Here is a 131,217-nt window from a genome sequence, read left to right on the forward strand (position 1 = left end):
AAAGGTCTAGCTCAAAGTAAGTGCTCAGGGAGGGAATGAATGAGTAAGGAGTGTCATGCAGCTCTGTGCCAGGCCCGGGAGAAACAGTGATAGGTAAGAGGTCTGGTGATCATCTCCTTCGAAGCAAGGACGGAATTCCTTCTGAAGAGTAGCCTTTCCTGTCCTTGAATTTCTGCGAGGCTTCATCACATGGCTCCAGAGAAGGCACACTGAATACCATAACGAATGGGCTCTCAGACCGTTCCCCCAGAGATAGATACGGCCCAGCATTCCGTCTGTGCGCAGTGACGGCGGCTCTGGGAGGGCAGGAACAGAGCCCAAGAGAGCATGGTCCAAGCTCTTCCCTTGCTTTGCTACTGCCCAGATGAATGCCTTGAGGTGCTGCTGAGAATCTCACCGAGGGGATGGTTTCCTGACAGACAGATTTGTTCATTCAGATAGGTTCAGGGCGGCTTTGTGCCAGGTTCTGTGAACAAGGAGGTGAGGAGCACCTCATCGTTGCCTCCACAGAGCGTGCCATAGTCTGGGGGACCACACTCACTACACTGTGGGAAGGGGGCAGGATAGCGGTTTGACCTGGTGATGGACTCACACTGCCCAGGTGTGAATTCCGATTCCACATTCACCAGCTGTGTGACTTTGGGCAAGTGACTTGACCACTCTGAGCCACAGCTCCCACATTTCTGAAGCAAGGCAAAGAGTCGTGCCTACCTTTGAGGTCATTGCAGGGATTGAACTAAATGAACACGAAGCGCTTGGCACGGTGTCTGGTATGTAGGCACGCTCGGTATAGAGAAGTCCTATTGCTCCCACGGGTTCCGGCCACTCTTGTCCTGGGAGCTCAGAGGGGTGGAGCAGCAGTGGTACATGAATAGCTAGACCGGGTGAAATTCTCCGGGTCTCTTGTAGTCCAGCCGCTCCCTCATTTTGCGTCTAGAAGAGCATTTGGTTCTTTCCTCCTGAGAGCTTTTCTGTATTTCTGCTTCCCCGCAGGTTGGCCACCTAGTCCAGGTTGCTGCAGGGAGCAGTAACCTCAAGAGAGTGACCCTGGAGCTGGGGGGAAAGAGCCCCAACATCATCATGTCAGATGCAGACAGTAAGGTTTTTTCAGGGAGGAGGTGTGGGACAAAGGCAGCCACGAGCTGTCCATACTGTGGCTCCTCTCACTTTACTGAGCTTTGGCAACCACTGGACTCAGTGTCTGCCCCCTAGGCCTGAGAAGGAAGGTCAGAGTCCGCAGCATGGCCCTCCAGCCTGATGACCCAGTCCTTCCCCGGCTTCTCTCCTCTTTGCTCCCCACTGCTGCTGGGCTGCAGTGCTCAGTCGCCCAGCCATACCGCATGCTTTCCCTCGGAGCAGACTGCGCTGCCTCCTTCTTCGCCCATTTCCCAGTCCTGCCGGGGCGCCCCCTGATTTGCCCTCCCCTGACTGCTGTGGGCTGGCTGGGGGGTCCTGCCACCACCCTCATGCCTGTTACCACAGAGGGCTGTGACCTCCTCTCTCTTTGTGTCTGTTCACTGGGTGTCCATACCCCAGGAAAGGAGAAATCAGGTCTGTCCTGGTCGGTGCTCTTGGTGGCATGAACGGGTTAAGAGGGTAAGCAGACCCTGGGGCCAGGCTCATCCTCAGTTTTCTTCTCATGGTTGCTTTTTTGCCTCCCCAGTGAACTGGGCCGTAGAGCAGGCCCACTTCGCCCTGTTCTTCAACCAGGGCCAGTGCTGCTGTGCAGGCTCCCGGACCTTTGTGCAAGAAGATGTGTACGCCGAGTTTGTGGAGCGGAGCGTTGCCCGGGCCAAGTCTCGTGTAGTTGGGAACCCCTTTGACAGCCAGACTGAGCAAGGGCCTCAGGTAAGCCCAGCTGCTGCAGATGGGTCTGGGTGTCCAGAGCTAGCATGGAAGAGCAGAAGGGGTCTCAGACTCAAAGGCAGGGAGGCTTGGCTTCAAGTCTCAGCTATGCCATGTGCCAGCTGTGTGTCCTTGGGAAGCCACATGCCCTCTCTGAGCCACCGTTCTCTCATCTGTAATAATCACCTTTCTGGAACTCACAGGCTGGCTTTAAAGTGGAAATCAATAATAGAAATCAGCTTATAAATTTCATACACATAATAAATATCAGGAGTATCTGTGTAAAAAGGAATGCATGCTTCCTGGACCTTGGCCATCCATAAAAATGCATCTTCCATGGAGCGCCTGGTTGGCTCAGTTGTTAAGCGTCTGCCTTCGGCTCAGGTCATGATCCTAGTATCCTGGGATCGAGCCCCACATCAGGCTCCCTGCTCGGCGGGAAGCCTGCTTCTCCCTCTCCCACTCCCCCTGCTTGTGTTCCCTCTCTCGCTGTGTCTCTCCCTGTCAAATAAATAAATAATATCTTTAGAAAAAAAAATGCATCTTCCTGAAGGACACACGTGTATCTGTTAACTGTGGTTATCTTTGGGGAGTGGGCCAGAGAGCCATGGCCTAGGTAGCAGAGGGACTTGACATTATACTATTCTGAAATGTTTGAATTAAAAAAAAAATTATATATATGTATATTTATATTTTTACATATATCAAATATATATATATATATATATATATATATATATATATATATATATATTTACCATGAGGACATACTCATTTTAATCAAAACTACAGTCAATAGTAATTACAACAAGAAATACAGTGTCTCTGTCCATTTCCTCACGTCCTGAGCCTTACTCCAGCATTGCTCTTAGACCCCGCATGTCCTGGGCTCTCTGTGCTGGCCTTCCCCCGTTACCCCCTCAAGAAGCAAGGAATCCACAGGGTCAGGGGCACTCCCAGCTCCCACCGGTCCCTACACCCACTTCTGGGGCTCACGGGTGCCTCTGTACAGGCTCCATCCTCCTGTGGGTGTCTGTTGCTAGTGTCATCCTCTCCCCAGGCTTCAGGGCTGGTCAAGACCGGTTTTTTTTTTTTTGTTTTTTTTTTTTTTGTCAGCGCGGGGGAGAGAGGCAGGCAGAGGCAGACGCTGGCTCCCCACTGAGCAAGGAGCCTGATGCAGGACACGCTCCTAGGACCCCAGGATCATGATCCGAGCTGAAGGCAGACACTCAACTGAGGGAGCCACCCAGGCATCTCTAATTAATAGACTTACTTTTTAGAGCAGTTTAGGTTTATAAAAAAATGAGCAGAAAGTATGAAGTTCCCTTCACAGTTTCCCCGACTGCTGACATCTTGCATTAGTATGGTACATTTGTTACAACTGATGAGCCAATGTGTTGCATTATTATTAACTGGAGTCCATAGTTTACTTCAGGGTTCACTCTTGGTGTTGCTTTCTCTGGGTGTGGACAAACATACGAAGACACGAACCCACCACTGCAGTAGCATACAGAATCGTTTTTGAAATTCCCCTGTGCTCTACCCATTCAAACCTCCCCTACCCCAATGCTAGGCAACCACTGATCTGTTTACTGTCTGCATAGTTTTGCCTTTTCCCGAATATCCTTTAGCTGGGATCATACACTATGTAGCCTTCACAGATTGGCTTCTTTCAGTTAACAATGTGCATTTACATTTCCTTCATATTTTTTGGTGACTTGATAGCTGATTCCTTTTTATGGCTGAGGAGTCTGCCATTGCATGGACATACCACATTTTCCTTACCTACTTAACCTGCTGATGGATAGTTGGGTTCTTTCCACCTTCTGGCCATTGTGAATAGTGCTACTATGAATCCTAACACCTTTTTTTCCCTCTCCTGTTTTTCTTTGTAGTTTATGGCTATTTAATTAGTAAGGTAATACAAAGTTGTATAAAATTTTTGATAAAAAGTGTTTAAAGGAAAAAATAACCCCCCCCTTGGCTCCCTTCTATGTCTGTTCCCCATAGATAACCACACATGCGCGCAGGTGCACAAACACGCAAAATTCCATTTCTGTATATTTGTTTGAACAAAAACAGGATTATATAACATTCTACAAGCTTCCTTCATCTTTACAGAATACCTTAGGGTATCTTTGTGTGTCAGTCCACAGATCAGTGTTGTTGTTTTTTTTTTAACTGGGCTCCATGCCCAGTGGGAGGCTTGAACTCATGACCCTGAGATCAAGGGTCCCCCATGCTCTACCAATTGAGCCAGCCAGGTGCCTCACACAGATCTATTATTACCAAGGAAACAATATTTATTACATACACATACAGTAATTATTTTAGCCAGTCCCTCTACTGACAAATACTTAGAACTGTTTCTGTTTCTTACTTTTATAAAGTGCTCCTCAGTGAATATCCTTGTTTAGGTCCCTTTGTGACAATGTAGAATGAATTCCTAAGTTAAATAGCTGGGTCAAAGGGAATGAGTATTTCTTCTTTTTTTTCTTTTTAAAAAAATTTTATTTATTTATTTGACAAACAGAGATCACAAGTAGGCAGAGAGGCAGGCAGAGAGAGAGGAGGAAGCAGGCTCCCTGCTGAGCAGAGAGCCCAGTGTGGGGCTTGATCCCAGCACCCTGAGATCATGACCTGAGCCGAAGGCAGAGGCTTAATCCACTGAGCCACCCAGGCGCCCTGAGTATTTCATTTTTTTGACCAGTATTAATAAAGTACCTGCCAAAAGGGCTGTACCACTTTATAGGCCTTTTTTTAAGCTGAAATGCAACTGACATACGACATCGTATTAGTCCTTCTGAGAGCATATGAATATTAGAATTATGTAACATACCCTTGCCATCGATGTATTTTCTTCTTTTTCTTCTTATTGTTTTTGATCTGGAATGTTTCACGAATCTGCTTTCCTTGGGCAGGGGCCGTGCTAATCTCCGTATGCTTGCACTTCTAGTGCTGCCGAAGCAAGCACATTTATTTTTTCACTATTTTATTTATCTTTTATTTTTTTCACCGTTTTAAATTCTTAATTATTCATAGTTGGAAAATAAAAACAGTGGGTTTGATATGCATTTCTTTGAGGGCTAAGGAGAGTGGTTGACCCTTTTCTTAACGTTTATTGGCCCCTCGGAGTTCCTCTTCTGAGCCTTGCTTATTCCTAAGCCTCTGTGGTCGCTCAGTTGTGTCATTCATTGCCTGTGTAGTTCTAAGCCTAAAGCTAGGAGAGGTCTGGCTCTAGCCATCTCTGAAACTTCGGACTCTTTTTTCCCACAGGTGGACGAAACTCAGTTTAAGAAGGTCCTTGGTTATATCAAATCTGGGAAGGAGGAGGGGGCGAAGCTGCTGTGTGGTGGAGGGGCGGCTGCTGACCGTGGCTACTTCATTCAGCCCACCGTGTTCGGAGACGTGCAAGACAGCATGACCATCGCCAGGGAGGAGGTTAGCGTGGGGCCAGCACTCCGGGGAATGTTCTTAGGAGAAGTAGACAGTTACGTCTGGTATCTTTGTACCACGACCCATCCTCTGGCTTTGGGCCAAATCCTGGCTCTCTAAGACAGATTATTTACAATTCTATCTGATCTTGTCCCCCTCTTCCACCCTTTATGGCTACCCACTGTTGGGGGAAACTTCTAAATTCCCTTGTACAGTTTCCAGGCCCTTTGTGTTGTGGTCTCTGCAAGCCATGGGTCAAGGAGTGGTTTTGCTCAGCCCTTTTATGCTCTTTATATAAGCAGGACATTGGACTTGACCAAAGGGCTGTGATTTTTCCACGTGGCAAGGTTCCGGATGTTCTTCCCCTCAGCACTCATTATGAACATAGGAGAGCAGCTCTGGCTCACTCGTTCATTCATTTCACAAATACTCAGTGCCTGCTATGTGTCAGGCTCTCAACAGACACTGGAGACCCAGAGGTATCCAAGACGTGTTCCCTGCCCTTCTAGGGTCCACACGCGCTCCCCTTCATGTATACAGGGACAGCATTTCCTCTTCATGTATACTTCAAAATAAAATAACATGAAAATGCAAAATCAGGGGAAGGAAGTCCAACAGAGTTCTGCCTCTTTCCCCATCATGGCGATTTGAGGCTTTTTCTGAAATCTCAAATACCACTTCTCCAGAAGGATGGGGGGTGCTTCTGCTTGGCCAGTGCCTGAAGCACATGACGCCCCATCCCACAGTCCTGCTCCAACCATGATGAGCTCCTGGCACTCTTCTTCCACCTCTTGCCTCGACACTCCCCAGGCAGTCCTGTGATCAGCCATTTCTTCAAGAAGTCCTACCTCCTTTTAGTGAAAAGTGGAATTTCCTGAGGATGGGTGCTGGGTGTGTTTATGCTTGGAACTCTGTTTGCCTCCTCCCTGCTCCCCACCTGGACTCTGGTTTGGCCAGTGTCACTGGTTGGTTGTCAATTTGTCAAAGCCTCACCCTTGCTCTCCACTTGGCCCATCCAGGAGCTCTCAGCACTCATTACACTGCTTGTAACGGTTCCTTTTAAGGCCCTGACTACATTAGAACCACCCACACTGCATTCCCACACCCCCACAGCAGCCCACACATCTGGCCCCTGTGACTTCGCTTTTGAATCTCATTCTCCACTAAAAAGAACAGGATTCCTTGAAGAAATAGCTCATGCCAGGAATAGGGCAGAGAAAATACAAAATAAACTTGGATGTCTTGAGAGCAGAGACCCTGTTTCTTTCACAGTTACTTCTTTAGCTTTTAGTGTGTGCCTTGCTGAAAAACTGGTGTAAATTCTCTGAAACTAAATCTATGTGTAACAACACGCCAGAAGTCCTTACCTTGCAGGATTGTTCAGAAATAAGACCAGCTATGTAAATACCTAGCATATAGAATGTAACCGATCTCCATTAGCTTCCTTCCCTTTGTGTTTCATTGAGCTCAGGAGCTGTTGTCTTCCTGTGGAACTCTTAGGCTATGTCTGGAATGATCTGCTCAGCACTGTGAAAGCTAGATGGCAGGTGGTTTCCGTGGCTGCTACACCCTCCCAACTGTGTACTCTCTTACCGCAGATCTTTGGGCCAGTGATGCAGATCCTTAAATTCAAGACCATAGAGGAAGTCATTGGGAGAGCCAACAATTCCAAGTATGGATTGGCTGCAGCTGTCTTCACCAAGGACTTGGACAAGGCCAATTATCTGTCCCAAGCCCTCCAGGCAGGCACTGTGTGGTAAGAGCCTCCTGGCAACCCCTGACAATCTAGGCAGGGATCCCCAAGCCAGGGTCTTCTGGAATCTGGTGTTCACACCCCAAAATTTGGGGTGTGGTCTCAGTTCCTCCTGGGTCAGGGCGTGGTATAGCAGACAGAGATTTCCCATCCCCTCTCCTGTAGGAGATTAAACTTCAGTACATATGCCCATGCGGCTTTGTTCTCAGGCAAAAATATGGATGACTGGGATGGGGGCTCCTTACCAAGTGAACAAGGGCAGGAGACCGGAGCTAAGGGTCTACAGCTATGTGTAATACTGGTCTTATGAGCTTAGCACCTACTTCACACACCCTAGGTGGCTGTAATGTAATTTTAAAACAAGGGGCACCTGGGTGGCTCAGTGGGTTAAGCCTCTGCCTTCAGCTCAGGTCATGATATCAGGGTCCTGAGATGGAGCCCCACATCGGGCTTTCTGCTCAGCAGGGAGCCTGCTTCCCTTCCTCTCTTTCTGCCTGACTCTCTGCCTACTTGTGATCTCTCTCTCTCTCTCTCTGTGTCAAAAAAATAAATAAATAAATAAATAATTAAAAAAAATAAAAACAAAATGAAACAAAATACCAGGTATCGATGAGGGATGTGGAGAAATTTGAACCCTTACATGTTGCTGGTGGGAATGTAAAATGTTGGAGCCATCATGGGTAACAGTCTGGCAGCTCCTCATCAATTTAAATGTAGAATTACCATACGACCCAGCAATTCTACTGCTGGTATATATACCCAAGAGAAATAAAAATGTACATCTATCTACACAAAAAAGTATACCTGAATGTTCATACCAGGTTATTGATAATATCCAAAAGGTGGAGATGACCTAAATGTCCATCAGTTGATGAAAGGATAAACAAAATGTGGTCTGTCACTGGAATATCATTCAGCCATAAAAAGGAATAAAGTGCTAATACATTTTACAAACACAGATGAACCTTGAAAGCATGATACTAAGTGAAAGAAGCCAGACACAAAAGGCTACATGCTGTGTGATTCCATTTATATGAAATGTCCAGAATAGACAAATCCATAAAGACAGAAAGTAGATCAGAGGCTTCCATGGGCTAGGAGAGGAGGGGAGTGGGGAATAACTGCTTATTGGGTAGAGTTCTTTGTGGGGTGATAGAAATGTTCTGGAATTAGATGGAAGTGATGATTGCACCACACTGAGTCTGCTATATCCACTCAACTGTGCACCTGAAAGTGGTGAATTTCAAATTCAATTAAAGTTTAATAATTTTTAAGGGTGCCTAGGTGGCTCAGTGGGTTAAGTGTCTGCCTTCAGCTCAGGTCATGATCTCAGGGACCTATGATCAAGTCCCGCAACAGGCTCTCTGCTCAACAGGGAGTCTCCTTCACCCTCTCACTCTCCCTTTGTGCTCTAGTGCTCTTAAATAAAAAATTTTTTTAATTTAGTAATTTTTTAAAATGGCAAAAAAAAAAAAAAGTACCTGGTTAGCACAAACGATTCATGCAAACGGGAAGCTCTGATGTGGTGCACCATGTTACTAACATTCATCTGTGACCACATCATGAGGGGTGATGACTTAACAGCTTTTTTTCATGTGGTTTGCTTTTGGCTCCTACGCGGCTGGTTATAACTATAGGTCGACCCATCTATTTTTCCTCAGTAATATTTTAGAGCCATTCAGGAGGTCGGAGGGGTATGACACCCTATCTCCTATAAGTTACTTTTGAAATCTTGTTTTGAATTACAGGGTCAACTGCTATGATGTGTTTGGGGCCCAGTCCCCGTTCGGTGGCTACAAGATGTCTGGGAGCGGCCGGGAGCTGGGCGAGTACGGGCTGCAGGCGTACACCGAAGTGAAAACGGTGAGTATGGGCGCCTTCTCAGCTCTCTCTGGTGCTCGACTCCCATCCGCACTTATTACTTATTTCTTGTTTTAAGCCACAGAAAAGGGTGAGGACCCAGTCTCTGCTCTGTCTCATGAGAAACACCTGGCCATCACTACGCCTACACACTCCTTTGCTAGGCTGTTACACACCAAGTTCTATAAGACTTGAGAGGAAGGACAGATCCCAGTGGGCCAAAGCAGTAAGGGAAAAGCTTCTAATAAGAATCAAGCTGTGAGGGGCACCTGGGTGGCTCAGTGGGTTAAAGCCTCTGCCTTCGGCTCGGGTCATGATCCAGGGTCCTGGGATCAAGCCCCACATTGGGCTCTTTGCTCAGCAGGGAGCCTGCTTCCTCCTCTCTCTCTCTTTCTGCCTGCCTCTCTGTCTACTTGTGATCTCTGTCAAATAAATAAATAAGTAATCTTTAAAAAAAAAAAAAAAAAAGAATCAAGCTGTGAGGTGTTAGAGACCAAGGGCCATAAATATATCAATACCCTTTGATTTCATAATGTCAGTGATAGGAATATAGCCTGAAGGATGAATCAGAAGTACAAAGAAAGTGATATTCCATAACTGTTCATCACAGCATGGTCTCTCAAATATGGAAAAGTCAAATGTAACATAAATGCCCAATAAATTATGGAACACCCAAATCATGGTTTACTAGGTAGCCATTAAAAATCTTTTCTGTAGGGGGTAACTGGGGTGGCACTGTTGGCTGGGCATCTGACTCTTGGTTTTGGCTCAGGTCATGATCTCATGGCCATGAGATCGAGCCCCACGTTGGGCTGCGTGCTCAGTGCAGAGTCGGCTTGAGGGTTCTCTCTCTCTCTCTCCCTCTAGCCGCCCCGTCCCCCATGTGGGCCGGCTCGGCTCTCTCCTCCTCCCAAATAAATAAATAAATAAATAAATAAATAAATCCTTTAAAAATACTTTTGTAGGATATTTGACATGGAAAATCATCATCCTTTAAAGTGAAAAGATAGGATACAAAGCCATGCGTGCAGTGTAAGCCCAATGTAAAGGCTATATATACATACATATATACTTAGGTACCTTTATTTAAAATTATGGAGAAGATAGCAAAGAAAGGCACCAAAGCAAAAATGGTTTTTCCTACAAGGGACACTAATTACAGTTTAACCAGGCAACAAACACAAGCGATATTTAAAGCAAAGAGTAACGGCAGAGCTGGACTTTCCCAGGATTGGGAAAGAGAAGGCTCAGGGCATGCAACCCAGCCAGGAGGACCAGGGTGAGAAGGGCAGACGGGCACTTCACTCAGTCATCTGGTAAGCCACAACCTGTGTTCTCAAGAAGCTCGTTGGATTAACATAAACCTGTTTGCCTGTTTATTTAAAACTGTCCAGGGGTTGGGGTGCCTGGGTGGCTCAGTGGGTTAAGCCGCTGCCTTCGGCTCAGGTCATGATCTCGGGGTCCTGGGATCGAGTCCCGCATCGGGCTCTCTGCTCAGCAGGGAGCCTGCTTCCCTCTCTCTCTGCCTGCCTCTCTGTCTACTTGTGATCTCTCTCTGTCCAATAAATAAATAAAATATTAAAAAAAAAAAACTGTCCAGGGGCGCCTGGGTGGCTCAGTTGGTTAAGCCTCTGCCTTCAGCCTGGGTCATGGTCCCAGGATGGATCAAGCCCTACGTCTGGCTCCCTGCTCAGCAGGCGAGTCCGTTTCTCCCTCTCCCTCTGCCCCTGCTCATGTGCTCGCACTCTCTCTCTCTCGCTCTCAGATAAATAAAATCCTTTTTAAAAAATAAATAAAATTGTCCCATATAAGAGGCAAGACCCAGATTTGACCATGACACTCACTGGCCTGTAACTGTTCATCAAAACAGTGATAAGATTATTTAGGCCCGGTGTAGGGGGGGCAGTGCTAGGACTGAGCCCCAGGAGTCACAGCAGTAGGATGGCTTGGAGAGCAGTGGGAGGGAGAGCCCGAAAAGAGGCTTGAGTTGAGGTGGTTTGTCCAGGAATCCAGATGTAAGTTGCTGATGCTGGAGGGCTCGGGCACTGGGATGTTGGAGAATGGTAAGAAGGTTTTTGAAGAAAAGAAGTGGCAGGACTTGATGGCTGGAGGGTGGGGGCTGCAGGTGAAGGAGGCACAGCTGCTTTAGCTCCGTGCCAGGCACTGTGCTTTGTGCGCATGATGCTAAAGATTCCTGTATTTTGAGTTTGGGGAACTTGAGTGATAATCCTGACAAAAATATGATTAAAGGGGCGCCTGGGTGGCTCAGTTGTTAAGCGTCTGCCTTCGTCTCAGGTTATGATTCCAGGGTCCTGGGATTGAGCCCTGCCTCAGGCTCCATGCTTGGCGGGAAGCCTGCTTCTCCCTCTCCCTCTGCCCCTGCTTGTGTTCCCTCTCTCGCTGTGTTTCTGTCAAATAAATAAATAAAATCTTTTTAAAAATAGGATTAAAAACTGTTCAGAAGAGAAATCCAGTTTGCCAGGGGCACTAATGAGAAGATGTCTTCTTTGGAAGTCATCCTTACAGAGAGCTTACTTTGTCTAGAATCTGCTAGACTTCCTTATGCAGGTCATCTGGGTCAGTGCTCACAACAGGCTCAGGAAGGAGATTCTGTCATTACCCCATCATACAGATGAGGAAGCGAGGCACACAGAGGTGAAGCACTTGCCCCATGGGGGGTAAAATAGGGATTTAACCCCAATTGCACCTGAGTCTGGAATCTTCCCACCTTAACACACTGAGACATCCACGAACTATCAGCATGTTATTTTTTTTTCCTTTGATTGTTTTGGAGGAAAGATTTAATCCCAATTGCACCTGAGTCTGGAATCTTCCCACCTTAACACACTGAGATATCCATGAACTATCAGCATGTTATTTTTTTTTTCCTTTAATTGTTTTGGAGGAAAGTACAGAGGTAGGTCAGGGTCACTCAAGCTCAGCACTATTGCCATGTGGAGTTGTGTAATTCTTGTTGTGGGGTTTGTCCTGTGCACTGTGGGACATTTCCATGAGCAGCATTCCTGACTTCTACCTACTAGATGCCGTAGTGATCCTCCCCCTCTTCTGCCCGCTGACAATAAAAAAATGACTGGGTTAAGGGGAGGCAGAGAGTGTTCTCATGCAGAACAGGGTCCTGGCGATGTCCCTGGGATTGGCCAGTGGTCTGTCAAGCTATCAGAAGTAAAGGAAGCCGCTGTGCTCATCCTCAGGCAGCATGCCAGCTGAGAGTGCCCACAGATCGCAGGGAAGCATGAAGACTGAACAGCTGCTCTGTACTCTTCTTACAGGTCACGATCAAAGTGCCTCAGAAGAACTCCTGAAGAACTGTGCCAACTCCCTCATCCAGCAGCGGAGGTCAGGACGTCAGCAGCAAAATCAAGAAGAATGACCCTGGCACATTAAAAGTCTCGAAAGAGAAATTTTCTCACAAAATCTCTTGATCAAGAAAGTCTCAGAACTTGAATTGCTAGATGGGAGTGGGTGTGGGGCAAAGAGTATGGGAAAGCTTTTTACATGCCAGCAGTACTGCTAGTTCAGGCTGGTTTTTCAAAACTAGATTCAAGTGTCTTATCCTGTCCATCGGAGAGACTTCTGTAACTTGCGTCAATGGGGAACAAAAAGCCATTGTTTATATTTGTACTAACAAGTTGGGCAACAGCTAGTACCTTCCTCTCTATTCTGGACTAAAATTCATTAAAAACAATGCTGCTCTTCACTTTTTGGTTAAGTCTTTGTGCATCTCAGCAACCCATGGAAATACCACCACACAGGGATGTTGTACCCCCTGTGTGTGTGTCACACTGTATATATGCTACTGCCCTTTCCCTCCTGTGGGGAAATAGCTTTTGTTTCCTCTCTCCATCCTGTCTACCTGTGGCCAGCCCTGTGCTAGGCCCCTAGGGAAATCACCAAAACAGGACTCCCAGGCCCCGCCCTCAGAGAGGGGGCGGTCAACCAGGAAAGACACATTTCACATCCAATGTCTGTTGTCCTTTTTTTTTTTTTTAAAGATTTTATTTATTTATTTGACAGATCACAAGTAGGCAGAGAGGCAGGCAGAGAGAGAGGGAAGCAGGCTCCCCACTGAGCAGAGAGCCTGATGCGGGGCTCGATCCCAGGATGCTGAGATCATGACCTGAGCCGAAGGCAGAGGCTTAACCCACTGAGCCACCCAGGCACCCCTGTTGTCCTTGTTTTAAGTTGAAAAACTTGGGTCAAAGTAAAATGAGACAGGTTCGTGCTGATCAAGTTCACGAGATTAATTTGGAAGCCAGATGTCTGTTTATCCATCTTAAGTGAGGCCTGTATTCCTGTAACCAGACCTCACAAATCTCCTGTCCAGAACACTGCCCTGGTTTAGTTAAGGGACCTGTAATTAGGATTATTAGTAAACGAGGAATCTGAAGATTTCCTTGGTGAGTAATGGACTTGGCAAAAAGCCGTATAGCTGTAGTTTGTCACAGTTGTGATCATGTGTGGGTCACAGATTAACAATGTAAGGAAAAGTCTGATCTCTCCTAAAGAAAACCCGCCTTCTGTATCATTTTGCAGTGTCCAGGTGTGGCGCACGCTGCCTGACTCCCGACTTCACTCAGGCCAAGCCACATCTTGGTCAACAATCCCTATTCCACTAAAAACTAATCTGACTTATTTGAATAGTGCTTCATAAATGCATATACCTGTATCACTTTTTTTTTCTTTAAATCGACTCTTATTTAGATAAAAAATGAAGGACCTTATTGCCATACATAAAAAACTGCATTCAACTGCCATAAGTAGAAGGCATCATCAAAAAAGAGGAAAGCAAAACAATGTGACTACATTTAAAATAAGAAAATACAAATAACCTTAATCACTTAGATTATGTATATATTCATACACACACACACACACACACACACACACACACACACACACACAAATAGACTCCTTCCACAGTTGTTCATACCTGAAATCAGTGTGCCACAATGAGGAGCCTAGGATTTGATGACCAGTGGGCAGAAACATTCCCCTTCTTACTTCAGGATGAGATGGGGTTCACTGCCAAGAAAATGATTCTGTATTTTAGCATTGATGCTAACCAGCAACAACAGTGTCAGGACACATGAAGCTAGCAAAGCTTTGAACCTGCCCCTGTTCTCCCATCCTGCAGTAGCCTCCCAGGCTGAGGGTGGCCCACTGTAGCTGGGATGGGGTGGTCAGCTGAACCTGGAACAGCCGTCAGGGCACCACCCCCGCCCCCCGCCGGTGGGTGGCGGGAGGGGGGCCACAGGGAGCGGCAGTAAACATAGGAACATAAAAGGAAGAGGGCATTCTGAGAGTGTGAAAGGGAGATGCTTGGCCCAAGCTGGCCAGCTGGAGGGAAAGATTACAAACTCCCTTCACACTTAACCTTCATCCACTGTAAACATTTCTTGGGAGGTTACTGAGTGCTAGGTACTGGCGATGCAAGAATGAATCAGCCACACTTACACCTCCAGAAGCACAGAATCTGGTAAGCCCAGTCAGACTCTCCAAGGAGAGGATTATAGTTAACTATCTGCCTTCAGCTCAGGTCATGATCCTGGAGTTCTGGGATCGAGCCCCGAGTTGGGTTCCCTGCTCACTGGGGAGCCTGCTTCTCCCTTTCCCTCTGCTGCTTCCCCTGCCTGTGCTCGCTCACCTTCTCTCTCTGTCAAATAAATAAATAAAACCTTGAAAGAGAAAAAAGAGGTGATTAGAACAGAATACAGGTGCCGGGTGCAATGACAGTGATCAGGTATTGTGGTCATGTAAGGCCAAGAAGGGCCCCTGCTGACTGCAGGCTCAGAAGAAAGCTCCCTAGAGGGCACTCACGCTGTCTTTTATTTTCCAGGTTTCTTGCCAGAAGTTCAGTTCCTGAAGGCTTGAGCCTGGGTTATTTCCCTATAACTTGTGCCCCTTATGTAAGCAGGAGTACCACTCCTATCTGCTTAGTATTTACCCTAAGCTAGACTTAGGGTGAAAGGCATGTGAAAGCGATGTAGGACACAAAGGCGGAAGGAAATGTAGATAAAATTAAATACCTTCTAACATGCTGCCTGACAAATACTTGAGGAGGCGGGCGGAGTATAATGTTCCTCCAGCAAACTCCCAACTGTCTTAATGCGAATGCTTTACTTGAGGGAAGCTCTACCTTAGCTTGACAATGCAAGACTTTCTGGATGCTCTGAGTCTTCTTCAGCATATGAAATCCTTCTGGAACTTTCCTTAGCTTTACTTTTCCCAACCCCAAAGTATATAATCAGTTGCCCTTCACTATCCTGGTGGCAGTTCTTTCTGCCCAAGGGTCCTATCCCTGTGCTTTAATAAAATCACCTTTTTTGCACCAAAGACCTCTTAAGAATTCTTTCTTAGCCATCAGCTCTGGACCCCAACCACACACTCCAAAAACTACATCAAAAGTCTGATTTTCACAAGTTAAAAACATGACTCATGAACGAATATAAAATAAGATAGGTCAAACCTTTACTTATTAATTAGTGAGGGAACTGTAAGGGCCTATTCAGCCAGAGCGGCCCCACCCCGGTTGAACTGCCATTTTGCTGTAAAACTTAAACTGACTCTGTGCCCCCACCCCCCCGGGGAACTTACTTAAAAACAAGTCATGGAAACCAGTCCCAGGTAACAAAGCCCAAATACAAGGGTGGGTCAGGCCAGGTGGAGACATCCGATCAGTGGGGGGACGCTTACTATCTCCCTAGTTACCAAGGAGTATGGGCCCCGCCCTTTGGGCACCTTTTGGGTGCCAATTCTGACCAAGGTGGATAGGCTGGTTCAAATGTCTACTAGGGTAAATTGTAATTCAGTTGGTCACCTAGCATCACTGTGCAGCTTTCTCTGTGTGTTGCAATCTCATTGGCCGCCTGTGTGTGGCCAGGCCCAACAACATGGCCTTTGCTCTATAAAAGTTAGTCTGTGAAACAGAGAGAGGTTGCCCTCTCTGTAAGGGGCAGCCCCGACCAGTCTGTTTGACGGTCGGTTTGATTCTTGATGCTTGGCGCGAAATAAAGCTTTGCTTGACCTTTGTTTTGTATCAGTCTCGCTCCTTTAATCACAGACCCATTATGGGGGGACCCAACACTGGGGACCCAACAGGAACCAGTAGGATGAGGCACGTTCAAAAATCACTTTGAGGAACTGGCCGTGGCATTTTAGTACAGGAATGTGAGAGTAAGATTGCTAGGTAAGACACAAAGCTGGTTAAAGTCTTCTAGAGCAAGAGACAGGTAACCATGAGCATTTTGTTTTTACCAGCTAGAAATCATCCGCATAAACCTACATGCTATAGGTCACTTCACAGTGTGAGCTCTTAATTAGTAAAGACCAAGTTTGAAAAATGTGAACATCTAGGGCAGAGGTGGCAAGCTTTTTCAGTAAAAGGCCAAGATAAACATGTTAGACTTTGTAGGATATGTAACACCTTTCTCACATATTCTTTTGTTGTTTTTATATTTGTTTTTTATAAGCCTTTAAAAATGGAAAAACCGGGGCCCCTGGGTGGCTTGGTGGGTTAAGCCTCTGCCTTCAGCTCAGGTCATGATCTCGGGGTCCTGGGATCAAGCCCCGCATCGGGCTCTCTGCTCGGCGGGGAGCCTGCTTCCCCCTCTTTCTCTGCCTGCCTCTCTGCTTACTTGTGAGTTCTCCCTCCCTGTCAAATAAATAAATAAAATCTTTTAAAAATAATAATAATAATAATAAATAAAGATGGAAAAACCATTGTTAGTGTAAGGGTCAGCTTAGCCAGAGCGAGCCATTTTGTTGTTTATGAAGTAAACTCAGATTGACCCTGCCCCCCCAGAGGAACTTATTTAGAAACAAGTCTGGGAAAACAGAAAAATATGACTGACCAGCCCCTGATAACAGAGCCCATATACCAGGACGTGTCAGGTCAGGGGGAGGTAACAGAGCCCAGAATACAAGGATGAGCCAAGCCAGGTGGAGACATCCAATCAGGAAAGCACCTCCCTAACCACCCAAGAATGTGGGCCCTGCCTTTTGGGCGCCAATTCTGACCAGAGTGATAGGCTAGTTCAAATAGCTGCTATAGGGTGAATTGTAATTCAATTGGCCACCTGTGTGTGGCCAGGCTTGACCACATGGCCTTTACTCTATAAAAGTTAGTCTGTGAGGCTGGAGGGGTCGCCTCTTTGCAAGAGATGGCCCTGGCCGGTCAGTTTGATTCTCGATGCTTGGTGTGAAATAAAGCTTTGCTTGACCTTCGCTTTGTATCAGTCTCGCTCCTTTGACCATGGACCCAACAACATACATCTAAAGGGTCTCACGAGAAGGTTTTATTACTGGTAATGAATAAACTTTTCCCCAGACAATAGCTAGCCCCTCAAGGTCCTAGAAACCTTGCTTCCAAAATTCCTAAGGCAAAAGTTCTTAGACTTACATCATCCCTAATCCCCTCCCCAATTTACAAGTATATAATAGACCGCTCCACACATCCCCAGGGCAGCAGCTCTTCCTGCCCACCGGTCCTGTCCCCGTGCTTTAATAAACCACCATTTTGTACCAAAGATGTCTCAAGAATTCTTTCTTGGTCATCGGCTCCGGACCTCACCCCACCGAACCTCACCTATGTTCTAGAACTTCATCAAGGAGCCTTGAGTTGGGGATCTCCTTCCAGCAACACTTTCACAAAGAATGCTGGGTTTATTTTTTCCCATTCATTCATCTATTCCTTGTTCTAGTAAGTCTTCAGTAACACATCTCCTAGGCCAGGTTCTGTGCTAGGCTCTGCTTCTGCAGTGAGCGAGCTGGGCACATGACCTGCCCTCACCGTGTATTCAGCCATGGCGATAAGGAAACAAGTAAGTGCATCAAGTGAAGCATCACAATGGAATGACAGACAACCCCAGATTGTGGGATTATACTGTGTGGGGCTTACATCACCCTCCATGGACTAAATACTTAATGTTTGGTTTTAGTGCTTAGAAGGAATAATGTATGAGGAATGATGAAAGGAAAGCTAATGTTTATTTAGCTATTTTGGTGTCTCTCACTAAGTTCTGACTCATACTCCTTGATTTTGTTCCCAGTCTACATGTGTGGCAAAGACAGTTCAAACAAGGATGAAAATTAATTTTTATCTCAAGTGAAAGAAGTCTAAAGGTGGGCAGTGAAGGGCTGTTAAAGTGAGCCCACAAAGTCTTTAAGGGACCTGGGCTCCTACAAGTGCAATGTTCCAACATCCCTAGGGTATGGCCCTCATCCTCAAGGTTTAATGTGGCTGCTGACATTCCAGTCATCACATCAGTATTCCAGGATGGTAGAAAGGATACTGTTCCCTATAAGGAGACTTACCGGAGGATGCACACAATACTTCTGTTTATATGTCTTTGGACAAAATTTAGACACATGGCCACATCTAGATGCAAAGGAAGAGGCATTTTGCTGGGTATCTGTGTGCCTAGTTAAAATTGGAAGTTCTTCATTCTAAAGAAGAAAAGGAAGATGGGTTAGGGGAAATAGCAATCCCTACCATGTTATGAAACACCATCCTGTGACTTGACAGTCATCAATGCAATGCCTTCTTTTCAATATTCTCTAAGCTAAAGAAAATTCCTTTTTAGAGTGATACCTCCTGGTACCTAACCTTACCACCAACTTACTTCAAATCTCATGGTGTAGGGTAAGATTACTTCTGGGAAGGTTTTTCTTTTCTTTCTTTCTTTTTTTTTTTTTTTAAAGATTTTATTTATTTATTTGACAGAGATCACAAGTAGGCAGAGAGGCAGGCAGAGAGAGAGAGAGGAGGAAGCAGGCTCCCCACTGAGCAGAGAACCCGATGTGGGGCTCGATCCCAGAACCCTGAGATCATGACCCGAGCTGAAGGCAGAGGCTTTAACCCACTGAGCCACCCAGGCGCCCCGGGAAGGTTTTTCTATACAGTGTACCATTTAACAATATTTTAGCTGCCAGTGTCAGAAAACCAAATTCCAGCTAGTGTAAAAAATATTCCAAAATCCTGGAATTATGGTTTTGCCATGGCTTGATTTAGAAGTTTTAAAAGTTTCCACCTCTGCTACGTGGGCTTCATTTTCAGACCATTTACCCATTTTAGTTCTGGTGGGTCTGGACCCTTAGAAGAGCCAAGTGTCCTCAAGAACTCCAGCCTCACACCCTCCGGCTCAAATTCAATGGCTAGGAGAGAGCCCGGTTGTGCTAGCTCCTGCAGGGACCCGAGGTTCATGCTGATTGGTTCCCTTGATGTGATATCCCATGTCCCCCCTGACCAATCACTATGGCCAGGGGGATGCGATGTGGTGATTCACTTAGACCTGAGTCATAACAGTCCACCCTTGTAGCCAAGAGTGTCCAACTCCAGCGCAACCTGGCTAAGAATGAGAGGGGGAGATCCCCAAAAGAACACAGAGACTAGAACGTTCCCTTCTGAGTTATCATTAAACTTTTAGTACTCCAAACAATTTTGCCAAGAACCCCTTTAGGAATGTGTTGGAAAAAAAAAAAAAGAGAACTGTAAAGTTTCTTGCCCTGGGGTCCTGTGAATCAAATTTAACTATAAATTTAAGAACATGCACTCTTTAAACCAATGAAGAACAAGGAAATGCTAGCTAGGAAGATGTCTATAATGACGAGGAAGCAAAAGGCAAGCTGAGGAAAAAGCATGAGCTAAAATCCCATAACCCTCTCCCCCACTTTGGGTGGGACATGAGTTGACATTTCTTAGGCAATCCTGGCTGTCCTAAAGCTAAGAGAAGGAAAAACAAAGGGTTAATTTATAGAGATTATAGTCCTGTAAGACATGAGTCTCCTCGGTTTACAAGATCTTAGTGATTTACAAGAAAAAAGCCTTCTTGGGGCTCCTGGGTGGCTCAGTGGGTTGAGCCTCTGCCTTCGGCTCCGGTCATGGTCTTGGGGTTCTGGAATAGTGTAAGGGCCTATTTAGCCATAGCGGCCCCACCTCGGTTGAACAGCCATTTTGTTGATTATGCAGTAAAACTTACACTGACCCTGCCCCCCCAGGGGAACTTATTTAAAAGCAAGTCCCGGAAACCAGTCCCAGGTAAAAAAGCCCCAATACAAGGGTGGGTCAGGTCAGGTAGAGATAACAGCCCGAATGCAGGAAGAGTCCGATCAGGTGGAGACATCCAATCAGTAGAGCACGCATACTGTCTCCCTAGCTACCAAGGAGTATGGGCCCCACCCTTGGGGCGCCTTTTGGGCACCCATTCTAAGGTGATAGGCTAATTCAAATAGCTACTGATGAAGTTCTAGAACCTAGGTGAGGTTCGGTGGGCTGAGGTCCGGAGCCGATGACCAAGAAAGAATTCTTGAGACATCTTTGGTGCAAAATGATGGTTTATTAAAGCACGGTGCCAGGACCCATGGGCAGGAAGAGCAGCTGCCCCAGGTTGTGAGGGATGGCAGGTTCTGTACCTTGCGGTTGGGGGAAGGTGAGGGGAAGGGAGGTTTCAATGGAGCTTTTATATGCTAAAGAGGGCCTACAAGGTGCCGGGATACTGGAGGCCTTGCGGCTTGATCAATGTTGTCTTTTGGTAAGCCATTCACATTTCTGCTATCAAGCATCTTTGCTAGTGAGATTTGGGTTTAGAAGAAATTTAACTTTATTTAGGGCTTGAGGAACTGAGTTATTTGCCTCTGGAAATTGTGCTATTGATAAGGTAACTTCTTTGTTTGTAGATCTCTAGGACATTTGTAAACCAAAGGAGACTCCTGTCTTGTAGGACTGTGATCTCTGCAAGTTAACTATTTGTTTCTCGTTTATGGCAGTCAGGGGTGCCTGAGGAATGTCACACACATTACCGAGGGGAGCAGGTGGAGAAGGGGTGCAAGGTGCCGGCTTTTGCTTTGTCTTCAGCCAGACACCTGCTCCATCAGCTACTATGGGGTGAACTGTAGTACAATTGGCCACCCATGTGTAACCTAGCTTGATGTGCCGCTTTCTCTGTGTGTTGCAATCTCATTGGCCCCTGTGTGTGGTCAGGCTCAACCACATGGACTTTGCTCTATAAAAGTTAGTCTGTGAGGCAGGGAGGGGTCGCGCTCTCTGTAAGAGGTGTGGCCCCTGGCCAGCAGGTTTGATTCTCTATGCTTGGCCTGAAATAAAGCTTTGCTTGACCTTTGCTTTGTTATCAGTCTCGCTCCTTTAATCACAGACCCATTACTGGGGGACACAACATTGGGGACCCAACAACAGAGCAAGCATGGGGCTCTCTGCTCTGCGGGGAGCCTGCTCCCCCCTCCCCCTCTGCCTGCCTCAAAAAAAGTTAAAAAAAGAAAAAAAGCCTTCTTGTCAATAACTTAACTTCCAGAAGGAAATGTAGGTAAGATTAAATGCCTTTGGGACACCTGGTTAGCTCAGTTGGTTAAGGGTTTGCCTTGGGCTCAGGTCATGATCCCAGGGTCTTGGGATTGAGCTCTGTGCTTGGTGGGGAGCCTGCTTCTCCCTCTCCTGCCACTCTCCCTGCTTGTCCATGCTCTCTTGGTGACAATAAATAAAATCTTTTAAAAATTAAATGCCCTTATAATCTGCAGTCCGTTGACAAATCCTTGAGGGAGGCAGAGTATAATATTCCTCCAGGAAGCTCACAACTGTCTTAATGTTAATGCCTTGCTGGAGGGAAAAACAACCTTAACTTGACAATGGTGATGCCTCCAGTAAATCCTCTTAAGCATCTGCAAGTTCTTTTGAAAATCTCCCTTTTCCTTGTCCCAAGTACAGAATCAGTCACTCCTCACAATCCTGGGGCAGCAGCTCTTTTGGTCCAGGGGTCCTGTCCCGGTGCTTTAAGAAAACCCCATTTTGCTTCAAAGAATTCTTTCTTGATTGTCGTCTCTGGACCTCACCCCGCCAAATCTTACCTAGATTCCAAAACTAAATCATATAATGTTGAGACTTAGACATCCTAGCACTTACTAATCTCCTTGTGTTTTCAGGGACAGGAACCAATTAGATCCCCTAAGTAGCTGTCTGACGAAAAACAAAGTTCTCAGGTTATGAACAACCTAATCTCTCTGGGTATTTGTCTATGGGTCAGTCACAGGAGTATTGGGTGTAAAGCTGCAGTTTCTGCCTTTGGTCTTGCGGAGTATCCAAGAGGAAACGCTTGGCTTCTGGTTGAATAAAGGACACACGGAACTTTCCTGGTAACCTGGAGAACTGGCTTGGCCAGGCAGGTTTTTAAAAAAATTTGTTTTGTTTTAAGTGTCAGCGCCACCTCGTGGGCAATAGGTACAACTACAGTGCCATCTTCTCCAAGAGCTGACAGAACTACTTGGTGGGGTCTTTCAAAGACCGTGTTGGGACACAGTGTACGCTAGTTACGTCTGGCAGGCAATGCAATGAGGGGATCAAGACGCCAGGGTCACATACCCCAAATAACTGAACAGAGAGACTCCAGCAAAAACTTATACACGAATGTTCACAGCAGTACTACTGGCAGTAGCCAAAGGGTGGAAAACAATCCGAATGTCTATCACCAGATAAAGGGAAAAACAGAATGTGGCCTATTCACATAATGGAATATATTCAACCATGAAAAGAGGTGGAAGCACTGACACATGATGCAACATAGAGGAACCACAAAGATATGAGGCTGAGAGAAAGAAGCCAGACACAGAAGGCCACATAGTGTAGGATTCCGTGTATATGAAAAGTCCAGAATAGACAAGTCCATAGAGATGGAGAGTAGACTGGTGGTTACAGAGGCTGGAGGTTGGGGAGTGACTACTTAATGGATGTGGGGTTTCCTTTTGGGATGATGAAAATGTTCTGGAATGTTTAATGTAATGTTTAAAAACCTAGTTGCATATCACTGTGAATGTAACAAATGACAAAGAATTGTTTACCTTAAATGGCCAATGTTATGTTATGAATTTCCCCTCGAATAAAAAAAATAGAGCAGCAGCCAGAGTCACAGAGCTGTCTGGGGTAACTCCGGCAAGCTGCGTAACCCCTATGGTGTCACTTCCAGCTCTCATTCAGCAATTTTGTGAAGGATAAAAGGGGACTGATATTTATTAATATTTATTGATTCATACTGATTTTATTAACCTTTTTTCAAAAGGAAATACACATGGTAAGAAAAAAATCAGTGAAATATAAATCTGGCTCCCAATCTTGTGGCCCCAAGAAGAAATATTTAAGGGATACCTACTAAGTGCCAGATGATGCTGCTACCGCTGGTCTGGGGACCACACTTAAGAGGGACCAGAACTTCCTTCAGAAAGATTGGGGTTTGCTTCCTTTTTTTTCCCCTTACTTTCTTTTCTTTATCTTTTTTTTTTTTTTTTTTTAAGATTTTACTTATTTATTTTACAGAGAAAGAGGGAGAGAACAAGCAGGGGGAGCAGCAGAGGGAGAGGGAGAAGACTCCTCTCTTTAATCCCATTGCCAGGGTGGCAGAAAGGAAGTCACTTCTTACATTATCTGGTGATGGTAGATGATGACGATGATGATGATGGTGGTGATAAAAATGGAGAGTCTGATAGTTTATTTTTAAGCTACATCGAAGTGTCATATGCCTGTATATTTGAGTAACCTCTGTGCCTTGTTTCTCAGCTGGAAAGTGGAAATCACGACTGTCAAGTGAGGTATTACAATTCTTTAGTAAGTGTGACTTTTTCAAATCCACTTTTCCATTTGGGCTTCAAGAGGCTACCAAGTGAAGCTGTTGTTTAATAAGTACAGGGTTGCAGTTTTGTGGGATGAGAAAGCTGTGGAGACTGATTGTACACCAATGCGAATATACTTAGATCCCCTCAACTATACACTTAGAAAAGGTTATGATGGTAAATTTTACCTTATATGTTTTTGTTTTTGTTTTTTTATCACAGTAAGTAGCAAGGCTACTAAGTGAAACACATGAAAAGCTGTCCCAGGAAAGCGATGGTGTTTCTGTGGCTCCCAAGGAGAGACCTGGGCCATTGGCACACAGTGAGGGAAGCCAGCGGCAGAAAAGGCTGTGTGTGAGATGGTTCAGACCAGGTCAAGGGAAGTGTTCCAAAGCAGGGATGCTGAGGAAATGCAGGATGGGATTGCTAAGGTTCCTTCCAACTCTGAGAAGCTGAAGGACTGGAGCCAAGTCAAGTTCAGCAAATGCTTAAATTTTCCATTCACATACTGTAAGATCTTATTATGATATATTTGGAGAACAGAAGTTTAGGTGAAAAAACAAACACCACCACCACCAGCGTGTGCTCTCCCGCTATGGGAGAATATAACCTAGTACGACCTCTCCAGTAGGAATCCACTGATAAAAATGTATCCAAGAAAACAACTGGACAAGTGTGAAAAGCATGTCACTGCTATTTCTACTAGCAGAAAAATCAAACAACTTAAATGCCCATTAAAAAAAAAAACAACAGGGGCGCCTGGGTGGCTCAGTGGGTTAAAGCCTCTGCCTTCGGCTCGGGTCGTGGTCCCGGGGTCCTGGGATCGAGCCCCACGTCGGGCTCTCTGCTCTGCGGGGAGCCTGCTTCCACCTCTCTCTCTATCTGTCTGCCTCTCTGCCTACTTGTGATCTCTGTCTGTCAAATAAATAAATAAAATCTTTAAAAAACAAAAAAAAACAGTGGCCATTTGATGGCATTTGGAGGGACGAGGTGCCACTCTAAGCAAAAGGGAGATGTTTGGAGAAGGCTGTGGGACAAGAAGTGCAGTAAGCCGGGAATACTGTTCCTTTCTGCTTCTCTCCACAGCCTTCTCCTTTCTCCGCAGAAGGGCTTTCACCACTTCAATATTCATGGGACAGACAAGGACTGCCTCAGCCTGGACACCATGACCTCTGACTGGCTTAATGTTTAAGTCTCAATTGCCAGGAGCTTCCTTTTGGCCCGGCTTGGGTCAGATGCCCATTCCTGAGCCAGTTCGCTGTGGCTGGAGGATGGGTTCATACGGCACTCACTTGTAGTTAGGCCCATCACCTAGGCAGGGGCTGTTGAGTGACGGGCACCATGGAGGTGTCTACACTCACTCACCAGAGCCACCTAGGACCACGTGGAAGCAACTGCATCACCAGGCAGCTTCGAAGCAATGCAGAACCCCAGGTTCCACTCCCACACCTAGGAATCATTTTAACAAGGTCCTCAGTGGTTGGTATGTCTATTGAAGTTTGACAGACACTGGTTTATCACAAGAACGGAAGATTGGCTCCCCTTTGTTTCCTTCCTTCCTCCCATCTTTCCTTCCCTCCCTCCCTCCATCCCTTACTTGAACAATTTTATTGCTGTATATCATACATACCATACAATTCAACTATTTAAAGCACATCATTCAAATTTTTAGTACGCTCATATCATCACAGCCAACTGTAGAACATTTTCATCATCCAAAAAAGAAACCCATACTCCTTGGCTTTCATCTTCCAACTGCCCCCCCTTCCCATTCCCCCAATTCCCCTCCTCCCTGGCAATCACTAATTTACTTTGTGTCTAGAGATCTGCCTGTCGTGGACATTTCATATAAGTAGAGTCATACAGTATGTGACCTCTTCTGTCCGGCTTCCTTCACTTAGTGGAATGTTTTCAAGATTCATGCACAGTGTAGCGTGCATCAGCACTTCTTGCCTTTGTATGGTCCAATACTATTTCAGCATAGGGACAGGTCACATTTTGTCTGTCCATTTATCTTCTGTTTTCACTTTTTGGCTATTATGAATCATGCTGCTAGGAACATTCATGCACAAGTGTTTGGGTGGACATATTTTCATTTCTCTTGGGTTAGGCTTCCATTTTTGTAGGGGGAAAAAAATCACATAACAAATTCAGATGTGACTGGGCCCTGCTGGGCAGCTTCTGGTATCACCCAGTGTTAATCTTGAAACAGGACTCAGAACTGTGTAGATCTGCTCCAAATCAAATATATGCCTGAAAGCAAAACTTACGGAAGCTTTCTGGAGGAACAAGGGGAAGTGACACGTCACATGGGGTTCTAACTATCAGTCCAGTCCTTTCCTACCCCGATACACATCCTCTCCCTTTCCCCTAGCCCAGGGGTTTTCCTTTTCTCTTGTTCTTCACTCTCCATGGCCCCTCCTCTTCCTCTCTCCCAGCATTCCCCTGACTCATCCTTTTCCACCACACAGCGAACCAGCTGGGCACACTCTGCTCCCCCTCACTCACCTCCAAACTTGTTCAGCAAATCAAGGACCTCTCCTGGAGAATAGTGGTAACCGATAAATCAACCACCTGCCACAAATAATTGTACTTCCTGCTGGTCTGCACATCCCTGACTATCTCACGACAAACACACATTTACAAGTGCATATAAAAACATCAGAAGTGGGGCGCCTGGGTGGCTCAGTGGGTTAAGCCTCTGCCTTCGGCTCGGGTCGTGATCTCAGGATCCTGGGATCGAGCCCCGCATCGGGCTCCCTGCTCAGCGGTGAGCCTGCTTCCCTCTCTCTCTGCCTGCCTCTCTGCCTACTTGTGATCTCTCTCTCTCTCTCTCTCTCTGTCAAATGAATAAAAAAATTAAAAAAAAAAACCATCAGAAGTATAGAAAACTGTGTGTGTGTCAATAATAAACCTTTGTGTGTATGTCAATAATAAGCCTTTCATACAATCCTTCATTGTTACTTATGAGAAGCATTGCCTTTATCTCGAACGCTTACTGCTTTTCACTTTTTCTACTATGAGCATCTTTCATTTCAGTGCATATAATAGGCCTCTTGTCCAATGGCTACCCTGTTATTTAATGTGTAAGTGTTTATAAGCTATTGAACGAGCCCCTACTAATGGATATTCAGGTAATATTACTTTTATAACCAGCAAACACAATAGGGAGAATTTAATTTCGAAAAATCACAGTTAAAAAAAGGAAGACACCACCACAACGGAAAACCAGTGTTCCAGTCGGTTTCTCCTGCTGATTTCCAGTTTATTACTGGAACTTTCAAGTCACCTGGAGAAAGAGCCCCCCTGGGGTGTGATGATTAGTGTGCCTCTGGGCACGTTATTTCTGTAAAATTGAGCAAAGCATTTCTGTTCTGACTGATGATGAGCTTTCAGCAGGCTCTAACTGCTCGGAGGGACTGTACGACTTGGCCAAGCTGGAACAGAACTTGACTGCACTAGAGCACCAGCTATCCTTGGATCTGATAACCCCACAACTCTTGAGCACTGAGTCCTGGAGCTTCTCCTTCATTTGACTTGCCCTGGCAAACATGCTGCTGGTCCCTTCACTCTCACTACAATGTCTTAAATCATCAGTGCTAGTCCCCAACCCATGTCTTCTCTGGAATGGTACTCAACTCACTTCCTTCAGGACCTGGTATTTCCTCCAGCCCCAAGCGCACTTTGTACTTAGCCCAGACTTCCGCGTGTTGCCTATATTATCTTTTACTTGATCTGCTTCCTTCATTTTTTTTTTTTTTTGAAGAATTTATCTATTTATTTGACACAGAGAGAGAGAGCACAAGTAGGCAGAGAGGCAGGCAGAGGGAGAGGGAGAAGCCGGCTTCCCGCTAAGCAGGGAGCCTGATGTAGGGCTCAATCCCAGGACCCGGGGATCATGACCTGAGCCGAAGGCAGCTGCTTAACAGACTAAGCCACCCAGGCACCCCCTGTTTCCTTCTTTAAACCCTGGATTCTCTGATGGTAGAGACCAACTTGTATCCCTAGAGTAGGTGTTCAGTGAATGTGTGTTACAATGCCTGAAGTGATATATTACAAAACTGAACTGGGGTGCCACTCAAGGACTGCATTATTCTGAACTCAGGAACATGGGCCTGGGACATGGAGGCATGGAAAATGGCCTCTCAAGGTTGAAGACAGTGGCTAAGCGAGCACTGGAACCCCGCTAGGCAAAGAATGGGTCATAAATTAGCAGCATTGACATCACCTGGGTACTTGTGAGAAATACAGACTCTCAGGCCCCAGCTCAGGCAGAGTGAACCCAAGCGTGCATTTGAATAAGATCCCCGTGGGATCTGTCTGCACCTTAAGGTTTTGGAAGTACTGTGCTAGAAGGGGTGTTGCTAGGCCTTCAGACCAACTAATTTATTCTTGTCTTGAGTAGGTGGGAAGACTTCTGGGCAAGGTGCAGTAAGGAGCACATTGCAGTAACCCTTGCCTCAGCTACATTGATGGTGCTTGGGTTGGAAAATGGGGCTATGGCACCAGAATCAGGTCTGTTCTTGGTTCCAGGATGAGCTGCCACTTAACAGCTGGGTGATCCAGCCCATTGCTGGGCACACAGTAGGTTGTCAGTAAATATTTTTGGATCAATTACTGAAGATTGGTTAAACCTAGTTAACCTCGATTAGTCTTATTTCCTCATCTATAAAACAGGGATGACGACAGTCATCTGTCTGTCTGCACCCACCTCCCAGGGCTGCTAGGAGGTTAAATGAGATAAGGTAGGTGAAGATTATCTTAGAGGTGTTAGTTCCTACCACAGAATAAAGCTTGGGTTTCTGCAGAGTTTCTGGAAAGGAGGTAATCTGTGTTTCCACAAAAGCCAGCTGCTGTTACAGGTGCTATGCTAGGGGCAGGTAAATGCCAACCTGGTTTCAGAGAAGGGCAGCAGGAAAGAGTTAACAAAGGCTGCCTCTGGTAGTGAGTTCATCGATTTCCACTGTTTACATTAACTGCTATACTGTTCAACTTTTTTTTTTTTTTTTAGATTTTACTTATTTATTTGACAGAGAGAGCGAGAGAGTACAAGCAGAGGGAGCTGCAGAGAGAGAGAGAGGGAGAAGCAGGCTCCCTGCTTCCGAACATGGGGCTTGAGCCCAGGACCCTGGGATCGCGACCTGAGTTGAAGGTAGATGTTTAACCAACTGAGCCACGCAAGCACCACTATACTTGTTCAGCTCTTAAAAACTGACGCCATACACAATGCTTCTGAAACTGGAAAAGAAACTCCAACTAGAGGGAAAACATAGTGGGGGGAAGGGAGAAAGGCTATATGGTTTTCAACTGCTTCCTTATCTCAAAACTTCAAAGACCCCACTTGGAATGAGAGCTATACCAAGCCACCAAAGGAAAAGAAAGTGAACATACTTCCCTGGCAATTACTCAAGTAGATTATCTAATAAGTGACTGACTAAACACGTCAGACTCACAAGTTCACCACCCTTGTTCCAAGCACTTAGAAAATGCATCTAGTAGCCTGGGTCTGTTAATACTTTAACTGGCCTTTTAACTGTTATGAAATAATTCAGTTTAAAAAGGAAAGATCCTTTTGAGAATTATGGGGCTAATTGTCATATTGGTTTTTTTAATTAAGGTCAAATTCACAGAACATAAAATTGACCACTATTTTAAACTGTACAATTCAGTGGCACTCAGCACATTCTCAGTGCTGTACAACCACCACCTCTATCTAATTTCAAAACATTTTCATCACCCTAAAAGGGAATTCTGTATCAATGAAATGGTTATTCCCAATTCCCTTCTCCACCCAGGCCTTGGCAACCACTGGTCTGGTTTTTGTCTCTATGGGTTTGCCTGTTCTGGAAATGTCATATGAATGAAATCATACACTATGTGACCTTTTGTTCCGGCTTCTCTTGTTCTGCATCATGTCTTTGAGGTTTAGGAGCAGGAATCAGTGCTTCTTTCCTTTTTATGACTGAATAATATTCCATTATATGGATATACCACATTTTGTTAATCTGCTCACGTGTTGAAAGACATCTGGGATGTTTCCATCTCCAGCCGTTGTGAATGGTGCTGCTATGAACATTTGTTTACAAGTATTTGCTTGAATACCTATTTTTGGTTCTTTGGGGTATATATCTAGGATAGAATTGCTGGAACACATGGGAGTTCTATGTTAGCTTTCAGAGGAGCTGCCGAACTGTTTCCCACAGCTGTAAATCATCTTACACACTAAGCAGTATAAGACGTATGAAAGTTTATGAGGGTTCCAGGTTCCTCATATCCTCACCAACCCTTGCCTACCAGGGTCACTCTTCTGAAACTGATGAAGGGCACTCATGCATCAGAGAAAATGACATGTGGTGTCATTTGGCTGCAGGTTCTCATCCACCCACCCTTACATTTCACTCATTGAGCCCCTACAAATACTTCTTTACCCCCAGGGAGTTTGCTCTTAGGAAGTCACCCCTCCCCACTGGGAGCTCATGCCCTGGGATAACCTAGGCATGACCCTTGCCACTGCCTTCCCCTGTATCCTCCACATCCAGTCCATCACCAAGTCCTGCCAAATCCATGTGCAAAATACATCTCGGATCTGTTCACTTCTCCCTGAGGTCTGCTGCTATCGTCTCAGTCCAGGTCACTGTGACCTCTCACCTGCATGCCTCTTCTTCTTTTTAACCACCTGTATCAGTTATCTATTGCTACGGAACAAATGACTACAAATGTGGCAGCTTAAAACCCACAATGCTTTTTTCTTTAGTAATCTCTACACCCAGTACGGGGCTTGGACTCATAACCTCACAACGATCAAGGTGTTGCCGTCATCCTATGGCTCAAACGGTGGAGGATCCACTTCCCAGATCACTTACATGGCTCTTGGTGGGGCTCAGGGCCTTGTGGGCTGCTGGCTGGAGACAAGTTCTTTGCCATGTGCACTCCTCTCTCTATAAGGCAGCCCATAACATGGCAGCTGACTTCCTTCAGAGCTAATGAGCAAAAAAGTGAGAGGGAGCCCAAGACAGACATCACAGTGTGTTTGTAAACTAATCCTAGAAGGGATGTTCCACCACTTTGCTATATTCTGTTAATTAAAAGCAAATCACCGAGTCCAGGCCACCTTCAAGTGGTGGTGGGGGGGACTACACAAAGGTATCACCAGGCACCATCCTAAAGGCTACCCTCTCTACAACCTGTCCTCTGGGAGCCAGTGATTCATGTCTTTTGCATATGAAAAAATGAAAAATCTCCCCCTGAAGGGCCTCAAAAGCCTCATCCCACTATAGCATCAGCAGGAAGACCAGAATCTCAAAAATAAATCAAGTCTAGGTGTAAATTAATCCCTTAAGTACATTTCCTCAACGTATAGATTTTTTCAATCTGTAGACTTATGAAAATAAGAAGGCAGATTATTTGTCTCCCCAGCATACTACAGTGGGACCAGCCTAGGACAACAGTGATGCACATTCTTCTGAGAGGCACAAAGGAGTCACTGGCCCACAGTAAGTCTGAAATCCAGCTGGGCAAATGTTGGCAACTCCCTCAGGAGTTCTCAGAGCCTGAGAATGATTATCCACGGCTCTTGGCTCCACTCTGAGTCACCCTATTTCATAAAAAGTAGCACATATGTGCAGCTGAGCACCTCAGTTGGCTTCCTGCCAGAATCTGGGGGGTCTGAAGACCTCTTTTCAGCCTGTGCTGTCTCTTTCTCCTTCAGTCCAAGAGTCCAAATATGACTCTTTCAAGAACTCCTGGGCTTCCTGGAACCTTAATGGGTGTTCACACCATTAAACTAAAGCCACAACCACAAATCTCCCTGAACAAAGTCCTCCTCTACCTTCAGTTTCTGCTGTGACTGCTGCGGAACAATGACCTTAAGCATCGTAGAGGCCTTATGTTTTACAGGATCCGGGAGAAGCACCCTGAGTGTCTCTAGAGGACCCTTTCCATGACTGAACAGGCTTCTGAGGTACCACCTTTGATTGTCTGAAGTCTTCACAAACTATTATATAGTCACACCTTCTATTTTACCTTTAGGCCATGTTATGGTCCCCTCCAAATTCATATGTTGATGCCTCTAACCCCTACCGTGACGTTATTTGGAGGTAGGGCCTTTGGGTTGTCATTACGTCATTACGTTTGGAGGAGGTCATGAGGATGATGGGATTAGTGTCCTTACAAGAAAAGAAAGAGACTCCAGGTGGCTTTCTGTCCACCATGTGAGGGACACATCAAGAAGGTGGTCATCTGCAAGCCAGGAATAGGGTCTTGCCAGGAGTCAAATCTGCCCACATCTTGATCTTGGACTTCCCAGCCTCCAGAACTGTAAGGAATAAATGTCTATTTTTAAGATGCTCGGTCTATGGTATTTTGTTACAGAAGCCCAAGCTGAGGAAGACAGATTTTGGTACTGAGAAATGAGGGTGCTGCTGTGACAAATTTCTAAAAATGTGGAAGTGACTTTAGAACTGGGTAATGGGGAGAGGCTGGAAGAGTCAAGAGGTGCATGCTAGAAATGTGGATGGGAAAGTCCATTTTGGTGAGGCCTTAGAGGAAAATGGGGAGCATGTTGTTGGACAATGGAGAAAGGGTAATCCTTATTGCAAAATGGATAAGAACTTGGTTGAACTGTGTCCTAGTGCTTTTGAAGGCAGAACTTGAGAGCAATGAAAGGATACTCAACAGAGATTTCTAAGACGTGTTTGAAGAGCAGCTTGATTCCTCTTTCTACTAATGTGAAAGGAAAGAGATGAGCCTAAGAAAGAATTGTTAAACCAAAAAGAACTAGAACCTAAAGATTTAGAAAATCCTCAGCCTGTCCATATTCCAAAAAATTAGAAATTTGTGTTTGAAAGAGAACACTGAAGGATGTGGTTGGACCATCACATGATAGACACTATCATGAGTAGAGATAATACATTATCCATCTAAACTTGTTAGTAGAGACTAACATGATAGAGATTATAGGAGCAGAAACAATGCTTGTTTGAACTGAAGGGAACCAAGACAGGAAGATATGAAGGAAGGCTTCTGGACTTCTTAGATTCTACAAAACAGGGCAACAAAGTTAAGTGGCTGTGAATGTGCACTATTCTTCAAGAAAAGAGAAAGATGATCCCAAAGGCAATTCAGAATCATCAGGGCCAACGCCTTGGTTTTGACAGGCCAGAGAGGATTCATCTGAGGCCTGGGGGCAGGACTGGGCCACCTAGCAGAGCCATGTGTGTGGGACCTCGTCTAGCAAAGCTGAAGGGGTAGGACTGCAACCCCAATGGGTCCAGAGGGCAGAGTCTCAAACCAGAGAGGATTATTCTCCAGCCTTAAAATAAAAATCTAATGGTATTTGCCTTACTAGGTTTTGGACTTGCTTGGCACCCATCACCCCGTTCCTTCTTCTGATTTCTCTGTTTTGGAATGGGAATGGCTAGCCTGCACATGTCTGACCACTGTATTTTGGAAGCACGTAACTTATCTGATTTCACAGAGGAATTTTGTTTCAAGATGAATTATACCTACAGTGTCACCCACATGTGATTTAGATGATATTTAGGTTCTTTGGACATTGGAGCTGAGGCAGGAGAGTTAACTTTTGAGGCTGTTGAAATGGAATGAACGTATTTTGGATGCAAGGACATGAATTTTGGGGGCCAGTTATTTTCTAACAGCAGCCCTAAGACATATTTCCTTGCAGTAATCTGGGTTTGATCCTTGCTTGAAAGTCACTGCTAAATTTTAGCACTGGCTGCCATCTACAGAGACTAAAATCTCAAAATTGTCAAGTCCTGGTTCCTTCCTGTTTAATAAAAACCAGGCAGTACTTCTGCTTAGAAACTGCCTTATTAGATCACCCACTTCATTGGGAACATTCTCCCTTTCCACATAATGGCTGAAGACACTGTTTCTAAACCTTGTGTTACTTCATATCCAGGATCCCCTTTCCTCCAGTTTCCAGTAACACGTTCCTTATTTCCTTTTGAGCCCTCACAGTCTCTTCAATGTCCAGATTTTTAAAAATTATTTTATTTATTTGAGAGAGAGAGAGAGCACGCGGGGTGAGGGGTAGAGGGAGAAGAAAGTTCTCCACTGAGCAGGGAGCCGGATGCAGGGCTTAATTCCAGGACTCTGGGATCATGACCCAAGCCAAAGGCAGACACTTAACTGACTGAGGTACTCAGGTGCCCCCGAAGCCTATATTTCTAAAGTTTCTTCAAGATAGGCTTTCTTTAATGCACTCCTAAAAATCATTCCAGCCTCTGTTCACTGCCTGGTTCTTTCTTTTTTTTAAAAGAATTTATTTGAGAGCGAGAAAGAGAGATCACAAGTAGGCAGAGAGGCAGGCAGAGGTGGGGGGGGGAGCAGGCTCCCTGCTGAGCAGAGAGCCCGATGTGGGTCTTGATCCCAGGACCCTGAGACCATGACCTGAGCCGAAGGCAGAGGCTTAACCCACTGAGCGACCCAGGAGCCCCATCACTGGTTCTAAGCCACTCCCACATTTTAGGTAGTTGTTATGGCAGCATCCCACTTCCAGGCACCAAAATCTGTATTAGTTATCTATGCTGCATGACAATTACTCCCAAATTCGGTGTCCTAAAAACAACATTTGTTATCTCAGTTTCTGTGGGTCAGGAATTTGGGCACAATTTAGCTGGGTGCCTCCTCCTGGCACAGAAGGCTGTAATCACCTCAAGGCTCAACTGAGGGATGATCCATTCTAAGGTCATTTATGTGGTCTTTGGCAGGTCTCAGCTTCTCATTGTCAGTTGGCAAGAGACAGTAGTTCCTTGACATGTGGGCCCCTCTACTAGGCAACTATAGTGGGCTGATTAGTATCCTCCCCTCCAAATTTATGTCCACATGGAACCTCAGAATGTGACCTTATTTAGAAACAGCATCTTTGCAGATGTAATTAAGACAAAATCATACTGGATTAGGGCAGCCCCTAAATGCAATGATAGTGTTTTCATAAGAGGCGAGGCCACAGAGAATGAGGCCATGTGAAGACAGACAGAGACTGGAGTAATGCACTCCTTTTGCCCAAGGAATGCTGCTGAGGACTGCTGCAAGCCACCAGAAACTTAAAGAGGTAAGGAAGGATTCTCCCCTAGAGACTTCATAGGGAGCACAGCTCTGCTAACACATAGAATTCACACTTTTGGCTTCCAGAACAGTGAGAAAATAAAATTCCTATTATTTTAAATCACCCAGTTTATGGTAATTTATTATGGCAGCCCCCGGGAAACTAATAAAGAACCTCACATTTGAGTTGGCTTCTTTCAGAGCAAATGAGGAAGACAGTAAAAGAGGATGCCCAAGATGGAAGATAAAGTCCTTCTGTAATGTAATCTGAGACATGACATCTCATCATTAGAAGCAAGTCACCAGGGTGCCTGGGTGTCTCAGTTGGTTAAGTGACTGCCTTCGGCTTGGGTCATGATTCTGGAGTGCTGGGATTGAGTCCTACATCCAGCTCCTGGGTCCACGGGGAGTTTGCTTCTCCCTCTCACCTTCTCCCCTCTCATGCTCTCTCTCTTTAAACAAACAAACAAACAAACAAAAGAGCTTAAAAAAAAAAGAGTAGTATGATCTCTTAAAAAAAAAAAAAAAGAAGAAGAAGAAGAAGCAAGTCCCCAGATCAGCCCACAAGCAGGGTGAGGGGATTACACAAGATCATGAATACCTACAGGTGGGCATCACTGATGGCTACATTAGAAGTTGCCTACCACAGCCACCTCCCCAGCAAAAAATGGAGGAAACTTCTTCCTCTGGGCTCTGCCTTCTCCATTCACTGATTCCTTTAGCAAATATTTATTAAACACCGGCAGTGGGTTAAGTTTTGAACATGTGGTCAATAGTACAGGTAAGATTCTTTCTCTTGAGATCATTTACAGCCTAGTTGGGGAAAGAACACTAAAGAATAACAAACAAATAAACACATAAATAAAAACTGTGGTAAGTACAAGAAAGTACGTTATGAGACAATTAGAAAATCTGACTTAGATTGGGGATAAGAATTAGACATGTCTTTCTGATAAAAAATTTTGTTTTTTTAGATTTTATTTTTATTTATTTGAGGGACAGATAGCATGAACTAGAGGGAGAGAGAATCTCAATCAGACTCTGCGCTGAGCCCAAAGCCTAACACGTGGTTCCACTGCATGACCCTGAGATCATGACCTGAACTGAAACCGACTGAGCCACCCTGGTGCCCCTAAAATGGTATTTGGAATGTGGTTGAAGAACATGTAAAGTAATAGTCAATGAGTTGAGTTGCCACACTCAGTGTACGAGCTCTTCATCTCTTCATTTCTTTTTTTTTTTTTTTTTAAGATTTTATTTATTTATTTGACAGAGAGAAATCACAAGTAGGCAGAGAGGCAGGCAGAGAGAGAGGAGGAAGCAGGTTCCCCGCCAAGCAGAGAGCCCGATGTGGGGCTAGATCCCAGAACCCCGGGATCACGACCTGAGCCGAAGGCAGAGGCTTCAACCCACTGAGCCACCCAGGCACCCCTCATCTCTGCATTTCTATATGTAACACAGTGCCTGACACAGCGAGGCACCTGATAAATTATTATGGAAGCAACAAATGAATAAATCCAAGCACCTTTTATTTCCTATTATGGATAATGTCAATTCATCTAGAAATTTCCTCCCAAAGTTTGCTGCTGGACCACTGCTCTTATTTATATTAGACAGCACAGGCAAAGCTGCTATTATAAAAAGACTCAACTACATAAAAGATCCAAATAATAAAGGTTTATTTTTTTCCCATATAACAGTCCTGGGTAGATATATAAGTCAATGGAGCAGAGGTTCTCCTCTACTCAGGAATCTTCCATCTTGAAGCCTTGCCTTCTCCAGAACCTTCTCATCACCATCTAGCTGGCAGAGTAAGTAAGAGCACCTGTTGACAAATTTTCTGGACCCAGCCCGACAACGGTGCACATCTCTCCTGTTCACTTTTCATTGGGGAGAGCACAGCACTGGTTGCTACTTAAAGGGGGCTGAGAAACGCACTGCAGGCGTATGGCCAACAAAGAGGACAACGACATCCGCACCACAATATATATCCAATTACTTGAGTTATCCTCTGCTATATCACACAAAATCTTCAAATTATCCTCGACAGAAAAAGACTGTGGATTCCCCACCTTCACCAGCACCATCATCCTTCCAGTTGCTGAAGCCAGACTCAGGATAAGTTACTCTTGTTTCATTTCTTACTCTTACCTTCCATATCGAATCCTTCAGGAAATACTGTCAACTCTATCCCAAAACATACCATAAATCCGTCTACCCCATCTTTGCTGCCAGTGCCTGAGTTCAAGCATCAAAATAATCTCTCATCTGGATTATGCCATAGCCTCTTAACAGCTCTCCATGTTTCCACTCTTGCTTGCCCATATTTCTCTATCTAGCAGAATGCTCTTTCAAAACATAACTAACTTCGACCGCATCACTCTTTGGTTAAAGAACTTCCAGTCATAGAATAAAATCTAAAGTCATTACCATGACCCTAGGGTGTATGATACAGCCCCTGCCCACTTCTCCAACCTCATTCTTTGTCATTTTCTCCTTCCACTTGCTCTGCTCCAGCTACGGTGAACACTCTGCTGGTCCTTGAACATATTCAGCTTATTTGCACTTTAAGATTTTTTGCACCTGCTGGTCCACCCGCCCAGAAATCTCCTCCTCAGATTTCCAATGGTCAGCTCCTTCTCGTTTCTCAGGGGTCTCAGCTTAAATGTTACCTCCTAGGAACCCTTCCCTGATCATCAACTAGGAAAAGTCCCCACATCCAGTTATCCTCTTTTTTTTTTTTTTTAAAGATTTTATTTATTCATTTGACAGAGATATCACAAGTAGACGGAGAGTCAAGCAGAGAGAGAGAGGAGGAAACAGGCTCCCTGCTGAGCAGACAGCCCGATGTGGGGCTCGATCCCAGGACCCTGGGAACATGACCTGGGCCGAAGGCAGAGGCTTTAACCCACTGAGCCACCCAGGCGCCCCTCCAGTTATCCTCTTACCTCAGCATCCTGTTCACTTTCTTCTTAGTATCTACAAACTCTGTGTCTCCCTCTGTTTATTTGTTGCTTAGCTTTCCTGAAAGTAAGAACCACTGAGTAGGTACCGACTCTTGTTTCCCAAGTGCTGGGCAGGGCTGCTACACGGTGGTGCTCAGTACGTAACTGAACGAATGAAGACCCACCAAGAGGCGATCTGCCAACAGCTCGTACAAGGTCCTGGGACAGGTAGTTGGTGTAGTGGAAGGGGCACAAACGTGGGTTCCAATTCGGACTTGACCACTTCTCCGCTACGTAACCTGTAAACGCGGGGATAGAACCTGGTGGGGGAAGAGAGCCTCACGTAAAATTAGCCCTCCGAACATATAACTATGACTGCTATAATTATACACAGTTCTGTTCTCTTACCGCTGGACCCGTCCAGGACCTCCGTTTCCTCTTCTTCATCCGGAGTTGAAACACCCCGCCCGGGCTCCGTCGCGAAGGCTGTTTCTGGCGGAACGAACCTCTTTCTCCGCCGGGAGAGGAAACCAGGAGCGCGAACGCCACTCCAGTCAGGCTGCGTTCTCCAGTGGCTCCGCCCCCGTATTACGCCAATCAGCGCGACGCCAGCGCTGCGGAGGGCCCCGGGGCCTGTCTTGAGTATGGCGCAGCTTGAGGGGGCCCTGGCGGACGCCTGCAAATCAACCTCGTGATTTGGGGGCACTCGGAAACCCCCGCGGACGGCGGCGAGCAGCGCGTGCAGCCGTGGGGGAAAGGAGTCGGGCGGCAGGAGGGGCGGCCCGTAGCTCAGGCGGGACACAGAGCCGGCAGGCGGGCGGCCGGCCGGCAGGGCTGCCCGGCGCGGGTGTCCCGGCGATGTGTGGCGCTGAAGCGGCATCGGGAGCAGCAGCGGCGGTGGCGGCGGCCTCGGCTTCGGCTTCGGCTTCGCAGCGGTGCCGGCGGCGGAGACGGAGGCGCAGGTTCCTCATTAGGACCTGGCGAGCCCAGGCCTAATCGGCGGCCCCGCGAGGCCTCTGCATCGCGCCCCGGACGGGGACCCTCCCCGCCTCGCCCTGCCCCGGGAGCTTGCCTCCCCGGCCGGGGATGAAGCCGGGAGGCGGCCGCGCGGGGCCCAGCACAAAGGCTTGTCCCCGGGGGCCGCCGCCGCCAGCCTAGAGCCGCCCACCGAAGCGGAACCGGCGCCGGGGCCCTCATCCCCGCCGGTCCCTGGGGGCGGCTGCTGCCCGTCTCCCCGAGGCCCAGGGGCCCAAACGCCGAGCCCCGTGCTCCCTCGTCTACGGTGGGACCGGGCAGCTGCGCAGTCTCCGCCGCTCCCGGCCGTAGAGGCCCCACGGAGCATGTCCGAGGAGAGCGACATGGAGAAAGCCATCAAGGTAAGGGGGAGATGCCCCCTTCCTCCCCGCTTTGTCCCTGTGGCAGTCCTCTCGGCTCAGCCTCAGAAAGCGGAGAGAACTTGGAGTGAGAGATGCCAGCGACTCCGGGTTTCTGTCTTTCCAGATTCCGTGGACTGCGTTTTACAGCTCTGGGGCGAATGGTTTGTGTATATATAGGGAGGGATGTCCGACTCCCTCTGACTTCCCTGATTAAAGTAGGGATGTGATTTGTACTCATCTAAATCGCAAGGTGAGTGGAGTGGAGATACTTGTTAGGAGTGGGAAGGAGAGGGCCCTACTACTCCACTTTCGATCACTCTCCAAGTGCCGCCAGTATTTGTTTCCGGATGATCTACAACAGTATTTGGAGAGTTGGACTTTACCCATCGCTCTCCATTTGTTTGAAACCAGCCTCCTCAAAACCTGCGGTTTCAGACGGGGTGGCTCGCCTTCTTACAAAAATCTGTCTTTTGGCACATACTGTTTTTACTTTTGCGTATGTTCCTTCACCTTTTCCTTTTTCCTCTCCTCCTAGGGAGCATTTAATTTATTGAGGAAGAGCTCATGGTGTTCTGTGACTTACTGCTCTGTTAACAACCACAACAAAGCAAATATGTGTGTTCTAAAATGACCCAAATAAAGTGAAAAGTTTTAAAAAATGTGCTTTTTACTCTTTTTTTTAATAGGCAAACTTTGAGGTATTAATAGTCAGAAAGTCATCTAGCTGTTGCTAGGAAATTAGAATCTTGTGTAAATTGAGCCCGAAGTTCAATATGTATCATCTACTTATTTTGCAGTATTAAATAAGTGTATTTAAGAATTTCATTTTCCCTTGAAGGACAGGCATCCATTGGCAACTTGGGGTTATTTTCCCCCTTCAATACACAGTTAAAAAGTCACACTTGAATAATTTTTTGTATAGCAAAGCTTATAGAAGTCATCTGTCTTCCCAAAGAAACTTCACTTTTTAAAGAAGGCATGGAAATATACACATACACATTAAGGAAGAGCAAATCTTAAATAATAGAAATAAAGGTTCTAAAAGACTGCATTTTTTTCTTTTGGTTTGGATTTTATTGGTACAGGGTCATGAATTGTTACCTAAAGTTACATGATTGGGTTGTGACTCAAAACATATATGGCAGATTTTTAAATTCAGGTATTGTCTGTTTTTTGCCAAGTGCTGTCTTAGGCACTGGTGGTGCAAAGCCACACTCCCAGATGGCCCTGCTCTCATGGAGCTTATATTCTAGATGGTGGAGTTAGGTAATAAACATTGCGAGGTGCTTATAATTAAGAGAAGGGTTGGGGGTATTATTTTAGGAAGAGTAATCAGGGAAGGCCTCTCTGAGGAGGTCACATTTGTGTAGAGGTCTGAAGGGAACGAGGAAGCAATTCTCCACTGTCTCAGTGAAGAGTATGACAGGAAGTAGGAACAGCAGATACAAAGGCTCTGAGGTAGGTATAAGTCTTGCGTGATCCAGGAACAGCAAAGTGAACTCAGTGGGTCAGTGATTATGTTTTAGGGAGATGATGGAAAGCTAGAGAACATAGGGGCTTGTAGACCATTGTAGGGACTTTGGCTTCGACCTTGAGTACAGAGGAACACTAGGGAATTTTGAACAGAAGAGGGACACAGTTGTAATGGATAAATATATAAATGGGGAGGCAATGTTATATAGTGGTTACCACTGTTTTTCTAGGTAAACTCATGGGTTAAAATCTCAGCCTTGCCATTCATTAGCTGTGTCCTCGAGTAAGTCACTTCACTTCTCTGTCCCTTAGTTTCCCCACTCATAGAAAGGAGATAAAACACTCCACAGCTCATAGAGTTTTTGAGTATTTAATGAACAAATATATCTAAATGTGCTTACAATAATCCCTAACATTTAGTAGGAACTTAATGAATGTTAGCTCATAGCAACTAAAGAGTATTTTAAGAAAGTCTTAATTTCTTCACTTGGTCACTATTGCCCAGTCTGACTTTCTTAAATTTTTTAGCTTTTCTTCATGTACTTGACAGTCATTGGTGAGTCTGCCTACTAGTTTGAGTGTGTTCAACCAACACAAATAAGTGGAGTTGAAAATACCGGATCTGACAACCAGTACTGACTAGGATATACTCCCTTGCAAGCAAGCCAGCATCACATCAAATAAAACTTCTCTGTGCCATTGTATTGTATTCATTGTTTTGCTTTCTTGAGAATGTCCCTCAGTGGTGAAGTCTAAGACCAGTGTAGTTAGCTGGAAAAGCTGTTTTCCTGGGCTCTAATCAGACCATTTAAACTTCTGCATCCTGGAATACCTGGGTGGCTTGGTTGGTTAAGCATCTGCCTTTGGCTCCGGTCATGATCCCGTGGTCCTGGGATGGGCTCCTTGCTCAGCAGGGAGCCTGCTTCTCTCTCTACCTGCTGCTCCCCATGCTTGCTCAGTCTCTCTTTCTCTCTCTGACAAATAAATAAAATCTTAAAAAAACAACAAAAAAACAAGAAAAAAGTTTCTGCTGTCTATCTAAGAGCAGTCTGATTAACATCTCATCCTGTTACTCTTCAAAATAATTAGGATATGGCCAAGGCAACAACCTTAGGCTCTGTCTTCTCATTTCTGTCTCTTCTCTCCTAGCCCCATGACCTCACTATTCCTAAGGCACTTAGCTAAACCTGGAGAAAGCATTTTGGAATTAGGGATTGCTTACGTATTTGCCTTCTCTGGTATATGGCAGAGTTCTTTTTTTTTTTTTTTAAGATTTTATTTATTTATTCGACAGAGACACAGCAAGAGAGGGAACGCAAGCAAGTTGAGTGGGAAAGGGAGAAGCAGGCTTCCCGCTGACCAAGGAGTCTGATGCCGGGCTGGATCCTAGGACTCCGGGGTCATGACCTGAGCCGAAGGCAGACGCTTAACCAACTAAGCCATCCAGGCACCCCGTATATGGCAGAGTTATTAATATTTGATGAATTTAGTGAAAATTCATTCCCTTAGTTTTAAAAATATTTTAAAAATTGCAGTACAATTTATATACCATAAAATTCACTCAATGTAAGTGTGTAGTTGAAGACTTTTTAGTAAGTTTACAGAGTTGTGCAACTATCATCACAATCATCACAATCCAGTTTTAGAATATTTCCATCCCAGGGCAACTGGGTGGTTCAGTGTGTTGGGTGTCTGACTCGGTTTTGGCTCAGGTTATGATCTTGCTTATGAGATCAAGCCCGCCCTTGGTCTCCGTGCTGGGTGTAGAGCCTGCTTGGGATTCTCTCCCTCTCTCTCTCTGCCTCTCCCCTCCTCACCCCAAACCCCTCCCCGCTGCCAACCCTGCATTCTCCTCTTTCAAATAAATGGATAAAATCTTTAAAAGAAATAAACAATATTTCCATCCCCCTAGAAAGTTCCTTTTGCCTCTTTGTAGTCAGCCTCTACTCCCACTCCCCACTCCAGACAATCACTGATACACTTTCTGCCACTAGTTTTGTCTCTAGGAATTCCAAATTAATGGAATTGTAGAATACGTAGTCTTATGTATTTGGCTTCTTTAACTTACAATACTTTTTAGTGCATATATTAGGAGTTTATTTTTTTTATTGTAGCGTAATCTTTATTGTTTATTCATCCCCAGTTGATAGACATTTAGATTCTAGTTTCCAGTTTTAGCTAATATGAACAAAATGATAAATAAAACTTGCCCATACAAGTTTTTGTGTAAATATTTGTTTTGATTACTTTTTTAAAAGATTTTATTTATTTGATAGAGATCACAAGTAGGCAGAGAGACAAGCAGAGAGAGAGGGGGAAGCAGGCTGCCTGCTGAGCAGAGAGCCCGATGCGGGGCTCAATCCCAGGACCCTGAGATCATGACCTGAGCCAAAAGCAGAGGCTTAACCCACTGAGCCATCCAGGCACCCCTTGTTTTAATTTCTTCTGGGTAAATACCGAGGTATGGAATTACTGGGTGGTACAGTAAGTTTATGCTTAACTTTTTTTTTTTTAAGATTTTATTTATTTATTTGACAGAGAGAGATCACAAGCAGACAGAGAGGCAGGCAGAGAGAGAGAGAGAGAGAGAGAGAGAGGGAAGCAGGCTCCCCGCTGAGCAGAGAGCCCGATGCGGGATTCGATCCCCGGACCCTGAGATCACCACCCGAGCTGAAGGCAGCGGCTTAACCCACTGAGCCACCCAGGTGCCCCAATGCTTAACTTTTTAAGAAACTGCAAAACTTTTCCAGAGTAGCTTTACCATTATTCATTCCTACCAGTAGTGTTTGAGGGGCCTTTTTTGTTTTTTGTTTTTGTCTTTGTTTTTATTTTTGTTTCCCTCCTGACAAATATTTGGTATTGTTAGTCTTTCCATTTTAGCCATCCTAGTGGTTGTGTAGTTGTTCTGATTGTGGTTTTAATGTGCATTTCACAAATGATTGTTTCCATAGTGTAGTGGTTATCACGTTCGCCTGACACTAATGACTAATATTGCTGGTCAGCTTTTCATGTGCTTGTTTGCCATTTATGTATCTTTTCTTTTCTTTTTTTTTTTTTTTTTAAGATTTTATTTGTTTATTTGACAGAGATCAAAAGTAGGCAGAGTGGCAGGCAGAGATAGAGTGGGGGGGCGGGGAAGCAGGCTCCCTGCTGAGCAGAGAGCCCGATGTAGAACTCGATCACAGGACCCAGAGATCATGACCTGAGCCAAAGGCAGAGGCTTAACCCACTGAGCCATCCAGGCGCCCTGTGTGTATCTTTTCTGGTGAAATGTCTATTCAGATCATTTGCCCATATTTAAATTGGGTTATTTGTCATCTTACTGAGTTGTAAGAGTTCTTTACATGCTCTGAGTAAAAACTAATTCTAATGCTATTGAGCATCTTTTCATATGTTTGGCATTCACGTATTTTTTTCTTGGTATTTAATTGTATTAAAATCTTTTATTCATTTTTAAATTGAGCTGCTTTTCTTATTATTGAGTTAGAAGAGTTCTCTCTAAACTCTGAATAAAAGTGATTTATCAGAGACATGATCTGCAAATATTTTTCCCAGTCTGTGGCTTATCTTTTCACTTTTAATGGTTTTTAATTTTGATGAAGTCCAGTTTATCTTTTTTTCTTTTTCTTTTATGGATTGTGCTTATGGTGTCATAACTAAGAAATCTTTGCCTAGCCTAGGTTACAAGACTTTTCAATTACATTTTCTTCTAGAAATTTTGCCGTTTTTAGTTGTTTCTTTAGGTCTAATATCCACTTGGAATTAACTATTATGTGTGGTGTTACATGAAGGTCTGAAGTTTTGTTTGTTTGTCTTTAATATGGATATCCAGTTGTTCCAGGACAGTTTGTTCAAAACACTGTCATTTGCCTATAGAATTACTATGTATTACCTTTTTCAAGAATCAGTTTATCATCAGTGTGTGAGTTTATTTCTGGATTCTCTGTTCTGTTCTTGATCGATAGGACTATCCTTATGCTAGTAGCATACTTAATTTGATTACTGAAGCTTTATAGTAAAATTTCCAAAATTGGGTAGTATGAGAACAAACTTGGTTTCTCTTTTTCAAAATTAAGTTGCCTCTTCAGGTTCTTTGTATTTCCAGATAAAATTTAGAATCATCTTCTCTGTTTTTACAAAAAGAGTGCTGGGATTTTGACAGAGGTTCCATTGAATCTGTAGGTCAGTTTGGGACAGTTGCCATCTTAACGATATTGTCTTCTAATCCATGAACATGGTATAGCTCTCTATTTCATTAGGGCTTCTCCTGTTTCTCTTAGCAATGTATTTGTAGTTTTCAGTGTATGGATCTTACACTCTTTAATAAATTTATTCCTAATATTTTGTTATGATGCTATTTAGAATTGTTTAATTTCATTTGGATTGTATAAAATCAATAATGTATAAAAATATAGTTCATTCCTGTATTTTGATAATGTGTTTTGCATCCTTATCATATTTGCTAAGTTCTAGATTTTTGTTGTTGTTGTTTTGTAGGTTCTTTAGGATTTTCTACATATAAAAATCATGTTTTCAGCAAATAAATACCATTTTACTTCTTCCTTTACAGGATGTATGCTCTTAATTTTGTTTTCTTGCCTTATGCCATGGGTAGAACCTCAGGTACAATGTTGAATGAAAGTGGCAAAAGTGGACATCTTGCCTTATTCCTGATCTCAGGGGGAAAGCATTAAAGACTTATCACTGAGTAAGTGGTTTTGTAGATGTCCTTTGTCCAATTGAGGAGTTTCCTTCTGTTCTTGTTTGCTGAGAGTTTTTATCAGGAATAGGTATTGAATTTTTGTTAAATGCTTTTTCTTCACCTGTTGAGTTGATCATACAGTTTTTGTTCTTTACTCTTAATGTGGTATATAGTAACATTAACCGATTTTCAGATATTAATCCAATCTTTCATTCTTGGTATAAACCCTACTTAGGCTGATGTAAAATTATTCTTATATGTTTCTGTATTCAGTTTGCTCATAATTTTGCTGAGGATTTTTGTATCTGTATTCATGAGAGATATAGGTTTCTAGTTTTCTTCTGATGCCTTTGTCTAGCTTTGGTATGAGGGTAATACGTGACTCAGAATGACTTGGGAAGTATATCCTTCTTTATTTTCTGGAAGAATTTGTGTGGAGGTTTGGTATTATTTCATCAAATCAATAGTTCTCAATAGGGGGCAATTTTTGTCCTTCATAAGACATTTGGTAGTGTCTGGAGACATTATAATTATTCAATGCAGGTGGGGGATGCTTTTGGCATTTAGCAGGTAGAGGCCAGGAATGCTCCTGAACATCTTAATAATGCACAGGACAATCTAACAACAAAGAAGTACCTGCTTCAAAATGTCAGTGATGCTGAGATGAGAAACTGCACTTTAAATGATTTAGTAGAATTTACCACCAAAACTGTGGGTCAAGTCTTTGCTTTGTGGGAAGATTTTTATTGTTGTTATTAATTCAGTTTCTTGTTACAGATGTATTCAGGTTTTCTATTTCTTCCTGAGTGAGTTTTAGTAATTTATGTCTTTCTAGAATTTATCCATTTCATCTAGTGGTCTAGTTTCCTGGCATAAAATTGTTAATGGTGATCCTTTATAATGCTTTGATTCCTGTAAAGTCTATTGTGATGCCCCCTCTTTCATTTCTAATATTAACAACTTGTGTTTTTTTCTCTCTTCAGTCTAGCTGAAGGTTTGTTAATTTTGTCATCTTGAAGAATCAACTTTTGGCTTTGAATTTTCAGTCTTCTGTTTTAATTTCTACCCTAGTTTTTATTATTTCTGTTTGCTTTGAGTGTATTTCTTTTTCTCTAGTTTTTCAAGGTGGAAGCTTAGGTTATTGATTTGTAATCTTTTTTTTTTTTTTTTTAGATTTTTATCTATTTATCTGTCAGAGAGAGAGAGGGAGAGAGAGCGAGCACAGGCAGACAGAATGGCAGGCAGAGGCAGAGGGAGAAGCAGGCTCCCCAACAAGCAAGGAGCCCGATGTGGGACTCGATCCCAGGACACTGGGATCATGACCTGAGCCGAAGGCAGCTGCTTAACCAACTGAGCCACCCAGGAGTCCCCGATTTGTAATCTTTTTAACTTAGGGATTTAGAGCTGTAAATTTACACTAAACACCACTTTACCTGCACATCATAAATTTTAGCATATAGTCCCCTCAGAGCCATGGTTTTGCTTTCCATGGTTTTAGTTACCCATGGTCAGCCATGGTCTGGAAGCAGACAGTTCTTCTGAGCCATCAGAAGGTCATTAGTAGTCTAATGCCTTGTCACATACGTCATTTACCTCACTTCGTCTCATCACATAGGCACTTTATTATCTCACCATCACAAGAAGAGGAAGAGTGAGTGTGGTACAAAAAGATATTTGTGTGTGAGAGAGAGGTCACATTCACATAAATTTTATTACAGATTATTGTTACAGTTGTTCTATTTTATTACTAATTATTGTTAGCCTCTTACCATGCCTAATTTATAAATTATAATTTATAATGTTAAGTTATATAAGCTAAATTATTAAACTCTATCATAGATATGTATGATAGGAAAAACATAATATATATATATGGGATTTGGCACTAGCTTTGATTTCAGGCATTCCCTGGGATTCTTGGAATGAAACCCCACAGATAAGGGGGGTTTTATTCATTCAGATCAAAACTTCTTTTTTAAAGATTTTATTTTTTTATTTGACAGAGAGAGACAACTAGAGAGGAAGCACGAGCAGGAGGAGTGGGAAAGGGAGAAGCAGGTTCCTTGCGATGTGGGGCTCCATCTCAGGGTCATGGGATCATGACCTGGGCTGAAGCCAGACGCTCAATGACTGAGCCACCCAGGTGCCCCAAGAGCAAAATATTTCCCAATTTCTCTGTTTCTTTTTTGACCCATTGATTATTTAGTAGTATTATATAATTTTAAAATTTTTGTTGATTTCTAGCTTAATTGATTTATAGCTTAAGTCTGTTATGGTTGAAGAACTTTATATGTTTTAAGTTTGTAAAAATTTACTGAGACTATGGTTCAGCATATGCTTTATCCTGAAGAATATTCCATGTGTGCTTGGGAAGAACATATATTCTCCTGTTGTTGGATGCAGTGTTCTATAGATGTCAGGTCAAGTTGGTTGACAGTGTTATCCTCCACATCTTGATGGTTTTCTGTTTAGCTTTTCTATTATTGATTTTTGAATTGTCTATTTTCCTCCTATATTCTCTCAATTTTTGCTTCATATATTTTTGGACTCTGTTGTTAGGTGGTTGCATAAATGTTTATAATCATCATATCTTCCTGTTGAATTGACCTTTTCATCCTTATAAAAAGTGCCTCTTTATTAACCTCTATTTTGTTTATTGTCTGTATGGCTCCTTCAGTTCTCTTACGGTTATTCATGGTATATTTTTTTCCATCCTTTTACTTTTTTCTCCATTAAAAAGTTGTAAAAAGGGGTGCCTGGCAGTCGGTTAAGCATCTGCCTTCGGCTCAGGTCATGATTCCAGGGATCTGGGGTCGAGTCCTACATCGGACTCCTTGCTCAGCGGGGACTTGCTTCTCCCTCTGCCTGCTGTTCCCCCTGCTTGTGCGTGCTCTCTCTCTGTCAAATAAATAAATAAAATCTTTTTTAAAAATTGTAATAAAATTACTCATAACATAAAATTTATCATCTTAACTATTTTTAAATGTACGCTTCACTGGTATTAAATATATATATAATGTGTGACCATCACCACCATCCATCTGTATAATTCTTTTGATCTTGTAAAGCTGAAACTCTGTACCTATTAAATAGTAACTCCTCTGCCTCCTTCCCCCAGCGTCTACCAACCACCATTCTACTTTCCATCTCTATTGACTATATTGACTATATTGACTACTCTAAGCACCTCAGAAAAATGGAATTATACAGTATTTGTCTTTTTGTGACTGGCTTATTTCACTTAGCATAATATTCTCATGGTGCATCCATATTGTAGCATATTTGTGAATTTCCTTTCTTTTTAAGGCTGAGTGATATTCCATCATATGTATATAGACATTTAAGTCCTTTCCATGTTTTAGCTATTATGAATAGTTGTTATGAACATGGATATACAAATATCTCTTGAAGACTCTTTTTTTAGTTCTTTTGGGTATATACGCAGAAGTGGAATTGTTGGATCACATGGTAATTCTGTTTTTAATTTTTTTTGAGGAACTGCCATTTTGTTTTTCATGACATTGGAAATGTACCATTGTACATTCCCACCAGCAGTGCACAAGGGTTCCAGTTTCTCCATATCTTCACCAACACTTGTTACTTTGTTTGCTTTTTAAGTAGTCTCCACACTCACCATGGAGCTTGAACTCAAAACCCTGAGATTAAGACCTGTGCTGAGATCAAGAGTCTGACGCTTAGCCAACAGACCCACTCAGGCACCTCTATTTCTTTGTTTTTGGATAGTAGCTATCCTAACAGGTGTGAGGTTTTATCTCATTGAAGTTTTTATTTGTATTTCTTCATGACTGGTGATTCTGAGCACCTTTTCCTGTGTTTATTGGCCATCTGTGTATCTTTGGGAAAATGTCTACTCAAGTTTTCAGCCCATTTTTTGAATCAGGTTGTTTTTGAGTTTTAGGAATTCTTGTATATTCTGGATATTAATCCCTTATCAGGTACTTGATCTGTGATATTTTCTTCCACTATGTGGGTTGCCTTTCTTACTCTGTTAATAGTGTTTTATGATGCACAAAATTTTAAGTTTTCATGTTCATCTTGTCTAGTTTTCCTTTTGTTGCCTGTTCCTTTGGTGTCTTATCCAAGAAATCATTGCCAAATACAATGTTACAAAACTCATGTCGTATGTTTTTTCCTAAGAATTTTATTGTTTTAGGTCTTATATTAAGGTCTTTGATCCATTTTGAGCTTTTGTGTATGGGGTTAAGTTTCCAACTTTGTTCTTTTGCTTGTATATGGATACCCGGTCTATTCAGCATAATCATTTAAATCCTTTTATTTTTAACTTGTTTGCTTCTCTGATTCCAAAGTATATCTCTTATAGACAGCTATGGTTGGATTTTTTTTTTAATCCAGTAAATGTTAACTTTTTTACTATATCATTATTTTTATATCTGTCACAAATATATTTTGTTTCTTATTTACAAAAATAGACAATGGATAGATTTGCCTGTGGATTGTGGTTTCCTGACCCTTGGTCTAGAAGGATTCTGAAGGATTACTTTATTCTATGTATCTATATTCCTATTAACTTAAGGCAGTATATATATTTCTTTAGCAGAATTCAATCAGGGTGTTTGTCATTGATGCCTTTGAAGTAGTCCATAATTTACTTCAGTGAAGGGTTTTAATTGACCCATGCCCTCCTATATTCTCCTTGTCATTAAAATATGTGAGAAAATAGGCCATCTACACATAGAAGAGTTCACAGATGAGTGTCGCATCTCTTCCCCAGCCAGGCTTCTTGAGGGCTTAGACTGGTTAGTGTTTTTGGCACCGTCCACAGAGGTGCAGGAACGAAACCTCCCAAAGAGGACAAGAGGTGTCAGGAAAACAGAGTTCAGAAATCAGGGCTGTAGAGAGGCCTGGTAGTGCCTCTCTTACCTTCTATAATGTCAAGTGCTAAACCTCCTGTCAGAGCCTCATCAGAGCCTCTACAATCTGAACAGTTTTGGCTGTGTATCAGGCAGAGTACCATCTGAATAAGCACCAGCACAGTGAAGAATTTGGTCTAATGTTATTTCTTAGCAACTGGGCGAATGAACAGTCCTTTGAACAGTCCAATAATTCCATGGAACAAATCTCTTTTCCATGAAATTTCCTCTGAGTGTATGTTTTCATTAGAGTTGAGGAAAAGGAGGGGTATAGCAAATGGTTTTATTCCACCATGAAGCTTAGACTATGCTCTCAACTCCCTCGTTCCCCATCCTGTATTCCTCCTTGTCTTCTCAAACACTTCTAAAGGCCATGCGGTAGAAACACAAAGGAGATAGGCAAGTTAAATGGGTAGGTTTGAATTCTTTTAGGAGGTGGTGACTGGGAACAGAGCCTGGGACCTCCCTGATTGGGCAAGATCTGTCCCTAATCTTCAGTGTAAGGCACTTAACTTTGATAGCTGGAATGAAGCTAGGGAAGAGGCCAAAGCCATAGATTCTAGTCTTATTAGTCCCTGTAACTCACTGTGTCACCTTGACAAGCTCCTTAACCCCAAAGTTTTTTAGAACCGAGGTTGTGTAATGATGTAACTGATCTTTCCCAAATCAATATCCCTCTATCATCCAGCTTTAGTCTACCTTTCTAGTCTCATATTACACAGTTATTGAGCATTTATTATATGATGAGAACCTTTATCAAGAACTGGACAGCAGAAAAGTGGAGATGACTATTGCAAGCTTTTTTTTTTTTTTAAGATTTTATTTATTTATTTGACAGGGAGAGATCACAAGCAGGCAGAGAGGCAGGCAGAGTGGGGGGGGGAGAAGCAGGCTCCCCGCTGAGCAGAGAGCCCGATGTGGGGCTCCTTCCCAGGACCCTGAGATCATGACCCGAGCGGAAGGCAAAGGCTTAAGCCACTGAGCCACCCAGGCGCCCCGGTGAGCTTATTTTGTAGACTTGCATATTAATTGGGCAGAAGCTCTGTTTTTTTTTTTTTTTTAAAGATTTTATTTATTTATTTGACAGACAGAGATCACAAGTTGGCAGAGAGGCAGGCAGAGAGAGAGGAGGAAGCAGGCTCCCCGCTGAGCAGAGAGCCCGATGTGGGGCTTGATCCCAGGACCCTGAGATCATGACCCGAGCCGAAGGCAGAGGATTTAACCCACTGAGCCACCCAGGCACCCCAGAAGCTCTGTTTTTTATCTCTGAACTTAGCCTCGTGTGTGGCACACACACCAACTGCTCAACGAGTGTGTGTTATATGGACAGATATCCTGTTCCCGTATACTGGGAATCGGGATTCTATTAGATTCTCATTGCAACAAAACAGTTTGAAAATCTCATGAGTTACAGCCTGATTTCTCAAGGTCTCCGTTGGTTTCCTTTTCTTCCTGTGGAACCCTGAAAAATGAATTTTAGCCTACCATAACTTAAATATATGGCTTTCATGCCTGAAAGCCTATGGCAACAGAAGCTCAACATATAGTGATTAGACAAGAATTCCATAAAAACTTTCACTAAATCATAGAGGCTGTATCGGGAACTATTGAAAGCTATTAAAACTAAATAAAACAACTGAAAAAAGTAGTAGTAGTAGTAGTAGTAGTAGTAGGAAAAAAGTAGTTACACAGTGAATATGACAGTATTTTTGTACTGAAGATGATGCTGTTAAAAATTAGATGAATTTACTATTATAGTCACTACTACCTTATTTGAACTTTTAAAAGTCTCAATTTATTTAGTTATTTCAACAATTTGATCAACTTCTTCAAGGATATAGGCCTTCTATATCATAGAAGCCTGTGTCAGAGCAGTCTTTCTGGAACTTCAGAAAATTCACTGACCCTTTCATTTTAGCAATTGAATATTCAGCAGTGAAGCATTTTGAAAGATTATCTTCCTCTCACACTCCCCCAACCCCTGAAAAACATTGAGTATCTTGTGGGTGAGCTGAAGAATTTCTTCTTACCCAAAAGTGTTTGCTTTCTTTTTTGCTGGAAAATGGTGCCTGACTTAGTCATTTAGAAAAAATACCTAATTATAAAGCCAAAAGAACGCAAAGCACTGCTTATCAGTTTCTCTTAGAAAATGAGATACTGGGGTGCCTGGGTGGCTCAGTGGGTTAAGCCTCTGCCTTTGGCTCAGGTCACGATCTCAGGATCCTGGGATCGAGCCCCGCATCGGGCTCTCTGCTCAGCAGGGAGCCTGCTTCCTCCTCCCTCTCCATCTGCCTCTCTGCCTTCTTGTGATCTCTTTCTGTCAAATAAATAAATCTTTAGAAAAAGAAAGAAAGAAGGAAAATGAGATTCTGAGTGATAAGGTTACCTGTTCCACCCTACTCAATTATTCAGCTTTTTAATTGGAGAATCATTGTCTGCCCCTCCCTTTTCTATTTTAATAGGAAACCTCCATTTTAGAGGAATACAATATCAATTGGACTCAGAAGCTGGGAGCTGGAATTAGTGGTCCAGTTAGGTAAGAGACCCACGTGCAAACTATGGCAGAATTACTCTGCAAAGGGCCTTTTGACATACATCATACTTTAGAACATCAGGTGTGCCAGATTTGTGAAATAGCTTTAATTTAACAAGTGGAGGTATTTATGTAAGACTTTTCCTCATCCATTTAGAAATATATTTAAATGACTGATTCACATGATCTGTAACATAGAATCATTTATGGTATGAGACTGGGGCACCTGGGCAACTCAGTTGGTTAAGTGTTTGACTCTTGATTTTGGCTTAGGTCATGATCTCAGGGTTGTGAGATCGAGCCCTGTGTTGGGGTCACCCTAGATGTGGAGACTGCTTAAGATTCTCTCCTTCTCCCTCTGCCCCAACCCCTATTCTCCCTCTCTCTCTCTCTCATAAAGAAAGAAAAGGATATTCAGACTATGGAGCTACCATGAGAGTTTCCTTTAGCTGGCAGAGGCCATCCTTGGCCATTCCTTCCTTGGCTGTCCTCAGTTTGCTTCCACATGGCTCAGGAGCTGAGGCCTATGCCAGGAAGGTGAAATGGCTTTTCTGCCTCTCCACCTGCTAGCCCTCAGGGCAAGTTTGGATGCACCCAGATATATTCTTGATTAGAAGTACAATTCTAAAAGAACGAACTTATTAAATTAGTTTTCAGTGTAACATAGATGATTTCTGATTGAATTTTTTTCCTCCAAATCTAGAGTCTGTGTAAAGAAATCTACTCAAGAACGGTTTGCACTGAAAATTCTTTTTGATCGTCCAAAAGCTAGAAATGAGGTACGACCCTTTATTGCCTTGGTTTGCCTAAATATTTGAAGTGCCTATGAAGTATTCTTTTTACAAGTAAGGCAGCTTCCTGGAGGGAATACAGAGATGCACAAAGAATTTTATATCCACATTTACCCCTTTTTCCTATTCCTGTTATCATTACAAAGTGGTCCCAAAGGTTGTCAGTCTTTACTTCTTTGAACTACCTCTTGTTCTTTTTCAATTAATGTGGTTCTTATACCCTGAAGTATTCAGGTTTACCTCAACTTGTACTTATTGGACAAAATCCTTGAAGAGTAGAGAATGGCGACTAGTGTCTTGTAAGTGTGCTGCAGGAGGGCTGTGAGGATGTGTTTCTAGTTCTAAAAAATACACATTTGTTTTAAGTCATCTGGGTGTGGTGAAGACATACTAGTAACATGTGCAGTGGACGATGTATTCTTTTGCTTAGAGATATATGAATAATTTCTGAAACAAAATAAGTTATTTGCCAGATTTTCATTTGCTAATAAATGGGGCAGCAGAAAGTAAATCTGTTGGTGAGGTGGTATGTTTCCTCTGTTCTCTTTAAGGTACGTCTGCACATGATGTGTGCCACACACCCAAATATAGTTCAAATTATTGAAGTGTTTGCTAACAGTGTACAGTTTCCTCATGAGTCCAGCCCCAGGTAAGACCGCATGGTGGTGATCATCACATGTCCTCCTCTTTACATGTAGACCAAGGTATAGTGGGGTTTTCTTCTCTATTGTGCTGTTTTTTTCTGCCCTCCCCTTTCTCTCCCTCCCTCCTTCCTCCCTGCCTGCCTGCTTCCCTCCCTCTTTCTCTCTTCTCTTCTTTTATTTTGGAAATCTTCAAACATTTGTAAAAGCAGACAGAATTGTATAATGAATCCCCAGGTAGCCATCACCCAGCTTCAGCAGTTACCAACTCATTGCCAGTCTTGTTTCATCTCTGCCCCATCCACTCTCTGGTACCCCCTGATTATTGTGATTCCTTCCTCTTAAAAAAAAAAAAAAAAAAGGTATGTAGTGTGGAATTAAAACAGATTCTATTTCAAATTAGTGAAAGGGGACCAGATAATACTAGGCACTGGCTTAGAGTTGCTATGGCAACAAGCCCTTATTGCTTAGTCTGACATTCTTTTTAAAGGAAGAAATCAACATTATTCTTTTAGCCGCCAAATGTTTGGCAAGCCCACTGGGTGGCATTCTGAGTGTCTTCCAGGGAATTCAAAGTTAAATAAGGTATGATTTCTACTGGGGACCGAGATATAAACCTATCATCATAGCAATGTAATAGGCACCAAGAAGAGGCCTCCATAAGATATTTTGAGCTTATAAAGGAGAAGAGAGCTGCTGTGACTATAGGCTGGGGAGGTGAGGTATCTCACAGAGTGTATATGTCGTGGCTAGGACTTGAAGGGCGTGGGTAGGAGTCTTCCAGGTGGAGAAAGAAGATGGATTTGTAAAAACAAATGGGAAATTATAACTATGTCTCACAACTGTGCTCTGTTGGTGAAAGCATTTGGATAGAAGCTGGATGCATTTATATCAAAGAATGAATGGTAACCAGAGTTCCGATTTCTTTTTTTTTTTTTTTTTTTTTTACAACATGAGAATTTTTGCTTTTCTTTAGTACCTGTGTAACCCTGTCCAGCAGCTGTCTTGCTGGGTATGCTGTGGGTCACATGGAAAACTAGCATAGTGGGGAGAAGGAGTGTAGAGAGACACACATAGACAGAGACACAGACACAGAATGAGAGTGAATAACCAGGGTAGCCCAACACCAGCCAAGTTGAAATTCATGTCCTACACAAAGTCGTATTCTATTTTCAATACTCTTTCCATCTAGGTGCCCTAAATACAATATTAAAAACATGTCACTTAAAGGATCACTCCCCCCTCCCCTTAATATCTAGTAATAACAAGTTAAGTACAGTATCTTCAAAAGGATCATTGTCTTCAGAACTTAATGATTTTACTCTCATTTTAGCTTCCTAGAAAATTTTAGGTGAAGGATATTCCTTATCTGTAGTGTGCGGTTGATAGTGACAAGGGGTCCAACTCCAAGGGGCATGGTAGGGCTAGACTTAGAAAGTAGTTGCACACTTTGTAGATGAGGTATCTTTAGGTTAGCTATTTGATGTTTCAGTTTTTTTTTTTTTTTTTAAACTTAACAAAATCAAATGCTTTCAAACAGGGCTCGACTCTTAATTGTAATGGAGATGATGGAAGGGGGAGAGCTATTTCACAGAATCAGCCAGCACCGGCACTTTACAGAGAAGCAAGCCAGCCAAGTAACAAAGCAGGCAAGTTAACCCCGGGTACCAATCAAACTGCCAACAGCGTTGGTTAACAAGCACAATTTCATTGGGGGGAATAAAAGAAAGCTTGAAGAAAAGCTCTATTTGATCTCTCATTGCCTGCTTTGTTATGTAATCAGAAAAGATGCTTTGACAGGAGAAATGTGACCCCTTATATGCCTTGGTGGGGGGGGGCTGTATTTTTAAGTGGTTGTCAATTGCTTGCCTATTATAAAACTTAAATAAACTCTGAAAGGAAGGTAATCTTTTAATTCCTGTGTAGACTGTAGATATCTTTGAGTACATAGTGTCCAAGCACTGTTGGACTTTGAGATAAATTGCTACTGATAACACCTGAAAGATTGGGATAAAAATATCTTCTGGGACAACTGTATACAAGATTTTTTTTGCTTATGAGTCACCTCATCAGATTTTAATAGAATTCTAAGGTCTTTGTAATTCTGGGTTATTCCTGATTATAGTCTCTCTATTTTGACATCACATTTTATTGCTAGAAAAATGATTTATGTCACAAATGGTACTAGGAATCTAACTGGAAATAACCTCTTGAGGAGGTGAAAAGCTAACTGCACAAGCGTTATCTTCAAGCTAAGCAAGCAAGGCAAAAAGAAGAAATCAGAGCTCAGTTTGTTCTAAATACAAAATTCTTCCAAATTTTCCATGAGCCTCAAGCATTTTTCTCTCCCTTAAAGCAAGAATTCCTATTAAAGTCTGCTCACTGGGCAGGAGCCCCTTATGGTGTTAGTGGAGGACTTGCCCTTCAGGTAGCCCATTGGCTGTGAGCCCTGTCAGTGTGCAGGAGCCTCAGGCATTTTTTTGACAACTCCTTTCTGGGAGGAAGGAGCTGATATTTGGAATGCCAAGACAATTCCATACTGAGAGTTGAAGAACAGGTAGAATTTGTTCTATTTAATTTTAACAGTTCCATCTTGTATTTTTCAAAGTTTGGAGTATTAGGATGTACTCTGAGAATCTCGTATAAAACAAAAACCCTTCCAACCCACCTACACAGGTGACATTTCATTTCAGCAAATGAGATGAGCAAACTGGACCGTCAGGTGGGAAAATACGCAGTTAGCGGCTCTCCATTTTTCTTGAAGGCAGAGCCTGGAGTTGAGCCCCCGGACAGTGCGGTTCTCGCCGGAGCCAGCTGTCAGTGCCCGCTGCCTCACTGGGGGAGCCCAGGCCTGCTGAAGACTGCCTGGCACAGAGTTTACTCTGCCGTGCTGGTTGCATCTCAGAGGAGTGGAATTGGAAGCATTTCATCCTTCCCATTTCGTACAGGATTTAACCATCAGTTTACTTGGACAAAGAAGTGTTTTACTGTTTTATTTATTTACTTATTTTGTTTAATGAAATACAGGTTGCAGCTAAACTAAGCTGAATTCATTTCTGTTTCTTGGTACCCAAAGTCTTACTTAATTTCTGCTGTAAAATTGAAAACCAACCACAGTCTGAATGGACTTAATTAAGGATTTTTTTTTTTTTTTTTAATATCCTGAGTTCGCTAAGCCAGGGGTATTAAAGAGCTATCTTTTCTAAGATATGGTTGCTCCATTATGTCCTTTTCCAGATAGCTTTGGCTCTACGGCACTGTCACTTGTTAAACATTGCTCACAGAGACCTCAAGCCTGAAAATCTGCTCTTCAAGGATAACTCGTTGGTGAGATGACTTATTTTTCTGCATTTTAGCGCTGCCACTCTCAACACCGTTTGGGAATGGGTGGGTAGGTGTAGATTCAGAGTTCTCTGAATCCATGGTGAAGAGGCTTGAAGCCAAAGTGCTTCCAGCAGCTTACTTTCCCCACTTGTTTCCTTGCTGGAGGCTCAGAGACATTCTGCTATACCCCTGGCATTGATGTTGGATGGTACTGATATGCATTTGTAAGACTTTAGGTTTTAGATATGATTTGGAGGTGCTTTGGAGAGGGGCAGGAGTCTGTAAGATGTCAAATATTACCTTGAAATATAACAGTTGTATTTGCTGTTTGTTAATGCTGTTAAGGTGTTTTTTTCTCTCCAGTCTCACCCTCTGCCCCGTGTATCATGTTCCAACAAATAAGTTGCTCTGGGAGTCTTGAAGCTGATGCTAAAAGTGAAATCGCACCCTGGATGGGAGACGATGGACCAGTAGATAGAGTCAGGGGACAGTTGGCTAAGATCTTGATTTTAGTACTGCATATACCAGTCATGAAACAAAGCCAACTGTGGGCGGGGAGAAATTCTTTACCTCTGTGATAGTAAGAAAAATTCCTCAGTCTGAATCATTTCTTCAGATGTGAGGACATGCTATTCATAGGCTTGAGAGTCAGCCAGAAACTTGTGAAAGAGAGCTCAAGGTAACCTGTCTTCCACCTGGATTTTCCACTAGTGTTTATTGAGGATTCTGGAGAAATGACTCCCATTTATTTTATTACAGGATGCCCCAGTGAAGTTGTGTGACTTTGGATTTGCCAAAATTGACCAAGGTGACTTGATGACACCCCAGTTCACCCCTTATTATGTTGCACCTCAGGTAAGCATTTGCTCTTTCTGCCACAGGATATATCACTGGGCTGTCTGTAGGCATGTTCTCTTTGACAGCACAAGCGGGCATGTATTACCCAGTGGGAAGGGGAGGGCTCAGTTTCGGAAACCAACAGTCTGCTTAATTAGGTGCAGGCATTTATTTTAAAATCAGCTTCTTTTAAAAACAAGGTAAAATTTGTGTACAATGTAATACTCCTACTTTAAGTGTAGTTTGATGACTTTTGACAAACAGATACTCTTGCATGGTCACCACCATAATCAAGGTATGAAACATTTCCATCATGTCGGGAGCTCTTATGTATCTTTGCAGTCAGTCTGCCCCAGGTGACCACTGATCTACTTTCTGTCCTTATGGCTTAGTTTTGCCTGTTGTAGAAATTCATATGAATGGAACTCATGTACCTATTATATTTTGTTTTTTTGTTTTTAGAGATTTTATTTATTTATTCGACAGAGAGACAGAGATCACAAGCAGGCAGAGGCAGGCAGAGAGAGGGGGAAGCAGGCTCTGTGCTAAGCAGAGAGCCCGATGTGGGACTCAGTCCCAGGACCCTGAGATCATGACCTGAGCCGAAGGCAGAGGCTTAACCCATTGAGCCACGCAGGCGCCCTTACCTATTGTTTTACTTCTTTTGCTCAACATGTGTTTGAAATTCATCCACGTTGCTGCATATATCACCAGTTAGTTCTTTTTTGTTGTTAAGTAGTGTTCTATTATAGAGGACTAAACCATGTTTGTTTTTCCATTCATTGACTGATGGCCATTTTGGGTTTTCTGTTTTTGGCTGTTATGAATAAAGCTGCTAGGAACGTTCATTTACAAGTTTTGGGGGACATCTTTTCCAAAATGGTTGTACCATTTTACCTATTCCCCAGTAATATATAAGAGTTCCACTTTCTTCATGTTCTTATGGTCAGTTCATGTTCGTTAGTATATATAATCTTAGTCCTTCTGGCAAGTCCATAGTATTATTTCATTATGGATTTAATTTTAACGTTTTCTTAATGGTTACTGTTCTGTATTTTTTCATGTGTTTATTAGATATTCTACTGTGAAATATGGGTACAACATTTTCTACAATAACCCATGAAGTATAGATATAAATCTTACATGCCCATTTTTGGTTTTATAATTGTGAGGTATAAGAAGTTATTATTTTCTAGATACAAGTTCTTTGTTGTGTTTATGTATTACTTTTTATTGCTGTTGTGATGAATTGCCACAAACTTAGTGCCTTAAGGAACACATTTATTTCCTCACAGTTTCAGAGGTTAGAAGTCTGAAATGGTTCAAGGTCTTGTCAGGACTGTGTTCTTCTGAAATCTCTGGGGGGAATCCATTTTCTTGCCTTTTCCAGCTTCAAGAGGCAGTTGCATTCTTTGGCTGGTGGCCTCCTTCTCCATTTCCTTACTTTCTTGGAAGATTTTATTTATTTATTTGTCAGGGAGAGAGCACAAACGGGGGGAGTGGCAGGCAGAGCGGCAAATCAAAATTGGATTTTGATCAAATCCAATTCATCCTTTTTTTTTTTTTTTTTGAGAGAGAGAGGGAAAGAGCAAAGGATGAGAGGGAGAGGGAGAATCCCAAGTAGGCTCTGTGTCCGGTATGGAGCCTGACATAGGGCTTGATCTCACAACCCTGAAATCATGACCTGAGCTGAAAATAAGATTTGGATACTTAACCGACTGAGCCACCCAGGCACCCCTCACCCACTTTTTTTTTTTTAAATGGTTGGTGATTTTGTTCCTAAGAGGTCTTTCCATACCCATGTACATGAAGATTTTTCTCATGGCTTCTTCTTCTTTTTTTTTTTTTTAAGATTTTATTTATTTATTTGACAGAGAGATCACAAGTAGGCAGAGAGGCAGGCAGAGAGAGAGGAAGGGAAGCAGGCTCCCCACTGTGCAGAGAGCCCGATGTGGGGCTCGATCCCAGGACCCTGGGATCATGACCTGAGCCGAAGGCAGTGGCTTTAACCCACTGAGCCACCCAGGCGCCCCTTCTCATTGCTTCTTATTAAAGGTTATTGTTTTTGCTTTTTTTAAAAATTAGATTTATTTATTTTACTTATTTTTTTAAAGGTTTTATTTATTTATTGGACAGAGAGAGAGAGAGAGAGAGATCAGAAGTAGGCCAGAGAGGCAGGCAGAGAGAGAGGGGGAAGCAGGCTCCCTGCTGAAAGGAGCCTGATGTAGGGTTCGATCCTAGGACCCTGAGATCATGACCTGAGCTAAAGGCAGAGGCTTAACCCACTGAGCCACCCAAGTGCCCCTATTTATTTATTTTAGAGAGAGTGTGAGTAAGCAAGGGGTGAGGGAGAGAAGCAGACTCCCCACTGAACATGGAGCCTGAGTTAGGGCGTGATCCCATGACCCTGAGACTGTGACCTGAGCAAAATCAAGAGTTGGGTACTTAACCAACTGAGCCACCCAGGTGCCTCTCCCCTCTAACCCTTTTTTAAGTAGGGTCCATGCTGGGCACAGAGCCCAACGTAGGACTTGAACTCATGACCCTGAGCTGAGATCAGGATGCTTAACCTGCTTAACCAGTTGAGCCACCCAGGTACCCCTATAGTTTTAGCCTTTACCTTTTGGACTGTAATTCATTTGAGGGGTGGTGTGTGGGTGTGTGCATGTGTGTGTGTGTATGTAAAATAAGGGTCAAGGTTTCTTTTCCTTACAGATGTCAAGTTTCCACATCATTTGTTGAAAAGAATAACCTTGTATCATTGAATTACCTTACAGTTTTGTTGAACTGAATTATCCTGAAGTTTTGTCAGAAACCAGTTGACCAGGGGTCTGGGTGGCTCAGTCAGTTAAGCATCCCACTCTTGATTTTGGCTTAGGTCATGATCTCAGGGTTATGAGATTGAGCCTTAGATCAGACTCCATGTGGAGTCTGCTTGAGACTCTCTCTCCCTCTCCTTCTGCCCCTCCCCACCTCAAATAAATAAATAAATACATACATCTTTTTTTGTTTTAAGATTTTATTTATTTATTTGTCAGAGAGAGAGAGCATAAGCAGGGGGAGTGGCAGGCAGAGGGAGATGGAGAAGCAGGTTCCCTGCTGAGCAAGGAGCCTGATGTGTGACTCCATCCCAGGACCCCAGGATCATGACCTGAGCCGAAGGCAGACGGTTAACCAACTGAGCCACCCAGGCATCCCAATAAATAAAAATCTCTTTTTTTTTTTTAAAGATTTTACTTATATGACACAGAGAGAGAGATCACAAGTAGGCAGAGAGAGGGGGAAGCAGGCTCTGTGCTGAGCAGAGAGCCTGATGCGGGGCCCGATCCAAGGACCCTGATATCATGACCTGAGCTGAAGGCAGAGGCTTAACTTAACCCACTGAGCCACCCAGGCACCCCCAATAAATAAAAATCTTAAAAAAAAAAAATCAGGGGCACCTGGGTGGCTCAGTGGATTAAGCCGCTGCCTTCGGCTCAGGTCATGATCTCAGTGTCCTGGGATCGAGCCCCGCATCAGGCTCTCTGTTCAGCAGGGAGCCTGCTTCCCCTTCTCTCTCTGCCTGACTCTCTGCCTACTTGTGATCTCTCTCTCTGTCAAATAAATAAATAAAATCTTTAAAAAAAAAAAATCAATTGACCATATAGGCGTTAGTCTATTCTATTCTGCTTATTGGCCTGTCCTTACAGCTATATCATGTGGGATCACTGTGGCTTTCTATCAAGTCTTGACCTTAGATATCAGATAGTGTAAGAAGTCCTTCAATTTTTTTCTTTTTCAAAATTGTTTTGATTATTCTGAACCCTTTATACTTTTCTATAAATTTTAGAATTCACTTCTCTATAATAGAAAATTTCTCCTGGGATTGTGATTTGAATTGTATTTAATCTGCTGATGAATTTGGAGAGAGTTGATGTCTTAACATTATTAAGGCTTTCAATCAATGAACATGGTAGATCTCTCTATTGGGTCTTTAATTTTTTTCAGAAAATTTTATATTTCTTAGTGCATAGGTTTTATACATACTTTCTTAGGTTTATTCCTGTATTTCATATTATTGGATGCTGTTGGAAATTATATTTTTAACAATTTAATTTTCCAGTTGTTGATTGTTTGTAGAAGTACAAATGCCTTTTGATTCCTTTTATCTTGATAAATTCACTTATCAATTATAGATATTTTTGTAGATTTGTTAAAATTTTCTATGTATATAAAGTCATGTTATCTGTGAATAATGACAGTTTTACTTTGCTCCTTCCAGTATGTTTGCCTTTTATTTCTTTTCCTTGTCTTACATACTGGCTGGGACCACTAGATGAATATAAGGGATTAGAGCAGACATCCTTGCCTCATTCCTGATCTTAGAAAAAAATGCTCAATCTTTTACCATTAACCATATTAACTGTTACATTTTTGTAGATGCCCTTTTTCGGGCTGAGGAAGTTTCTGTCTATTTCTAGTTTACGGAAAGGGAATGTGCTAAATTCTGTCCAGTGCTTTTTCTGCATCTGTTGGGCTGATAATATATTTTTCTTCTTTATTTTGTTAATATGAATTAATTGATTTTTAAAAACATTTTTATTTTTAAAGATTTTATTTATTTGTCAGAGGGAAAGAGAGAGAGCAAGCGTGAGCAGGGGGAGCAGCAGGCAGAGGGAAAAGCAGGCTCCCCACTGAGCAAGGAGCCTGATGCGGGACTCGATCCCAGGAATCATGGCCTGAGCCGAAGGCAGACACTTAACCGACTAAGCCACCCCGGTGCCCCACAATTTATCAATTTTTAAAAATATTTTATGGACTCAGCTATTGGTTTCCTATGTAAAAAAATCTTTGTCTCACCCAAGATCACCAAGATTTCCTCCTACAAATTTTATAGTTTTAGGTTTTACATGTATATGCATGATCCATTTTTATTTAATTTTTTAAAAAGATTTTATTTATTTATTTGACACAGAGACAGAGAGATCACAAGTAGGCAGAAAGGCAGGCAGAGAGAGAGGAGGAAGCAGGCCCCCTGCTGAGCACAGAGCCCGATGCGGGGCTCTATCCCAGGACGCTGGGTTCGTGACCTGAGCCAAAGGCAGAGGCCTAACCCACTGAGCCACCCAGGCGCCTTGCTGATTTAATTTTTATATAATATATGAGTATGGATCTAAGTTCTTTTTTTTAGCATTCGGATATCCAGTTCCAGTACCGTTTGTTGAAAAGGCTGTCTTTTCTCCATTGCATTGCTTTTGAGTCTTGTCAAAGATCAATTGAATGTGTGTTAATTTTGGATTTTCTGTTCTGATCTAGTGATCTCTTTGTCTGTCTTTACACCTTTACACCTCTAGTGATCTCTTTACACTGTCTTTACAAGTACTGTACTGTCTTGATTACTGTAACTTTATAATAACTATTGAGATAAGGTAGAGTTAGCCCTTTAGCTTAGTTCTTTTTCATAGTTGTTTTGGCTATTTTAATTTCTTTGCATTTCCATATAGACTTTTATTTTTAAGATTTTAGTTATTAGAGAGAGTGACAGAGAACGCAGGTGGAGAGGAGAGGGAGAAGCAGGCTTCGTGCTGAGCAGGAAGCCCGATGTGGGGCTCAATCCCAGGACCCTGAGATCATGACCTTAGCTGAAGGCAGATGCTTAACCAACTGAGCCACTCAGGCACCCCCTTATAAACTTTATAATCAGCAGTTAATTTCTATAAAGGAGTCTGTTGGGATTTTGACTGGGGTCGTTTTAGAGGTATGGTTCAATATGGGGACACTGACATCGAGACAATACTGAGCCTTCTAGCCCATGAGCAAGCTGTATTTCTCCATTCATTTTTGCCTATAGTTTTTCTCAGCAATATTTGTGTGGTTTTCAGTGTACAGGTGTTTCCCATCTTTGTTAGATTTATTCTATGGTCCTATTATAAATGGTATTTTCTTTTTCAGGTTTAATTAATTCGCTTTACTCTTCTTGTATAAAAACACTATGTGGTGGCCATAGCTGGAGCCTGGGTCCTCCGCATGGAGACTCTGATGTGGGTCTTTACAAGATGGTCAGTGAATTCCTGACAGGGAGACTTGGTGAACACAGTCTCTTTCCAGAGTGTTGGGGTAAGGCAGCTGTAGGTCTTGGAGATGGCAAAGTTGCCCCAGGTGCAGCCCCTGGCTGAGGTGTGGCAGTTGTCAACATCTGCCATCAGCAGCTTTGTGGGCATGGGGCAAGACCTTAGCATGGGTCTGGGCGCGAGGAGGAAGCAGACCAGTGCAGAGTTGCAGCGTCCTTGCAGTTGCAAGGAATCTGTGGGGTACACCAGTGTTGTTCCCCCAGGGTTCCCAGTCAGAGGACAGTGGAGAACTTGGCCAGGATCATGGCCCCATGAATGGCAGTGGTCACCTCCTTGAACACTTAATACCCAGAACAACGTGACTGTTATAGTCCTTGATGGCAACAAGTACCTTGAACCTGATCCACTGGCCAGCACTGGTCTGCTTTTATACAGGCATAAGGGATGTCTGTATCTCTAGGAAAAAGTCCATGACCTTGGATGCCTTGATGGGCAGGAAGAAGAGTTAAATCTCTTCCAAGGACTTGATCTTCATGTCCTTGACCTGGGCAAAAACTGATAAATTGCTGGTTTTAAGAGGTTTTTGAAAGTTTGTATTTTCTGGAGGGTCTTTTTTTTTTTTTTTTTTTAATTGTCAAAATTGCCAGTGTCTTCTCTCTTTCAGCATTCTTTTTCAACATTATTTCTCAAGTTATAGGTCATTGGCGTGGTCTTCAGTAAATTGTCCCCTTTGGTCTGACTCTGACAGGTACTGGAGGCACAGAGAAGGCACCAGAAGGAGAAATCTGGCATCATACCTACCTCGCCAACGCCCTACACTTACAACAAGGTAAGGGAAGAGATACTTTCCTGTGCCCTTCAGGTATAGCCCCTCTTCTCCTGTGAAGTGTTTGTGGTTCTTTGAGAATGAATTCTTTTTTTTTTTTAATTTAAATATTTTATTTATTTATTTGACAGAGAGACAGAGATCACAAGTAGGCAGAGAGGTCCACAGAGAGAGAGAGAGGGAAACAGACTCCCCACCGAGCAGAGAGCCCGATGCGGGGCTCGATCCCAGGACCCCGAGATCATGACCCGAGCCGAAGGCAGAGGCCCAACCCACTGAGCCACCCAGGCACCCCAATTCCTTGGGATTCTAAGGGAATTCTTATCCCTTAATATTCTTGCCCAAAGGGCCGACAGCAGCCATCCATTCAGAAAATTCCTTGGAATTCAGGGTTTTTGTCTGATGAAGTAGGAAATAAGGTTCTTAACAGTTGAGGTTTTGCAGCAGGAACCAAGGGCAATGATCACCAGTAGGTTATCTGGATAGTTGTAGTCCACTGACCACATCTAAAAGACATGGTTATCTTTTTTTTTTTTTTTTTTTTTTGAGGTGGAGGCCATTTCTGAGAACATTCCATGGCCATTTATGGTACCATTCTTCCCATAAAATACCCAACTTAGAACAGTGTCTACAGCACCCAGCAAATGTTCCTGGTCCTATAGTTCTCAGTCTGTAGCCTATACATCAAGTATCTCTGTTCTAAAACACAAGAGGATTAGGGCCTCTTAAAAGCAGGTCCTGGAGTCGCTGAGTAGATGCTTCTTGGGGACTCATGGCTGATACAGGTGACAGAGAGGGACCTGAGGGTGGTAAAAAGCAGTAGGTCGGCTCTTCTTGGGTCCCACACTTAGAGGGCCCCACATATTCCTATAGTGTGTGCATACATATACACACAAGCATACATAAGAAAGAACGCACAGGCTCCTCTTCCACTCAGGGCGCTGTGCTCCACCTGTCACTGGGACAGTGTGACCAAAAACCCTAAACTTCTGCTTTCATCAGTAACTCTGGTCAGTTCCAAAGAATTCGCTGCTCCACACCTTCTTGCCCTACAAACCCAAAACCATAGTCAGCTCTACCCTTATGCAGTGAAGGTTTGAGGGCTGTGCTGATTACGGCATCAGAGTCAGAAACTGTTTCCTGCTTCTTGATCATGCAGGAAGTGAGTGGTAGGAGCACTTAGATGACATTTAATTTACTTGCTAAAATTTGCTCAGCATGCATGCAGTGGATTCCTGTGTTATATATTATTTTCCAGTAGTATTTTTGTCTTCTTTTCCTGTTCCATTTTGTGAGCCTAATGGTGCTCATGAATTAGCATGGCGTTCATAAAAATTACACACTGCAGATGAGTAGCATGTTGGAATAATAAACAGCTCATATTACTTTCGAATGTGTATATGTGTTAGTTAAGAGATAGTCCTCTTTATATTGGCAACTAAATGAAAACTGAATGCTACATTTGCAAATAATTTTTTAACAAATATGTAATCGGATGTAATCAAATTTTTAGAAATTAAATAACTCTAGCAATCTTAATTTAAAAAAAAAGTAGTATCAGTTTTTCATGTGGAAAGTGAGGGATTTGAACTATTTTTTTAAAGATTTTATTTATTAGAGAGCGAGCGAGCACAAGTAAGTAGAGCGACAGGCAGAGGGAGAGAGAGAAGCAGGCTCCCCACTGAGCAAGAAGCCTGATGTGGGGCTCAATCCCAGGACTCTGGGCTCATAACCAGAACCAAATACAGATTCTTAATTCACTGAGCCACCCAGATGCCCCAGTTTGAACTATTTTTAAGATTCCTTTCACCTCTATAATTTTTTAAGATTTCATTTATTTACTTGAGAGAAAGCATGAGCAGGGTGAGGGCTCAGAGGGATAAGCAGACTCCCTGCTGAGCAGGACCCTGGGATCATGACCTGAACCGAAGGCAGACACTTAACCAGCTGAGCCACCCAGGCACCTCACCTCTATGATTTTGTAATTATGTTCTGTGGCATGGGTTGCATCATCTACAAATATCCATTAGTATTAGGCAAAAACATGGGTTAGAGTATCTATGGTAGAGAGAAAGGTTGGTTCCCTTAAGACTTGAAACTTTTCTATTCTTTGTTAATTGATTTTTGGAGATAGCAGCCTGTGTAAGGGGCTGTTTCTGGGCTGGTCCTTTATTTTGGGGCCATGCCTCTGCTGTAAGTGACTATTTTAATTTTCTTTTCAGAGCTGTGACTTGTGGTCCCTAGGGGTGATTATCTACGTGATGTTGTGCGGATACCCTCCTTTTTACTCCAAACACCACAGCCGGACTATCCCAAAGGATATGCGGAGAAAGATCATGACAGGCAGTTTTGAGTTCCCAGAAGAAGAGTGGAGCCAGATTTCAGAGATGGCCAAAGATGTTGTGAGGAAGTGAGTACCCAAGCTGTGGGGCAGGGAGGCCAAGGAGGATCACAAGTGGTGGATCACAAGGGAAAAGTCATTGGTTTCCCAGGCATGCTCCTTCCCCTTGGTGCATCATAGAAATCTTATCCCTGGGGCCTGAGATGAGAGCTCTTCATGTCCACACCTTGGTGAAAATGGGAGCTTTGCTCCCTCTTGTTGCATTCTTAGAATTCGTCCCCAGGCTGTGAATCCAGATCCCTTGGAGCATTAATTTAGGATCTTAAATGGTAAGCCCCACGGTGTGCCCTTCCTGAATGTTGGCCAGTCATGTGGAACAGACATGGCGTCAGGAACTGAACTCAGGCTAAGACGACAATGACATTTTGTCTTTTCATTCCTTAGCTGCTGTGGGGAGGAGGTGGCTGATTGTGTGGGCCTCTAGCCTCCCCACTGCTAAGATAAATTTAGAAGATTCAGTGCTAGTGAGTGGTTAAGGGAGAATTGACAGAGTACTTTTGTAGCTGAAGGACTAGGTAAGAAATAAGACCTAAATTTGATGTATATTTTCTTTTCCTGCCCACCTGTGTGGGAGGCTCAGCTGCCTGGGATTTGGTATTCTTCTGGTATTCCTACTGCTTGGTGTTCACTGAGTAATTTTTCCTCTTTTTTGGTTTCAGTTTCTTCATTTGTAATACGATGAAGAAAAGCATTAAAGGGGGAGTGCCTGGGAGGTTTCTCCTGACAGTATAACCATTTCTCTATGGCGATTACTCCCTTTCAATAGAGAGCTTGTCCTATTGGTTGAAAATCTATGTATATAAAGACAGACTAGTTTCTAAAATATACAAGGAAAAGTTTTTAGGACGGTGGAGCAGTGTTTAAAGCATCACTTGTCTTCCCATGCAGTTTCCACACTGTATTCTCAGCTACTTAACCAAAACATCAATATCCTCTGAGTGGTTCTTTGTCAGTTCTATAGAATATATTTCCTGTCTGTAGAGCAGTATTATCTCCTTTCAGCTTTGGGATTCTTTTCTAAATAATCGTTTCTTCAGAATCTGAAGCTGTTTGTTCAGAATGATCTAGAAGGTTGGAGAGAACCTGAAAGAGCAAGTATGCATATTGTCCTGACTGACATTTACGATGTGAGGATGTGTAGTTGGAAGGAGGGGCTAAAAAGCCCAGGGAACATGCTCAGGTGGGCCAAGAATTGCATCAGCATGAATGGACAAGATGTGAAGAAGTAGGATCAAAAAGCAGATGGTACAGAGCAATACATTCAGCTTAGAAGGAAATGCCATCCTCTTATCAGAGACTTTAGATTTTTGGCTTTTGAATATTTCTGGAATAAAGTGTTCACGTCCTGCCATATGGTGACATCTAACAGTTTTATCACAAGTAGCAACCTGGACTTTCACAACCACATGACCCCTCAACTAATTCTGTAGCCACTGTTAGCCAAAAGAGCACTTTGAGTCCCTTTAGGAAACTGGAACCCACCGTCCTAAAAACATAGATGTGGGAGATTCAAGTCTCAGGAACTATAAGCTGTATGTAGGCTTATTGAACCTAGAACTCAGTCTGCAGTATCACTGGATTAAGCCTTATCTTAAAATTTTTATCTCACTCTGCCTAGTGTAGAAAGGACTTACCAAAGGACACAGTGCCTTCACCACTAGGGGTCAACAGATGGAAAGCCTAGGCTTGTAGGAGTTGGTAGAAAGGCAAAAGTTGGAGCTGGTTAGAACCAGACCCAGGAACTTCCTAGCCTTCTGAAAGCAACTCTGTTGGCCTTTTCTCCACAGGCTCTTGAAGGTCAAACCAGAGGAAAGACTCACCATTGAGGGAGTATTGGACCACCCGTGGCTCAACTCGACGGAGGCCTTGGATAATGTGCTACCGTCTGCTCAACTGATGATGGATAAGGTTTCGAATGTGCTTACTTTGTTCACCAAAAAGGCTGTGTTGAGAAGGAATGCTGGGACAAGGCTCAGGGAGGGGTCAAAGGCAGAGCATGCAGAGAACTCAGTCTTTCCCAGAGAGACATCCCTGCTTTCCTGAAAATCAGGATCTGAAATAAAAGCTTCTTTGCGTAAAAGACCAGATCAAGGCCCGGTAAATATACACTAAGTGAAAACTCAAATCCTCCATATTTGTGCTTTGGGGTTGGCGGGGCCACAGAGTACTATGAGACAACTTCCTTTCCCCCAAGGGGCTTAAACAAGACTGGAAAGACCAATTTATGTGAAATAAGGAGGGAACATTTCAGATATCAGAGGTTTGCATGCTACATTTTCTACAAATGCTCTGGGAATTCAGAAAAAGAGAACATCTTTGAAGGGCTGTAATTAGGGAAGGGTTCCTAAAGAGAAGGCAAAACCCCTCATATTTATTAATTACTGCATGGCAGTTTTTAACCTATTCACATTAGTTTAGTCATGAGCTGCCTTTAAAAATTTGAGTAGTCAACATACATGGCCAAATGAGCCACAGGAGCACGTGGAGCCACAGTGAGCTCTGACAGGAGCAAACAAGTACAGACCGAAGTGCATCTGTGGGGAAAACCACCTGGCTTCATTAATGGGAAGTCAGTGAAAGAGGGACTTAAGTCTTAGTAGCACATAACTGAGAGGCCACTGTCAGTTTTGGGGAAGAGATTTGCCACAGGGAAGGTATTTAGGGATGGTTAGCCAGACTTGCAGACTTGCCAACCCAAGACTTCTGCAGCAGTCGGCAAGCCTGGGACAGCTATGGGAGCAGAGAAGTAGAGACAAGGGAATAGGCTCAGTATTTTTGAAGACAAATTTCTATAATTTGGGGTGACTTACTAGATAATAGGGGGATAATGGGTATCATATCTAGTGATCTCATTGACAAATAGAGGGAAATCAGGATCGAGGCTCGTTTAGTATAAGGGAAGTCTCTTAGGTTTTATTTCTTTATTTAAAGATTTTATTTATTTATATGGCAGAGATCACAAGTAGGCATAGAGAGAGGAGGAAGCAGGCTCTCTGCTGAGCAGAGAGCCAGATGTGGAGCTTGATCCCAAGACCCTGGGATCATGACCTGAGCCAAAGGCAGAGGCTTTACCCACTGAGCCACCCAGGTGCCGCGTTTAGGTTTTAGATATTGCTTAGATGGACATGCAGATGAATGACATGTGTTGTGTGGGACCATAATGTGGTTGAAAGGTCAAGGCAGAGAAACAGCATACGTCTTACCCACTTAGAAGGGAGGGGGATTGAAGTGTGAGAAAGAGTAAGGGGATAGGAAAAAAAGAATTATTTTTTTTCCTAAAGATTTTATTTATTTATTTGAGAGAAAGAGCAGGAGGCAAGGGGCAGGGAGGGACAGAGGGAGAGGGAGAAGGACAAGTAGACTCCCCACTGAGTGGGGAGCCCGCCATGGGGCTCAATCCTAGGACCCTAAGATTGTGATCTAACCAAAGTCAGACGCTTAACCAACTAAGCCACCCAGACACCCAGGAAAAAAGAATCCTAAGACCTCCCTTAGTTTTGCTGTAGTATGGGAAAGAACTGGAAAGAGCAGAGTTCTGTGCCATCTCTGATTTGTGTATGGTTGTCTTTCTGGTTTAAATATGCCTAGTAGGGCGCCTGGGTGGCTTAATGGGTTAAGCCTCTGCCTTCAGCTCAGGTCATGATCTCAGGGTCCTGGGATCGAGCATCGGGCTGTCTGCTCAGCAGGGAGCCTGCTTCCCCCTCTCTCTCTGCATGCCTCTCTGCCTACTTGTGATCTCTGTCTATCAAATAAATAAATAAAATAAATAAAAAATAAGTAAGGTAAGTAAGTAAGTAAATAAATAAATAAATAAGCCTAGTAGCCCAGAATTGGTCTTAGCACGTGAGGGTTACCGTGTGGCTTTCCTCAAATTCTTGAAATTGAAGAAATAAGATTGCTTTCTGGAGTTACTGTAGAAATAGTATATAATGAAGCCAAATGTGGATGTGCAGAATCTTTTAAGAGTGGCCCCTAGGCCTATAAGGTGGAACTGCAAGGTGACAGTATATTCCCATTTGTAAAGGAATTAGGGGGTCATGATGTGAGTTGAAGTGTAGAAAACTAAATGTGAAGTGTAGAAAAATGGCCACATATGCAGATGTTAAATAGTGTCCATCCAAGCCTGCCTAGGAGGTGGAGCCTGAGCTCACAAACCTGAGCTATTCTCATCTCTCCGGTTGGGCCATCACTGATAAGGGGGATGTGAGGATCCAGTAGAGTATAGCCAGAGCCAGCTATTATAGTTCCTTTAAATGAGTTCAAACTCTGCCAGTTCTAATTGCATGCTTAAGAGGGAACTAACTACTTTTTAAAATTGTCAAATTTTATTGTTGAAATTAAAGTAATACAGAGGTGTATCTTTTTAAAAAGCATAAATTCCTTTTCATTCCTCTGCCTCAATCTCATCCCTCAGAGATGAGGTCATCTCTGGCTTAGTGTATCCTTCCTCATCTTTTTTTGGGGAGACACACATCTACTTAGTTTGTCCTTTTTTTAAGTATAAACATGGAATCATCTTGTTCTTAGAAAGCTTTCTGCTGATTATTTACCTTCCTTAATTGATATGCCCCTAGTAAGAGCCCGAACTGGTCATAAAGACACAGGCTTCAAAAGTTCTAGACTCCATGACAGTTATTTCTCATTGTAAAGTAATTGACTGACTTATAGATAAGGTCCTGAGGATCTTCTTGCTTATCATATGAAGCGGTTGGGGTTCTGAGCCAGCGGGGCTGAAGTGACTGTCCACACTGTGGGGGCAGTGAGTAAATGCCACTGTGGGAGGCTTCTTGGGCACAGCTTACCACCCTTTCCCTGATGTGCATGAACGCCTCTCTTTACACTTGCTCTTGCCAATGACTGTGAACACGAGTCTGTTACTATTTCTTAACTTGCATTAATATCCCTATGGCGGGAGGAAGGGCTAGCTGTTGTATGGCCCTTGGTTTGCCTGGTATTCCCTGGGCTTGCTAGTCCATGGGGAAGAATGCTCTGGCTTATCAAAATGTGTATACTGCCAGCATAACAGTGAAATTGCCTTTTTAGTTCTCGGAGCTTCTCCTTCACAGTTTCTTAGATGAGCTTTTTAGGTGTCCTGAAGTGAGCGTGAAAACTGATGACAGTGTTTGCATTCAGGCGGTGGTTGCAGGCATCCAGCAGGCTCATGCAGAACAGTTGGCCAACATGAGAATCCAGGATCTGAAAGTCAGCCTCAAACCCCTTCACTCTGTGAACAACCCCATTCTGAGGAAGAGGAAATTACTCGGGTAACTGATTATTCCGTGAATTCTCCTTCATGGCTGGTGTGACTGAGTGCAGGGTTCTGGAAGGTCAGCCAGGGGTTTGCCCTTTTGCTACCTCTTATGAGGGTGGAAAGGATAAGCCCTTTAAATAGCATCAGAAGTTGGAGACACTCTATAGTTAATTATTTATCCAAAAAATGTGCTGCCTTATGTTTAGAGTTAACTTTGTGTTTAGAGTTAACCAAACCTAGAGAGTTGGTTTTTGATGTTTCACCTTGTTATTCCCTCTCTTCCAAACTTTTAAAGCACCAAGCCAAAGGATGGTGTTTATATCCACGACCGTGAGAATGGAGCCGAGGATTCAAACGTTGCCTTGGAAAAGCTCCGAGACGTGATTGCTCAGTGTATTCTCCCCCAGGCTGGTAAAGGTCACGCCATTTATGAATGTTCTGCGTACGTGGGTGCACATGCTAGAAGGAGCAGTTTAATTTGAGGTTGTCTTCCTCATCTTTGTGTTCTAAGAGAATAAGTACATTATATAAATTATTCCGTGTCCACTAAAAAGAGACGGCAGTGGGAACTCAGAAAGGTGGTAAGTTCTGCCCCTCCTTTGGGTTTTCTGTGAAACTGCTAGTTGAAGTTTATTTATCGAGTCTGGTGCAGCATGCAGTTTTGTGTTTTCTTGGTTTGTTAATGAGGGCACAGGACAGAAGACGAAGAACAGAAAATGTGGACAGGGTCTGGATCAGCTTGTGAAGGTCAGGAAACATTTCTAGAGCCTTTAGAGTGCTAGGCTGTCATTAACTCGTGAATATAAAGAGAGTACCTCCCAGAAGTTCAGAAGTGCCCCTTGCTGCTATGTGTATCATGGCCAGACTATGACTTGTACATGTCTCCTTTTGAGCGAGAGCTTTCTTTTAGTGTAGTTTCTCCATTCAGTGGGGTATAATGGGCTCTTCTTGGCAGATGAATGAGATGCTTCAAGTAGGCAACCAGAAAACTATCTAAATTCCTTGGGTTTTCAGAGAATTCACATAGTGTACTTAGATAGCTTCCAAAGTAAGAAAAGAGCTTAGGAGAAAGAAGGTGGTCCACTCAGCCTTGTTCTCCCTTCTTCTCCTGGTTTCTTAGATTAACCATGTGTTTTTGCTCAGCAGCAGAGTCTGATTCTGCCTACTCCCCATACCCTAGTGCTAAGACCCTGGGGACATCAGAAGATTTGTGTGAGACTGTCAGAGTAGAAGAATGCAAAGCCCAGAAGTGGCCTACGTGTAATGTAGGGACAGGTAGTAACAACAGTGTCAAAAGTTTGCGCCTTTACTCATCACTTCTCAAGTTGGAGATTGTGTCCTTCCATCTCTGACACTTAAAAATCCCATGATGCCACTGGAAAACACAACTACTTCTTCATCTTTATCAATAGGAGAGAATGAAGACGAAAAGTTGAATGAAGTAATGCAGGAGGCTTGGAAGTATAACCGGGAATGCAAACTTCTAAGAGATACTCTGCAAAGCTTCAGCTGGAATGGTAGGAAAATCCTTCTTCCTTTCTTCATTGATGCAGAGAAGTGACTATGTGTAGAACATCAAGGATCTTTGGGGGCTGAGCTGGGGCTGTTTTGAGGTGAAGTGAGGCTAGAGAGTGATAGGGGTATTGTGGGATGGGGGTTAGTCCTACATTAACTGCATAGGCATATCTAGATGTCTGGCCCTTTCACTTGTTTTACAGAATTCAGATAAACAGTGTGCTGCAGATTCAACACTGCAGAGCCCCTGTCGTACACCACATTGGTACCTTATTGGGTCCCTGTCAAGAATCTCAGCTCCACACATGTGGAGACTGACTTTTTTCTTTTTTACATTTCAGGTCGTGGATTCACAGATAAAGTAGATCGACTAAAACTGGCAGAAATTGTGAAGCAAGTGATAGAAGAGCAAACCATGTCCCACGAATCCCAATAATGACAGCTTCAGACTTTGTTTTTTTAACAATTTGAAAAATTCTTCTTTAATGTATAAAGTAATTTTTATGTAAATTAATAAATCGTAATTTCATTTCCACATTATCTAAAGACGCTGTATAAATTTAGATACAGGACTTATTCATAGTATAGTTCATTTGTTTGTTTTTAAGAAAAGTTCAGTTCCTAGAGATATACTCTTACTCTAGGACTGCTTCTCATATGTTTGTAAGATGACAGGCGATATCGTCAAACAAGATTATTTTATTTGTAATAAAGTGTACAAAAACCATTTGCTGGTGGTAGACAAAGGACTGACTATACTGACCTGTCTCTTTAGTAAACAGCTGAATCAAGTACCGCGGAATCTGGTTTCACTTGCCCTGTGTATTTGCTTTCTGCACTATTGGTAGATTACCTCTGGTGCCAAAAAATTTTTGTGGATTCATACTGTAGACGGCCTGCTGGAACCCACAGGATACCAACTCCCATGACGGAAGAGGCAGGAAGCAGAGTCCTCATTTTTCTTGTCCCTAATTATTTCAAGAAAAGTGGTAACATTTCTTTTTTATTATATCTTTCAAAAGGTATCAGTGTACTTCTTAAATCTTAACGGGATTTTGAGTTTATTCTTTTCAAGCAGAACCAGAGCTTCCTTCTGTTCATCTGAGATCCCGCTCAGTCGTCTCCCCTTCCTCACGGGCCTCACCGAGCTCTGTTGCTTTTTCTTCCTTTTCTCTGTTCTCTTGGCTCTTTTTATTGGAGGAATTTTCTGAGAAAGTTACATACCGTGTAAGCTGAACTATTGGGTTAGCACCTAAGAAGAGAAAAAAACCTGATTCTGCCTACTCCCCATACCCCAGTGCTAAGACCAGGTTTTTTCTCTCAAATGTGCCATTTTACTGTCGAATTCTTTGGCCTGTGCTTCACGTGGGCATGCCCGGGCTGTATTTATTTGTTCCGTACTGTCAGTTTCAGGAAGGGGAATTCTGGCTCAGAGATCAGCTGTTTGAACAGAAAGCAAGGCCGGATGCTTTTATTGTTTTCTGTTGTGCTCATGGGCTTCCATAAACCCTTTTTCTTTGTTTGTTTGTTTATTGTAGCAGTTTTTGGTGGGTGCCTGTGTTGGTAAATAGAAGGTCTAGCAGGCAAATTGCATTTTAGGGCAGAGGAAGACGATCTGTAGGCAAGTTCTTCGCTTTCATCCCATCACATTCTCTTCGACCAAAATTGATCTCACAGAGCTCACTTACTTTTGCAACTCTTCCACTTGGCTGAGTATGTCTTCAGGATGAGATTTGGTTCGTTTGCCCCATATGTATGTGGCTGACCGGAAATGTAGGATAAAAACACAAAGTATTTTGTAAGAATTACCTTATTACATTGGGTAATGTAATAAGGTAAGTCTCCCTAATCTTAGGTGATGAATAACTGTTGTGAATGGATACCATGTAAGGAGAATTCAGTATTTTTTTTTACGATTTTATTTATTTATTTGAGGGTGGTGGGAAGCATGAGCAGGGGGAGGGGCAGAGGGAGAAGCAGACTCCCCGCTGAGTAGGGAGCCTGGAATCATGACCTGAGTGAAGGCAGATGCTTAACCAACTGAGCTACCCAGGTGCCCTGAGAATTCAATACTTTTAAACATGGCAAAATCTAACAGGCAGCAGAGGAAAACAATAGGTTTTATTTACTGACTTGAAGACTTAGCTGAGAGTTGAATTAAGTACTGAATCAAATTATTGTTTTTTAATGAAATGCAGTCTTACAAATCGCTGCAGTCAGGAAAACTCTGTACTTATTTCTAGAACAACTGAATGTTCACTTGTTTTTCTCAGGGTAGAGGTATTGGCTGGAGAGAGGAAGGCCATAGTTAGCTTTGTTACTCTTTAGAGGAAACTTCTGGTATGCCCTATCTACCATTCCCTTCTCAATTTTTTACTTGGGTGGCTTCCAAAGGCTCAGGATAACTTTTTTCCATTAGTGTGTGGTGAATTTTAAGCATGAGCTAGGACATCCAAAATAGTGCTTCTTTTTACTCAGAGAGCAGCAGTTGCCCATGTCTTAGTCTTAACAGGCTGAATTAATCTGGCCCCCAAAATAAATGCTACGTCCAGACATGTCCACACGAGAGTACCATGCTGGAAGTTTATGAATGCCCTGGAGGATGATCCAGTTGTTGTAATATAAAAGTGGGTCCTACTTGGGACTCTTGACAAAACAGTAGTCCCCAAAGGACTCTGCACTGTTTGATCTTCCAAGTGGAGTTTTATTTGTGGAGTTTGTAGGCTAGTGGCAAATCCTGCTTTATGTCAGGTTGACTAATAAGGCAAATTTCACATGTAACTGGTAGTGAAACAGAATTGTCCTCATCTCTTCCAGCCTCTAAATGCTTATACCTGCAGGGCGCCTGGGAGGCTCAGTCGGTTAAGCGTCTGCCTCCGGGTCATGATCCTAGGGTCCTAGGATCGATCCCTGCATTGGCTCCCTGCTCAGTAGGAAGCCTGCTTCTCCCTCTTCCACTCCCCCTGCTTGTGTTCCCTCTCTCGCTGTCTCTCTCTCTGTGTCAAATAAATAATAAAATCTTTAAATGCTCATACCTGTAGGAAGTCATATTGTAAGAACAACTTTTGTAGGCAGGAGGTTAGCATATTCAAGTTTTCCCACATGATTTGCTAACCCTCTGTTTAACTAAAACCATTATTTATCACTCAGATGCCTATGGACTTCACCATAGTTATAGATCTGCTTGACGTAAAACAGTTTGTATATCTTTCTGGTTAATATATTGTACGAGCATAGGAGAATACCTTTCAGAAATTTATTTTTTGAAACATAAGAGGATAGCTTTTTAGCTTTTTAACTTTTTTTTTTCTTTTAAGATTTATTTATTTGAGGGGCGCCTGGGTGGCTCAGTGGGTTGGGGCCTCTGCCTTTGGCTCGGGTCGTGGTCTCGAGGTCCTGGGATCGAGCCCCACGTTGGGCTCTCGCTTGGCAGGGAGCCTGCTTCCTCCTCTCTCTGCCTGCCTCTCTGCCTGTTTGTGATCTGTCTGTCAAATAAATAAATAAAAAGTCTTTAAAAAAAAGATTTATTTATTTGAGAGGGAAAGAGAGTGCAGGCAGGGGGAGGAACAGAGGGAGAAGGACAGCTAGACTCCATGCTCAGCCCAAGAGCTAGATCTCATGACCCTGAGATCACGACCTGAGCAGAAATCAAGAGTTAGATGCTTAACCAACTGAGTCAGCCAGGCGCCCTGCTTTTTAGTTCTTCAAAGCTAAAAATGGATATAGTTTTTAGGGGCACCTGGCTGGCTCATTTGGTGGAGCCTGCGACTCTGATCTCAGGGTTATGAGTTTGAACCCCACAATAGGCATAGAGCTTACATAAGAAATAAAAAGAAAATTAAAAAGATAGCTTTTTAAAAAGAGCTTGTTGTATTAATGTGAGAAAGAACAAATTGAAGGAATTAGTGGTTAAAGAATGCAAGTGATGATGGGACGCCTGGGTGGCTCAGTTGGTTAAGCGGCTGCCTTCGGCTCAGGTCATGATCCCAGGGTCCTGGGATCGAGTCCCACATCAGGCTCCTTGCTTGGCAGGGAACCTGCTTCTCCCTCTGCCTCTGCCTGCCTCTCGGCCTACTTGTGATCTCTCTCTCTCTTTCTCTCTCTCTCTGACAAATAAATAAAATCTTAAAAAAAAAAAAAAAGAATGCAAGTGATCTAAGTCAGATCTTGTGTGTGAATGCTTATGTGCAGTATATTTTTTTGAAGAAAATGTGTTTCAATTTGAGAATTGGAAAATTGGATATGCTTAGTTACAATTTTTATTTTAACAATAGAAGTGTTCTTTCATTATTGATTTGATTATTTTATCCTACAAAATGACTTTACCTAATTTGCCCTGCCTGTTTGTGGTTCAAATAAGGGAAATACCTTAAGTCTGATCATTTCCAAATTATATAATTTTGAGAGGCTTTCTCTTCTTACATAAAATAAAAGAAGTCCAGCTAGAAATCATTTTACCTTTTTGCTATAAATTTTTTAGTGGATTCGTGATATAACAGTGCAAGTTCTATTGCCAGATCCTAATGATAAATTTCAAAATCTGTATTAGGAATTAAATATTATTGAGTTGATCTGTTCTCCTGCTCATATCTGATATCTTATGGTATTGAACTATTCCTTTTTCTTAAATTTGATAGAGCAAGCATGAGTGGGGGGAGGGCCAGAAGCAGAAGGAGAGAGAGAATCTCAAGCAGTCTCCTCGCTGAGCAGAGCCTGATGCAGGGCTCCATCTCATGACCCTGAGAGGAGTCAGGATGCTCAACGGACTGAGCCATGCAGGTGACCCTGTACCATTCCTTTTTGAATTGGGGCATATCCCCATTTTTTAGTGCTACTTGTAGTCACAACCTTTATTTTAAAGGTTTTATGTTGTAAATATTTGACTTGATATAAAATTATTTTTATGCAGGGTAACAGATATTACAGCCTTAGTTTATCAGAGAATGTACCGGAAAATAACTGCAAGAAAAGTAAATAGATAGGGTTCCCCCCCCTTTTAAAATTACTGCTAAATACACCAGAAAATTGACACAAAACCAAATCCAAGGACTTATATAGACATTACCGTTCAATTTTAGTTATAAGAGTGAAAAAATATTTAAAAACTTGTTATACAGTCCATTTTTTATTTTCTTGATGAAATGGTAACTGGATATCTAATCAGAGTTTGTTTTTATGTTGGGGCAGTTAGGAGGAATTGAATGTTGATCCTAGTCACTTGTATACTTCCATGGTAAAACTAGCTTTAGTTCATTTATCGCTTATGTGTATTAGGAAAACTTACTATAGGGAAGAATTATGTTTACATACAGATACAAAAAGTTTAAACTCATGTCTTACGAACATAGGCTGATGAAGGAGGGTTGGGATGAGAAACGATATCTTGATAACTACAGAAATGAGGAAAGGAAGCAGTGGGTACAGAGAACTTTGTCCTGCTCAGAGATCCCCAAAGAATCCCCGTCCCCTCCCCCTACCTCCTGCCAGAATGTTGGGTTTCAAAGAAGGAGCAGATTAACGGATATCAGGAGTAGTGTGGCCTGGGCTGAGAATAAGGATAACTTAGGCAAATTACGAGTTAATAGTACTGTCTGAATCATTACAGTCTGCCTACATGGCATATCTGTGAAGGTAAAGGGAACAAACTCAAGGAACATTAGAGCTTCAGCTGTTGGAAGGAAGTCATATGGTAAGGGAACTACCAAAGGCCAAGACCAAATAGAAATTCAGCCCCAAAGTCTCAGCAGCCACCCCTTAGTGAGCCAGCCTAGACGTGGAGCTGATGTCTGACTCTCCGGTTCTCAGCATGCCTGGGAGAGCTATTGCTGTGGGACATAGGCCACACAGCATCAACTGACTCACAATGGCATTGTCAATGCTAGCCTCTTCGAGAAACTCTTCCTCTATATTGCCTTCACTATGGAAGAACCAAAGGGCCTTGAAAGAGGGTAAGATAAAGTTTCAGACTTGGGCTCAGCAAAAGAGGGACTTCAGGCTGGGACCAGAGCCAAAAACTACATGTGTTACATTGGGGATTGTGTTGCTGTTGGTGATTTTCCTGCCAGGCTTGTACTGTGACCCTGGATCTGTGTATTACTCTTCTTACGAAACAGTCATCCCCAAGAGTCTGACAGTCAAGGGAAGGGAAGACCCAGGGGAAAAGGCATCCTATACACTATTAATGCAGGGCCAGAAGCAGGTGATTCAACTGAAGGTGAAGAGAGACTATTTTGTGAATAACTTTCCAGTCTTCAGCTACCACAATGGGGTCCTGGGGCAAGAAGTGCCTTTCATCTCTCATGACTGTCACTACGAAGGCTACATAGAAGGAGTCCCGGGTTCTTTTGTTTCCCTCAACACCTGTTCAGGCCTCAGGGGCATCCTGATTAAGGAGGGGAAACCCTATGGCATTGAGCCCACGGACACCTCAGAACGGTTTGAACATGTGTTGTACACCATGGCACCCCAAGCTCGAGTGTCCTGCAGCGTCACTTCCAGAGGCAGCCAAGTGGTGTCCACCAGCCGGCAACAAGGGAGCAGGAAGCCTCGCAGTCTACAGGCACTGCCGTCCTTTTGGTCACACACCAAGTACGTGGAGATGTTTGTCGTGGTCAGCAACCTGCGCTTCCAGATGTGGGGCAGTAACGTCGATGAGACGGTCCAGAGAGTAATGGACATCACCGCTCTGGCCAACATCTTCACGCGGGGCATAAACACCCAGGTGGTGCTGGCTGGAATGGAGATCTGGACCGAGGGGGACCTCATAGAAGTCCCAGCGGACTTGCGAGTTACACTGAGGAATTTCAATAGCTGGAGACAGGAGAAGCTCTTCCCCCGGGTGAAGCACGATGTTGCCCACATGATCGTGGGACATCATCCTGAAGACGATGTGGGACAGGCATTTCTCAATGGTGCCTGTTCAAGAGGCTTTGCAGCCGCTGTTGAATCCTTCCACCATGAAGACGTCCTCCTGTTTGCGGCGCTCATGGCCCATGAGCTTGGGCACAACTTGGGTATTCAGCACGACCACTCGGCCTGCACTTGTAAAGATAAACGCTTTTGCCTCATGCGTGAAAACATCACTAAAGAAAGTGGCTTCAGCAACTGCAGCTCTGACCACTTCTACCAGTTCCTCCGGGAACACAAAGGGGCCTGCCTGTTTAACAAGCCCCGGCCCCAAGGTCGCCTGCGTAGGCAAGCCACGTGTGGAAACGGTGTGTTGGAGGTGAATGAGGAGTGTGACTGTGGACCTGACTGTGGTAATAACCCGTGCTGTGACGAAACATGTAGGCTGAATGAGCGTGCACAGTGTAGTGACGGACTGTGCTGTTTTAATTGCCAGTGGAGACGTAAGGGTTTCATGTGTCGTTCTGCTCTTGGAGAGTGTGACCTCCCAGAGTATTGTGATGGTACCTCTGGAGAATGTCCCAGGGATCACTATAAGCAAGATGGTACATCGTGTGATATAATTCACTATTGTTTTATGGGCCGGTGCAAGAACCCTGATACTCAGTGCATGGATATATATGGGTCACCTGCAAGGTCAGCCCCAGAAGACTGTTATATTTCCATGAACACGAAAGGGAACCGGTTTGGAAACTGTGGCTATCCTACTGCTGCTGTCCCTAGATATGTTAAGTGCACTGATGAGAATATATTTTGTGGGAAACTTATATGTACAAATATTACACGGGTACCACCAATCAAACCTCACCATACTCTGATTCAGGTAGCTCACAATGATGACTGGTGCTGGAGCATGGATGTCTATAACATTACTGATATCCCTGATGATGGAGATGTGGACACGGGTACCCTTTGTGCCCCAAACAAAATCTGTGTGAATTACTCCTGCATTGATCATGCTGTGCTTAAGTATGATTGTGAACCTCAAGAAATGTGTAATGGGAGAGGAGTCTGCAACAATTTAAGGCACTGCCATTGTGAGGAGGGCTATGCACCCCCTGACTGCAAAGTTTCAGGAAATGGGGGTAGTGTGGACAGTGGTCCCCCCGGCAAGCCAGATGATGGAAATGTAAGTGAAGATGAAACTAGAGGTCTTAGTTTTCATCGTGGTAATTTTGGCAGGGTCAGTGAGAATAAATTTGAAAGCAAAAGTCTTGGCAATCTATTGTACATATTTCCCTTACTTCTTGTGGCAATATTTTTAAGTCTGATTATTGGTGCCAGTGTTGGGGCTGGAAAGGAGATATCACAGTGCTCACAAGGGACTCTAGAAGATACTGAAGAAGAAGCTGTACAAGAAAAGGAAGGAGGCCAAGTAGAAGAAGAAGTAGAGGTAAGAAATAAGTAGTGATAGGAAGAAGTCTAATATAGCCAATACCCAAACACTAGCTGGAATGGAGGTTCAGTGGAGCAAATATGAAGTGCACACCAATGGCAGCAGTGGCCCTAATAGGGACTCTACAGTCTTATGAAATGTACAACTGTGCAAGGAAGGGCTTTTCTTCTTCAATGTACTCATTGATTATGTATACATAGATGAAATCATTTATAAAAATATTTTAATATTTCATTATCATATTTTATGAAACATTTATTTAAATTAAAATTCTCTCATGAAACTTTCAGCTCAATATTTTGTCTTCAGTAGGTCCAGTTTTGACATAACTGTTTTTTAGGGAATGTCATCTTGCATCGACTGTGTTGGATATACAGTATTAAATGTTTATATCTATTAGGGTCCAGGTTTTTCACCCCACTTAAAACTACACATTACATTAGGAAAGTAGTTTCTATGTTTGTTGTTCTAATTGCTCTGTGAAGTGTATCCATGAAATGAAAAGATTTAAATTAAAAAGTAAATAAATACCTGTTTTCAAACAATATCACTTTGGGCTTCATGTGGCCTATTACCTGGGTCTCCTTCCATTTTGTGGTTCTCCATTCAATTCATGGCAGTATGATCACCCTGGTTCTGGGTGACAAGGGTGGGCAACCTGGCCAAGAGGTGATCTTGACTAGTGCTCATTTTACTTTCTTCTATTTTCTACTTTTTTAAAAAAAGATTTTATTTATTTATTTGACAGATAGAGATTACAAGTAGGCAGAGAGGCAGGCAGAGAGAGAGAGCAGGAAGCATGCTCCCTGCCGAGCAGAGAACCCAATGCGGGGCTTGATCTCAGGACGCTGGGATCATGACCTGAGCTGAAGGCAAAGGCTTTAACCCACTAAGCCACCCAGGTGCCCCCATTTTCAACTTTTTTGATTCTGTTTAATTTTCAATTCTTTTAAGTTAATATACTGTTGAGTGACTGTCTAAAGGACCAGAGCTTTGGAGGGTAGTTAATTATAAAGAGCAGAAGTACCTATATAAAAACATGACCCATTCAGAACGAGACACTGTGCTAAACACTTTACATTTTTTGTCTTAATTTTATCCTACCTCCCGTCCTATAAGACCTCCCAAATTCTGCACGAGGAAACAGACCCTGAAGAGTTCTATTCTAGACCTAGCAACCTTTGTTCCGCCCAACATCCAACTGAATCTACATTCCCCACTGTCTCATGAGCCCTTCCTTGAGTACAAAGAAGTGACCAGAAAGACGGTCAATATGTCCTTTAAGTGCCCAGATAATGGTTTCTTCCTCAGTTACTCTAACGAAACAAAAGCCTTACAGAGGGATGCCTTACTGCTATCATGAACCTACCACACTGTGTAATCATTACCGGTGAAAGTGCCTTTCCCCGATTATACCTTGACATCATGGAGCGGCAGGCTTATTTTATTCAGCTCTGAGGTCCCAGCTCATTGTGGGTGCTCAGTAAATGTTGACCAAATGAAGGACTTAACCAGAGGGAACCTTAAAATAGGAGGGTAACTTCTATGGATGCCACTTGCCAAAACCTTGCTTGGGTGCAGTGTTGCTACAGGTTGAGCGTTTTGAGTCTCAGAGATGTTCCTGAGCATCAGTCCCTGACAATACATTTGATACATGAATTCCTCTCCTAACTGCCTGACCTACATGAGCAGAAAAGAACAGAAAAAAGAATGGCAAGACTTGGGTGCCTGGGTGGCTCAGTGGGTTAAGCCTCTGCCTTCAGCTCAGGTCATGATCTCAGGGTCCTGGGATCGAGCCCCGCATCGGGCTCTCTGCTCAGCAGGGAGACTGCTTCCTCCTCTCTCTCTCTGCCTGCCTCTCTGCCTACTTGTCAAATAAATTAAAATTAAATAAATTTAATTTAGTAAATTAAATTTATTTAATTTATTTAATTTAATTAAAATAAATTAAAAAAAAAAGAGAGAGAGAGAATGGGAAGACCTGACTTCTGCCTTAAAGAAGCTTATATTAATTACTTTTGCTGGAACAAAACTAAACTTTTTTAAGGGCAAAAATCCAAACTCAGGACTTCAGTTATGTAAGATTCCAGGTCATGAGAGTTATTGGTAGCCAAATCTCAAAGTGTTTTATGCCAGAAGGTCAGGATGCATGGTGAAAACACCCCTAGACCACCATCTAATTAGAACACTAAACGGTGGTCAGCCAAGAGCTGTGATGATAAGGGTAAAACTGGGTAAGTTTACCCACATGTAAACCTGTGCTTAGAGACTTTGAAAAAGATGTGGAGGATTTCTAGTAAGAAGCACTTCAGTGGAGAACAGAAGGGGTGACCTTCCTAACTGCACATGTGATGGGGACTATGCCAAAAGCTAAAAGCATCACATAGTTTTACTTCTCAAGTATAAGGGAATCATGATTTAGGTAGGGGGTAATTATGCTTAGCTATTTAATAGCATTCTTTAAAGACCAAAAGTCAGATAGATAATTGGAATCAATCATTAAAACTTATCTAAAACTTCACAACAAGGGGCGCCTGGGTGGCTCAGTCAGTTAAGCATCTGCCTTTGGCACAGGTCATGATCTTGGGGTCCTGAGATACCACCAGCCTTAGGGAGCACAGAGAGGACAGTAGCTTCCCTGGGTGGCTACTGTCCTCTCTGTGCTCCCTAAGGCTGGTGGAGACTGAAGCCCTTTCCTTGCTTCCCCAAAGCATAGCCAAGTCCAGGCTCTAGACTTTTATCCAGACTTAGAGGGAACAAAGAGAAACTACAATGTGAAAAAGAATGCATTTGGATGTGGCCAATATTAATGTTCCTGGAGTCCAGAGGTCATGCCCCTACCTGGGAGACTTGGATACATCCTCTCTTTCCTTGAAAGTCCCCAACCTGACATCTTTCCTTGTCCATGTAGGAGTACTATTTTGAGGAATGTCCTCAAAACTTGGAGCCAGACACCAACCTCTCCTCTGGGGCTCAGTTGAAGGAAAAATAAAAGATTTACATTAAACACAGGTGACATTATCAATTTCACAGAGAAACAACTCTGCACTAACTAAAGTTCTGCACTTGTCTGCAAAATTCCTTTTTTTTTCCTTTTTTTAAAAAAGATTTTTATTTATTTGACAGATAGAGATCACAAGTAGGCAGAGAGGCAGGCAGAGAGAGAGGAGGAAGCAGGCTCCCTGCTGAGCAGAGAGCCTGATGTGGGGCTCCATCCCAGGACCCTGAGATCATGACCTGAGCTGAAGGCAGAGGCTTTAACACACTGAGCCACCCAGGTGCCCATTGTCTGCAAAATTTCTTGACATGGTATTAAAAATTAAAATAAAAACTTTCAGTGCTGAGAAACTTAATGTCAGAACAGAATTTTGGTGTTTCCTTTGGGCAAACATGCTCACTGAAATGTTTTCTCAAAACCAAGAGCAGACTTCCTCCAAGAATGTTTGCAAAATGTTGACTCTTTAAAATTAATATTCTCCCTGCTTCTGAACATTAAGCTGTAAAACTTTTTGGACCAGGGAAGAAGTGGGTGGGGGGAGGTCCAATATGGCTTTTGTTATTTAATAAAATCATAGCAGTCTTACCTAAGGAGGTCACGCTACAATGAAACATATGAGGATAACAAAGGCATTGGATTAGTTTGTGAAGGACAAACCCACACAACTCTTCTCACAGTTAGAAAACAATTTTCTAAATATTTACAAAGGAAACCGGAGGTGGAATCATGACTGATGAAGTGTTTGCAAACCAATGCCCATTTTACTGCTGAAAACTACCTAACCAGGCTCTCTAATGACCTTCCCAATGTTGTTTGGACACTAATCTTGTCACCACAGTCTGGAGTTCAGGAATGTCCACTGCTCTCTCATTATCTAGAGCAGACGACATAAACTTGGTGTGGCTTTAAAGGACTCTGACAACTGGGTCCTCCTGTCCACTTCTAGCCATTGTCTCCTGTGACTTGAAAACAAGCATGTCCTCATTCCTCCTATCAGTTTGTCTGACAGGAAGGACCTGTGTCCTCACTACATGACATGGCCACTTTCCGCTCTGGGCTTTTGATTCCATCAAATGACCTTACTCTTCCCTACCCTCACTTGGTTCAACCTTTGCCCCTCCAGGGAGGCTCTTTGAAACTGCTCCAGCATACCTCTCTCTACTTTTCTCAAGGAAACATGGATTCTCTTTGAGGATACTCATGGAAAGTCCTATAGGGCAGTCAGTCTGAAACAGACCATCAAGTGATTGCTTTCTATCGAACAGGGGAGGATCCATCCATCCTTGTCCTTGAGTGAAATCTCCAGTTAGGACTTTGTGAGAAATGTGTTTACTCACGCAACATATTCTCAGAATCTCAAATTCTAGAGCTACTCATGTGTTAGTGGAGAAATGGAAAGGAAGCCTTGCAAGACACAAAAGGAAAGAGCTCCAAAACCACAACCTTTCTCTTAATAATGCATTTGCAGTCACCTAATAATCACGAGCTGGATGTGAGTGCAGACCATTTCCCACCGTGAAAAACAGAAATAAAAAAGGCACAGTGTAGGTACCAGAGGACAGGAAAGAAGGCTCTCCCTCACACCATCCACTGACCCCTTATCCAACCAGGGCCTTCCTTTATGGTTTCACAGGTAAGTTAGGTCATCAGAAAAATACAGAAATGTAAACAAGATGCCAAATAAAGCAAAGGCTACCAATTAGTTCTATGCTTTGTAAAAATCAGACTGGACCCCAACTTTGAAATAACTGATGTGTCATGGTTTAAGGAGAGCCTACAACCAGGAATCTCTTTATAAAACTGTTGCAACAAAGTACCAGTACATCAGATCCCCCAACTATTCAGAGTCTCTACTGTAGTACTTATATTTTATGTAACAATGCACCTAAAAAAAGAAACTATTCCTTTTATGCATTATTTCTTTCCAAAACACATACAATTTTTAATCATCTTTATTGTCACATTAGCTGTTTTTATGACCCATGTCAACATTAGTGGTGTTTTACAAAACAATTCAAGCATAAGAGACAATAATAGACTACCTTTCCTAAGCACCATGAGAGCTCTTTTTTTCTTTTTCTTTTTTTTTATTAATATATAATGTATTACTGGCCCCAGTGATACAGGTCTGTGAATTGCCAGATTTACACTTCACAGCACTCACCATAGCACACACCCTCCCCAATGTCCACAACCCAATCACCCTCTCCCTACCTCCCTCCCCCCAGCAACCCTCAGTTTGTTTTGTGAGATTAAGAGTCTTTTATGGTTTCTCTTCCTCCTGATCCCATCTTGTTTCATTTTTTCCTTCCTTATCCCCCAAACTCCCCATGTTGCCTCTCAAATTCTTCATATCAGGGAGAGCGTATGATAATTCTCTTTCTCTGATTGACTTATTTCGCTCAGCATAATACCCTCTAGTTCCATCCATGTCGTGGCAAATGGCAAGATTTCATTTCTTTTGATGGCTGCATAGTATTCCACTGGATATATATACCACATCTTTTTTTTTTAAGATTTTATTTATTTATTTGACAGAGAGAGAAATCACAAGTAGGCAGAGAGGCAGGCAGAGAGAGAGGAGGAAGCAGGCTCCCTGCTGAGCAGAGAGTCCGATGTGGGGCTCGATCCCAGGACCCTGGAATCGTGACCTGAGCCGAGGGCAGAGGCTTAACCCACTGAGCCACCCAGGCGCCCCTATACCACATCTTCTTAATCCATTTATCTGTTGATGGACATCTAGGTTCTTTACATAGTTTGGCTATTGTGGACATTGCTGCTATAATCATTCGGGTGCACGTGCCCCTTTGGATCACTACATTTGTATCTTTGGGGAAAATACCCAGTAGTGGGATTGCTGGGTCATAGGGTAGGAGAGCTCTTTTCTTCTTCTCCGTGGATGCTAAGAGCATGAGAGCTGTGTAAGCTTGGAGTCTTGCGTTCTCCTAGCCTAACAAATCCAACCAGAAAGGATATTGAGAGTAAAGAATAACCTTTCTAAAAAGAAGACAGTCAGGGTACCTGGGTGGATCAGTTATTAGGCTACTGCCTTCAGCTCAGGTCATGATCAAAAGGTTCTGGGATCAAGCCCTACATCAGGCTCCTTGCTCAGTGGGGAGCCTGTGTCTCCCTCTCCCACTCCCCTTGCTGTGTTCCCTCTCTTGCTAAGTCTTTCTCTGTCAAATAAATAAATAAAATCTTAAAAAAAAAAAAAGAATCACCTTTCTTCTGATTCATCTTCCCTCTCTCTAAACCCAGGTATTACTCTCTGGCTGGTTGGAATTAGACACCAAACTTCACTTCCTCAGGCTTAGGTTTCTGCCGCAGTAAGATGGCCACACAAAGGACGCCTCTCACAGACTGGCTGAGAGATTAAGTTGGGTGACGTGTGTGATGGTATCGAGTGCACTGCTTGGCATACAGCGGGTACGCAGATCAACACTGATTTTAGGTGATCTAAAATCAACTGTGTCGATGGATGTAAGATTGTATGAATTGTACGTTGTTCAGCTATGGTAATAAGATCTACCACTACCGAGTCACAGTACTGAACTTCCTTTATACCTCTGGCATTCTGACCTATCACATACATGATCATTTGCAAACACATTCTACTTCCCCTCCTAAATTGAACATCTCTGGGGGTGAGGAGGAGTAAGATTTGGCTGATGTGGCAATCGCTGCCTTGGGCCCAGGTACAGGTAAGCCTGGTAAGGACTTTCTGCCTTTCCTTAGAGCCCTCCTTTCAAGACCATGGTGGCATTAAAAGCAACCTGCTGCTTGGACCCTAAGTCAAAGATTCCAGCTTTCTCCCTCTTCTGACCGCATCCTTAGTCCTTAACGTGCAAATGGCTCAGGACAGGCCAACTTGCACATTCGCGGCTTGCTGTCCAACCTGGGTGCTTTTTTACACAAGTCCAATTGGACTGTGAAGCTGACGCGTCACCTCTCCTCATTCATTCATTCAACCACTGCTGAGTCCTTACCTATGAACTGTTGTACTAGTACTAGGGACATGGTCGAAAATAAGACAAAGCCTCTGGTCCCATGACAATGAAGAAAAAAAAAAAAAAGACTGCCAACCTGGCACCAACAAAAAGATAACTCCATGATGCGTCAGGCTGTAATATGTGTAACGGAGCAGAATGAAGCTGTGCAAGGGGAACAAGAGTGATGTGAAGGTGGAATTCTATTTGAAGCCAATGGTCAGAGAGGGGAAGAGCCTATCAAGGAGAGGGGAGTCGAAGTGGAAGGGTCCTGAGATGGGAGCATGCTTGGCATGTCTGAAGAGCAGCAAGGAAGTCAGCATTATCTGGACAGAGTGGGCATGGTGGAGTAGCAGTTGAGGGCTGTGGATGGAGACAGGTCACGTGAAGACTTGGTAAGGGCCGGTAAGGACTTACGTTTCTATTTCAGTGGAGATGGGAAGCACAGAAGGCCTCTGGCAAAGGAATGACTAGAGCTGAGAAGTACTGAAGGATCACTCCATCTGCTACATGATCAAAGAACAGGCAGGGGTGGGGTGATGGGCCATTGCATAAGCAGAGAATCCTTAGAGACCCTGTGATATGCCAAGCAGGAGACGCTGGAAGCTTTTAGGAGGGTGGCTGAAGTGGTAGTGGTGAGAAGAGGCTAGAATCTGCGTATACTGTGAGGTAGAGCTCAAAGGATTTGGTGACACAGCAGATGTCGAGTGTTAGAGAAAGGTGACAAAGGAGGACTCTACTGGCTCTGACCTGAGCAACGGCAAGAACAGAGTTGCCATTCACTGAGGTGCAGATGAGCGTGGAAAAGCAGGCGTTGGATGTGTTGAGCATGAGATGCCTCTTAAACACCCAGGCGGGCATGGCAGCTAGGCAGCAAGACGACTGGGTCTGGAACTCAGGAGGAAAGTCAGCCACAGATGTCTATGTGAGAGTCTCCAGTCCAGAGATGATATTCAAGCCACAGGACTGTGGCCACTGCCCAGGGAGCAGAGCCAGCAGATAGAGAAAGGAACAGATCCGAGGACTGGGTGAGGGCTTAGCTCCAGGGTGCTGCATGTGTAGGTGTTGATAAAATGAGGACTCGGGAAAGAAGTGGAGGGCGAAGGAGTGGCTGGTATGGTAGGGGAACCACCAGGAGAGAGCATGTCCTGAAAACCCAAGAAAGAAAGTGTTTCTAGAAGAGCCTTACACTACAACACCAGTCCATCTGCAAATTCTCGTGGCTCTACCTTCAACAGATATCCAGAATGAGACCTCTTACCACCACCACCACCGACCCCCACTCTCCAGCACACTGCAAGCCATCATCAACTCCCTCTTCCCTTCTCCAACCGCAGAAGTCTCTAACTGGTCTCTCTGCTTCCACCCTGGCTCTCCCAGCAGCCTGTTTTCCACCCAGTGGGCAGAGTGATTCTTTTCAAAGGTAAGTCAGAACATTCTAATCATCTTTTAAGTCTTACCAGTAGGTCCAAGGAGAGGACCGAGTGTTGATCATTTGATTTGACAATGGAGAGTTATTCATTGGTATCCTGGAGCAGAGCAGTTTGGATGGATGGGTGGGAATGAAAGCTTATTCTACTGGAGTCAAAGTGCCAAGGGTGAGCCAAACAAACATCTGTGAGGGTGTTCCACTGTCATCGATATTCAGAGAAACACAGATATTATAGCCACAAAGAGATGTTGCTACACACCCACAAGATTGGCTATTAAAACTAAAAATTCCAGGGCACCTGGAAGCCTCTGCCTTCGACTCAGGTCAAGATCCCAGGGTCCTGGGATCGAGCCCCGCATCGGGCTCTCTGCTTGGTGGGGAGCCTGCTTCCCCCTCTCTCTCTGCCTATTTGTGATCCCTGTTTGTCAAATAAATAAATAAAATCTTAAAAAATAAAAACCAAAAAAAACCCTAAAAATACCAAGTGTTGCTGTGGAAGAGCAGAAACTCTCATAAACTGCCTCAGAAACATAAAGTGGCATGACACTTTGAAATAGCACTTTCAATTTTCTAGTTAAATTTATTTTCTCTACTTCCCTATAACTTAGCTCCTTTACTCTTTGGCAAATGCCTTAGAAATTTCTGCTTATTTGCATCACGTTACTGGACAATAATGGTCATAAGAAGGACTCTGCAAAATATTCCAAAAGAAAAGAGCCCTGTGTTCACAGATAATACAATGAACGTCGTGATGGATCCACACACAGAAATACAAGGGTGGAACAATGTGGCAGTGAATGAACTATGGTGGCACCATATTTAAGTGTAAACTTAAATACCGCGTGGAACAGAAGAGGCCACACACACTGCATTCCTACGGATTCGTAGGAAGTTAAGAGGTAAAATGGGAAGCACTCCCAAAATGTTAAAATAAGGTCCTCCAGAAATCCCCTCCTCCATAAAAACAGTTCCCTCACAGGCAAAAAGAGTCAAAACCCACCTTTTGGAGGTGTGGGAATTAATCCAAGACACTGAACCAGCGAAGCTTGTTTGTTCAAAAATGGGTATAAAACGGCTGAATCTTGGTAAGAGCACTGAGCTATGTCAAGTTTTAATTGCCTTAGTCCCATATCCCTCTCCCTCAGGTCCCCACTAGCTTTGAAAAACTGCATCATAGCAACCAGGGTAGCTGTGAAAACAGGCAGCCTACACCCAGTGGGATGGGCAGGACAGTTCAGAGCCCCCTCAAAAGCACCATGGCCATAGAGCTGTTACTACCTTTACGCCTGGCAGTTCCCCAGAAAATCCCCCTTCACAGGACTTGCCTTGCTATAAACTCTTAGAAGAAAACATAAGGAAACCTTTCACGGCACTGGATTTGGCCAAGGTCCCTCTGAGGCATGGGACACCAAAGGCACAGGCAACAACAACAAGAAGAAACAGACGAAATGGACTGAACGAAACTTTACAACTTTTGTGCATCAAAAACCACTCCTGACACAGGAAAAAGGCTACCCACAGAATGGGAGAAAATATGTGCAAATCAAGTGTCTGTCTGATAAGGGATTAATATCCAGAATATACAGGGACAGTCCTACAACTCAACACCACGAACAACAAAAGGAACGACCGGATTCAAAAAATGGGCAGAGAGGGGTGCCTGGGTGGCTCCATGGGCTAAGCCTCTGCCTTGCGCTCAGGTCATGATCTCAGGGTCCTGGGATCGAGCCCCATATCGGGCTCTCTGCTCAACGGGGAGCCTGCTTACCCTCCCTCTCTCTCTCTCTGCCTGCTGCTCTTCCTACTTGTGATCTCTCTCTTTCTCTGTCAAATAAATAAAATATTTTTTAAAAAATGGGCAGAGGACTTGAAGAGACATTTCTGCAAAGAAGATACACAAATGGCCTACGGGCACGTAAAAAGACGCTCGACATCACTCATCATGAGGGAAACGCAAACCAGAACTGCAGTGAGGTACCACCTCCCACCCATGAGGACGGCTACCGTCCAAAAAACAGAAAATAAGACGTCCTGTGTTGGTGAGGACATAGAGGAAATTGGAACCCAGGTGTGCTGCCAGTGAAAATGTAAAATGGTACAGAGGCTGTGGAATACAGCGTCGCGGTTCCTCAAAAGATCACAAATAGACTTGCCATACGAACCAGCAATTCCACTCCTGGGTATACGCCCCAAAGAACTGAAAGCAGGGTCTTGAAGAGCTGTTGGTATGTCCGTGTTCACAACAGCACTATTCACAATACCTAAAACACGGAAGCAACCTAAATGTCCATCGATGGATGACCAATGGATAAGCAAAATGTGGTGTATTGTGATTGGCAACGGCACATGGGTGATTTCTACAGAGCTAAAACTGTTGATTACGTCATTCGGGTGGTACCTACTCAGCAGTCTCCCTCCCTTGGTAAAATATACATCACATAAAATTAACCGTCTTTGCCGTTTTTTAAGTGTACAGTTTCGTAGCATTAAGTACATTCACACTGCTGGACAGCCTTCACCACCATCCATTTCCAGAACCTGTCATCGTCCCAAACTGAAACTCTGTACCCATCAGACAATAATCACTCCCAGTCACTCTTTTCCCCAGCTCCTGGTCAACTCTATTCTACTTTCTCTATGAACTAGACCTTTTGAGGAACCTCATCTAAAGGAAATCACAGAGGAGAAGTTAAGATGGCAGAGGAGCAGGGGACCCTAATTTCGTCTGGTTCCTGGAATTCAGCTACATAGTTACCAAATCATTCTGAACACCTGCAAAATTAATCGGAGCTCTGAGAAAAGAATTGCTGCAATTCTACAAATAGGAAAGTGACCACCTTTTGGAGGGTAGGAGGTATGAAGACGTGAATCCGGGGCAATAGATGAGTAGATAGGGCGGAGGGAGGAAGCCTGCTTAAGGAAGCTCCCTCGAAGTATTATAAGCAGGGGAGCACAAAATCGGAACTTTTAGAAATCTGCTACGGTGGGGGATGTCCCTGGCTTAAAGATGCTCAGGTGGCGAGACGGGGTGGAATCCCACGTCGGATAGCGTGGCCCCGGGATCCCCAAGGTCACAAGAAGAAAGTGGGGTGCCAGAGTGTGGCAGGATTTTCAGGGATCGGAGCCGGGAAGCCAGGTGAAAACAGCAAGCCTAGCAGCCAGCTTTCTGCTCTGTATTGCCATAAACTGTGAATTGCTTCATGGTGGTATGACTGCTCTCTGGGCAGGGGACTGCAACAGGCAGAAGTACAGCAAGGTCCGCACCCGCTTTCCTGGGAAAAATGGCATGTGTTCGCACTGCAGGAGTCTGTCAAGTTTGGAGACTCAGAGCTGGGTGGGTGCCTGAGATAAAAATGCTCGGTCACAGGCCGGGTGAACAAAGAGTTCCGTCGGAAACCAAGAAGACAAGAGGTGATTCACTGCACCCGTGAGGGCTCCCTGAAGAGTGCGGGGGGGGGAGGGGTGGTGGTGGCTAGAGATCGGGGCACGGCCATATCCATACCCCCAACCCCATCGGTGCTGAAGGCCTTCAGAGAACAAAACGGTGCGCAACACAGTGCGATCTGGAGCTGCTTGCACTGAGCCCCGCCCCCTGGTAATAGCAGTGCAATTCCACCAAGCAAGGACACCTGAGAATGCCTGCAACAGACCCCTCTGCCAGAAGACCAGCCGGAACAACTCGCTAGCCCCAAGGTTTCCCATTATAGGGAACTGGAAAACTTCAGCTTTTGGGAAAGACAGTATAGAGCATTCACAGCTTTTTAAAAATAATTAGTATTCATTAGTCTTTCAGTTTTACTCTTTTCAGGTATTTTCTTATTTTTTAAAATTCTTTTTTGGTTCTTATTAAAGTTTGTGATATATACTTTATTTATGTTCCCTTCTGTTGTATTTTATTGTAATTTTATTATATATAATGTTACATATGTTATTATATTATATTATATATTACATTTACATATGCATTTTGTATTTCTGTATAAATATATACGTTTATATATAATAATATATATTTATATATAAATTAATATTGTACTTATTATATATATTTATATATAAAAGTTTTTCATTATTTCCTATTTGAGGCCTACACTTACACATTGAGATACATATACACACAAAGATACACAAAAATATATATGTAAGTTTTTCTTTCTTTCCTGTTTTTGAGATCTAGTTTCTTTTAAGAAACAAACCAAAATACACTCAGGATTTAGTTTACTGTTTTGTTGTTTTACTTGTTGTTTGACTTCTTATGTTTGTTTCTTATTTCTTATTGTTTAAGATGGAAAAGGGAGAAGGGACAACTGGAAAAGCAAACAAAGTCCACGAGAAATTAAAAAGGGTGAGACTCCGCATGCAAGCAGAGGGACTGGACTTCGACTGGAGCATGGACAATTTATCCACCATAGTAGGAGGAAGATCTAGACACAGGGGGGCTCACCCGGCACCAACACGTGGAAGCACTCTTTGGACTGCTTCTATTTTTCTCAGCCAAAGGTGAGGCCGGAAGAAGTCAGGAGAGTGACCTGCTGGCCGAATGTAGGAAGAGGTACATATTGAGATCACAAATGTGCCATTAGTCAGCATGGTTGTGGGTTTTCCTGAAGACATTTTTAGCCATTCAGGACAGGCAAGTACAAACAAGTACTTGTACAAGCAAGTACAAACAAATAACACATAACAGATGAGACATCACAGCACTCATAACCTGGGAGTCATTTATTCACTTGGTAAATAATTCTTGTTTGTCTACTTTCGGACAAGCACTCTCCTAGACCTGAGGGTATAATAAAAATGAACAGACAGGGGACGCCTGGGTGGCTCAGTTGGTTAAGCGGCTGCCTTCGGCTCAGGTCATGATCCCAGCGTCCTGGGATCGAGTCCCACATCGGGCTCCTTGCTTGGCACGGAGCCTGCTTCTCCCTCTGCCTCTACCTGCCACTCTGTCTGCCTGTGCTCGCTCTTGCTTCTCTCTCTATGTCAAATAAATAAATAAAATCTTAAAAAAAAAAAAGAACAGACAGAACTGGTCACTGAACACACGGAGGCCGTATTCTAACACAGGAGAGACTTTCAGGATACCTAGTTTACAACAGGCACAGTATTAGCATACCAGAATGTCAGGGCCATCCTGTGAAGAGTGTGGGCCTGGACTCACCCACCAATGGGCCCATGGTACTCACCCAGAAGGGGAGGCCGCTCTACTGGCATCCCCATACACACGTTTAGACAGTGTTATAAACAGAACGTGAGAAATCAAACTTTGACGGTGTTAAAACACAGGGGTATTGACCCTTGCCCCGGGAGTCACCGGCGCACTCGGGTCTATCTTGTGGCACAGGGCTGCCACTCCACTTGCCTTTTCTAACAGACTGGCCTGTGAGGTGACGCATATCTCTACAATGCCATCCAGGGACAAAGAACAATCTGAGTTATGATGTCCGTGTGTTACGGAGCAAGAGTTTTAAAGGAGGGGAAGTGAGCAACAGAGTGTGCCTCCCAAGATGTCTAAGCCCCCTGGTCTGGAACACTTGGAGTGAGCCAAGCAACGGACGACAGCAGGGGCGGGGGTGGGGCATTCCGTGCGGCACAGTTGAGAAGGCATGGAGGTTTTGTTTCCACTCTCCAGGCAGGGTCTTGCATTTTAGCACCTGCAGTCCTTCATGAGTACATCAGTCCACGATGTCAAAAGGACCTTAGCCAGGGAGCACTGAAGTTGATGCTGGGGAAGAAGTCACATAGAAAGGACACTACCTGAAGGATAACAGATCGGAAAGACTAAAAAGGACATAGCCAGAGGCTGTGCTTCTCTCAGGTAGGCAGCAGCCACCCTTTATGCGGCCAGCATAGATCTGGAGCTAACGCCTGAGGGTCTCTGTGTCAGGGACAGCTGCTACTGATGGACACAGGCCACACACCATCAACCGATTCCCAACGGCCATGTCAGCGGCAGCTTCTTTGAGACAGTCTGCCTCCTCCTCGTCTTCTCTACAGAAATACCAAGTGGCTGCCTGTGGGGCTGGCAGAGTGCTTCCGGCCTGGGCTCCACAAATGAAGGGCTGGAGGCGAGCACCAGAAGTGCCGGGACCTTCGTGTGTCAGGTTGGGGATCATGCTAGTGTTGGTACTGATTTTCCTGCCAGGCTTGTACTGTGACCCTGGATCTGTGTATTACTCTTCTTACGAAACAGTCATCCCCAAGAGTCTGACAGTCAAGGGAAGGGAAGACCCAGGGGAAAAGGCATCCTATACACTATTAATGCAGGGCCAGAAGCAGGTGATTCAACTGAAGGTGAAGAGAGACTATTTTGTGAATAACTTTCCAGTCTTCAGCTACCACAATGGGGTCCTGGGGCAAGAAGTGCCTTTCATCTCTCATGACTGTCACTACGAAGGCTACATAGAAGGAGTCCCGGGTTCTTTTGTTTCCCTCAACACCTGTTCAGGCCTCAGGGGCATCCTGATTAAGGAGGGGAAACCCTATGGCATTGAGCCCACGGACACCTCAGAACGGTTTGAACATGTGTTGTACACCATGGCACCCCAAGCTCGAGTGTCCTGCAGCGTCACTTCCAGAGGCAGCCAAGTGGTGTCCACCAGCCGGCAACAAGGGAGCAGGAAGCCTCGCAGTCTACAGGCACTGCCGTCCTTTTGGTCACACACCAAGTACGTGGAGATGTTTGTCGTGGTCAGCAACCTGCGCTTCCAGATGTGGGGCAGTAACGTCGATGAGACGGTCCAGAGAGTAATGGACATCACCGCTCTGGCCAACATCTTCACGCGGGGCATAAACACCCAGGTGGTGCTGGCTGGAATGGAGATCTGGACCGAGGGGGACCTCATAGAAGTCCCAGCGGACTTGCGAGTTACACTGAGGAATTTCAATAGCTGGAGACAGGAGAAGCTCTTCCCCCGGGTGAAGCACGATGTTGCCCACATGATCGTGGGACATCATCCTGAAGACGATGTGGGACAGGCATTTCTCAATGGTGCCTGTTCAAGAGGCTTTGCAGCCGCTGTTGAATCCTTCCACCATGAAGACGTCCTCCTGTTTGCGGCGCTCATGGCCCATGAGCTTGGGCACAACTTGGGTATTCAGCACGACCACTCGGCCTGCACTTGTAAAGATAAACGCTTTTGCCTCATGCGTGAAAACATCACTAAAGAAAGTGGCTTCAGCAACTGCAGCTCTGACCACTTCTACCAGTTCCTCCGGGAACACAAAGGGGCCTGCCTGTTTAACAAGCCCCAGCCCCAAGGTCGCCTGCGTAGGCAAGCCACGTGTGGAAACGGTGTGTTGGAGATGTACGAGGAGTGTGACTGTGGACCTGATTGTGGTAATAACCTGTGCTGTGACGAAACATGTAGGCTGAAGGCAACAGCACTGTGTAGTTCTGGACCCTGCTGTAATGAAACGTGTGGATTTGTAGAAAAAGGAATCATGTGTCGTTCTGCTTTTGGAGAGTGTGACCTCCCAGAGTATTGTGATGGTAACTCTGACAGATGCCCCACCAACACATACAAGCAAGATGGTACACCTTGTGAACGAGTTCACTATTGCATTGAAGGTCTGTGCAAGACTGCTGATTTTCAATGTGTAAATGTTTTTGGATACCCTGCAAGGTCAGCCCCAGAAGACTGTTACATTTCCATGAACACTAAAGGGGACCGGTTTGGAAACTGTGGCCTTCCCACTTCAGATAACCAGGAATATGTAAAGTGTACAGCTGAAAATATATATTGTGGGAAAATTATATGTACAAATGTTAAACATGTACCAGTGGTCAAACCCATGCACACAATGATCCAGGTGCCTCATAGGGATGACTGGTGCTGGAGCATGGATGCCTTTAATAATACTGATATCCCTGATGATGGAGATGTGGATGCTGGCACACGTTGTGCTCCAGAAAAAATCTGTCTGAATTACTCCTGCATTGATCATGCTGTGCTGAACTACGACTGTGAACCACGAAGAATGTGTAATGGGAGAGGAGTTTGCAACAATTTAAAGCACTGCCATTGTGAGGCTGGCTATGCCCCTCCTGACTGCACAACTATAGGAACTGGGGGTAGTGTGGACAGTGGCTCTCCTGTTGTACAACGGGAATCTGAAAGTGCTTTCAATGTTGCCAAACATGAACATCTCACAGACAATATGATCATAATATTTCTCATAGTTTTTTTCCTACTATTAATATTAGTAACTGCTTTTATCAGCCTTTTGTGTAAACATTCAAGAAAAGCTCCTCCAGAGCCCAAAGAAAAGGGTTCAGAAGAGGCAGCAGAAGAGGTTCAGCCAGAAGAAGAGGAAGAGGAAGAAGAAGAGGAAGAGGAGGAAGAAGAGGAAGAAGAGGAAGAAGAGGAAGAATCAGAGCCATAAAAGTAGTGAGAGGAAGAAGCTAAATATATCAAACATCTCAAGCACTGAGTGAGAATGAGGCTCAGGAAAGTACAAGTGAAGTGGGAATTGATGGCTCGGGGATGGGATCTGAATAAAAATATACCATCTATAAAAATACAATAATGTAGGAGGAGGGATTCATCCACTTTTGGAACTCATTTTAGTAATTAAGCTTTTATTTATTTAATATATTAAATATTTTATTTTTTCTTTTCCACATTTCATTTGAACTCTTCACATGCATCTATAGACATCAATGTATTTGTCTTGGGCCAATTTTTCCATTCACCAGAAACGTTTTTAGTACATGCCATCTCTCATCTAAGTTGTTTGACAGGTACTACTGCATTTGCCTGCATTTATTACTTTCACTTTGTAAGTAACCACTACCTATTATGAGGGTAGTTGTTTGTGTGGTCATTTTAATTTGCCTTATAAATGTACATTCATTAAATGAAGAGTGTTTAAACATAAAAATAAATAAAACCCTATTCAGATTATACATCTCTTCAGATTCCACTTGGCATAGTTATTGAGTCCATTTTACTCTGGGACTCTGTGGGAGGTACAATACCTGGGAAGCCAGAAGACCCTGATTGTCCCAAGGTCAAGGGGCAAGTGTTAAAATCATCCGCCTTTTCAAATCTGGCAGGTGTTTAACATGATGTATGTATATCCAGTTTATTTCCCAGCATTTCCAAGAATTTCATAGAGCTATATTCCCTTTCACCTAAAAGGTTTCATTTATTTTTGTTCTAGAGCAGATTTCATAACCTTTACTCATTACTAATCTTCATGGGGTGAATTTCAGACCTCTAAATGTCTGTCTGATGAGCATCACCTAGACTCAAAAAACTAAGCTTATTTTCTAACAGTATACACACCCCAACATACCATAGTGCTAAGTATATGTATAAAACTAAAATTTTGTCTTTTCTGTTTTTTTAATTTATTGAACTAATAACTTGCTGACTTATATCAGAAGGAATCTCTCCAATTATAGGCAAAGGAGCTTAGAGGTGGTAGATACTTCTCTATGAAGAAGCACAAAGCAAATATAATATTGTTATTCATTCTGTGGTAGAAACTTTGTTAAATACTTCACATTCATTTTCTCAATTTAATCCTCCCAACTTCCCTATGAAATCTCCATCTTGTTCATGAGGAAGCAAAGAAAATTTGCTCCAGAACTGGTCAGTGGTGGAACCTGTATCACTCCTCAGGTATGACTCCATCTCCATTCTCCACTCCCTCATGGGCTTTTTCCTGTGGTAAAAATGATGGAGAAAGCACTCAATATGTCCCTAATTGACCTCTATTATGAGTTCTCAAATTGTGTCATTATTATTGATGAAAATGTCTTTTCTCCTATTATATCCTGACATCATGGAAGAGCATGTTGTCTTCCTATTCAGTGCTTGGACTCAGCATATTGTAAATGCTTAATAAATGTCTATTACATGAGTAGTTAACTGGAGCTAACCTTAAAATACAGGGCCAGATTCATTCCCTTTGCAGAATGCCTCTTGCTACTCCTTAACACAACCAAAATCTTAGTAAGAGGCAATATTGATACTAAACTTTAAAAATTTACTCAGAGAGGGAGGAGGGGAAGAGGGGGAGAGAGAATCCTAAGCAGACTCTTCGCTGAGCTTGGAGCCTGACAGGGCGCTTGATCCCAGGACCCTGAGATCCCAACCTGAGCTGAAACCAAGAGTCAAATGCTTAGCCAACTGTGCCACCCTGGCACCCTGATTGCTAAACATTTATAAATTGTCAAGTAAATAATAAAAAGTTTATCAGGTCTTGAATTCCAGGAAATGAAGTTTTACCCACATTAGGGTAGACTATGGTAGGGGAGGAGGCCAGTTTTAATGTGGGCAGGAAAAAAGTTAGATGTAACTTGGGTTGTGAAATCTCCACATTTAAGGGTCAGTTTCTTATAAAGCTCAGGTGACAACAGTTCTGCATTATGTCTGACTGCCTCTAGGAAGTATACCTCTTCATCTGATTCCTCTCCCCATTACATCTGGGGGATTCTGATGAATGCTTGCGTGTTCCAATCATCTGTGTCAGCAATCACCAGCCACCTGCTCCCCTAATGGTGACTTACTGCTACCTTTTACCTGTCTTTTCTGTGCAGCTATTGTCCCTTCTGTGCTGCCTCAGGCCATCAGAGAACCAGGCCCTTAATTCCTCAAAGCACGGCCGCATCCAGGCTCTACAATTTTATCCAGATTTTGGAGCAAAGGGAAATTGCAAAGTGGAAAAGAAAAATGTGGGTGCTGAAGATACGTATTAGTGCTCCTGGAGTCCAGGAGTTATGCCTTAATGGTAGACTTAGGCCATTTCTCCCCTCGGACCTGACCCAACATCCTCTCTTATTCCTGCAGGACTGCTTGTGAGAATATCCTTGTTGCCTGGAATAAGACTCCACCACATTCTCTGGGGCCCAGTGAAAGGCGAAAGAAACTTTTTTAATTTTTTAAAGATTTTATTTATTTACTTGACAGAGAGAGACACAAATACAGTGAGAGGGAGCACAAGCAGGGGGAGTGGGAGAGGGAGAAGCAGGCTTCCCACTGAGCAGGGAGCCCGATGTGGGGCTCGATCCCAGGACCCTGGGATTGTGACCTGAGCTGAAGACAGACACCTAACAACTGAGCCACCCAGGGGCCCCAAGAAACTTAAAAAAATAATAATTTATTGAAAACCCAGATCATATCTTCATAACCTCACATGAATGTATTATGCCCACAACAAAGACATATGTTAGTTTGATAAAAATTCAGCTTTTTGTATGTTCAAACTTCATTTTTTTTAAGATTTTTTTTTAAAGATTTTATTTATTTATTTGTCAGGGACAGAGGGAGAGAGAGCGAGCGAGCACAGGCAGAGAGGCAGGCAGAGGCAGAAGAAGAAGCAGGCTCCCCGCCGAGCAAGGAGCCCAATGCGGGACTCGATCCCAGGACACCAGGATCATGACCCGAGCCGAAGGCAGCCGCCCAACCAACTGAGCCACCCAGGCGTCCCTCAAACTTCATTTTTAAGCTTATTTTTATTGAAATATAATTGACATATAACATATTAGTTTCAGGTGTACAACATGATTCATATTTGCAAATACTGTGAAATGGTTACCACAGTAAATCTAGTTAACACCCGTCACCACACAGTTAAAATTATTTTTCTTTTTTTTTTTTAAGATTTTATTTATTTATTTGACAGACAGAGATCACAAGTAGGCAGAGAGGCAGGCAGAGAGAGAGAAAGAAGCACGCTCCCCGCTGAGCAAAGAGCCCGATGTGGGGCTCGATCCCAGGATCCTGCGATCATGACCCGAGCCGAAGGCAGAGGCTTTAACCCACTGAGCCACCCAGGCGCCCCCTAAAATTATTTTTCTTATGATAAGAACTTTTAAATTCTACTCTCTTAGCAATTTTCAAATACACAATACAGTATTAATTAGTCATCATGCTGTATATTATATCCGCAGGACTTATTTATTCTAACTGAAAGTCTGTACTTTTTAGTCACCTTCACCCATTTCACCAACCCTCTCATGCCCTGCCTCTGGCAACTTATTCCCTGTATCTATGAGATATTTTTGCTTTTTGCTTGTTTTTAGATTCCACATACAGTTGAGATCATATGGTATTGGTCTTTCTCTAGTGACTTATTTTACTTACCAGAATTCTCTCAAGATCCATTCATATTGTTATAAATGGCAAGATTTCTTTCTTTTTTATTGCTCAATAATATTGTATATATATTACATATATATATGTATGTACAGTCCCTTATATATAGGTATATATTAGATATTTTATATGTATATATAAATATATATATTTCTTTATCCATACATCCAATGATAAACACATAGCTTGCTTCCATGTCTTGATTATTGTAAACAATGCTCCACGAATATGGAGGTACAGAGATCTTTTCAATTTAGTGTTTTCATTTCCTTTGGATAGCCAGTAGTGGAATTACTAAATCATATCATAGTTCTCTTTATAATTTTTTGAGGAACCTCCATAGTGTTTTTCATAGTGGCTGCACCAATTTATACTTCCCCCAATAGTGCACAAGGGTTCCCTTTTATCTACATCCTAGCCAACTCTTGTTATTCCATGTCTTTGATAATAACCATTCTAACATGTGTAGTGTGATATCTCATTGTAGCTTTGATTTGCATTTCCCTGATGATTAGTGGTCCTGAGTTCCTTTTTATGGACCTGTTTGCCATCTGGTATGTCTTCTCTGCAAAATGTCTATTCTGCCCATTTTTTATTTGGATTGTTTTATTGCTATTTAGTTGTTGGAGTTCTTTACATATTTTGGATATTAACCCCTTATTAAGTACATGATTTGCAAATACTTTCTTCTATTCAGTAGCTGCATTTTCACTTTATTGATGGTTTCCTTTACTGTGGAAGCCTTTATTTTTTATTTTAGATTTTATTTAAATTCAAGTTAGTTAACATTTGTGTAGTATTAGTTTCAGGGATAGAATTTAGTGATTCATAACTTGCATATAACATCCAGTGCTCATTTCATCAAGTGCCCTCCTTAATGTCCATCACCCATTTTACTCAATGCCCCCACTCACCTCCCCTCCAACAACTCAGTTTATTCCCTATTTTTTAAAAAAGATTTTATCGGGGTGCCTGGGTGGCTCAGTGGGTTAAGCCTCTGCCTTCCGCTCAGGTCATGATCTCAGGGTCCTGGGATCGAGCCCCACATAGGGCTCTCTGCTCAGCGGGGAGCCTGCTTCCCCACTCTCTCTCTGTGTGGGGCTCTGCCTACTTGAGATCTCTCTCTCCCTCTGTCAAATAAATAAATAAAATCTTAAAAATAAATAAATAAATAAGATTTTATCTATTTATTTGAGAGATAGAGAGCAAGAGAAAACACGAGCCAAACAGGGGGTGGGGAGGGTCAGAGGGAAAGGGAAAAGCAAACTCCCTGCAGAGCAGGGAGTCCAGTGTGGGGCTCCATCCCAGGACTCTGAGCTCATAACCTGAGCTGAAGGCACTTAAGTGACTGAGTCCACACAGGTGTCCAGTTTGTTCCCTATTGTTAAGAGTCACTTATGCTTTGCTTCTGTAAGGGCCTATTCAGCCAGAGCAGCCCCACACCGGTTGAACTGCCATTTTGTTGTAAAACTTAAATTGACCTTGCCCCCCCCAGGGGAACTTACTTAAAAGCAAGTCCGGGAAACCAGTCCCAGGTAACAAAGTCCAAATACAAGGGTGGGTCAGACCAGGTGGAGGTATTTAATCAGTGGGGGCGCCTACAGTCTCCTAGCTACCAAGGAGTATGGGCCCCGCCCTTTGGGCACCTTTTGGGCACCAATTCTGAACTAGGTGATAGGCTGGTTCAAATGTCTACTAGGGTAAATTGTAATTCAATTGGTCGCCTAGCATCACTGTGGAGCTTCCTGTGTGTGTGTTATAATCTCATTGGCCACCTGTGTGTGCCAGGCCCAACCACATGGCCTTTGCTCTATAAAAGTTAGTCTGGAAAGCAGGGAGGGGTCGTCCTCTGGGTAGGGGCGGCCCTGACCCGTCTGTTTGACGGAGGGTTTGATTCCTGATGCTTGGCGCGAAATAAAGCTTTGCTTGACCTTCACTTTGTATCAGTCTCGCTCCTTTAATCATGGACCCATTATTGGGGTACCCAATTTTTGGGGGACCCAACACTTCCTTCTCTGTTTTTAGCTTACCTTATTTTTCCTTCCCTTCCCCTATGTTCATCAGTTTTGTTTCTTAAATTCCACATATGAAATCGTATGATATCTGTCTTTCTCTGACTGACTTATTTTGATTAGCATAATACCCTCTAGTTCCATCCATGTTGTTGCAAATGGCAAGACTGCATTCTTTTTGGTGGCTGAGTTATATTCCATTGTGTATATATACCACATCTTCTTTGTCCATTCATCAGTTGATGGACATGTGGGCTCTTTCCATATTTTGACTACTGTGGATAGTACTGCTTATAAACAATGGGGGGCATGTGCCGCTTGAGATCACTGCATTTGTATCCTTTGGATAAATACCTAGTAGTGCAATTGCTGGTCATAGGGTAGCTCTATGTTTAACTTTTTGAGGAGCCTCCATACAGTTTTCCAGAGTGCCTGTACCAGTTTGTATTCCCACCAACAGTGTAGGAGGGTTCCCTTTTCGCGACATCCTCACCAACATCTGTTGTTTCCTGAGTTGTTAATTTTAGCCATTCTGACTGGTGTGAGGTGGTATCTCATTGTGGTTCTGATTTCTATTTCCCTGATGCTAAGTGATGTTGAGTACTTTTTCACGTGTCTGTTAGCCATTTCTATGTCTTCTTTGGAGAAATGTCTATTCATGTTTTCTGCCCGTTTCTTGACTGGATTTTTTTGTTTTTTGGGTGTTGTGTGTGAGAAGTTCTTTATAGACTTTGGATACTAGCCCTTTATCTGATAAGCCATTTGCAAATATTTTCTCCCATTCTGTAGGTTGCCTTTTAGTTCTGTTGACTGTTTTCTTTGTTGTGCAAAAGCCTTTTATCTTGGGGCGCCTGGGTGGCTCAGTGGGTTAAAGCCTCTGCCTTCAGCTCGGGTCATGATCCCAGGGTCCTGGGATCGAGCCCCACATCGGGCTTTCTGCTCTGCAGGGAGCCTGCTTCCTCCTCTCTCTCTCTCTCTCTGCCTCTCTGCCTACTTGTGATCTCTGTCTGTCAAATAAATAAAAAAATCTTTAAAAAAAAAAAAGCCTTTTATCTTGATGAAGTCCTAGTAGTTTATTTTTGCTTTTCTCTTGCCTCTGGAGACATGTCCAGTAAGAAGTTGCTGCAGTCAAGGTCAAAGAGGTTGCCGCCTGTGTTCTCCTCTAGGATTTTGATGGATTCCTGCCTCACATTTAGGTTTGTCATCTATTTTGAGTTTATTTTTGTGTGTGGTTTAAGAAAGGGATCTGATTTCATTCTTCGGCACGTGGCTGTCCAGTTTTCCCAACATCATTTGTGGAAGAGACTGTCTTTTTTCCATTGGTTATTCTTTCCTGCTTTGTTTAAGATAGAGCTGAGGGTCCATTTCTAAGTTCTCTGTTCTGCTCCACTGATCTGTGTCTACCTTTTGTTATGCCTGAGTTTTTGCCTCTGAGAGACCACCAAGGAGCCAAGCACCAATGCAATCACACGAGGGTTTATTTGACAAGCTTAAGCTTGGGCCCAAATATATCCGACACAGCGGAATAGGGACTTGGACCCCGAGCTTAGTTAAAGCAGGGGTATTTATGGGTTCCCGTTACTAAAGCAGGGTGGGGATTCCTGGAACCAAAGCAAGGTGGGGTTCTCTGGAACCAAAGCAGGGTGGGCCTTCCTGGAACTAAAGCAGGGTGGGGCTTACTAAAGCAGGGTGGGGGAAAGTTCAGCCCTTGGCATAGGGGTCTGAGATGTCTGTACTTACACTAAGGCTAAACCTGAGGTGGGATGGCCTTAATTTTTCTCGGCCTCCACACCTTTGTGCAGGTACCATACTGTCTTGATGATTATAGCTTTGTGATACAACTTAAAATCCAGAATTGTGATGCCTCCAGCTTTGGTTTTCTTTTTCAACATTCCTTTGGCTATTTAGGTTCCATATACATTTTAGAATTGGCATCAATTGATAAAATGGAGTAAGAAGATGTGATATATACATATACATATATATGCATATACATGTATTACTTAGCCACCAAAAAGGAAAACATTATGCTAAGTAAAAAAAGCCAGTCACAAAAGTTCACATATTGTATGATTTCATCTATATTAATGTCTGAAATAGGTAAATCAAAGAAAGTATACGTAGAAGAAGCTTAGGGGAGAGAATGGGGAGTAATAAAAAAGTTCTAAAATTAGATTATGATGGTGGCTGCACAATCTGTAAATATTCTAAGACCACTGAATTATAAGCTTTACTTTTTTTAAAGATTTTTATTTATTTGACAGACAGAGATCACAAGTAGGCAGAGAAGCTGGCAGAGAGAGAGGAAGGAAAGCAGGCTCCCTGCTGCGCAGAAAGCCTGATGTGGGGCTTGATCCTAGGACCCTTGGATCATGACCTGAGCCGAAGGCAGAAGCTTTAACCCTCTGAGCCACCCAGGCGCCCTGAATTAAAAGCTTTAAATGGGTGAATTTTTTTAGTATGTTAATTATACATCAATAAAGCTATTTTTATTTTTTTAAAAAGATTTTATTTATTTATTTGACAGCAAGTACAAGCAGGAAGAGTGGCAGGCAGGAGAGGGAGAAGCAGGCTCTCCACTGAGCAGGGTGCCCGATGCTGGGCTTGATCCCAGGACTCTGGGATCATGACCTGAGCCAAAGGCAGCTGCTAACTGACTGAGCCACTGAGATGCCCCAGTAAAGCTATCTTTTAAAGTGAAGAACATTAAATATATGGCTAAATCTCTCTTAATCACTTCTCCCCAGTCCTCCCTATTGGGAACCATTATTATCAGTTTTGTCCATTTTTAGGTAGAAAATATAGGGTATTGTTTTATGTACATAAGTATATGTATAACATAAATAGTATAATGCTTCAAAAAACTCATTATATTTTGGAGATGGGTCCATTTTACACAAAAGTCTTCAAAAGAAGTGCTCTGGTGGGATCCTGGGCATTATAAATGCTTAGTATATTTGATGTAATTCAAATAAAGCAGAATCACGATATCTGGGGATGGCACTGTCATTTCTGCAAAGGATTTCATTCCTGGCTGATTCACTGAGCCTCTATAATGGGTCAAATATTCCCGATGATATAGTATGAACTTTGTTGTATTCTCCTTAAATTAAAAAAAAAAAACTTTTTGGGAAAAAACATGCATGGTAAAGGGGAAATCCTGGGAAAGTTCTTAGTCAAAAGGGGAACTTTGAAGGAAGTAACAATATTTTGTATTTGCCTCACACTTTTTACTTTGCAAAGCATTTCTAGAAATGCTGTTGAACAATCAACAAATCTCATATATTGTTATTTCCACTTTACAAACAAGAAGCTGATGCTCAAAAAGATTAAATAACAAAAATAACAATTTGCAAATAACCAAACTGGGACTTGAATTCAGGTTTTCTAGGTTTAAAAACAAAACAAAAATAAAAACAAAAACTTTTTGAGTAAGGCTTCATATCGCAGTCCATGGAAAAATTATTTATCATACAATGCAACATTCTACTTTATAATGGTTAGGAAACATATTTAATTATGAGAAAGGAAGGGAGATTTGTAGAAAGTGGCACAGCACTCCTTTTCAGAACCTCCTCAAATCACTCCATAAAGACAAAGCACTAGGATGGTAAAATCAAAACTTATGAATAACAACAAAAGCTGATAAGGCATCTCACAAACCCCAAAGTATGCGTAGATGAAGACAAACTACTGATGGCTCCCAAGACCGAAGTGGTATTAGTATGTGTCAAGCAGAAATCAGAGTAATGAGATGCCAACTGGACCCCAGAATAAGAAAAACCCTAACTATCAGACAGATTCTCTGGGATGCCTAGTGAGCCAATTTGACAAAACCAAACAAGAAAAGCAGGCTTAACTCACTGAGCCACCCAGGCACCCCTCAATAATTAAAATGTTATTTGCCATTAGATTTTGGTAAACGGTCTTCACTATGTTTATGTAGTATTTTTGTGTTCCCATGAAATTTTCAAAAATAGGAATAGGTGGTGAATTGTAACAATTTTTTGGCATGTATTCTTATGTTCATTTTTTTCTCCTTTACGTTTTTTTTTTTTAATATTTTTATTTATTTATTTGACAGATCACAAGTAGGCAGAGGCAGGCAGAGAGAGAGGACGGGAAGCATGCTCCCTGCTGAGCAGAGAGCCCCATGTGGGGCTTGATGCCAGGCCCCCGGGATCATGACCCGAGCTGAAGGCAGAGGCCCCAACCCACTGAGCCACTCAGGCACCCCCTCCTTTACGTTTTTGTGATGAATTATGATGAACCATTTTTTTTAATTTAACTTATTTTATTTAAATTCAGTTAGTTAACATATAGTGTATCATTAGTTTTAGATGTGGAGTATGATTATTTCTTTAGATGTAGAGTTATGATTATTTCTTAATGCCAAATTCATGGTTATGTTTCTGGCACTAATTATTTTTGAGCATGGTATTTTCCTCCAATTCACAAGATTTGTAATATATCTTTTTGTTTGCATCTGCATTCAGAATAAGTGAGATTTGTCTCTGACTTAAAAAATGTCTTTTTTTTAACCAAAGCTTTATTTTTATTTTTTTTTTGTTTTATGTTAGTCACCATACAATACTTTATTAGTTTTTGACGTAGTGTTCCAAGATTCACTGTTTGCACATAACACACAGTGCTCCATGCAATGTGTGCCCTCCTTCATACCCACCACCAGGCTCACCCATCCCCACACCCTCCTCCCCGCTAAAATCCTCAGTTTGTTTCTTGGAGTCCACAATCTATCATGGTTCATCTCCCCCTCCAATTCCCCATATACTTTTCCTTTCCTTCTCCTAATGTCGTCCATATTATTCCTTATGCTCCACAAATAAGTGAAACCATATGATAATTGACTTTCTCTGCTTAACTGATTTCACTCAGCATAATCTCCTCCAGTCCCATCCATGTTGATACAAAAGTTGGGTATTCGTCCTTTCTGATGCCTGAGTAATATTCCATTGGGTATAAGGACCGCATCTTCTTTATCCATTTGTCTGTTGAAGGGTGTCTCAGCTCTTTCCACAGTTTGGCTATTGTGGACATTGCTGCTATGAACACTGGGGTACATATGGCCCTTCTTTTCACTATATCTGTATCTCTGGGGCAAATATGCAGTAATGCAATTGCTGGGTCATAGTGTAGCTCTATTTTTAAATTTTTGAGGAATCTCCACACTGTTTTCCAAAGTGGCTGCACCAACCTGCATTCCCACCAACAGTGTAAAAGGGTTCCCCTCTCTCCACATCCTCTCCAACATTTGCTGTTTCTTGCCATGTTAGCTATTCTAACTGGTATACGGTGGTATTTCAATGTGGTTTTGATTTGAATTTCCCTGATGGCAAATGATAATGAACATTTTTTCATGTGTCTGTTAGCCATATTTATGTCTTCACTGGAGAAGTGTCTGTTCATTACAACAGCATCAAAACCCCTAAGATACCTTGGAATAAACCTAACCAAAGAGGTGAAGGATCTATACTTGAGGAACTACAGAACACTCATGAAAGAAATTGAAAAAGAGGGCACCTGGGTGGCTCAGTGGGTTAAGCCGCTGCCTTTGGCTCAGGTCATGATCTCAGGGATCGAGTCCCGTATCGGGCTCTCTGCTCAGCGGGGAGCCTGCTTCCCTCTCTCTCTCTCTGCCTGCCTCTCTGTCTACTTGTGATCTCTCTCTGTCAAATAAATAAATAAAATCTTAAAAAAAAAAAAGAAATTGAAAAAGACAAAGAAAGATGGAAAAACATTCCATGCTCATGGATCGGAAGAATAAACATTGTTAAAATGTCTATGCTGCCCAAAGCAATCTATACTTTCAACACCATCCTGATCAAAATACCATTGGCATTTTTCAAAGTGCTGGAACAAGCAGTCCTAAAATTTGTATGGGACCATAAGAGACCCCAAATCACCAAGGAATTGTTGAAAAAGAAAAACAAAACTGGGGGCATCACGTTGCCTGATTTCAAGCTATATTACAAAGCTGTGATCACCAAGACAGCATGGTACTGGCACAAAACAGACACATAGACCAGTGGAACAGAGTAGAGAGCCCAGATATGCACCCTCAACTCTACAGTCAAATAATCTTCGACAAAGCAGGAAAAAATATCCAGTGGAAAAAAGATAGTCTCTTCAATAAATGGTGCTGGGAAAACTGGACAGCTGTGTACAGAAGAATGAAACTCGACCATTCTGTTCCATATACAAAGATAAACTCAAAATGGATGAAAGAACTCAATGTGAGACAGGAATCCATTAATATCCTAGAGGAGAACACAGGCAGTAAGTAACCTCTTTACCCTCAGCCACAGCAACTTCTTTCAAGACACATCTCCAAAGGCAAGGGAAACAAAAGTGAAAATGAACTTTTGGGACTTCATCAAGACAAAAAGCTTCTGCACAGCAAACAAAATAATGTCAATAAAAACAGTCAACAAAACAATGAAAATAGGAGAAGATATTCTCAAATGATGCTACAGACAAAGGGTTGATAACTAAGATCTATAAAGAACTTCTCAAACTGAATACCCAAAAACAGATAATCAAGTTAAAAAATGCTATCTTAAAAAAAATGCTATCTTTATCAAGTTAGGGTATTATGATTATCTTAACTCTATATAAAACCTTCCATTCCTTTAGCTTTTCAAATTTAGTGACAACAGATTTGCACAAATATTTTTGTATAATTTCAAATCTCTTCCATACCCATATCATACATTCCTAAATTATTCATTTTTTTATTGCAGTAACAACATAAGAAATCTACTTTTTTTTTAAGATTTTATTTATTTATTTGACAGAGAGAGATCACAAGTAGGCAGAGAGGCAGGCAGAGAGAGAGGAAGGGAAGCAGGCTCCCTGCTGAGCAGAGAGCCCGATGCGGGACTCGATCCCAGGACCCTGAGATCATGACCTGAGCCGAAGGCAGTGGCTCAACCCACTGAGCCACCCAGGTGCCCCAGAAATCTACTTTTTTGACAAAATTTTAAACATTTTTTTAAGGATTTTATTTATTTATTTGAGCACAAGCAGAGGGAGCAGCAGGCAGAGGGAGAGGGGGAAGCAGGCTCCCCACTGAGCAAAGAACCTGATGTGGGGCTTGATCCCAGGACTCTGGGATTATGACGTGAGCCAAAGATGGATGCTTAACCATTTGAGCCACCCAAGCACGCCATTTTTATCAAAATGTTAAGTGTAGTATACATTATTGTTGACTATGGGTACAATATTGTACCTAGAACTAACTTAACTTGCTTAACTGAAACTTGATACCATTGATTAATAAATCCCCATATCCCTTTCCCCCAGCCCATGACAACCATCATTCTACTTTTTGATTCTATGAATGCAGCTTAGATACCTCATATAAGTGGAATTATGCAGTATTTACCTTTCTGTAACTTTCCTATCTTACTTAGCATAATGTCATCAAGGTTTATCCATGTTGTCACATATTGAAGGAGTTCCTTATTTTTTAAGACTGAATAATATTCTACGGTATACACATACACATTTTCTTTATCTGTTGGACATTTGTTTCTCTATCTTGTTATTGTAAATCTTGGCTACATTGAACAAAGGAAATTTAGTATCTCTTTGCATTCTTTACTTCAATCTTTTAAATAACTGCCATAAATGAGATTGCTGAATTATATGATAGTTCTATTTTTAATTGTTTTGAGGAACTTCCATATTGTTTTCCATAGTGGCCACACTGTTTTGCATAGCCAGAAGAGTGTGCAAGGGATCTAATTTCAACAGATCCTAATCAACACTGCTTTGTTGATAACAGCCATCTCAACAGATGTGAGGGGATATCTCATTGTAGTTTTGATTTGCATTTCCCTGATTATTAATGATACTGAACAGTTTTTAATACTTTTTTTTTTGGCCATTTGTATCTCTTCTTTGGAGAAATAAATCTCTATTCAGTCCGTAGCCGATTTTATAATTGGGATATTAACTCTGCTATTGAGTTGTAGGATTCCTTACATATTTTGGAGATGAACCCCTTATCAGATACCAAGTTTGCAAATACTCTCCCACTCTGACTTTTCAATCTCTTGATTGTTTGCTGTACAGAAGATTTTTAGCTTGTGATAGTCCCATTCATTTTTGTTTTTGTTGCTTGTGCTTTTGGTAGCATATCTATGAAATTATTCCACAGCCAATGTCAAACCTTCTAGGAGGTTTATGGTTTCAGTTCTTACATGTGAGTGTTTAATTCACATTGAATTGATTTTGTGTATAGTGTAAAATAAGGGTCCAATTTCATTTTTTTGCATATAGATGTCTAGTTTCCCAACATCATTTGTTGAACAGACTATTCTTTCCCAGTTGTGTATTCTTGGCACCCTTGTCGAAGATCAGTTGGCCACATCAGTGTGAATTTGTTTCACTGGTCTATGTATCTGCCTTAATGCCAGTACTGAATTGTTATGAGTACTGTAGCTTTATAAAAGATTTTGGGATCAGGAAATGTGATGCCTCCAGCTTTGTTGTTTTTCTCAATACTGATTTGGCAAAATCTTAGTATTGCTTTTGCTACATCCCGTATGTTTTGGTATGTTGTGTTTTCATTTTCATTTGTCTCTAGGTATTTTCTAATTTCATTTTTAGGTGGGGGAGGGGCAGAGGGAGAGAGAGAATCTTAAGTAGGCTCCACGTCCAGAGCAGAGTCTGACATGGGGCTCAATCTCAGGACACTGAGATCATGACCTGAGCTGAAATTAAGAATTGGATACTTAACTGACTAAGCCACCCAGGTGCCCCTAATTTACATTTAAACTAATTACTGATAGGGAAGGATTTACCATTGGCATTTTGCTGTTTTCTGTTAGTCTTGCAGTTTCTTTTGTCGGCCTTTTCTTCTGTCTTTTGTGTTTTATTAAATTTTTGGTATTTGGCAGGTTTTATTCCTTTCTTTTTTCTTTTGTAACTTCAATTGATTTTTTTTTTTTTGTGGTTACCCTGGGGTTTACATAAAATAGAAGAGTTTATTTTACGCTGATAACAACTTAAGCTTAATCACATAAAAAACTCAACATTTAATCCTCTCCTCCTACTTTGTTATTGTCGTTACAATTAGCATCTATTCACATTGCTCATCTTTTAATATATTTTTAGTTACTTTTAACACTTTTTCTCTTTCAAATTTATACTACAATTAAAACTTATTTACTCACCACCATTATAGGTGTATAGTTTTTTGTATTTATATATTTGCCTTTTATAATGAGTTTCATATTTTCTTATATTGTATTGCTTTATAGCATCCTTTCAACTTGAAGACCTACATTTATCATTTCTTTTAAGGCAATTCTAGTAATGATGAACTCCCTCAGCTTTTGTTTGAGAAACTCTTTATCTCTCTGTTTTTCATGGATGATTTTGTCAGGTAGAATATTCTTGGTTGGCAAGGTTCCTCTCAGTTTGAATATATCATGCAACTCCTTTTTGGTCTACAAAGCTTCTGCTAAAAACAAAACAAAACAAAACAAAAACACTTAGAGGGGCACCTGGGTGGCTCAGTGGCTTGGGCCTCTGCCTTCAGCTCAGGGCATGGGCTCAGGGTCCTGGGATCGAGCCCTGCGTTGGGCTCTTTGCTTGGTGGGAAGTCTGCTTCCCCCTCTCTCTCTCTGCCTGCCTCTCTACCTACTTGTTATCTCTCTCTCTGTCAAAAAAACAAATAAAATCTTTTTTTAAAAAACCCAAAACATTTAGAGTCATAAATGTTCCCTTGTATATAACAGGTCACTTTTTTCTTGCTGTTAATTTACATTTGTCTTTGACTTCTAACAATTTGATTATGACATGTCTCAGTGTGGCTATCTGTGGACTCCTGTTTGGTGTTCTCTAGTCTTTGTGGATCTGTATGTTCATTTTCTTCTCCAGATTTGCAAAGGTTTCAGCCTCTATATTTATTTGATTAAGATTTCTGGTACTTTTTCCCGCCTCTGTCCTCCTATAATGTGTATGTTGCTCTTTTATCCAAGGTATCCATTAAGTTCCTTAAGATTTCATTTTTTTCCTTTTTGCTCCTCTGACTGAATTCTTTCCAATGATCTGTCTTTGAGTTCACCGATCCTTTCTTCTACTTGATCTACTATGATACTGAACCCTTCTAGTGAATTTTTTAGTTCAGTTATTGTGTTCTACAGCTCCATGATTTCTGTTTGGTATTTTTTTTTAATATCTTCTACCACTGTGTTGAAATTCTCACTTTGTTCATGCATTATTTTCTTGACCAGTAAGCATCTTCTTGATGGTTATTTTGAATTCTCTATTAGGTGAATCTTATGCCTCCATTTCATTAGAGTTTGTTTCTAGAGATTTATCTTACTCCTTTATTTGAAACTTATCTGCATGATTCTTCATTTTCCTTGACTTCTTCTGTTGGTGTCTGTGTATTAAACAAAGCAGGCAACTCCCTCAGTCTTCATGGACTGGCCTCATACAGAAAACTTCCACTGATCAATCTAGCCAGAGATTCTGGGCATCTCTACCAACTCTTTATCTCCCTCAGGGAGCAGCAGGAAGCTATGTTTTTGTCTCCTTGCTCTGTGCTAAGCCAGAGGTAGGAGGTATGGTGCCCATCAATCCAAACCACCATCTATCTCTGTTCACCAGGTGACTATACTGCATCAGATTATCAAGGTTCCAAGTCCAGCAAGACTGATGCCAGTTTGGGGGCAGTCCTAGAAAAGTTGGGGTATATGATATATAGATAAACTCTCTCCCTCCTCAAGGAGAAGCTAAGGTGGGGTTTTTCATCTTCTCACTTTGTGCTGAGCAGGGGGTAGATAATATGATGTCTACCTGTCCAAACTGCCATCTCTGTTCTCCCCCAAGGAAGCTAAACTGTGCAAGACCCGTAAGATCTCTAATACTGTCATGGCAGAAGCTAGTCCAATGGAGAGCCCTCTCAGAAAATCTGGGTGCTGGAAATGCAAACAAACCCCCTTCTCTCCCATGAAAGAAGCTGGGAGCTGGGGGGTGTCTCCTTCTGATTATATAGCACTATTACAGGGGTAGGGATTCTGGCAAGAAGGTGTCCCCAATCTATCAGCAATCAGAGTCTGGATGCATTTTCACCTGGGGTGCAGGGAGCTTTCAATTAATATATGTTTCTGAGGGAAATGAGGGCCCAGGGCTTACTATCCTGCCATCTTGCTAATGTCCCCTTAAACAATTGTTTATTATAAAATTCATTATTTTTTTCATCACTGATTTTTACAGTTTTTAAATGGGCATAAGAATATGCACTTTCTATAGGAAATAATTATCATATATGTGTGTATAAAATATCAAGTTTGTTGTTTCTATTTTGTGTGTATACCATTCTTTATTATTTAGTTTACTGGCAAATTCTGAACGATATATACTGTATTTAAAACTTCTGCTTAAATTATGTTTTATCTTCCTTTATATTCCTTATATTATACCTTCTTTATCTTCCTTTATATTCCTTATATTCTAATAGTTTTTAAAAAAATTTTTTTTCAGTAATCCAAAATTCACTGTTTATGTGCCACACCCAGTGCAAAACGTGCCCTCCTTAATATCTACCACGGGGCTCACCCAACCCCCTTCTCCCCTCCTCCAAAACCCTCAGTTTGTTTCTCAGTGTCCACAGTTTCTCACGGTTTGTCTCCTGCTCTGATTTCCCCCAACTCACTTCTCCTCTCCATCTCCCAATGTCCTCCATGTTATTCCTTATGCTCCACAGGTAAGTGAAACCATATGATACTTGACTTTCTCTGCTTGACTTATTTCACTCAGCATAATCTCCTCCAGTTCTGTCCATGTTGATACAAAAGTTGGGTATTCATTCTTTCTGATGGAGGCATAATACTCCGTTGTGCATATGGACCATATCTTCTTTATCCATTCGTCTGTTGAAGGGCATCTTGGTTCTTTCCACAGTTTGGCAACTGCAGCCATTGCTGCTATGAACATTGGGGTACAGATGGCTCTTCTTTGCAGTACATCTGTATCTTTGGGGTAAATACCCAGTAGTGCAATTGCAGGGTCATAGGGTAGCTCTATTTTTAATTCCTTAAGGAATCTCCACACTGTTTTCCAAAGTGGCTGCACCAGCATGCATTCCCACCAACAATGTAATAGGGTTCCCCTTTCTCTACATCCTCTCTGACACTTGTTGTTTACTGTCTTGTTGATTTTGGCCATTTTAACTGGTGTAAGGTGGTATCTCAATGTGGTTTTGATTTGAATCTCCCTGATGGCTAGTGATGATGAACATTTTTTTTATGTGTCTGTTAGCCCTTTTTATGTCTTCTTTGGAGAAGTGTCTGTTCATGTCTTCTGCCCATTTTTTGATGTGATTATCTGTTTTGTGTGTGTTGAGTTTGAGGAATTCTTGATAGATCTTGGATATAAGGCCTTTGTCTATAGTGTCACTTGCGAATATCTTCTCCCATTCCACGGGTTGCCTCTTTGGTTTTATTGGCTGTTTCCTTTGCTATGCAGGAGATTTTGATCTTGATGAAGTCCTAAAAGTTCATTTTCACTTTTGTTTCCTTTGCCTTTGGAGACATGTCTTGAAAGAAGTTGCTGTGGCTGATGTCAAAGAGGTTACTGCCTATGTTCTCCTCTAGGGTTTTGATAGATTCCTGCCTCACACTGAGGTCTTTTATCCATTTCGAGTTTATCTTTGTGTATGGTGTAAGAGAATGGTCGAGTTTCATTCTTCTGTACATAGCTGTCCAATTTTCCCAGCACCATTTACTGAAAAGACTATCTTTTTTCCACTGGATACTTTTTCCTGCTATGTCGAAGATTATTTGACTGTAGAGTTGAAGGTGCATATCTGGGCTCTCTACTCTGTTCCACTGGTCTATGTGTCTGTTTTTGTGCCAGTATCATGCCGTCTTGGTGATCACAGCTTTGTAGTAAAGCTTGAAATCAGGCAACGTGATGCCACCAGTTTTTTTTTCTTTTTCAACATTTCCTTAGCAACTCCGGGTCACTTCTGGTTCCATACAAATTTTAGGACTGCTTGTTCCAGCTCTTTGAAAAATGCTGGAGGAATTTTGATCGGGATGGCATTGAAAATATAGATTGCTCTAGGCAGTATAGATATTTTAACAATGTTTATCCTTTCAATCCATGAGCATGGAATGCTCTTCCATCTTTTTGTGTCTTCTTCAATTTCTTTCATGAGTATTCTGTAGTTCCTCAAGTACAGATCTTTTACCTCTTTAGTTAGGTTTATTCCCAGGTATCTTATGGTTCTTGGTGCTATAGTAAATGGAATCGATTCTCTAATTTCCCTTTCTATATTTTCATTGTTAGTGTATAAGAAAGCAACTGATTTCTGTACATCGATTTTGTATCCTGCCATATAACTGAATTGCTGTATGAGTTCTAGTAGTTTGGGGGTGGAGTCTTCTGGGTTTTCCATATAAAGTATCATGTCATCTGTGAAGATAGAGAGTTTAACTTCTTCTTTGCCAATTTGAATACCTTTTATTTCTTTTTGTTGTCTGACTGCTGTTTCTAGAACTTCTAGTACTATGCTGAACAACAGTGGTGAGAGTGGACATCCTTGTTGTGTTCCTGATCTCAAAGGGAAGGCTGTCAGCTTTTCCCCATTGAGAATGATATTCGCTCTGGGTTTTTCATAGATAGATTTTATGAAGTTGAGGAATGTTCCCTCTATCCCTATACTTTGAAGTGTTTTAATCAGGAATGGATGCTGTATCTTGTCCAATTCTTTTTCTGCATCAATTGAGAGGACCATATGGTTCTTCTCTCTTCTCTTATTGATTTGTTCTATCACACTGATTGATTTGCAAATGTTGAACCACACTTGCATCCCATGGATAAATCCCACCTGGTCATGGTGGATAAGATTTTTTTTTTTTAAAGATTTTATTTTTATTTATTTGACAGACAGAGACCACAAGCAGGCTGAGAGGCAGGCAGAGAGAGAGAGGAAGGGAAGCAGGCGCCCCGCTGAGCAGAGAGCCCAATGTGGGGCTCGATCCCAGGACCCTGGGATCATGACCCAAGCCAAAGGCAGCGGCTGTAACCCACTGAGCCACCCAGGCCCCGTGGATAAGATTTTTAATGTACTGTTGGATCCTATTAGCTAGGATTTTGTTGAGAATCTTGGCATCCATATTCATCAGGGATTTTGGTCTGAAATTCTTTTTGGTGGGGTCTTTGCTTTGTTGGGGGATCAGGGTAATCAGAGTCTGGAAGTTTTCCTTCTGTTTCTATTTTTTTTTTTTTTTATTTATTTGACAGAGAGAGATCATAAGTAGATAGAGAGGCAGGCAGAGACAGAGAGAGAGAGAGAGGGAAGCAGGCTCCCTGTCAAGCAGAGAGCCCGATGTGGGGCTCGATCCCAGGACCCCGAGATCATGACCCGAGCTGAAGGCAGCGGCTTAACCCACTGAGCCACCCAGGCGCCCCCTGTTTCTATTTTTTTAAACAGCTTCAGAAGAATAGGTATTATCTCTTCTTTGAATGTTTGGTAGAATTCTCCAAGGAACCCATCAGGTCCTGGGCTCTTGTTTTTTGGGAGGTTTTTGATCATTGCTTCAATCTCGTTACTAGAAATTCTATTCAGGTTGTTAATTTCTTCCTGATTCAGTTTTGGAAGTTTATGGGTTTCCATTTTGTCTAGGTTGCTTAACTTATTGGCATATAACCTGTTGATAATAATTTCTAATGATTGTTTCTATTTTCTTGGTGTTAGTCGTGATCTCTCCCTTTTCATTCATAATTTTATTTATTTGGGTCCTCTCTCTTTTCTTTTGGATTAGTTTGGCCAGTGGCTTATAAATCTTATTGATTCTTTCAAAAAACCAGCTTCTAGTTTCACTGATGTGTTCTCATTGATCTCTGTTCTAATCTTGATTACTTCCCTGCTTGTGTGTGGGGTTGGCTTAATTTGTTGTTGATTCTCCAGTTCTTTAAGGTGTAAAGAGAGCTGGGGTATTCTGGATTTTTCAATTTTTTTGAGTGAGGCTTGGATGGTTATGCATTTCCCTTTTAGGACCGCCTTTGCCATATCCCATAGGTTTTGGACCAATGTGTCTTCATTCTCATTGGTTTCCATGAATTGTTTAAGTTCTTCTTTGATTTCCTGGTTGATCCAAACATTCTAAAGCAGGGTGGTCTTTAGCTTCCAAGTGTTTGAATTCCTTCCAAACTTTTTCTTGTGGTTGAGTTCCAGTTTCAAAGCAATGTAGTCTGAGAATATGCAGGGAATAATCTCAGTCTTTTGGTATTGGTTGAGCCCTGATTTGTGACCCACTATGTGGTCTGTTCTGGAGAAAGTTCCATGTGCGCTCGAGAACAATAAGTATTCTGTTGTTTTAGGGTGGAATATTCTGTATATACCTATGAGGCCCATCTGGTCCAATGTATCAGTCAGTGCTCTTATTTCTTTATTGATTTTCTGATTGGATGATCTATTACTGTGAGTGGCATGTTAAGATTCCCTACTATTATTGTATTCATATCAATGTGACTCTTTATCTTGATTAACAGTTGTCTTATGTAGTTGGCTGCTGCCTTATTGGGGGCATAAGTATTTACAATTTTTAGATCTTCTTGGTGGATAGACCCTTTAAGAATGATGTACTGTCCGGGGTGCCTGGGTGGCTCAGTGGATTAAAGCCTCTGCCTTCAGCTCGGGTCATGATCCCAGGGTCCTGGGATTGAGCCCTGCATTGGGCTCTCTGCTTAGCAGGGAGCCTGCTTCCTCCTCTCTCTCTCTCTCTGCCTGCCTCTCTGCCTGCTTGTGATCTCTGTCAAATAAATAAAATCTTTTAAAAAATGATGTAATGTCCTTCTTTATCTCTGACTACAGTCTTTAGTTTAAAATCTAATTTATCTGATATGAGAATTGCCACCCCAGCTTTATTTTGAGGTCCATTGGTATGAAAGATGCTTCTTCATCCCTTCACTTTCAGTCTGGATGTAGCCTTAAGTTCCAAATAGACAACATATGGACAGGTCCTGTCATTTTATCCAATCTGCAATCCTGTGCTGTATTATGGGGGCATTTAGGCCATTCATGTTGAGAGTGATTATTGAAAGATAGATTTTTATTGACATCACTGTGAAGTTCTTGTTTCTATAGATTGTCTCTGTGAATTTCTGTTCTATGTCACTCTTGGGTTCTTTCTTCTTTTATAGAACCACCCTTAATATTTCTTGTAGTGCTGGCTTGGTGGTCACATGCTCTTTTAAACCTTGCTGGTCTTAGAAGCTCTTTATCTCTCCATCCATTTTGAAATGTAACCTTGATGGATAAAATATTCTTGGCTGCATGTTCTTCTCATTTAGTGCCCTGAATATGTCTTGCCAGCCCTTCCTGGCTTGCCAGGTTTCTGTGGACAGGTCTGACGTTATTCTGATGGACCTTCCTCTGTATGTAAGGAATCTCTTCCCCCTAGCTGCCCTCAGAAGCTCTTGTCTAAAATTATGATTCGTCAGTCTCACAATTAAGTGTCTTGAGAGGTCTTTCTAGATCCGTTGATCTTGGGGGGTGTTCTTTCTACCACTAGGACATGAACGCTGGTTCCATTCCCCAGACTGGGAAAATTTTCAACCAGAATTTGTTCGACTATATCTTCTATATCTCCTAGTCTTCTCTGTTTCTCTACCCCCTCAGGGATCCCAATAATTCTGACGTTGGAACGTTTCATGGCATCATTTATTTCCCTAATTCTGTTTTCATGGCTTCTAAGTTGTTTCTTCCATGCCTCCTCCTGATCCTTTTTCTCTATCAGTTTATAGTCTAGATCACTAATTCTATCTTCTGCCTCAGTTACCCTAGCTGTTAGAGTATTTAGATTAGACTGGATCTCACTGATAGCATTTTTAACTTCTTCCTGGGCAGCTTTCACTTCTGCTCTTAGAGATTCTATGTTTTCACTAACAATTTTCTCCATCCTAGCCATTGCCTGCATAATTGTTACCCTGGAATTCCCTTTCCGACATACTGTTTATATCCATATCCAATAGTTCTTTTTTTTAATTTGTATTTAATTAATTTATTTGATAGACAGAGATCCCAAGTAGGCACAGAGGCAGGCAGAGAGAGGGGGAAGCAGACTCCCTGCTGAGCAGAGAGCCCTGCGGGACTTGATCCCAGGATGCTGGGATCATGACCTGGGCTGAAGGCAGAGGCTTTAACCCACTGAGCCACCCAGGCGCCCATATCCAATAGTTCTGATGGAGAGGGCACAGTCTCTGAATTTTCCCTCTGTTGGGCATTCCTCCTCCTAGTCATTCTGGTGAGAGGTGGTTCAGGGTATGTATAGCTGAATATATCAACCACAATCCAGGCGAGGTGCACCCTGGAACGCTTCTGAGCAATCAGAAGTCACCACCAAAACGAAAGAACAAAGAAAAAGAGAGAGAGAGAAAAAAAAGAGAGAAGACCCAGCTGGAATGGGCCCCAAAGGTTAAGATTTATAAGGTAAACAAACAAAAACAGACAAACAAAAAGACCAACAAAAGTAAATGGCAAGAAAAAAAATCAGAAAAAGAACCCAGCCAAAATGAACCCCAAGAATAGGATTTATATAATACCAGAATAAAAACAAATACACAGAAACCCTGCAGAAGAAAAAGATGGGAGGGTGGTTATAAATCCTCGATGAGGGTGAGGAAGGTTATTTTGATTCTTCCTGGGTGTATCTTGGTATCTTTGTTAAAGGATTCAACTTTCCAGAGATAAAGGGAGATTAAAACTGGTTTATATGAATGGGTAGTATTGATTAAGGAAAGAGGATTACTTGAAGTTTATATCTATAAGTATGTTTAAAAAATAGAAAAAACCCCACAGGTATATGTATGAAAAAAGTTCAAGTGAAAAGATTATTATGGAATATGTTGTATTAAACCTCTAGTTGTAATGGTTAATAGGTTAAAAAAATTAAAAAGCACAAGAATAGTGACAACGAATTAAAAATAAAAGTTGTATCTATGAAATATACAGGTTTTAGGGCAATACTGGGAGCTTAATACATTGTTTTCCCCTGTATTGGAGGTTTACAGTTTTATGGGGACCCTGTGGTGGTTGTCCTCTCATTCTTTTGGCTGGCTTTCTGGGGAAGGGCCTGCTGTGTTGTTTTTCAGTCAGTCTTGCTTTGGGTTGAGTCCTTCTGCCCCCTATCGAGGGGCTGGGCTCTGTGGAAACCAGTTTTTCAGGCTTTTGTTCTCTGGAGGTTTTTGGGCTTTGGTGGCTTTCTGAGGGTTTTTGGAGGTTTAGTGGAAAGCAAGACCTCTGTCTCAAAGAGAAGCTTCAGTCTGCTCCCCTCTGGTTGGTCCAGAACACAGACTCCCCTTCTGCAAACTCCACTGAGCCATGCGGCCTCCCACAGGCACTACATGTCCCCAGCCACCCTCTCAGGGGTCGCCTGAAGCACCCACTTGTCTCTGCATCCCGTGCCACTAAAACCGCAAGTGTATTCGTCCAGGGAGTCTGCTTCCCGTGGCTGCCTTTGCCGGGACTGCTGTCTGGGATCACAATAGCCACTGCAGGATCACAACCAGAGATCACGCTGAGTTCCTTCAGACCCCGGCTGGGAGAGTCCAGACCCTGCTTGTTCCTATAGACTGCTGGCTAGAGCCTGAATGGAGCTTTCTCAGGCACAGATGGGGAGTGGGTCAGACCCCTGTCGTGCAGTGCATGCAGAGCACAAAAGTTCTAGGGAATGCAGGCTGGTGCCACCACCAGACTCCCTCATGCAGGGGCGGAAGTGCACCCAGCCAAGCGGTGGTACAAGCCACACAACCCCAGGGGCTCCACTGCACTCTCTCTGGCAGGGGTTGTCGCGGGCAGTGGCCATCCTGGGTCCGTGGGCTTAGTCCCATGCCTGTGACTGCCCAATTCCACCATTTGCCCCTTAAGATCTTTTGCTCTTTTTGAGTGCTTTTAACAAGATTCCAAGTTAATGCTGATCCCCAATCACAAGGCACTTTCATATTGGGGTATTACTTTCCAATGTCCCCTTCTGTTTATCTTCAGATATCAATCCGAGGGTTCCCACTCCACTTTACCTCTCCACTCGTGTCTTCCGCCCCTGTAGAGATCCAGAAGTGTATAATCCTACTTCTCAGGCTGATTTCATGGGTGATCAGAGTGTTCTGGTAGATAATTAGCTCACTTTAGGAGACTGGTTGAAACAGGGTTTCCTACTTCTCTGCCATCTTGCCCCTCCTCAGTTACATTCTAACAGATTTTTAAATGTGCTTGACACTTGTGGGTTCTTTTTTAAATGTATTTTGAAATAATTCATAGGAAATTGCAAAGATAACATAGAAAGATCATACATACCTTTCACTGAGCTTTTCCCCTTGATATAGGAGGTTATCATAACCAGGACACTGACATTGATAACATGTGAATAGTTCTATGCCATTTTATAATATGTGAAGATTTCTGTAACCACCACCACAATCAAAATAGAGGACTATTCTGTTATCACAAAGTTCTCACTCATGCTACCCATCTATAGTCATACCACTCCTCACCCACCCCACTATCCCTAACCTCTGGCAAACACTAATATGTTTTCTATTTTTATAATTTTGTCATCTCAAAAATGTTATACAAATGGAATCATACAATATGTAACCTTTTGAGATTGCTTTTTTTTGCTCACCATAATGCCCTTGAGATCCAGCTAATTTTTGTGGATCAGTGGTTCATTCATTTTTGCTGCTAATACATGATATGGACTTACCGCAGTTTAACCTTTCCCCTATTGAGCAACACTTTGATTGTTTCCAGTTTGGGGCTATTACAAATAAAGCTGCTGTGATTATCCGTGTACAGTTTTTATGAAGACATACATTTTCATTTCTCTGGAATAAGTATCTAGAACCGTAACTGTTAAGTCACACAATTTGCTTAGTTTTGTAAAGAAACTGCTTGTTTTCCAGCATTGATACACAATTATATATTCCTATCAGCAATGTATGAAATATCTAGTTTCTCTGCATCCTCACCAACATTTGACATTGTCTATTTTTCAAATTTTAGCTATTCTAATAGGTCTGTAGTGATCTCTCATGGGGTCTAAAGTTGCATCTCTCTAATGCCTACTAATGTTAAACATCTTTTCATGTGCTTATTTGCCATCCATATATTCTGTTCAGTGAAATGTCTCTTTGTCTTTCGCCTATTCTCTAACTGGATTGCTGAGTAATAAGAGTTCTTTATATATTCTCGATGAGTCCTTTATCAGGTATGTGGTTTGCAAATGTTTTCTCCCAGTTTTTGGCTTGTCTTTTCATATTCTTAACAGGGTCTTTTATAAATTAAGAGTTTTTACTTTTGATGTGGTCCAGTTTTTTTGGATTTCTTTTATGGATCATGCTTTTGGTATCATGTTAAAAATTCCTCACCAAGGGGCACCTGAGTGGCTCAGTGGGTTAAGCCTCTGCCTTCGGCTCAGGTCATGATCTTAGAGTCCTGGGATCGAGCCCTGCGTCGGGTTCTCTGCTCAGTGGGGAGCCTGCTTACCCCTCTCTCTGCCTGCCTCTCTGCCTACTTGTGATCTCTCTCTCTCTCTCTGTCAAATAAATAAAATCTTAAAAAAAAAAAAATTCTTCACCAAGCCCTAGATCCTAAAGATGTTCTATATTTTCTTCTAAAAAGTTTTATAGTTTTACATTTTACATTTAAGACTATGACCCATTTTGAGGTGATTTTTGTATGTGAGGTTTAGGTTGAGGTAACTTTTTTTGGTCTCTATATATCTAATTTTCCAGCACCATTTGTTGAAAAGACTGTCTTTCCTCCACGCAGTTCCTATTATTCCTTTGTCAAAAACTAGTTGGCCATACATGTGTGGGTTCTCTTTTCTGTTTGATTGATCGGTGTATCTATCCCATCACCAATATTACATTGTCTTCAAATTGAAAAGAGGGATTCCTCCCATATGTTATTCTTCTCCAAAATTATTTTAACTGTATTAGTTTCTTTGCCTTTTAGAAAATTTACATTTACATAAATATATTTATGTTTTATATGTAAATAAATATTTCACAGTCCATACATATATCAAGTCAACATGTTGTATGCTTTCATATATACACAGTTTATTCATGAATCATACCTCAATAAAGCTGGGGGGTAGTTAAAGAGAAAATAGACCAAAACCTTGATAGAAAAGGGGGTAAAGACATGAACAGATAACTATTAAAAGATTTTTTTAAATGACCTTAAACATATTAAAACCTGTTCAAATTCACTCAAAGTAGAAAAATACAAGTTAAACAGCACTAAGATGCCCCTTCTCACCTATTAAATGGCTGAAAATTAAAATTTATGGCATGGTAACATACCCTGTTGCTTACAATGTGGGAAAATAGGCATTCTAATACATTGCTGGTGGGAATGCAACTGGCAAAACCTTTTTGAAGGGGAATTTGGCAATATTAAACAAAGCTACATTTACAGTTAGTTACAGAGGCACTGCTTCCCTATTTTGTGAAGGAACGTGCCTCCACAAAAATACATACATGCAAGATTATTTGTTGATGTGTTGTATGTAATTTCAAAACAATATATACAATTCAAAAGCCCATACAGAGAAGAGTGATTGAATAAATTATATCCATAAAATAGAGTATTTATTATGCAGCTATGAAAAAGAAAGAATGAAGAAGCTCTCACTGAACTGCTATGGGATTATTTACAGGATGTATCTTTAAGTTTAAAGAGGAAAATGCAAAATGTTATGCTACATTTATATAAGAAAGAAGAGGAAAGAGACGCCTGAATGGCTCAGTTTGTTAAGCATCTGCCTTCATCTCAGATCATGATCCCAGGGACTTGGGACTGAACCCCACATCAAACTCCCTGCTGAGCTTCTCCTCTCTGCTTCCCCTTTCTCTCTACCCTTCCCCATCACTCATGCTCACTCTCTCATGCACACACTCTCTCTCTCTCAAATAAATAAAATCCTAAAAAAAGAGAGGAGGACACAAGAAAATATACATGCATTTACTAGTTTGTGCAGAAAGAGAGGAAAAATAAACTAAGTACTATTAAGATAGGTGGTTGGGAGCTGGGTAGAAAGAAGTAGGACACGGAACAGATTAAAGGCTCAAGGAGGTATACTCTGCATACTTTCTTCAGTATACTACTGAGTTTTAGAATCATGGTAATATTTCACATATGCCAAAAATCATCATCATCATCCAAAATGTGGGGGAAAGCCCAAAATGAAATACAAACAGTAATACACGAACTTAGCTGTATTCAAAATGAGTAATATCACCATGCCGAATAAGTTTAGATAAAGAAGTATAACCTAGATAATTCTAGAAAACATTATTTTGACCTCATACTGTAAGGCTAAAGAGAAAAAAGAACTGAATACAAATATTATTTTTCAGTTTACATATATGCTTTTCACAGAGGCATGGGTTACTCTAATACTTTACATGTATTCTAGGAATTAGCCAATAAAAATATTGTGACAAAGAAAGGAAAAGGAACTGGAGGTTTGAAAACAGCTGAATGATTCAGAATAGGGATGGTGCAAAATATGACCTACCCAGAGATCTACAAACCCCTGCTCTGGAAACCTGTGGTTTCAATGACTCAAAAGAACAATGAATGACAGGAGAGGAAGACTTCCATGGGGACTGGGACTAAACGAATAAGGTTATAGCTTTTTCTTTTCTTGGTGTGTGATCCTGAGTCATAATACTGGCAGGACCTTTGAAAGTTTCCTCTCTGTACGAAGTTTTCCTTGGTACACTCCTCTATGAAGACAGCAGGAGCTCAATTAAGCAGCACTAAAATTTTGTGCTTTCATGAAGGTTGCAAAATTAGGGCACTCCTGAGAAGAGAGACCACAAAAGGAGTAGGAAGAGGCACAAACTACAGATGTCATCTTGTAACTCTCAGGATGGGAACAGCTATCCTTGCAACAGGCAGCAAAGCTTTGAGCTGTAACCAAACTGTGTCACTGACAAAGATATGGATCTCAGGCAAGGCAACTGAGACAGAGGTATAAGACTATTAGTTGTTTCAACTGGGCCATGAAAATGACAACTGTAGTTACTTTGCCTCCCTTTTGCTCTTCCTTCTATGAAATCAAGTGGTCATGGGTAAGGTTTAGAATGATTTTTCTTCCAAGAATTCTTGAATGGGCACTTAAGAATAAGCCCTTCCTACATTAAGCTGCATGACATCTTTACAGCTGATAATGACTATTCTTCAAGGGGTACATTGTAAATGGAAATCTCTTTATTATAAAACAGTCATCCCTAGCAACTTGATGATATTCAAACTTCTGAAAGAAAAAGCAGAAAAAATGTCCTATATTCTGCTCATACAAGCAAAATGGCCTCTTATTAATATGAAGCAAAAGAAAGGATTATTTATCAAGAACTACCACGTTTATACACATCAAAATGGGATACTAGGCTTAGACATACCTTTTACTCAGGATAAATGGATGTTCAGAGGGTGAATTGCATTCTCTGTGACTATCAGTACTTGCTCAGGGGTATATGACACTGCCTTTGGCATCAAGACCATCTATACTTCAAAGAATTTGGGGCATATGGTTTTCAGCATATCTTTAAAATCAGGTTATTCTTGTACAGTGAGTGGAGATAAACAAGAGGGGCTCTTAACCACTTCACAATTTCAGAGCAAAATAGAACCCTCTTCCTTTTCAATGTCGTATATGTGGTCACTACCCAAGTATGCAGAAATGTTTACTGTGGTTGACAGTATGCAGTTTCAAGTGTGGAATAATAATGCTACCAAGACAATACAGATGGTAACAGATGTTCATGTTAACAGGTACAAGGAGAAACTAAATGTACTGTAACCCAGTATTATTTACTGGGTTAAAGATATAGACAGAAAGAAACCTAGTGAAAAATCTCCCTGAATTTGCAAGAAACACTTCAAAATTTTAACTGCTAGAGAGAATGGCATCTTTTGAGAAGAGTGAGGCATAATGTCATTCATATGATCATTGGCCAAAGTCCTGGGAAGTACCAGAGCCATGCATTTATTTTATTTTATTTTATTTATTTATTTATTTTTTATTTATTTGACAGGGAGAGATCACAAGCAGGCAGAGAGAAAGAGGGAAGCAGGCTCCCTGCTGAGTAGAGAGCTCGATGTGGGGCTGGATCCCAGGACCCTGGGATCATGACCTGAGCCAAAGGCAGCGGCTTATCCCAGTGAGCCACCCAGGCGCCCCGAGCCATGCATTTCTTAGTGGAATCTGCATTGCTAAGAATTCAACCAGTGTTGAATCTTTCTGTCATAAAAATATAACACATTTTACAGCTTTTATGGCTCACAAGCTTGGCCAAAACTTGGGAATGAAGCATGGCCATGTGGGCCTGCAAGTGTCATGGCCAGAACCTCTGACCTCTGAATGAATTTCTTACTGTAGATAAGGGCTTCAGCAACTGCACCATTGACTACTTCCACTGACTGCGGCATAAGCACAGAGGGTATAGCCTGTTTAAAAAAACCTGAGCTCCAAAGCTCCTTTGGAAAGCCATACTGGGGAAAAAGAAAAGACAGTTAATAAGGGAAAAGAATGTGATTGTGGCAGCATCCTTGGTTATTAAAAGGATCACTACTGTCTTCATGCCAGCGAAGGAAGGTTCAGATAGCACATTTGGGATCCTTCTAAAAAACCAGCATATTTCTATACCCTGCTGCCTCAGAGGAGATGAGTGTGACGTCCCAGAACACTGTAATGGCATTTCCAGGTAATGCCAGTCAGATACAAGGAAGATGGCGTTCCTTACAAAGAACAGGTTACTATTACCAGCTGGTGCTGAAGCCTGGAGAATTGGTGTGTTAAATTCTTTGGAAAGGACAAAAAGGTAGCCTGGAAAGTTGCAAAATGTGAAAGGCTGTTGACTGAATTAAAAAACATCAAACCTTACCCAGTTCCCCATGTAGGACAAGTGGTATTGGAGTGCAGAATTTTTTGAAGTCACAGACAGAGCTGTTGAGAGGGATGGTACCCAACATCATTTACAGATCTATATTAATCAAACCTGCTTAGATACCTCTATACTCTACTATGACTACAACCTGGACAAGTGTCATGGAGGGGTATTTGCAATAATTTTATGAATATCACTGTGTCTACATCCATACCCCTCCTACATGTGAATCTAGGGGTTTGGGGCAGTTTGAATAGTGGCCCAGCTCCATGTGTCTGCTCTGACTCTCAGTATGACAAAAAGTTTATAATCCTAATCTGGATCTTGCCTAGGCTTTTACTATCTCTCATTCCTATTGCGTTTTTGTTTACTTACACCCATAGAAGATCTAAGACCAGTGTCTGTGCAAAAAATTCATCAGAGAAGCAGATGAACAAACCTGAAAAACATTTCATCATTATCTTCTTTCTGATAATAAAGCCAAATATGAAGTGATACAAAAAAGACCTTTCTAAAAAATATTTTATTTATTTGTGAGAGAGAGAGAGACAGAGAGACAGAGAGCAAGCGTGAGCAGAGGGAGAGGGAGAAGCAGACTCCATACTGAGCGTAGAGCCTGGTGTGGGGCTCAATCCCATGATGTAGAAATCATGACCTGAGCAGAAATTAAGAGTCAGATGCCCAACCGAATGAGCTTCCCAGGTACCCCACTAAAAAAACTTTTTAAGAATCAAACTCCATAGTTCTGGTGTCCCTCAAGGTCTAAGGAAATAGGAATTTTTTTTCCATCTGCCACCCCAAATGTTAATATTACTCATTTTTTAAATTAAAAGAATTTAAAGAAGCTCCCTATGTGAAGCAATCTTTGTTGTTCTGTGCTACCCAGAAATCAGGTTTCCAGAACTATGGGGCAATGACAGGCCTCAAGATGTGATCTTGGCATAACAAGGCCAGGTCACCCTCCACAGCAAGGGTGAAGCTCATGGCCTCAAACCTAAAGATCTGTTACTGATCTCCCTAACATTTCTACAGAGAGTTCCTTCGGAGTGATTTCTGGAACTTACGTTTCATAGTATCCTATCTAATTCACCATTGTAATCTACTCTGTCAATTATCTCTACCTTGAGGATTTTTCCTTGGACCAAAGGAGTATATCAGGTGTGAAGCATCTCATTATTAGTTCCAGGTGTTTTAGTTGATTGTCATTCCAGCCACTTTGTCCATTTGGCTTTTCCTCTTTGTTTTGATATCATAATATCTGATGCCCTGGCCTCAGACTGGTTTTGT

The 131,217-nt window shown here is 42.6% G+C and overlaps 4 protein-coding genes and 1 pseudogene across 10 annotated transcripts in view; 4 read left to right on the plus strand and 1 right to left on the minus strand.

Annotated features, from left to right (window-relative positions):
* The window catches only part of LOC111156326 (aldehyde dehydrogenase 2 family (mitochondrial)), a 30,312-nt gene extending 17,701 nt beyond the window's left edge, over positions 1 to 12,611 (plus strand). For both annotated transcript variants that reach the window (XM_022517095.1, XM_022517094.1), the window contains 6 exons: positions 994 to 1,096; positions 1,664 to 1,848; positions 5,122 to 5,286; positions 6,879 to 7,036; positions 8,782 to 8,896; positions 12,184 to 12,611. In XM_022517095.1, the coding sequence (XP_022372803.1) occupies positions 994 to 1,096; positions 1,664 to 1,848; positions 5,122 to 5,286; positions 6,879 to 7,036; positions 8,782 to 8,896; positions 12,184 to 12,216 (759 nt within the window). In that variant the 3' untranslated portion in view covers positions 12,217 to 12,611. The remainder of the gene's footprint in view (positions 1 to 993; positions 1,097 to 1,663; positions 1,849 to 5,121; positions 5,287 to 6,878; positions 7,037 to 8,781; positions 8,897 to 12,183) is intronic.
* A 25,855-nt stretch (positions 12,612 to 38,466) lies between these two features.
* Positions 38,467 to 74,872, plus strand: LOC111156360 (mitogen-activated protein kinase-activated protein kinase 5). 6 transcript variants are annotated; one of them, XM_022517154.1, is made up of 14 exons: positions 38,469 to 38,909; positions 52,439 to 52,512; positions 53,213 to 53,288; positions 53,852 to 53,949; positions 55,482 to 55,590; positions 57,179 to 57,268; positions 58,025 to 58,120; positions 64,901 to 64,981; positions 67,201 to 67,388; positions 69,167 to 69,287; positions 72,513 to 72,643; positions 72,926 to 73,047; positions 74,043 to 74,147; positions 74,487 to 74,872. In XM_022517154.1, the coding sequence occupies exons 1-14, from the start codon at positions 38,874 to 38,876 to the stop codon at positions 74,579 to 74,581; spliced, it is 1,422 nt and encodes a 473-aa protein (XP_022372862.1). In that variant the 5' UTR covers positions 38,469 to 38,873; the 3' UTR covers positions 74,582 to 74,872. The 6 variants fall into 6 exon arrangements, 4 of the variants coding, with proteins under 4 accessions (XP_022372864.1, XP_022372862.1, XP_022372866.1 ...); XM_022517155.1 differs by having other exon boundaries at positions 38,470 to 38,909; positions 72,926 to 73,041; positions 74,487 to 74,685; XR_002641196.1 differs by having other exon boundaries at positions 38,471 to 38,909; positions 72,966 to 73,041; positions 74,487 to 74,550.
* On the minus strand, positions 63,988 to 64,690 carry LOC111156361 (annotated as a pseudogene).
* A 4,033-nt stretch (positions 74,873 to 78,905) lies between the features above and the next one.
* LOC111156358 (disintegrin and metalloproteinase domain-containing protein 1a-like) lies at positions 78,906 to 82,459 on the plus strand. Its single transcript, XM_022517153.1, has one exon. It carries the CDS (start codon positions 80,009 to 80,011, stop codon positions 82,457 to 82,459), a length of 2,451 nt encoding a protein of 816 aa, XP_022372861.1. The 5' UTR covers positions 78,906 to 80,008.
* Positions 82,460 to 96,788: 14,329 nt separating this feature from the next.
* On the plus strand, positions 96,789 to 99,248 carry LOC111156490 (disintegrin and metalloproteinase domain-containing protein 1a-like). Its single transcript, XM_022517425.1, has one exon. It carries the CDS (start codon positions 96,807 to 96,809, stop codon positions 99,246 to 99,248), a length of 2,442 nt encoding a protein of 813 aa, XP_022373133.1. The 5' UTR covers positions 96,789 to 96,806.
* Positions 99,249 to 131,217: the final 31,969 nt, after the last annotated feature.

Source organism: Enhydra lutris, unplaced genomic scaffold (assembly GCF_002288905.1).
Source record: "Enhydra lutris kenyoni isolate GAN:26980312 unplaced genomic scaffold, ASM228890v2 scaffoldscaffold46, whole genome shotgun sequence".
Lineage (NCBI taxonomy): Eukaryota > Metazoa > Chordata > Mammalia > Carnivora > Mustelidae > Enhydra > Enhydra lutris.

Bases quoted from the DNA above. Each gene is read 5' to 3' on its own strand.
- LOC111156490 (XM_022517425.1), top strand. From the start codon at position 96,807: ATGTCAGCGGCAGCTTCTTTGAGACAGTCTGCCTCCTCCTCGTCTTCT.
- LOC111156358 (XM_022517153.1), top strand. From the start codon at position 80,009: ATGGCATTGTCAATGCTAGCCTCTTCGAGAAACTCTTCCTCTATATTG.
- LOC111156360 (XM_022517154.1), top strand. From the start codon at position 38,874: ATGTCCGAGGAGAGCGACATGGAGAAAGCCATCAAG. The intron at 53,950-55,481 runs GTAAGACCGCAT...GCTTTCAAACAG, and splicing joins CCTCATGAGTCCAGCCCCAG to GGCTCGACTCTTAATTGTAA. The intron at 58,121-64,900 runs GTAAGCATTTGC...TGACTCTGACAG, and splicing joins CTTATTATGTTGCACCTCAG to GTACTGGAGGCACAGAGAAG.